We start from the raw sequence: 141,484 nt of genomic DNA on the forward strand, positions 1-141,484 counted from the left end.
TCATCTGCCTGCTCCCGCCTGAGCCTGGTTCCTCACTTCTCGTGGGCTGGAGAGTAAAGAAATGTTTTACATTTCCTTGAACATCTACCCACTACTGTTAGCATCCGGGAGTAGATGTAAGGAAAAAGACATGTTATTCTTTTAAACAAATCTGTAAAGTTTTCAGCAGGTTTCAGGAAATACTATTTTCTGAACAATTTTAAGCACATTAAAATGTTCGATAATCTGGAAAAGACAGCTTTCTATGAACTTTTAATGGGAAATAATATAAATATTATTGTGTGTAATAGTACAGACCTTTGTTGAACAAGACTAATGGCGTACCTATTTCTGTATAGAGCGACTGTCTTCAGTCTGTGAAGCTTCCGTTTGTCCAGGTTTGACTTTAAAATAATAAGATTAGTCCTATTTGAACATATGAGATTTATCCTGAGTATACTTACAAAAAAAAATCTGTCCATCATCCACCTACATGCCAGAGATCCACCAGATAAAATACTAATGTATTCTGAGGCATCTAGCAAAGCTGGGAGAAAACTATTAAATAAGTAGGAGACTAAGATAAGCCCCCCACCTCTGGACACACCTCATGGGAATTACCTGCATCATTTAGTGTTACTTTCCCTTGTTCTCAGATCTATGGTGAAAAAAAAAAGAGGATGATTCTGGAAATGTACTTCGGTTGTCTTTTTTTTTTTTTAAGATCACCGATGTAAAAGGAAAATGTATTAAATTTGCATTCTAACACGTTTTTACTTTTTCTTTAAGAACAGTGTTAGTTTTACTTGGTCCTGCATTAAAATGGCAAGCTGTGTTTCAAGACTACCTTGTCTGCAGCAAAAAGTGGAAAAAAAGTTGTTGCCGTTGTTTCATTTCAGCATTTTCAAATGGTAAATATTTGTAATTGTTCTGTCTTCTCATCTCCTCCTCTGTTTCTTTCGTAGTAAATAAAAACCATTTGATCTCCCTGTAAGGTACAGGTGTAAATTCCTCTTTTTCACCCATTATGTTGGATAATTCTTGGTATTTTTATTGGATGCAAATGATTCCTTTTATGTAATTCACAACCCTATAGGATAGTAAAAAATTCTACAGACTGATCTATTTTAAGTAAATCAGACCTAGTGGTGATAATAGGGTGTGCTACTATTGCTTATGAATCAATAACTAAATTTGTCCAGCAAGTCCATGCTGGGGGAGAATTGTGAGGAAGATCTCGAAAGAAAATGGAAATAGCATTTAGATAATCTGAACTGAATAGAAATATGTACTGAAATATGCCAAATGTAATTTGAAACACGGAGCAAATCATTATAAGGTTGATTTTTATAGTTCCAGTTGCAGATTAGTGATCAGAATAACCAATAAATAATTACTCAGAACTCTGCAGTTTTCATGAAATACATAACTTGTTTATCGCCCTGGTCTCTGTTCATTTAAGAATAGAGTTTTTTCTGGTTTAGGCCCTATATTCTGTCACCCTATCTCAGTTCCTGCTTTGAACATTCATTATGCATATTTGAAGTTTATGAAGTTAATGGTGCTGGGAGATGAAGGAATTGTCAGGATGGAGTTTTTGCCTGGATACCATCCGTTACAAATTAGAAAACGTACTATCCTCATCACAAACCTGCAAGTTCATACAATAGCGATTTCTAAAGATGCCTAAAGCAAGTCAGTGATGCTCACATGTGCGTCCTGGAGGTGAGAGCTCCTGCGGAGCTGAGCAGCCACCTTAGCAATGCCAGATGTTGTGTCTTGCGAGTGAGTTTGAACCTTACTGTGGATCCCTCGCTGGGTACAGCTACACCGAAGATTCAAAACACTGGTCATCGAGATGCAAGTGGCCTTTTGGAAGATCCACTTGCAGGGAGGCTCAGAGCTTTCCCAAGCTGAGCCCTATCGAAGGAGCGCTGGATCAGTGCTCTGCCTTGCTGAAAACCTGCTGTCACTGATTCCACAGCCTAAACCTACAGCAAAAATAGACGCTGTTCCACTGCGCTTGCTCCTGCGGAGTACAACAAAGGTTGTATAAGGCCAGTCGTAGGGTTGTAAGTGTAAATGTTTAGACTGCAGCACTCTTGCTTCAAGTTGTGTAAACTATTTTGCTTTTACTTGAATAGCATCCTGTGATAAATTATTCATTTTCCCGTCAAAGGTAGGCAGATGTTTGAGTATCAGAAAGGAAACATGGAAGAAGGCAGCAACATCAGAAATAGACTTCACTCTGTAACCAGCTATGCATGACTGAGGAGAATTTTGACAAACTTATTGACTAAAAGTATTTTACAAGACTTGGACGCATTATAAATGGACTGTGTCCAAATACACGTGCACTCCACAGTTCCACGCGTGGGGCCTTTCTGCTTGAGGAAAAGATAGCACGTGCTACCTAATCACCCAGATAGAAATCTAATTAACTGTGTCATAACATGGACATGAAACCCATATCAATGTGTACAAATTAATTGCCACCAACCTGGAAAAATGCACTGCTGACTCTCAACCCACGCTTCTCTTGGTCCAAAAAAGAGTGACACCCTTCGACAGTGATCCTACTTTCTTATTTCTTTTGCTTCTGAGGTCTTCTGATGTTCTTACGTTTAGCATTTATGACTCTTGCCTAAGTCTATATGGAAAGTTAATTTTTGTTATATTTTCTCCTTTGCTCTGTGCTCCTGGTGAAAGGGAATGGATTCCTGATTAAGAAAGGGAAAGAAACAGCTGCTTGTTAGTTATCCAACTAAAACATAGGCCTTTCAGTGGTGTTTTGCAGTCTGTAGAGACAGCAGTGGCGTGGGTTTGTCATTCAGGATTCGTGGCGGGGTGTCTCTGATAGAATCGGCTCTAACACAAAGTTCCTCCTAATGCCAAACTACCTTAAATCTGACTCAGACAAATGGTGTGTAGGAGTGAAAAGATAATGCTGTAACTTGAGCCATTCAGACTTCTGGTAGTCAGCAAAGACCTCTACCCCTAGAAATTACATTAGCAAACTCATTTCACTTAGCCTGCTGAACAGCCACTGTCAATTAAAATCAAATCAGGCTGATTTTGATTTGATAACTTTTAGGTAAAATGTTCACTAGCCCTTTCTGATTTCTTGAGTCATCCAGCATCTCCACAACTATTTTTTGTTATGGTAACTGCTTGGCAAGGAGCCATGTTTAGTTTTTAAATTATTATTGTTACAACATTTTATAAAGATTTTTGCTACTAAAATGATGGCATCTAAGAAAACACTGCCAGCCAGGAGGTTAAATTTTGCTGCTTGTGCTTCAGTCGCTCTGATGTGAGCGGGACTGAATAATCCCAAAGGCCATTTTTCTATCAGTAACCCAAAACCAACCTTCTCGATGATTACAGTTTTCCATTTGTCAAGTTACAAGAAGGAAGTTATTTTTAGTGGAGATCCTTGAACTCTAGAGACCTGTTTCAGGAGACCAGCTTGAACCTATGACTTAATCCACATATGACACAGGGCTGAGACAACCATTCAGCTTGCAGCAGTAATAAAAAAAGCAATGCTAGAAGTATTATTATTCCAGAATTTAAAATAGTCACCATTTGTAATTTTCACTTAGTGCAGCATTGCCTTACTTCTTTTTTCCTGATTGTTCGCTCCCCTCGTCTCCCTCCTTTGCTAAAACCTCAGAAAAAGAGTAGCAGTGGCTGGGCCGGGTTATGTGACGCTGGGGAGCAAGACTTAGACTCTGAGTCACTCTGGAATTGCCACTCCGGGGTGAGATGTGACATGATACATCTAGTCTTTCTGGAAGGGAGCAGGAGTTGAAGCTCAGCCCAGAGAGGGGAGGAGGGAGCTCAGTACTAACACGAGCGCTGAGCTGTGCTTTGCTTCCAGCTGAGCTCCCCCCCATCAAGGTGTGCGCCCCATGAGCTGGAAAAGGTTACGCCACGATTTAAACCCAGCTGAAAATTAAAATCACTACTTGGCTATCATTTTGCTTCTTCAGAAATACAATATAATATGGGGCTGCATGGTTGCAGGGATAGTAATGATATGAGAAGTCTTTCGGCCCTTGGGCACCGTTTTTGAACGCACTATTTTGAAAAGGCTGTAGTTTAAAAGGTGTCGTCTCTGCCGAGCTGCCACAGTAAAAATCTCATTCCCACTAGATGTCTCTGCCGTCCCAGAGCTGTTGTCACACTGAACATCAGTGGCTGTCTAGAAAGGCCATAGAAATGAGATGCACGTACTCTGAACTTGCCTTTTTACTTCCTAAACAGAGCTGGAGTTAGGGTAACAAGACAGAGCAGTTTGTCTCATAGGCTTCTGTTGCCTTACAAGCTACATCTTTCCAAATAAAAAAATACAGCTCGAAAAGGGAAGCCCCAAATATTTACTGTCTATGTGGTGCAGTGCCTGGGAGAGTCTGTAGGAAGGAAAAGTGGACTCTTCCCCTCCCTCATCAGCAAAATCGGCTGCCGAAGGCCGTGCTGCCCCTCGCTCCCCAGCACAGCCGGTTCCTGGAGCCGCCCGCCAGGGAGGGCGGGAAGGACGGGCACCGTCCTCTGGACGCTGCAGGTCCCCACGTCTGCTGGAGGCAGGGGCTGGGTTCCCATGTTACAGTTCTGAAAGGAAGACATAAAGAAATCTCATTAATTGTTATTAGTGAAAACTAAATACAGCTAATGTCTGTAAAAATGTCTAATTGCATTTTTTGATACCTTTTCAGTGAATTTCAGAGTATTTTTTCACCAAGTATTGTAATCTTATTTCACTATTTCTACAAGTTATAGAGCTAGGTGACTATGTGAATTGAATATATATTTAAATAAAATATTAATGTAAATGTTATTACACATCTACCTCTAGTCGCTTGCAGTAGAACGATGCTTTTATCTGACATTTACAAACAATTTATAACAAACTGCCTTTGCCAAGGACTCTGCACCGGGCCGACGATACAGATGGAACGTCATTGGCTTTGTAACAACACTGTCAAAAGGCCACTTCCACTAAAAACACGCTTAGACCTCTGGAAATCGCACTGCGTCTTTAAGCCTACCTGTAAAAGAACTTCACTGTAAGAAGGAAGGATACCTCACTTATGCCAATACATTTTAAATTTAAATAGTAACTGCTGATCCTTACAGAACTGACTGGGGATTGAGCACTGATTGTCTGAGTCCTCTCAAATTACCTTCAACCTTGCTTCTGACATTGCTCGGCACTCCATGGAAATAGGCTGTGCAGAGCGGATCGGAGTCCCCGACTGTTACCAGCTTTTTCCACAATAGTTCAGGAAAAGGACCTATTTTTAATACGCTGTGCTGGTTCTCAAGAGTTAGGTAAACAGAGGTAAACACTTTCCTATGCTTTTGGAAGTTAGGGGCTGCAACAAATGTAATTACAAAGTAATTGTGTAATAGGAGTTGGGATTGTGTGCTCAACTAGCAAGATTCATGTTTAGGTGTAGAGACAAACAGCCTAAGGCAGGCAAGACCTTTCGAGTTAGTCCAATTACTTGAACAAACACAGCACTGTCCGAACCGCAGTCACAAAGTTTAAATGGTGGAGAAACTTGGCTTCCCCTGGTGGAAACCACCTGAAGCAGGAACGCTTGTTTTTCAGTTTCCTGTAGAAATTGGCACTTGCAGGCACTGGGTAAAGCCAGCAGCTCTTGCTGCCTGGTTGATTCGCAGCCCTGGGTGTGTGTCGCCATACATTGTACAGGGTTTTTTGACTGACTTTACAGCTTGAGGCCGTGGCGAAATTCTGAGCTCCATTTTAGCAACTTTCACCATTAACCTGACAAAGATTTTGCCCCAGGAATACCTTTGCTGCAGTTACTCCCTGTTTCCGCAGTTAGTCACTAGCTCTGGTTCTACGAGAAACGCCCCAACGCGCAGCCTGGTAGAACAGGGTCTCCTGGTGCACGGGCTTGCAGAGGGGTCTGTCTCGCCCTGGTAGCCAGATGCGCTGCTGAGGGAAGCAGCAAAGCAAGTGCCAAGCGGCTTTGCCCCAGTCATCAGAAAACAACTCGTGGGTGCCGTGGTGCTGAGGCTAAAGCACGATTATTTTTTCTCTCCCTCCCAGTGCCAGAGATAAGAGAAGTTGTGGGATTTAAGAAATGAGGGTGGCATCTTATGGAAAACTGTTCACCTTCAGCATCCTCAATATGTCGTCTTTGGTCATTTGGCCATTGGGAAGCACAAAGTGAAATAGCTGCAAATTACTGAAGTAACTCGGGAACAAAACGCTCTCTGCTCCCCAAGGCTTAACGTGTGCTGCCAAAGTTTTTATAAATCGATACTTACTGTACGTGATGGCAACGGAGCCCATTTAAACAAATATTATTTTTGGATCAAATCCTGGAATCAATGATAAATGCTCCCACCGCGGCCAGGCCTTGACTTTTTTGTTATGTTGGGTTTTTTTTAAGAATAAGACTATGTATATTTATATGCCTCAGTTTTCACTCTGCTAAACAAAACCAGGAACAGAAGATAGAGGGAAAGGTCACAAAATTAGGGCTGATTAAAAGAAATGCTATTTCCCTTGATGGAAAATTAAGCTCAGGAATTAATTGCGACAAGATGTAATTAAAGATAAAAACTTGGAAACTCTCAAATGGATTATTGCTTGTATAGGTGATTTGAAAAGTAGCATCTGAACACTTTTAGAAAGAAACAAAAGCTTGTCCTGCAGGTCTTGGAAATGAGTTCGTATTACAGTGACACGGCAGGCCGAGGGCAGGCTGTGCCACACACGGCTCTCGTGCACTTTCTAGCAGTTTCTTACGAAACATCTAGCCTGGGGAACTCGTAAATAAGACACTGGACACCATGCAGACTTACCAGGTAACCCAATCTGGCCATTCCTACATTGCTTTTACTGGTGTTTTGTAAACAGCTATTAAATAAGTAAATGATATAAACTACTGATTTTTTAAAAGGGAGCCAATCTCTCACATTTCTGAGAATCTAACAAAATATACTTCGCCAATTCTTTTAGCTGCCTCGAAGAAACACACACACAGAAAAAACCCTCATTCTTTTACTTTGCTGAAGACTTACAGATCTGGAAGACTTCAAATATACTTGACAGAACATGAGGATCTCTCTTGCAGTCTAAATGATATTTGTTGCCCTGACAACTGCACACAAGCATTATTTATTAGTTCATACATTATTGATAATCCTCTAATTTGTGTGTGATGGAAGGAAGTCGGTCTGCGAGTAAGTTATAAATGGAAGGTTATCAACAACTTGTAGAAGTCAGTGACTATTCTATATATAGCTGGTCCCAGCGCACGCCCTGCTGATGCCACAAAACGTGCTTCTTACCCACCAGTGGTGCAAGTACAGGGTGAGGAACCTCCTGCAGCCGTGAGCTTCTACTGCAGCTTATGTGAAATGGTCAATTTTAAAAAAATCATCTTCAAAGACAGAACAGGAGCTTTTAAGGATATTTCCTAGTTATATACAGAGCCCAAAGAGAGGCTCAGAGTGAACACAGAAATGTTTTCCATCACAAATACTTGGGTGGGAAAGTGGAAAGTTTTGGAATAACAGTAGCAAGACAAAAACCTCTTCCTATAAAAAGCAGGACTCAACCTCCCCAGTTTGCATCTCACATAAAATATGGTTCAACTTATCTACTTAACACTGACAACATACTTCTGAAGAGGTATTCTATATTTCATCAGAGACAAGGACAAAAAGACCTCTGGTAACACCAAGAGATAGTTTTACTTCTGCCTTGCTCCATTTAGCTCATTAGGGCAATTACCCCACTTTTAAACCAGCTGACATTTCATCAGCATCAGACCCGCCGTCACTGAGCGCCAATGAGGGACCAAGAGGCTGCCCCAAGATTCACATGAGATTTCAATAGAAAGGTCTCTTGCTAATGAACTGAGGAGTATTTTTTCCTTATTTTTTCTTGGTGTTTTCTTTGTGTATGCAAACCGGATATTTCTTTTTAATGTTACATTTAATTTTGATCCGTATTTATTTTTAAAACAACGGAACCTTCTAATTTAGTTATAATAATGACATATTTTAAAATCTTGCTAGCAATATTGTCCTTTGGTGTACAATCTTAAGATGGGCTCTGGCTCTCACTCTCACTGGGGCTGGCTGGGGCTTTGCCTATTTGAACATGTATGCAGGAATGCAGTTTTCACCAGTTAAGCATCCCTACTGGTTACAAACAACCCATGCAGAGAAACTGTAGCTGATGACTACCTGGATATAAAGGCAGAAATATTTCTGTATTTCTCAGCAACTGCACCGAACATTTTCCACCTATTTTAGTACATTGTACATAGCCATGCTATTCTAAATAAGCTGATCACAATCAGGATCTTTTTCAGCGTCACTAAAATTGATTTGTACTCTGAATGGAACAGAAACAAAAGTGAAATAGCTGTAGAAAAGAGCCACTCAGCATGAAGAGTTAGGATGAACAGAAATGTTACTAGAAAATGTTTGGGGCAGGAACCTAAACAGATATCTTTGGAATGCAGAGAGAACAGAGAATTATAAATACCAACAAAACGTCAATATGGCAAAATGACCTTTTGTTCTAGATGAATATGTTCAACAAAGCTCTGAAGTCTGAATCAGATTTAAATAGTCATATCACCAAAATGAATAAGAATTAAGAAGGTAAATTAATTCCTTAGGGAAATCACTGTAGATCTCATTAGTTCAGGAACAAGATACCTTGAAACTTTTAATTAAAGATAATATTTACTGCAAATGAATAAGAGTTGGCAGGTTTCAGCAGAAACCATAATCTCATTTATGCAAAGTTTTCTTATATTAAGGCAGACATCATTAATCTCGTTGGAGATGCCCTCCAGACTGACAGTGCTGCAGCACCGAGGTGATTTCTTACAGAAGTCTTTTTATCTACACAAAAGAAGTCTAACTCAGGCAGACACAAACCATAAGAAGGCCTGAGCAATTAGAGATATCACTCTGTGCAAATAGAGTACGGACTTTACCGTGTTAGTGAGCCTCTCATAATGAGCTCACTTCTAACGGGGCCCATCTTCCCACTAGCAGCTGAAAAATTAACAATAACTAGAGCTCATATTTCTTAGTTATCTGCACAGTAATCCAGCTCCGGATCTGCTCTGACTTGGAAAGAAATTTTGTCTTTTGGAGTCAGAGTCTGCATAAAATTAAACAGCAAACTGTAGATGATCTGATGGACCCTGCACAGCTGTTGGAAGGCTCCATATTTCTGTTTCATCGTCGTACAGAAGAGGTAATAGGTTTCTTTTTTACACAGCTCTATTCATACAAAGGCGTCCCTGCACTAACCAGGGTAAACCTGTAGTTTTGTTCAGAAACTGTAAATAGATACTGTAAAAAAATACTTAGTTAGGTTTCGGTAGAAGATTGCCAACAAGTTAACCACACCGAAACAAACACCTTGAGAAGATGAAGCTGCAGGAGGGTAAGAATTCGCAGGATTTCATATCCAACATGCTAATTATGTTAAAGAAAGCTCACCTTGCTGGTTTGTAGCAAGCAATAAGTGAAAATTCTAGCACACCATGTCATGGATATTAATGAACTGCTGTAATAGCAGGAACCAAATTGATCCAGGGCATCTATTAATCAAAGCATAATGACAAGTAATTAATAAATGAACACTGTATATGACCTAATCACTACGGTGAAGCTACTGTATTTTACATTTCCAGTCTGAATACACTCTAGATTCAGAGGAGTTTTAAAATCTGTGGATTGAAAGACTAACTAGAGTGCAAAGGATGACATTACTAAGTTTGTAATACTTTTGTGTGTGGTTTGAAACACATCTTGAATTCTGTCTCTGAGCAATAAAAAAGTTCTTTGATAACATAATAACCGGCACAAGATTTCGTTATAAAAAGCCCCAAAGTGGCAGAGTTCACTTCCATGACTACCGCCTGATTTGTTTTATTTGCTAATCTTTCATCAGAAATGTACAAACAGTTCACAGACTTCACCTGGATAATCAATGGGTAACCCTTTTTCTATCATGCTTCCCTGCCCACCAGTCAGTCAGTATAAACGTTTTCACTGTAACAACTGCTCAAACTTGGAGTGCATCTTAAGGCTGCAATATCACCACTTGCTAGGATCTAAAGAGAAGTCTACATCAGTAGACAGCAAAATCAATGCTCACCCGATTACAGTTATTTTTCAAAAATATTGCAGGCTCAGTTCATTCATCTTTTATGTCGGTTTTCCACTTTGGGCCAAATACCGGCAGAACTGCTTCTGCAGCATGATGGATCTTAGTGGAACGAAGGATCTACTTTCATGATTGCCATATAAATACTCTGAGGCTCTCTAATCCCACCTGGTTATCCGGGGCATATTTTCTGTTTTTCCCCTAAAAACGGGGATATTGAAAGAGACGTGAGGAGAGAAGGGAAGAGCCTTCATCTGCCTCTCAACAGGAGATACAAGAGAGGACACAACCCCCAGGCTCACAGCTCTGAGAAACTTTGCCATCTAGACCAGGAGAATTTTTCCAAACACATAAACGTTCTTCTCCACAATTCTTTTATGAAGGTTGAAGGTGAGATTCCTGTACCTCTGGTTCTTTCAAACTGTCCTCATTCAGAGGTAAGTTTATACATGACCACAGTTCATGTATGTACACATTCACAACCACTCTGCTCTTCAGGAAACCTAGATAACACCCCCCATGTCTTTGCTCCACTCTTACTGAAACCTTCAAGGACCAGGCCCAGTGGCAGGGTTTGCTGAGGGGCTTCTCCTTTACAACCAGCCGTGTGACTGCTTCTTCCTGCCAGGAAGACAAAGAGATCTTTTTCCCATTCTGTTTAACCAGTAACCCTACCAGTCTCGCTCCCAAAGCCGGTACAGTTAAGCAATACAGAATGAACTGCTGGCCAGAAGGCAACTACCGTAAAGCCTCGGAAATCGGATATGCCTTGCGAGTGCTTAGCTTGTGCGGGGCGAAAGGTAATCCCGATCCACACACGGCTGCCATGGCCACCCGCAGCCAGGTCGAATACCCTTACTCCGACCCGGCCCCAGTTTTTCCTCATCGCAATTTTTTGCTGGAACAGCTATTTGTGGCTGCTTTCAGCGCAGGCCGTCGGTGCTTCCCACGGGGTGCCCCAGGGCTCCCGCTCAGGCGAACGCTCTCTCCCAGCCGCGGGAAAGGCGACGGAGCCCGCCTCGCACCACACGGTCGCTTTATTTTACTGCCACCTACTGGAAAAAATACAACTATTTTTAAAGCTGCCGAGGAGCGGTGCCGACAGCACCGACCCGCAAACGCCTGACAGGAGCCGGGCTGACGGCCGGGCCCGCTCCCCGCCGGGGCCTGCACCCCGCTCAGCGAGGCCGGGCCGGGCCGGCCCCCGCGGCCTGGCCGGGCAAAGCGCGGCCCCGGGGGAGGCATCCCGGGGAAGAGCAGCGTGGGGTCCCTACGTGTGGGGCGGCCGCTGGCCCCCGCTCCCCGCCCGGCCCCGCTCCAGAACCTTCGGGCCGGGGCCCAGCGCGGCGGTGCCGGTTACCACGGCAACGGCGGCCCCCGCCGAGCCCCGCCCCCCCGCTCAGTCGTCACGGCGGTGGCGGCCAGTGGCGTCGCGGGACGGTGTCACGTGGGGGAGCGGCGGCGGCGGTGGGGGGCAGGCGCGGCGGGCGGCGCTCACACCGGCGGGGAGCCGCGGCCATGTTCGGTGGGCTGGGGCGCTGCTTCGAGGAGGACCCCTTCTTCCGGTGAGGGGCAACGCCGGGCCCCCCGCGCCCCGGGGCGGGCGGCGGCCTCCGGGGGCCCAGCCTCAGGGCGGGGGTCGGGGTTGTGTGAGGGGGTGGGCGGGAGGCGGCCGGGAGGTCGCAGCGCTCCCCCGCCGCCGCCTGAAGAAGTCCCCCGGGGTTCTTGTCGCTCCGGAGGGCGCGTCTCTGGCCGGCGTTAACGGCCGGTGGGGTTCGGTTCGCAGCCGCGCTTCTCCAGCTGCCTGAAGCAGCCGCAGGCGCGGAGCGCCCGTTAAACCGGCGTGCGTGGGGGTTAAAGTGTTGCCGGTGATGTTAAATGGGGACGGCAGGAAGATGTGCCCGGGGAGGGTTAGGCTGGCTATTAGGGAAAGGCTCTTCACCCAGGGAGCGGTGGAGCCCTGGAACAGGCTCCCCAGGGAGGCATCACAGCACCAGCCTGGCGATATTCAAGAAGCACTCGGACAACGTCCTCAGAGGCATGGTGTGAATTTGGGGTGTCCTGTGCGGGGACAGGAGCGGGACTCAGTGGTCCCTGCGGGTCCCTTCCAGCTCAGGACATTCTGAGATTCTATGAGATACCAGAGCCTTGTCTCTTGCTCCCCTCTTCAGCAATGCTTGTAACTTCTGTCACGTAGCGCAGTGAAGAGCTTAATCCTAATTTCATAGTGACAGCAACTGAGAAGGAATCTTCACCTCCGTTGGTTTGAGTTTCTTGATATTTGGGGTTTTTTTTTTTTCAGTTTCTTAGAAAGTGGGCAGGTGTGGGATGTCCTAGCTTTTCTGGATTTATTTGGGTTTTTTTCACTGTACACTGTTTCTGAGCTCATTTTGTTAATGCATTCGCTAAAGATAACGCCAGGCATTCCTGCATTAAAACTTTGCAAACACCTTTGCAAACAACTGTGCAAAGGTCAGTGAAGGCAAACCGTCTGTCTCCTTGTACTGAGTTCCTGAATGGATGTTGATGATTTAGCTCAGCAAAACTTGTGGTTTAGTTTTTCGAAAGTCATGGTACTTTCTATGTAGAGCTTGGTTATAAGCAAAAGTAAGGGGTAGTGCCAGTGGGTGGGTGGGGAAGGGTAACATCAGGCCCTGTGCTGTGGGTTTGTTGACTGTATCCCTTAGCTACAGGATATTCTCCCTGAGGTTGAGTTTGTACCTCTTAAAGGAGAATCTAGCGCTCAGCTGCAAAAGCACGTTCCTAGCAGTGGGATAGTTTCTAAAGCTGTGCAAGATGCATTAGTACGCTTGGTTTCTAGGAATATGCGCACTATTATAGCAACTCAGTTATATGCAGGATGCACTACGCAGAAAACTTTACTATGCAAATCCTCTGCATGAAATTAAAATAATACTGGAAATTAACTCTTGTTTATAGTAATTTGTAGCATGCTTTTGAAATATGAATTGCTCTCCTCTTATTTATTCACTTTTGTTTATGCATTTTTATTGTAGCCACTGATGCAGTTTAAAAATCTGAGAAAAAAAAAGATGGCAGGAGATAGAGGAAGGGAGTGTGTGTGAAAGAGATGAGAGAAAGAGATTGATATTGAGATTAATTTTCTTGGCACTGTCCCTGTAAATCTGTTTTGCATATAGTTAGGGAAATGAGCTTATTACTTCAGATAAGATTACACTATTCTGGAAACTAATAAGCTTGTGTTGCCTCACAAGGAGAGATTTTGACTGCTGAACTGGAAATAGTGCCTGGCTTAAAAGAAATGGCTCCATCTGTGAGCAGCTGTCCTGGGGAAGCACCGGTCTGTCAGCCAAAGCGCTGCCCTGGCCCAGCTGAGTTTCGTCCCTAGTAGCTTGGACAGGTGCAGAACTTGCATCTCCTCTGCCAAGTGCAGTTGGCCTCTGTTTTTAATTTACCAATACACAGCTTTTGTTTTATTGTTCCAGGTGTTATCTCCAGTGTGATTTTGCATCTTCAGGTTTACATAACTTCCTAATTAAAAAAAAGTGTATCTAATATGAAGTACAGTTTTCAGAAATAATAAACTGAATTTATCATTCTAGGACACTGATTTTCAGCTGACCAGAAACATACACTGAAGTAAGGAGTAACATTATACTTAAAACACCATAAAGGGCTTCAGCTGGAACGTAAAGCCTTAAACTTGGGAGCTTAAGCCTGAATCATACAAGAACTCACCAAGCAAGACACACCTTAGTGAAAATGCTCACTTGCATGTGTGGACAACAAATGTACAAATTGTTTGTTCCATTCAGAACTTAATTTTGAAAATGACTTACAGCACTTAATATGTCAAAGGCACAAATTCGGTGTGTAAACCCCTTATAGAACCCCCTTTCTTTTTCCTCCGTCACTTTTATGGTATAGTAGTGCAAAGTGTGCAGAAGTTCATGTCTGTCTCATCAAAAATATCTTTCCCCCCAGCTAAAAAAATGTCAGATTTTAAGCCAGATGTGATCAATGGTAATTAAACTGAACTGTTGCTGTCGTATAAAATCTGTGATTTGAATCAAGAACTTAAGATCTTGCATCCTCTACTGGAGAGACTTTGACTTGTTTTGTGTGTGTGTGTGTGTATATTTATACATATTTTGTGTGGGTGACATACTCCTTTTTTAGTTATAGTTTGACTTTCAGTCATCAGAGCCATCAAGGTGGTAGGTTTAATTCCTTGGAAGCCTTGTCTTCCGGACAGATTCCCTGTTGACTTTCTATTGGTTTTGTGCTATTCCAGAACATGCTGAAAATGTAGTATTTCTATCAAGGTTTGACAGCACTAGATCTTTGTTTGAATGACTCCTTAGAATGTCCCTAGGAAACTGGGAGACTTCAGTTTTGTTCCTAAATCTGTCACTCCACAGTATGTAGCTTACTTCCCTGCTTCTGATAGAAGCTGTATTTCTAAATTGTTTCTTAGACCTTTCTTGTTTAAAAACAAAACAAAAACCCCCCAAACAAACCCACAAAAAACAACAATAAAAACCCCAACCCAAACCAAAAAACAAACCCAAAAAATCAGAACCCCATGGTTTTAGATTCAGGTATGAGTTTATCAAATAGATGTACTGGAGGGTGAATGGCCAAGAGAAGTTGCCAGAGAAATTGAAATAAGGCAAAAAAGGACAGTTTCACAAGGCATGAAGCATTATTTTATGTCAGGTGAGATGTATGATGGCATATTGAGCACATTAAATTCAACCAGTTTTTCATATCTACATTAAATTTGTGGAATCTTGTTTTGCCTGTGATGTGTTGTAGTTAACTTATGAGGACCTTACTTCTTTTGAACTGGAAGGGTCTGGGAAGAAATTTTGTTATGCATAAGTTACTGATGGAATACATTCATATTTATTTCTGGTTTGGTAACCAAACCTATCTGAAGTTTGTGGTGTCAAAATAGATTTGATGGAAGTATGCGTATGCTGTGGTAGTGCTTGTGTGCTTCCCTCATCTTGGCTTGCGCGGCAACTTTTTCCATCTGTTCTTCATCCTGTGAAAAGTGAGGGGACACTTGCTGTGTGTGAGCTGCTTATCACATTAGGACTGAAATTAAAGCTAGCAGTCATGTGAGCAGGGTAGATTAGGGTCTGCTTAATGACAATGGTAAAACTACTTTTGAACTGTGAAGGTCTGTTTGCACGGGAGTGAGTTAAGCATGTGTGCACCTTAAAGGGATATTGGCGTGTTTAAAAAAATCTTGTTTGGAAATTAATCCAGTGTTATGTTTGTAACCTTATTTCTTTTTCACTTAAAAAGGAAAAAATAAATGCAACTTTAACACAAGAAGAGACGGTACAAAGTGAAGAGATCGAATTGGCCACGTGGTGTGGCAACTAGTTTTCATGGGGCTGGATATAAGGGCTGGGGAGAATAGAAAAACTGTTCAGGGAACTTGCAAGAGATGATTGGGTCTTGAAGGTCAGAGGAACAACCTGAAGCTTTTCTTCTTGGAGGCATGAGATGTGATGGGAAAGGTTGCGATGTCCTGGAGAGAAGGAGGGTGTGAGGTGTCTGGGGAGTGCCAGGAAATTGATGGGAAGGAAGGCGAGGTGCTATTAAGTCTAAGTAAGCATACCTGAGAAATGACTGTTAATGTTAATAAAATGGCTTTCAGCAGAACAGCAAAGGGGAAGATTAGAGTGGAGATGAAGAGAGGAAACGAAGCATGTTTTTTTGTATGAAGTAATAATTTGTAGCTTTGGACTACAGGCAACAGGACTGATGATATGATTTTGTCAGAAGCACGCTATAAATTTGGCTCCTTTTGGCCTCAATTTGAAATCTTTAGTTCCTGGCCAAATCAGAGAATGCAAAGAACTAAGTAATAATGGAGGGCAAGTTTAGCAATGGTTTACCTGCAAGCCAAGCTTTGAAATGAGTGATGGGGTTCTGTAGGTTTTTGGAAGCAGAGGTTGAGTGTCTAGAAAGAGGAGAGAAGAGGAGGGAAAGCTATCAGGAAAGCAAAAAGCTAGTAAGAATCTTTTTTCCAAAGCAGAGAAAAAGGATTTTTAATATCAGGGGTTGGAGGTAGAAGTAGTGATAAATAAAGTACAGGTCAGTTTTATAGTTCCTGGCAGATAGTAAACATAGGCTGGAGTGAAAGATGGCTGCAGAGGATGGAATGTTTTTGGAAAAGATGAGGAAAGAGAAAAAGCAGTACTGACACCCATTGCACAGGAGAGCAATGAAGGCAGCTGAGAAAAGAACTAAAATGACTGACCAACCTGCGAGATGGGAAGAAAAGTGGAAGAAGCGAGAGTTTGTGAGGAACAGACAATTGCCCAGTTGGGTCCTATTAAAATAAAGAATTTGAATAAAGAACCATATGGAATGATTTTAAAAAATTGAGTTTTAAAAATTTCAGAGCCCTTTTACTTGGAAATTTAGCTTGGAATAAAACCTGATGACTTTCTCTGTGAAATATCTCTTTTTCAGCGATCCTTTTGCTGCACACCATGAATATATGCGGCAGATGATGAGAGGATTTTCTGATCCTTTTGGACGAGATCCATTTCTCAGTATAACAGATGGTGGGGAGAGAACAGTAGATCGAAGAGCACGCCAGGACTCTCGGGTTGCACTAAGAGGAAATCGCAGAGTAAGTATTTTCTTAATCTCTGAGGATTGCTACATGGAATTTACACTTACTGGTAATATAGTCGGCTTTACATTTCCATTTCTGTTAAATCTGGTCTGGTGGAAACAGGCTTGGCTCAGCTATTGCAGCCTTGGTCAGATTGTTTCATCACTGAGTAAAACATGAATAATCTCTCTCTTGGTTCCTTAATGGCCTATTGTTTAAGCATTTATTACTGAACACTGACAAACTTGTTTCTGTTAGGACTAGTAGGAAATTTTTGTTATTGAACACTGCATGGACAATATTTAATGAAACAAGCCAAACATATTTATCAAGAGTTTGGTTTAATAAATGTTTTGTATTAAATGTTTCTATTGCAGAAAGGCATTAAAAATGTCCAAAGACAGAGCCTTCTTTGAACGCTAAATTCCTTTTTTTGTGCTAACTTGACTTAAAAAGATACCTTTTTATGTTTATGCCTCTGCTCTGCACTTTGGTATCTTGTGTCAAGTACGTTGAAGTTTTATTTAGGCCTAACCTGTGTTTCAGCCACCTAAATTTATCTACACAAATATTTTAAACCCTGCTTCAACTTTGCAACTGTGAATAAAGGCTTCACGTTCTGCATTTAATCTGATTCTTAATCTTTTCTCTAGATACAAGACACTAAGAATTAAAGATCAAGGAAACTGATATGAAACCTAGCATTTCTGTAAATTATCAGCTGAAACAGACGTTGGCAATGATTTATGTTTTACATAAAGTATCTTTTCAACTCTCTCGGCATGCAGGACAATTATATCTTATGCTTCTGTAGTTAAACTTTATCTAACTGCTGTATTTATAAAGGTTATACATTTGAAGTTGGTTCCTTTCCCTCCACCAGGCTAAATATTTTTGCGACGGAATGACCTCTTACTTTAATGAGTTGGATTTGATTTAAAAAAAACAGTTGGAAGACAAAACAGATTACAAGGGCTTGTGGAACTCAGCCAGATTTGTTGGTGGTTGTTCAAACCTAGATAGTTAGAGCTTAATAAACATAGCTGAAACACAGACTGTCACCTACAAGTCAAAAGGGTAACTGTCAGATTCCTTCCTCCGTGCTCATACATTGCCAGTTAGTGTCAAATATAGATGTTGCTGGATCTAATTGGGGCATGATCTTTCCTCTACTGAAGCAGATTCTTAGGCCTTGGTTCACTAGATGCCTAAAAACAGATCAGACTTCTTTTTCTAAAGGAAAAAGAATATGTCAGACCATACCCTAATATCTTGGGGGTTTGTATCCCTTGTTCTTGGCAGGGAGGGATAAATGTGAGGCATACAAAACCTTTATCTATGGTTACAGAAAGGAGTTAAAGGTGCAAGAGTGCTGCATTATTTTGATAAGCACAAGAGAATTCCACACCTGCTAAAATCTTTCCAGTATCTTTTAATGTTCCTAATGTTTCACCTAAGAGTTGCCAGATGTCACAGAAGACTCAGTACTGATTATTTGAGCCTTGTCACAGTCTCAAACTGCTTTTACTGGCTTCCCTCCAGAAATTATTCAAACACTTAAAATAATTAGATTTTTATGTGGGAAAGGATGGATATCTTTACTACCATGGAAAATACGCTTTGTTAAAATTACCCATACCGATTACTGATATTATAATTCTATGTTTAAGTAAACTATAGCATACCTAAAACTGCTTTACAAGGCACAGACTTTGTTGCAACAAGTCAATGTGCATCAATATAGCATTCAAATCTGAAAATGCTTTTCTTAAGCAGGTTTACAGTGTCAGTTTTTAGTCTCTTGGAGGGAGGGAGGGGAGGATGAGCAGGAGGAATGGGGTAAAACATCTTAAGAGATACTGTAATTTGGGTTTGGTTGGATATCTGATTGTCCTATATATTAGGCAACTATTTAACTGCTTTTAGTATGTATTATAAAACAAAGAGTTTATAAACTTTTTATGACTAACAACTTTATTTCTGAGGATATCCTTTTGCGTAATATATATAAAAAAAAGTATTTTATTATTTTTTGTCACTACATATTAGACAGAACTGCAGTCAGAAGGAGTTCCTAAAGGTATTCAAGAATTGGATAATTCCTTCCTTTTGTACTTAAAGTTATTGTAAAGTGTTTGGTACTTCTGTCTAACCAACTTTCTTTACGTGGGCTTTTATATAACTCTCTGAGCTTGGTTTCCTGGAAACATCAATTTGTTTTCTAGCATCTCATTGCCCTGTCATATAGGGATATTCAATATCAGTTCGTCAAACAGGAACTGTATTTGCCGGTGTTTATAGCTACATCTATTTATACAACTACAGAAGAATATAATTTGCTTGTGGGGATTTGTCTTTGGGTGGTTCTGTATATGATGATAGATTTACCTAGAACTTTTTTTGCCATGACCTTTGAAACTGCTGACAAGTTAAACTTCATTTGTTTATTGCAAGGAATATATGGCTATTTCAAATAAATACCTTTATATTTACATTAATCTCTTGTAATACATAAAGAGTGCTTGTGAACAGGTCAGCTGCATCACTTAATTTTTTTAAGCTCTAAAATTGCATGTCAACCTTCTGAAATTTAATTACATAAATTTACCTTAAGAGGACTATTGATTTGTTGATTTTAATCAACTTTCAGTGATGGGGTTCTACTGCATGACTAGAATAAAGTGTTTTCAGAGAACTGGTTGAGGCCTGAAGCACTGTGCCACATTTTAAATAATTGTAGTACAAAGGTTGCTATGGTACACAAATGTTTCTCAACTTCTAGCTTTAAGTGCTTCTAGAACATACATATTCATATGACTTATTAAATGTGGTGACAGCTATTGCTTTCCAGTATCATTAGTATAAATATATTACTTCTATATATTCAGAGATTACTTCATGTTATATTGTTGTAGCACACCATAAATGACCAAGGTCCTCTTGAATGACTGTTTTTTTGATCAGAAATGTTTAATATCACCTGCTGTATACAAAAGTGCACTAGACACTTCTGCTGCATCTGATAACAGGTACAATAACTAAAAGATGCTGGTCCTTTTTCTTCCAGGCAACAACCTGTTCCCTCATGCCCTTTGCAGGCTTTGGTAGAGTGGTTAGTATCCCAGGAGCTCTTGCTAATACTTGTAGCTCTTGCTTATATGTGCATACTGTCAGCATAACTAAAGCATGGACAAAGGCTAGTTTCAGTGTGCTTGCAAACTGCTTCTATTGGTGTCTAGATACACAGAACAATGTAATTAAAGAAAGATTTTTTAAAATTATTTTTTCCTTATTAAATGAAAATGTGGAGGTAGACTAAATATGCTGATATCAAGATTGGAAAAGTTACTGCTTGGCAGCTGGCTTTTCTGCTTGGCAATGTATCTGTTGGTGCTTGATCTCTGATAGATATGAATGAAATAATCCCTGGAGAGAGACTCCGAACTCTGAGTGCTGCCTGTAGATGGATGCTAGTGGCTTGGAGTGTGTTAGTGGGTGTGGATACCAACAAGACCTGTAGCACTGGTCACAGCTAAGACAGGCCAGCTTCTGGAGACAGAATTTCCACTGGAACAGGGCTTGGAAGGTTTTTCAGCTGTAGTTTGTTTGGGCTCTGGAATACCTTGTACAATATCTGTACAAAGTACCTGAGGAAAAACAAGTTCATTGTTATGTTATGACCCTCATGGAGGTTTTTGCTTCCTTTGGAAGGCTTTAATTAGTCCTCAGATTGAAAACCAGTAGCTTAGAGATTGAGTGGCTCTCACTTGTAGAGCGGGTAAAAATGGGCATGGGTCTTCGAATTTCCAGATTTTAAAGTTTTACTTACTTAATTATCTTTTGCAGAAGCACAAATTGGCAACTTTCTGTATGCAAAACATGTATTAGCTAATCAAAGTTCTTTTGTTATTAACTGCACAGGCTCTGGTTTTATTCCTCCCACCACAATCTGTGGCATATAATTCCAGAGGTACAGCTGATTGCTATGTGATGTCATTGGTCAGTGTCCAGACTTCTATCTGTAGAAGGCAGTTTTCTGGAGTTACTGACACTTGCAATGATTTGATGCCCTAAATTGTCTATAATTATTGCCCAGAGGTTTTGATAGCCCTTAGGGAGTCAGATTTCTTGCTAGTCAAGAAAACTGAAGAGTTTCTACACCCTAACTTTACGTAGTTTTGTGCTTAAACTGCAGATTTTATTTTTAAATACATAGCTATTTACAGGAAAGTAAATAAATTTAATTCTATGTGTTTCTAGGAGTTGGAAGAACATGGGGTGTTTGCTCTTGTCATTAACATCCTGGTGTTTCATAGCCCCTTAGCTGCGCGAAGGGCCGCTACGCGCAGCCCGGCAGCCTGCCTCTTGCCGAAGCTGCTGCGTTTTGCAGAGCCCCTGGGAGCCGTTTTCCCTGCTCTCCCCACAGCTTCACCCCTGTGGAGCAGAGCGTAGTGGTGGCACAGTGGCCATCCTGGGAAGCAGCTAGGCCTGTGTGAGCCTAGAAGCTCACTGACCAACTGCTATGTGGTGCTTACTCAACCAGAGCCACTCATTTCAGAAACCAGGCAGCCCAGTAGGGAGTTTGAACAGGTCCTGAGGAAAAGTTCATAGTAGGAAAGGAAAGGCATAGTGAAAATCATCTTTGTCATTACTACCTGCTGTCCTGGAGAGGAGCCCAGAGGAGGATGCTCGTTTGGGACAGCTTTGCTGTCTTCCCAGATGGTTGCTTAGGAGGGTTCACCCTTTCCCTACTTTGTCTCCCTGTCTCTGTATTGGTTTTGTGTTTGTTTTCTTCCAAAGGTAGCTTTCATCAGTATGGCCAGTATAGGCCACCACCTACAGATCCTATGAATAAAATTCTGCGCGTGTACATCTGTCTTAGTATCTATCCTTTGTGCAACGTTGGATCTTCTGCTTTCATTTAAAAATAACAAATCAATGTTTTGTTGAATATATCTATAGCATCGAGTACTTAAGCTGCTATTAAAATACCAAATTATGGTTCTCTGATTTTTCCGCGCTGTCCTTTTATGAGTAATGTATACTACTTCTGCAAAGGAACAGCTATGTCTGTTGGGTTGGACTTTCAGTGTGATTCCATATGCATTAAGGATTTGCATAACAGAGATAGTTTGATCTTCAATAGATCACAACACATGGAGGGTCATATAGTACTTTTTACAGCAGAGGCTATTTAGGTTAGATGGTACATGAAAATAGTTCATGTAAATTGGCCACAGTATGAGCTTATTTTGACATTTGAGTGACAAATCTTTCACTTCTGCCTTTCTACTATCTCCAGCTTAACAATCAAGCTCCCCATGCTAGCTTTCAATTTTTCATTTGAAAAGGTGCATTTTGGCTTGTCTATGTCTATGAATTGCAGTCCATGAAAACCTTTTTGATGGTGTGATTTGCATTAAAAAATGCATGTAAAAGAACCAGCTTCAGAACTTGAAAGTCAGAAGACTTTGTTTTAATTTTAATGTCTTTTCTTTTAGCAGGATGCAGATTTTGGGGAACCTTTTTTTGCAATGGACAGGATGATGTCAAATATGAGAAACAGTATGCTGGAAATGCAAAGAAAATTTGTAAGTTTTTAAAAATTTGTTCTAAAAGTAATTGTATTGGAGAATGAAAGTTGTTTAAAATATTACTCAAAGCCCTGCCAAGAAAAAGGCTACTAGTATCAAGCACATAGTAAGAATTTTTTTTCCTCTGGACTGTATCATGGTTATAATTCTCTGTGCTGTCACTGATTATTTGCTAACAACAGTGCTTTAAATGTATGCTTGGTTCCCTAGGGGTTAGAACTGTTATAAATTATCTGGTCTCTGGTTGTTGCCAGAGCTGACACCTTAAGTGAAGGAGCAGTCTAAAGTGTTACTGTATACTTAAGAACAACAAAATTACAAACACCTAAATGCCACCCTGCATACAGCCTTTCCTCTGATTTTTTTTTTTCAGTGCTGCTGCTTCTTTCTTCACAGCCTTTGAAGATAACGCTGATACCCATTAAATGTTGCTGAGTATATTTACTGTGTTTTACCAGCCTTGTAAAATGGCTCGTAACCATTGTTGCTCAAGTCCTGTTTCACCTGAACTCTTTACACACCTTATATACTGTATGTGGCAAGACTGCTGTTACAGGTTATATCTTCATTACTGAAGTAAGCAATGCCAGGGCAAATGCTTGAGCAGTTGCATATTGCTGCCTGTGCATTTCATTTGTTGTCGTGTTTCCTGGCGTGGGGAGACCTGTGGCCAGACAAGGCTAGGACAAGAGTGAGGGCATATCAAGTGCCAAGGTCTCTTCCCAACAGGCCATACCTATGCTGCCAGGTCTGAGGGTTAATTTTTCAGAGGGGTATTCTTGTTCATAATAAGGTAGTCTCAGGATGTAACAAGTACCTTTTGTCCACAAGTTTTAACTTTTATTAATAAAATAAGTCTACATTGCTTGTAGGATGACCTGTCCATCCATCCAGATGCACACACATTCAGCTCCTCCTCTGTGATGACATACTCCAAAATAGGAGATGAACCACCAAAAGTTTTCCAGGCTTCAGCTCAGACACGCACAGCTCCAGGAGGTGTAAGTAGTCCCGAGATGCAGCAAAAAGGTGGTATGTAATTGTCGGAATTGAAGTTCATCTATACCAAACCACAGTTCCCTTCAGGTTCTTTTTACTGGAGACAGTTACTCTTATAATTTAGAAAAATATATGTCTGTTTAAATATTGCTCTGTATTAAAGGCTTCTTAAGCTAAAGTGCTGTTTTCTTCCTTGTAATTTGTGTGCTTCTAAGTATACATCTAAATAAATTGTATGCCAGTCAAAGACTGGAAAAATTGAGTGCCAGACAGCTGATTCTTCAAGGCGGTCTCCAGTGTCTTTGTCTTTGCTATAATTAATCCTTCTTTTGTACATTTAAAATTCTGTCTAAAATACAGCGAGAGGCAGTCTACTTATGCAAAACGTGGCTTCAAATCATCCCCTTTACTCAAGCACTTTTAAATGCTTACGTAACGCTTCACATGAAGATGCCCTTTCATTGACTTCCTTGCAGCTGTTGCATCTAATTCTGCTAAGAAATTTGAATTTGAACCCTGAAGCAAGGTTCATGAAAGACTATATGCGAGCAGTAAAGGCCGTTGAGCATGATTGGCTGTGGGATATGTTCAAGCTCAAGCAGACACTCAGTTATCAAAAAAGTTCTAATAATATACCTATGAACACAGTGATAAGTGGTTGCCTGGGTTTCAAGCCAGTCAACATGACAACCTAGTAATTAGTTGACCCTTCATGCTGAGAATATTGGCATCGGCTGTTATTCATTCTGTCATCAAGGAGAATGCTGAAGAGTTGTCTGCATGTAGTATATTTAGACTAGACTTTTTTTTCCCCCCAACAGTTAATATCCAGTATGTATGTTACTTAAGAAGCTTTAGGTGTTTTTCTTTAATTTTCCTCTCTGTTGGCAGAAGGAAAATAGACTTGATCTGTGCTTTGTTAATGTAGTTTCAGCCAACACAGTAAAAGAGACAATTGGAAAAGCCTGTAAAATCTAACTTTTTCAAAAGTAAGATATAAAACCTTAAGGGAAGAAAATGTGATTAAAAACATTATTTTACCTTCTTTTTTTTTGTTGGAAGAACACTTATTTCCCTTTTTTTTTGTACAGGTTAAGGAGACAAGAAAAGCACTTAAGGATTCTGAAAGTGGACTGGAAAAAATGGCTATTGGTCATCATATTCATGATCGTGCCCATGTCATTAAAAAATCAAAGAACAGCAAGACTGGTGATGAAGAATTGAACCAAGAATTCATCAACCTGGATGAGGGTATGGGTTTTTTTATGCAGTTCTCTAATGGACTTTTTGCTGTTGTTTCACAACCACTTTTGAAGTTCCAGCTTGAGACATCTTAAAAGGGACTGTTTTTCAGAAAGTGCTAAGTCTGCAAATCAAGTTTCCTTAGTTGATGTCAGTTTGGACAATCTAAGTTCAAGTAACCAGTTAGACTTAAAATGTTGTGTTGCAATGCAGTTGGCACTGTTGGCTTGGACAACAGCTGCTCATATTTGAAAGTAATTTTAATGATATTTTATGGTTTCAAACAAACTTTCAACAGAATTTTACTATTTGCTGTGTGTTTGTAGCTAATGGAAAATAACATATTTAAGAGATACCTGGTTAAAATGTGCATATACTTTTACAACATAGTGACTTACAGGCTTTTTTTTTTATTTTTATCTTCCAAACATAAGCCTACTGCAGTAAGCTTTTAGTAATCTTTTACAGATCCCCTAGAAATAGCTTGCAGGCCACGTGGAGAGTTGTGGACCACAAGTTTAAAAAACACTGTTCAGAAAACCTAACTTTCATTACATGTCTCTTCCGACCTTGCTTGCATTTATTAAAAATAAAGCAAACTTTAACTGTGTTTCAGCTGAGGCCCAGACCTTTGATGAAGAGTGGCAGAAAGAGATTATGAAGTTCAAGCCATCTAGAACTAGATGCAATTTAGAAGCTCCAAAATACAGAAGTATTCATCACATACCCAGGGAAGATGGATTAAGAAGGTAAAAACAGTTTCCTACCAGAATAAGGATATATAAGCAGCAGAATGAAAATTCAATTCCGAAGCAATCTGTTCACAAGCAAACAATGCTTACTGGCAATCTGAGGAGACATAGCGTGTTCTATTCCTCCTTTTTTCACGATGCCACAAAAAAACAGTGTAAGGCAGTATTTTGAAGAAATTCAGTGTATTTGACTCTGAAAATTAATTAATTGATACACTAAAATGGTAAGTGAGTTTTCTGGAGCAATATGCCAGTGCTCTTAGCTCAACTATGTACAAATGTTGTAGCTGCCCCCACAGTCATTAAACCGGGTTAGTTGCATTAAGGTATAATCCTTCTTGAGGGCTAGGTTGATCTGTTCTCTTGAGTAAAAGGAAAGACACCTTCCATATAGTTGGAGACAGACATACCTCTCTCTTCAGGGTTAGATTTCAAATGAGGCCTAATCCCAAGACCAGGAAGTCTGTACAGGAATGAGGACTTCATCTGTAAATGCAGGAGCCCCCCTGCCTAGACTGCTGTCTACCAAGCTTTGGAGGGGTGCCTTCCCCTCCTGTTGACATAGTTTCTGTGGAAGTTGTGATGCCTTTATCATTGCATGTATGGTAGCGAATGCTACAGAAGGGAAACACTCCTCTTCTGTAAACTACACAGAGCACTTTCCCTCTGGCACCTCTTCAGTCCTAGAGGTTTATTACAGAGGCTACTTTACCTTCAATTTCAGTTTTCAAACTAAGCTGTTTGTTTCTTCTCATTGAGTGTGCAAGGTGAGGAAACAGTCCAACCCTATGGTGGTGTCAATGGAAGTAGTTTTGGAGGGAGAGTCAAATCTGTTTTACAACTAAAATAACTGTATCTCCACATAAGTAATTACCAGAATGTATATTCCCCAACCCCCGTATCATATGGTGGTTATGATTTTTGTTGTTTGTTTCAGAGAGAAACCGCTTGCAGTTGCGGGTCCCAGGGAGCCCAGAGCGTCTTTGGAGAATCTCAATGTGAAAGGAACGCATGTCCCCATCAAAAGCAGCAAAAAATAAATTGCTTCCATTCTCCATTTGAATGGAGTTTCTTCAGAGAAGACAATGGTGCTGCATTGCTTATGTTCATATAAGTATACACGTATATATGACCAATCTCTGTTTTTTGTTTTAGTAAGTATTAGTGTGCCTTGCTACTCCCATCTTTTGACAACTGAATGTTCTTTAAAACTTTAGATCCTTGGTTAAACCATCTAGTTTCAGTAAATTAAAACCAACAAATTTCTGCTTAAAAGCACTTTAATGGATTGTCACTAATTCTGTTTTTTTAAAAAAAAAGCTTTGATTTGCAAGATTTTGCTGCTCCAACTGCACCAGTCTCAGACTTTATATTAGTCCCAGTAATGACACTACTTTTCCCCCCACTCTATAACTTGCACAGAAAGGAAATTCTCTTTTTATTTTGTGTGGCTGAAATAATAATCAATTTTCTAGGTGATATAGCAATTTGAATACACTATAGCCACTATATATATATATATATCTTTAAAATCATATTGTAAATTGTTATAGAATCCCCAGATTCACCTTGATTTAACATAAAGAACACTGAAATATAACACGAGGAATACTGAAATGAAATGGCAAATACTTAAAGTAAATTTTAGTTTATCAGCGTTCTTATGTTCCTAAGTTGTGCTTGCATCTATTATTTTCTGTGCCTAGGCTGTCAGTTTGGTATTTCTTGTCCTTGCTATGTTTCCTTTGGAGGTGGCCCATTATTTTAATTCTTGAGGATCCTCTGTAGTAGCTTTTAATTATTCTGTAATAATACCACTGTGTCCTAAAACTCTGCTGTAACTATTAGTTATTAATCAGAAAAATATGTGGGAGAAACTGGTTGAGTAGGCAGTAGTTTAACTGGATAATGAATGATTACATCATTTTTTATGTTCTAAAAAGCTACCAGAGCCCTGCATACAGGGAACCATCTCCCCCCGCAGCTGAGGTGAGATGTGTTTGTATTCTTTTGTGTCCTGTTTTAGTGGATGTGGAATGATCCTAAGTCTAACACATGATCTCCCTTGACGTTGTTGTTGTTGTTGTTTGGTTAGTCTGATGCTCTAGAGGAAAGCCAGCTGTGTGACTGAGAACAGCAGAGGTCTTTGTATTAGCAGTGTTAAGTTCTTGTGCTCTTATGCAGAACTGATCCCCGTGTTATAGCGTAAATAACTTCGGTAGACTTTAACATTACAGCGTTAGCACTACAGCTTATATTTCAAGGCTAAAGCATTAATAGTGTAGCCTCAAAAAAAGGCACTATTTATATGATTTAAAAAAACCAGGTTTAGTAAGTCAAGATTAATATTTGGCCAAAAAAGAAGTGGCCTTTAAATCCTTCCTTTCTGCAGATTCCCCAGCTTATTTAATTCTGTGTTTATTTAATGTACAAAAATAATCAAAAGTACTTTTGTTGGACTCTGACAAGGGAAGGACTGCTGTTTACTTGCTTGTATAATGCAATGGTCTCTTCCTATTAGAGCAAACGCTAGTGGCAATAAGTTTATGCTACTGAACCATTCCACGAGCAGTCAAGGTAAGTGGGTGGTAAGGGGGCGGCAACCTCTGACAGAAGGGCAGGCTTAAATGGTGTGATATCACAGTCATGCTTGCCAGAGACGTCTGCCAGAACCCTGAAGCTAAAGGAGGCTTTTACTCTCCTTAAAAAGTACAACTCCAGGGCCTGATCTTCATACACTGAAAAGAACATCAATTTTGCAATTAACGTCATTGAGAATATAAGGCTGTGGAGGCATTTTCCAGTTATGTCACTTAAATTTCCCCCTCATAAACAGCAGAAAAGTTTTTCACATCGTGACTTCAGAAGAAATCTTTGAGATGCTGCTGTTTGACAGAAAATATTATTCATCTGGCAACTTAAATTTTTGTCTATGCTTTACTGAGATAAAACCATGATATGTATATGTAATCAACAAAACAAATACATACTTTGGTTTTAAAATTATAGTGGAAAGAGGCTAATATTCATTACAGACTACTTTGTTATGCAAAACAATGTTCTAAAAGGTAATGCAATACAAATTGTTCTATGTAGAAACATCTGAAACTGTAATTCTTTAATAAAGGCATTTCTTATTTACCGTTATTGCTTGGCGTACTCCACACCACAAAATGACCTGTGCATTATTTGTTTTGGGCTGCTTTGAAACTTTCTTATATGCAACGCCAGTAGCGATGCGGTGAGGGAAGGTAAGCCCCTCACCTTCCAGAAGGAATCTGTGCACTTACCACAAAAAAGTTTGCTCGAAGGAAACCGATGAAGGTGGGACTTGAGTATGGCGATGGCCAGGCTCTTCCTCTGCTTCAGAAGAGCTCTTGGAGTCTTCTCTGGTATGAAAGACTGTTCTGGCGTAATCATAATAGCAGGGGCTTTTTTTATATGTATATTTGAGAATACAGGTACACACTGCTGCTTCCTTGAGCTATAACCTGAACCTTGGTGTGCCACCTAGTCTAACAGCTATTGTATGTATGCTCTGAATTCTAAATGCAAGAATCTCTTTCAGCGTGGTGTTTACCTGGGCGAAGTCACGCAGAGTAATTGCATCAAATCTGTCAGGTGTAAGCTGGGCTATCTGTAATGCTGACTGAACTGAAACCTCCCTGTAACACAACATTCAGCATCCTCTGAGGGATCTTGAGGCTGTATTTCCCTTTTCCAGGCAGCACTGCCATACAGTTGTTCTTCCGACAAGGAGCCCAGCTCTTCAGTTGTCCCTAATAAGCAAATTTCACCTCAACGCCCCTGTGAGCGGTAACCCTGTACTTGGGGCCGGGCTCCGGCCCTGTCCCTTTTTTGTAAAATCAGCCAGCGTTGCTCTGCAGTAGGAGTATTGCTCGATGGCTGCAAGCGTTGTCATCCGTGAGCTTCATAAGTCGCTGTGTCAAGGTCACTAATTTAGATCCTAAACGGGACCGGTCCCAAACGACGCGCAGGCGCTGCGCCCGCAGGAGCCTCCCCCCTCGCCCCTTCCCGCCACCGCGGCCGGGTGCCGGCCTGTCTCTGAGGGCCCCGCCTCGGGGGGAGCCGAGGGCCCTGCCCGAAGGCGGCGGTTCCCGCCCGGCTCCCGGGGCCGCTGATGGCGGGGCACACCGTTGACCACGGGGAGGGCGGCCCGGCCCCGCTCCGCATGCGCGGCGCCCCGGAAGCAGCGGCGGCGGCCTGACCTCGGCGGGGGCGGCGGGAGGGAAGGAGCCATGCTGCGGGTGCTGCGGGCCGGCCTGCCCCGGGGGCGCCTGCAGCGGCAGCTCCGGCAGCGGCAGGTACCGGCCGCGGCCATTTCGGGGGGGGGGGGGGGGGGGGGAGCGGCGGCTGCCGCGGGGCGGGGCCGTGTCGGCCTCCCGCGTTACCGAGGGGGCGGTAGGGCCGGGCGGCCGATGGGGAGAAGGGGTGGTGGCGGGGAGAGGCAGAGCTCCGCTGGGGAGGGCCTGGGAGTGCTGGTGGGCAGCAAGCTGACCCTGAGCCAGCACCGTGCCCATGTGGCCAAGGCGGCCAGCGGTGTCCTGGGGTGCATTGAAAGGAGTGTGGGCAGCAGGGCGAGGGGGGTTCTCCTCCCCCTCTAATCCGCCCTGGTGAAGCCGCACCTGGAGTGCTGCGTCCAGTTCTGGGCTCCCCGGTTCAAGAAAGACAGGGAACTGATGGAGAGAGCCCAGCGGAGAGCTGCCAAGGTGATCAGGGGGCTGGAGCATCTCCCTTGTGAGGAAAGGCTGAGAGACCTGGGTTTGGTCAGCCTGGAGAAGAGAAGGCTGCGGGGGGACCTTGTCAATGCTTGTAAATATGTGAAGGGTGGGTGTCAAGAGGATGGAGCCAGACTCTTTTCAGTGGTGCACAACAGCGGGACAAGGGGCAATGGGCACAGGTTGGAACACGGGAAGTTCCACCTCAATATGAGGACAAACCCCTTCCCTGTGCGGGTGCCAGAGCAGGGGCACAGGCTGCCCAGAGAGGCTGTGGAGTCCCTTCCCTGGAGACATTCAAACCCTGTCTGGACATGGTCCTGTGCCCCCTGCTCTGGGTGTCCCTGCTCACGCAGGGGGTTGGATGGGATGATCTCCAGAGGTCCCTTCCAACCCCCACCATTCTGTGATTCTGTGAAAGCATCGCATCAGCTGCAGGGAATGTGCAGCAACTCCGTCAAATGAACAGGAGGCAAAGCGAGAAAGGCTGGGAACATAATGGCGGGATTTGAAGGGCGAGACTGGCAAAGCCAGACTTAGCAAGGAGGGGTTGCTTGGTTTCTTCAGGTGCTTTGAGTTGACCCTGCTGCTCCTAACTGAAACAGCGATCTTCCTTTGCCTTTCAGTTTCTCTTGAACTCTTGCAGACACTGTTCTTCAGGAGTCCTTCCCAATGAGAGGATCCGCAACATTGGGATCTCAGCCCACATCGACTCAGGGAAGACAACGTTAACAGAGCGAATCCTCTTCTATACAGGCAGGATAGCACAAATGCATGAGGTCAGTTTTCAGAGGACTCCAGAGCAGATCTGCGGTTTGTGGGCTGAGCGTGCTGGATGCCATTGCAACGCTGCTGTGACTTGTTCATTCGTGCAGTGTGGTGTGTGGGGTGAGGGAGCTATGCTTGTTAGGCCCAGTGAGGCTCTTCAGGGCAAGCTGGAAAGAGTCCTAAAAATCTCCCGGTTTCCCCAGTACCCCTTTAAAAATAAGTAGAGGGCGAGAGAATAGAAAGTAAGCCCTCCTTTACTGCATTGTTCTCCCTCTTTCAGAATACTTCAAATTTTATTTCAAGACTGACTTACTTTTTGGTTTTTTAAGCTACCCTAACCACCTCTGTGGTAAACATACAATGGAAGATATATATTTCTTTTGATACAGTCAAAAGTGACTGAGAGCAGCAGAGAACACAGGGATGTAATTTTTAACTTCAGGATTCTTATCTTGTTAAAATCACAGTGAAGCATAATTTCCTGCAGATTTCCGGTAACTATTTTCAGGAACGATCCTCAGGAGAGCCAAGTACATTCAAGTTGCAGATGAAGCTGCAAAAAAAAATCAAATTTGTTTGTAGTTCAAGAATTATAAATGATTCTGCCATGTCTGCTTTTCTTCACTGCATGAAAGATGATGCTCAGTATATAAAGCATCATGTCTGCACATGCAGAATTCTTAGTAAACTCCTTTGGACTGAATTTTTTCTTTTTGGTTTTTTTTTTTGGTTTTGTTTTTTGTTTTTTCCCCCTAAGGTGAGAGGTAAGGATGGAGTTGGAGCTATCATGGATTCAATGGAGCTAGAGCGACAGCGTGGAATCACAATTCAGTCTGCAGCAACATACACCATGTGGAAGGACACCAACATCAACATCATAGACACACCAGGTAATGACAGTTCTGAATGCATTAAGATTGCTGTTCCTTCATGCATACAAAGAGCATGTGCCACCTTTGTGTTCATTAGTCACTCAGGTTGAGCTAGTGTGACTCTATCTGTATAGCTGGAGACTGATTCTTTGGCTGCTGCTGTTTTCTGCATGTATGAGAAAACAATTTCTCATTACCTTTTATCGCCTCTGAATAATGGGTTTTTTGTTGTTCAGGACACGTGGACTTCACAATTGAAGTGGAGAGATCTTTGAGAGTTCTTGATGGAGCTGTTCTGGTTCTCTGTGCTGTTGGAGGAGTTCAGTGCCAGACCATAACTGTGAACAGACAAATGAAACGTTACAGCGTGCCATTTTTAACGTTCATCAATAAACTGGACAGACTGGGCTCTAGTCCAACCAGAGCAGTACAACAACTGAGGTATTTAAAATTTACAATTATTTGTGAAAGAATTCTGAACTATTCACATAGCAGGTTAATACTAAGAATATTGAAGAGTTCACTTGTGGGATCTGTAGCTGAAGTTTTGAGGATAATACCTGGCTTGAGGTTAAATCTTAATTTGACCTATAACAAGTCTTCATTTGCTTAAGAAAAACAAATGTTAGCGTCAGCCCAGGCTTGCAATGAATGAGTTGGGGTTTTGATATTTATGTTGTTAATGGAACTGTATTTGGAGCCACTTTGAAAACAGCCTTTTAATTTTTCCTAGATCTGGTGGCAAACACGCTGTAGCTTACAGCAGGGAGATCACATAGGGTTGGACAGTTTCTAGTTCAGGTACCAGAAGTCCTGCTTGCTCCTTACCTGCAGTCTTTCTGTGCCTAATTTGATCTATGAGATACATGCATTAATAGGCATTAAGGGAGAAGCAGCTCCCATAATCAAGTAATTAATCTGAAACCAGTTTGCGCTGCCTTCTTTCCCATGAAAGTTGCTCACTGTATCTGTTGGGATATAGAGGGCCGGCAGTCGCTCAGGTTAAAACGCAACGAGGTGTTTTGCATCAGTATCGGTAGATTTTTGGCATTGTCCAAAGAACAAAAGGCAGTGATTTCATAGGAGTGGGATGTTGTTCAAAGACCATCTGGAGCACATATATAGAAACTACTTTTTTTTTTTTTTTTTTTTTTTTTTTGGAACTAATTTATATTTGCTCACTTTTTCAGATCCAAGTTAAAACACAATGCAGCTTTTGTTCAGATTCCAATTGGGCTGGAGGGGAACTTTAAAGGAATTATAGATCTTATTGAAGAAAAAGCTATATATTTTGATGGTGAACTTGGGTAAGTTTTAAACTTGCATGTTTCTTAGTTGGAGCTAGTCTTTCTATGAGGAACTATTCATAGCTTCCCTTCAGATATGAAAAAGCCTGCTATTTGGACGTTAGGGATGTGGCTTGTGCTAGGGCTGATGTATCACTGTTGAGCTCTCCGAGTTGCAGCAGAATGATTCTGCGGGGTCAGCATTAGCGATGGGTAGCTGTGGCATGAATTGTTTGCTAACTGCAGTAGTGTGAAGCGGTGGTAGCCGCGCTTGCCACCCTGAGAAACTGGAGACTTGCTTCATAACGGGAACTGATAGTGCATGTTTGGCACAAGCTTACTGGGATGAAGATAAGATGTGGGTGAGGTTGCTGAACAGGTTATTCTGCATCCTTGCAAACTCATACCATGAGTGGGAAGAAATGTCCTGCTAAGGTATCAGAGATAACATGTTGATATTCTTACGTGATTTTTTTTTTTTCAATATCCATGTCAACGGTGAATTTTTCTTGGTCGGGCTGGTCATCACAATGATCGGTGATTGAAAGGTTGATTCATGTGGTATTCCTTTAGAGTGGTTATGTTATTTATATGTGTGTAGCCAGATTCTTCGGTATGATGAAATTCCAGCTGAGTTTAGAGCTGAGGCTGCAGAGAGACGACGGGAGTTGATCGAATGTGTTGCTAACTCTGATGATCAACTTGGGGAGCTGTTTTTGGAAGAAAAGGTTCCTACAGCTGCCGAGTTAAAGGTAACTTCATTGTGGTTCTTCTTCCTGTAGCACTGTTATCTTGTTCTTTTATGTCCCTGTCCCCTCTCCCCGCCTTCATCCCCGAATAAAAATTTCCTGAAGTCCTGAAGAAATCTTGTTTGCTTAAATTCTCTGGTACAAGTGTCACCTCCCACAGGTGGACTCCCACTCCAGTCCCCGTTGAGAGCCCACTCCAAGTTTGTTTTTTGATTTGCATTGGAAAGTCTGAGCTTGCACGTGCCCTTTAGGGACCAGCAAATGTCTCAAAGGTACATCTAGTCGTTTTTGTCATTCTGTTGCTGCCATGTTACAGCTTGATGGCTGTGACTTGCTTCATGTCCTGCAGTAAGTCAGTTGCTGAGATGCTGTAAGTTGTCTTTGTGCCTAGGAAATCCTGCCTTGTTTTGTATTTGCACTGATTACATCTGAAGTGGAAAGAGCAGTACACTAGAAGGGAACTGGAATGACTTGACTTGGAGACTCCAGGGGAAAAGAATCCAGGTCAAAATACAGTTTTCAAAAAAAAAATTGCATTTCTTGAAAGAGGGGAAAAAAATTGATACATGATCTATTTTATTAAGCACTTCAGATAGCAAATGGCAAACATGCCAACATAGAAAGGTGCTCACAGAAGAAATCAGATGGCTGTAGACTGAAAACTATTTGTTGTCGTGACAGTTTGGTATCAGTGTTTCTTCAAGCACGTCTGCATAACAAAAGGTGGTAGGGAGGCCTGGGGAGATCAGCTGCAGTTGTACGGTCTTTATGCAAGTCCTGCCACTGTTCACACCAGGATGAGATCTGCTTGTGTGGTTCCGGGGAGGCTGGACGGCAGACTGATGTGTATTCCTTCTTTTAGACTGTTTTATGTCAGACTTGGCAATCTACATGTACCATAGTGAATTGTTATTTGGCATGGCAGCCCCTTCTTTAAGATTTGTAGTTGACTAATGATGCCTCTTGAGTTACTGTGGTATTAGCTTTAGTCAGGACAGGTGCAAAGGCTTGGCTATCCTGGCATGAGGATGAGAGAGCCTGCGCCGCACGTGGACCTGCTTCTGCTGTGCCGTGAGCGTAAAGGTAACGTGAGGACACTTGCCCTTAGAGAAGTGCTGAGCTGGTGTGCATGTACTGCACAGCCCCACGGGGTAGTTGTGTAACTCAAGACACCAACGTGTAGCTGTTGACACACAGCAGTCTGCTGGGCTTTGTGCCTTGACAGGCGGTCGTGTAAGGGAACCACGCTGAGGGATTTATGGTTTGCAGGCCTGATCTCAACATGGTTGGTTTTTGCTCTTAATGCACGCTCCGTGCAAGGATTTGTGTGATGCATCTTGCTGTTTGCCACGACCTCTTGCTGATGTTGGAAGTTAACTTGACCAGTTATCTTCTAGTGCCTGCTGTTAATAGCTATTAATTAGTCAGACATTGAAACTCCTACAGGAAACCAGTTGCTTAATGTGTTCAAACACAAAAGTGAGGTCTGAAAAGCGTGTTGCAGTGGGAGAAGCCTTGCAGACAGACTGCTTTTTCTAAGAGAGCTGCTCTTGCAGCTAGAACAGCTTGTCTTTGAGTGGTGGTGTTGCACCAGGAGCCTCCCTGGGGCCTGAAGCCTGCCTGACATGGCACTTGCTACCTCCTTTTGCTTTTCTTTGCCTGCAGCTGGGTGTTTCAGTTGGTAGCTGAAGAAGACAAGCGGAATTGAGATGTAAATGTTAACAGCAGGAGCTGTTTCTCTGAGTGGAGCCCGCTAGACCAGCTAGCGTGCTTTCCTGGAAGTTGCCCACTCTTGGGATACGGAGGACTGGCAGTCCTTGAAAGCTGATGTATGTTGCAAGTCCCCTTAAGGATGATTTATTTGAATCTTTTTGACTCCTAAATTTTGATTGCTTTTAACTTTGCTATAGACCTTGGGTTTGGAGTTGATTTTTTTTTTAAATTGCTTTGGCTGTTTGGGTGGTTTACTGGTGATGAAGACTGTGCAGGAATCTGTATATCCCAACTTGGTTTGAGACAAAAGCACAAACTTTTTTTTTTGAAGGTACCAAGCAGATGGATCTCTTATTGATAACCAGGCATTTAGTTATTCCAGTAATAAAATACTATTTTATGAAGCCTGAGCTATTCCTGTTACAAAGCAGCACTTCTCGCTTTGATAAAGGAAGAAATGTAATCACAATTTTAGAGACCTGTAAGGATCTGTCCCTCACCTGGCAGAGGGAGTGGTGCCAATATGAATACACTGTGTTGCTGTAAGAGGTGAGAGATTTTTAGCAGGAAGCTTTTTTTGATAGCTCCTGCTGGGAGGGAAATCTGTTACCAAGACAAATTTGTCTATTCAGCATGCCTCTGCTTCCCACTTCTGAAAGCCAATTAATTACACCTCTAATGGTTATAGTATTGCAGATGCAGGTTAATTTGTACTAATATGTCCCTGAAGATGGATTTTCTTTCAGTGGCCAGCAGCCAAGTTTCCACTGAAAATATCTTTTTGTGGAAATGATGCTAAGTATCACTCCTGGATGCCACAGTCATAGCATACGATGTTTGCTGCAGATCAGCTGCTTAAACATCACCTAATCTGCTGCTGTCGATAACGCTGTACTCGAGGAACTGATGTGCACCAGATGCTCAGTGACAATAATCTTTTTGGGAAAATAAAATTACCTTATTCCCCCAGATAATTGTTAATGAGGATAAATCGCAGTCGTGTTGCTTCATTTGAAAATGTGGCCAAATGAAAACACCGGGCATCAGCCAGTTGTATTTCCAGTGCTCTGGTATATAAGAACAGGCATGGGCTAGATGAACAGAAATGCTGATGTAGGATTTTTATCTTGTATTGTATTTGTGAAGTCATTACATCAACAAATTTAAGGAACCGCTGTTCTGTCTGTTAATTATGAAGATAGCTTAACCGTCTGTACTCCAAATAACTCCCAGATTAGATGATGTGGTTAACTATCACGGCTATCAAGGAGAATTCAATTCTTTCAGCACATCAAAGATGACAGGAGCTGTTTTCGGTTGGAGCAAGGGCCTCAGTAAGAGTAGGGAGATGGCATCCTCTAGTGGCAGGGAGAGGTGAGACCCAGGTGGCGATGGTGGCTTCAGTAATTAATTGCAGGGTGGGGAGGGGGCAAATAACTTATTTCAGTCCACCTGGAAGATGGCTGTGATCGCTGTTATGGAAGCTGTTGGTGCTCAGTTATGCTTTGCAACATCGTGTGATGCTTGGGTGAAAGGTACTGAAGAAGCGTGAGATTACCATGCAGTTAGTTTGTCTTGCTTAGATGGCTAGGACGTCCTGGAAGGATTCCCGAGACAGTTGGTGCAACTGTCTGTAGGTGAATGTGAATAGCTTCTTCTATGGTGCTTTTACAACATTCTTCATCAAAAAGTTATGATTCATTGAGCATGACACTTACCCAAATATCTCTTCCCTAACTAACTTCCTCTTTCAAAAGAATTTTTCCGTAGTCCAGAGATATTGAAGCATCTCATCTTACTTTCACAAATCTAAGTGTGTTTTGTTTCCCAACATAACTAAATAGGGGGTATAAAGAATCCTGACTTTACCAGCAGAGAATCAAGAAACTTTTAATGAGTATTTTGGGGTTATTATATTTATCTTAGGCATTTTCATTTTTAAGTTGAATTTAAGATGAGGGAAAAAAAATTTCTCACTTCTGTAGAATTCTGGTGAGCAAGTGTTAAGGGAGGCTCTTGTGTAGGGGGTTGTACAGGAGACTCTGCAGGAGCGGCTACTTCAGGAGTAGAGATGACCACCAAAACGAGAGAGAGAATCTAGACTGCTGCTTGGTTGCTACTGCTTCAGACTCCTGAAGTTGTTGCAGGAGAGTAATGCACTGATACTTTTCAGCTTGCAATCAGAAGAGCAACACTGAAGAAGTCCTTTACCCCAGTACTTGTGGGAAGTGCTTTAAAGAACAAAGGAGTACAGCCGTTGCTGGATGCTGTCCTGGAATACCTCCCCAATCCCTCGGAGGTTGAGAACTATGGTATTCTTAATAAGGGGTAAGTATATTCAAGAGCATAAGAAATGGTGTTGGAATCAGGTTTCAAAGCAGTGTAATATGTAGCAGGAAACATTACTCACAAAATACAGGATCATTCACCATTTATATTAAATAATGCCACCATAATTTTGCACAACTTCCAAAACTAAGAAAGCCGATCTCCCATTTTAGGTTAATGTTTATACTGGTATTTTTAACACATATCAAATATTAAATTTGAAAAATTATTATCTGATGAGATAGTTCTCTAGAAGTTAATGGCAATCCTTAAAACCATGCCTGCAGTAGAGGAGAGAGTGCATCTGAGATGCATAAACAACATTTTATTCTTTGGATGTGTTTGTTGAAGTAGATGTGCCTTTACGATTAAGAAGCATGAAACACAATATTAGAGTCAGTAAATAGCCCTTAACATTCCAGTCATGGCTTAGGGGTGGCTGTCACGTTGCCTTGACATGCTTCAATTGTTCAGACGATATAATCACAGCTAAACAGAAGTGATGCTAACAAATAGGGTATGACTTTTTCTCCAAGGGGTTACCTGGTGCTGTGACTCCTCGCTGCTGCTGTGCCTCTTGCTGCCCCTAACACCTGCCTACTAAGATAGACTAAAACTTCTCACGTGGCTCATGAGCACTGTCAGAAGAGTTACTGCAAAGTCTCTTTCTTCACTCTGAAACTGGACTTGCTCATGAGTTGTGTCTGACAGTATGATTAATTGCTTTCATGGCAAAATAGTTGCATTATATGAAGGACTAGTGATACTTGTCACAGTTTCAACCTACTTTCTGGGATCTGCTGCAGTTTTCTCTGAGATACTGCCTGAGCTACATATGTGAGCATCTTTAAGTCTCTACTATAAACCAGTGAAACTGAAGGCCTGTGGGACTTTCTAAGGTTGGGCTTGTGTTTAGAGGAGGCTGCCATGTTTGCTTCATAACATAGACTCCCTTTCCACCCCTGTTTTTAAGGGATTCTGAAGGTAAAACCAAGTTCCTACTGAACTCTGCTCGAGACAATTCCCAGCCTTTTATAGGCCTTGCTTTTAAACTGGAGGTAAGTTGTTAATGTTTTCCTTCCTCATGCAGCAAAACCAGTAGAGAGGCAGGGCATTTCCTGCAAGAATTGTTGGTGTACGCAAGTCCTACTTGCGCTGAGCTATTGGCGGCTTGTCATTGATGCCTGGGAAATGCCTGTTGTTTGGGGGAAAAAGCACACATTTAAAGCTTTGTGTTTTCAGCATATCTATTTGTGCATGTGACGGCTTTTTTTACTTGGTCACTGTGTATATGGCAAAGCTAAACTGGAAATTTCTGGAGAACGGATGCCTGGAACATTACCTAGCTGACTTTATTCAATTGCTCGCAAGTTTCCCATGCTACCAGTATCTGACCTCTGCAGAGGGACTTCAAAGTTGTACTCACATTGTGTTAACCCTGAAGGAGGAAGGAAGGTATCCAGCTTCATTGTGATTTGAGGAGAAAACAGAGTGAGCCCAAACAGATGGTACTACCAAAAATTATGTGGAACAAATTTTAAAATAAATTTGTTTAAATTCAATTTAAATTTAACTGCTTTAAAAAAAACTAGTTTCAACCATACAATCCACAAATGTATGAAACATCGCCAAACTTGGAAATTTTAAAGTAGGTTACGTACCTCAGATTATTAATTATTTTCTTAATTTAAACCAGGGGGGGTTTGTTAGCTTATTTGAAATACTTTCAGAGAAAAATCCTGCTTTTGTTTGAAGTGGAAAACAGTGGAACATGAGAGGGTTGGAGAGGAAAAGTACTCAGTTTTAACCAAACAAGGTGTTTGCTACCTAAAGAGCAGCAGTTCAGATTTTCATATGGAAAGTGGCCCAATTGCTAGTTAACGTATGCCTCTGATGGGAAGGTTTAGGACTAGTAAAATTGGTGAAATAAAGAAAATTGCCAGAAAATGGCCAAGTTCCATTCCAGAGCCAAGTGAAGGCTGAGACTACGTTAAAAAAAAAAGCTCTGTTTACATGTCTAATGCATAAATTCAAAACAGCAACATTTGGATCAGTTGGTGCAGATCATGCTTTGAATAATAGTGTTCTTGACTCCCAGAATGATTATATCTGATTTTTACTGAATTTTGATTCCAGGCTGGCCGTTTTGGGCAGTTAACCTATATTCGAGTTTATCAGGGGATGCTGAAGAAATCTGATTATATCTATAACACCAGGACTGGGAAGAAAGTGCGTGTACAAAGACTTGTCCGTATGCATTCAGACAACATGGAGGTGAGCGTGAGAGGGACCATCCACACGGATTGCCTTTTGAACCACTCTTACCAAACAAGCTTCTCACTTTTCAGCTACCTCTGAATAATGCAATAAGTCAAATTTCTGCATTTGTTGTTAATTCATACTTGCCTGTAGCACTTATCAGAGCTCTACAAACTACTGCAGTGATCTCTGTGTGTTGTTTCCACTGAAGTGGAAGAATCTTTGCCCAAGAAGCATTATAAAATGGCTGTGAGGTGATAGCTAAAGAAAGCTATATATGTGGTATTATCCCTGTATTCCATGCTTCTGGGAGAGGGGAAATAGGATTGGCAAAATATGCAAAAATTTTTCTTCCATGTGATGACTGAATACAATTCTTAAACTAAAAATTGATTCTTAAACTGCTGCAAATACTACCCGCTCCTGTTTAAGATTCCTGAACTCTATAGCTGGTTCAGGAGTGCCTGAAACATAGTGTGTTGCTTGCTTTACCTCCTTAAACTAGAATAAGTCAGCATCCAAGCTGATGTCTCCTTTCTGTGCTTTGAATAAAGAGATAGAAGATTTACAGAGCATTTTATCAAAGCTGGAATTTTCAAAGGAGCTTAAATTGAAGCTTTTAAACGCAGTATTTATGTGTCTTCTTAAAAGCACATGTAGTTTGTAATATATCTTTCAGTGTTATCTAAATAGTAAACTTTTCTTTCTTAAGGATGTAAATGAAGTTTATGCAGGAGACATATGTGCATTGTTTGGAATTGATTGTGCTAATGGGGATACGTTCACTGATAAAACTAGTACTGACATTTCTATGGTGAGTACACCTTTTCATCTGTATGCCTTATGCATTGGTATTTACCAGGACTTTGTTGTAAAAGTCTGTAAACATTTGTTCAATTTAAATATTTTTTTTGAGGTATATACAACTGCAAATATTTTTTTGTGATTATTTGTTATATCTCAAGGAGCCTGAATATATAGAAGTACGGTATGTGCAAGAGAGACACACACCTGTTTACTACGCTTGACATCAAATATATTTCTTCAGTGTTAGCAAACTGTTCCGGGCTGTTAGGAGTGGGTGTCGTTACCCCAAAACAATAAGCTATGTATTTGTTTATGTATTTAAATACATCAGTTTTATTTATATATATATATTTACGAAATCTGATAGGAGCAGTGTCTTCTAACTAGTGTGAAATCTAAACAGAGATCAACTTGCATCTAGGAACCTGTGTTGGGAATGCTGTGGTATGGCATGTGTTACGTTATAGCCTTGTAGTAATCCTCAGGAGAGCTACGTAATTCTGTTACGCCATGACATTAGGTAGGAGCTAGATAAGTAAGTTTGTAACCCAGAGTTCTTGTGACCAAACTGTTCTGGAGAGATAACATCACCAGGTGCAGTGTAAATTGATTGTACAATCTCTTCCTTGGTGGCCATTGCAGGAATCGATTCACATCCCTGATCCTGTCATTTCAGTAGCTATGAAGCCTTCCAACAAGGTAGGAACCCTGTGAATCAACCTTTTTCTGACAGAGTTACTTTCCTTTGCAGCTTTTATAATTTCTTGCAGGTTAGTAGTTAAATACGGAACCACAGAGTAAAATGAGCAGTGTCTTAAAATGTTCTATCTGAAGTACTTAAGAAGATACTTTTCAGGTAACTCAGCATGTGCCTGTGTTAGCTGGTATCACTTAGCCATAAAGATGCATGGCTCTGACCTGGGTAAATGCAGACTTGAAGTAACTGGAGGGATAAATACAGTTAAAAATGGATACCTGTGTTTCAGAAAATAACCTCGTGAGAGTAGAAGTGCTAAGCCGTTGATAGGAAAATTCGAGGCCTTTTTGTTGTGTGACTTCTGGATGTTTAGTTTATGTTTTCTTGTGTGTGTAATTGTTTTTTCAGAATGACTTTGATAAATTTTCAAAAGGCCTGAACCGCTTTACAAGGGAAGATCCCACTTTTAGAATCCATTTTGATGATGAGAGCAAAGAGACCATTGTTTCTGGAATGGGGGAACTGCACTTGGAAATCTATGCCCAGGTAATTTGGAAAGCAGACTCCATGAACTCTGCTTTTGGCTGTTTTCCCAACCAAGAATTCTCCTTTGCTGGCTGAGACAAAAATCTGTCTGCAGATGGGCTAATGGAGGCAAGCCTTTACACCCAGTTTTGTAGTTGGGTGCCTAAGCGCACATCGAGTTTACAAGAAGTTTGGAGGGGTACAACTCCACTTCTTTAGTGTCAATCAGGGTTATCATGTGACAACTGTTTTGAGATCTTCCTAGCAGAAAGCACTGTGGCATGAATGTGAACAATGCTAGCTGCTCAGGGAAGAGCTTAACTTCTTAGTCCGCCTTTGAAGATTCTTTCTCTCCAGTGGTTCTGTTTTGAAGGCTTGTAATCTATTTAAATTAAACTTCTGCCTGGAATATTTTTACTTTTAGGTTCAAATCCGTAAAAAATGTTGTATTAAGCACTGCGCTTTGCTTTTAGCGGCTTTTGCTTTTTGCTTATACTGAACTTTACCATTAGCCATTTCCTACAGGAGAGAGAAATATTCTGTGTTTTTAGATGTATCATTCCATAATAAGAGATGATGCAGCCAGGAGGGAATAATTACTTAGTGATGCATTTGTTTCTTTCAAGTTGATGTCTATACTTTAGTCTAGCACAATAGATGTATCTGAAATGTTGACAGAATGAAGAAAAGATGGCTTTTTTCTTGAAAAACTTAAACTTGAGTAAAATAATTAATGCTGTTCCCTTTTCCTGCTTCTAAAGCTATAGGCCCTAAACAAGGTAGACTGCAGAACCACAGTGAATAATTAGTAACATTTTAAAAAAACAAAACAAAAAAACCCCCAAGACCCCAAAAATGAATCCAACCCCAAAACAAAAAACTGGTTAACCCTGATTAAGCTTCTCATTTCAGAAAGATCTGTAAATAAAATAATTTCCAATCTGTTGTTCCAGTGGAACAACTCTGTATTTCATTCTGGATTTTTTTTCCTGCAGCGAATGGAAAGGGAATATGGTTGCCCTTGCACCATGGGAAAGCCAAAAGTTGCCTTTAGGGAGAACATCTCCGCACCTGTGCCGTAAGTACTTGTTCTGGCAACAGAGGCTTTTTACATTTATTTTGATGCAGAATTTGATTATGTAGCTGGCAAAGTGCCTTTTGGATTATCAGATCAAAGCAAAATGTACAGGAAAAGTTTAATTGATGAAGGACTTTTTTTCTTCATACCTTTATTGCATATCCATTCTCATCAACTTATCTGCCCTCCCTTCAAATGCTTATTGTAGCATTTGAGCTTCTTCCGTTGCAGTATCAGGTGGTCCGTTACTCAGCTGCATGTTTTGGCTGACAGCTGTCCTGCGTGACTTGAACACCATGCTGTGGGTGCCAGAGAACTGTCATTTGCCAGGGAATGATCTCCTGTGGGTAGAAAATAAAACTGTAGAAGTTGAGAAGGTATTTTCTTTGAACAGTACCGAACGTGAAGCGACTGCTGTGATACAGCCATACTTGGCGGACTATAAGTAGGTTGATCAAGCACCAGTAACAGTGCAGGGTAAGCACTATAGCACACAGTCCTGCTGAGCTGTCCAAATACCTGAAGTTCTCCTGCAAGCTTTTTTCAGCCTGTGTTGTGCTCCATGCTGCTGCATGGAGCTTTCATCTAGGCAAGTTTTTCAGCTCAAGCATGTCTGTGTTCAATTACCCCTCTTACTGTTAGTGTTATTGATATTTTGGGACACCTGCCCTTCACCAAACAGAGTACAATGAAGAACGTATGCTTTGTCTTGCAATTAGTTAGCTACTACTTTTCATTAATTTTTCTTCATAGAAACTTAGGAACTAAAACCGCTATAGATGTCCCAACTTAACTGAGAGTGCAGTGGGGCAGGGAGCAGTGGAGCTAGAAGTGGGAGTAAGATCTCTGATTGTTGTCAGCAGGGTGATTTATTACAGGAGGTTGCACAACTGAGAACTTCTCTTTCAAATTTTCTGCATTTTTCTTATGAAAACACTTGCTCAGGTCGCAAAATTGTGATGGAGGATAGCACACAATGTAAATACTGTTCTGGGAGCCAAAGCTTCTGCTGCTTTCTTGTGTGAGCTGCTAGGGTAGACGATGCCTCTGTGTACTGGTCCACCACTGCTGTCCTCTAGTGTAGAAGTGCTCTGCAGCTCCAGCTGGAATGCAGTTAAGCAGTCCAGGATGCTGGCAGCTGCTTCTTCCCTTTATCCCTGGCCAGTTCGGCAATAGTATCTCCTAAGAGGAGAGAGCTGTGAATGACCAGTAAGTTGAACCTCTGTTGTTCCCAAGAAGGGCCCAGAAATAGCTGAAAATTATTGTCTGCTGACACAAGTTAGATAGCTGTTGTCTGCTGCTTGCATAGGGGCAGGAGCCAATAACGTTGAGACAGATTGTTGCCCTAACCTCATCCTGTTTGCTAACTGACCTGCAGGCATCAGCTCTGTGAACGCCTCACCATCTGCATGTCTGAGTTGGAGGTTACACAGTTGGCAGTCTTAAAACAAAAAAAGGCTTTTTAGAAATAAGACTCTACCTGGGACACCATTTCGTGAAGTAGAATCATGTAGTCAAATTCAAGATATTCGTCGCTTCTTTTCTGGAAAGAAGATGAAAAGGGCTGAATTTGGGGCTTCCCCCCACCTTAAAAGAAGTGAATCAGTTCTCTTTGGTTATCATAAAAATTCTCATTTATTTCAGATGAAACTGGCAGTTTATGTTAACAGCTAAAGCAGATGGAGTGTAGTCACTATAACAAAACAAAAAGATACTGTTTTGTACTTCTGTGATGTCCAAAATTGCATTTGAGAGATTGAATGTGAAACTTAAAACTCTGCCAAGTTCTCCCTTAACAAAGCTAGGTATATCTCAGCATCAGGAACTCATTTGGGAAGGGAACACCTGATTCTACAAGGTGTCAATTTAACCCAAATAATCCTAAATAAAGCAGTTGATAGGATAAGTCTTGGAATGCATTCCAGAGGTCTTATAGCGGATAATGAGTTCTCAGTGATTGTGTGAGCAACAGAATACCCAGTGGCCTTTAGATTCTTTACATATCTATTCTTGAGGGAAAAGGAACAAAATTATGAAAGGGAGATGACAGCTGGTTTAGTTTAATAGTCTTCTGTCTGCCTTATCCTTAAATTCATCTGGTTTGTTAAAGATTTCAAAATCTCGCTTCTGCACATCCCTGCAGCATCTGTGAACTGCTTTCGGATAGCCATCAGAGGGAGCAAAACTGTAACAAATCGTGCTCCCAGAATGGGTTTCTGGCTTTCCTTCATACCTGGAACTTCGTCTGGCTGGTCTGAGTGGCCAAACATTTGGGCTCTGAAAGTCTCTTCTGAAGACTCGTGATATATTTGGTTTTCTAAATACTAAGTCCTGCTTCTTTGTTCTAGCTTGCAAGCTAAATTTCCTTGAATTTAAAGTTGACCATCCCTTTAGGAGTTATTCTTAACTCATGGGATATTTTCTCCAAATAGAACAGTTCTCTGTGAGAGAACTGGGAGAATCTATAGAATTCTATTTAATTTAAAAACAAAACCAAAAACTTTGCTCTGATAATAACTTTTCTGAAAGCAAGTTGCTTTATCAGTTAAGCCTATTCCAGGTAGGAAGTCTGCAAGGTCTGTTGATGGTGATGGCTAACGACTCAATTAATTTGAATAGCTATAGTGAGATTTGCCAGTTGTATTTATTTCTTAGCTTAGGGCAGATCCAGATCTGCTCAAGATAAACACAACACTTGTAACTGCTCGGAAATAAGTGAAAATAGACAATATTTTGTTCTGAAGTACTCTTTTCCCTTTCTGCTTTGTGACACATCTCCCTGAATTCAGTTTTATTACCATAAACGTAATTGATGTTCATCATGCTAATATAAGTGTAAAAGCATGGCTCCAATTGACTGATTTTTTTCAGATCCGGTAGAAAGCTATCACTGAAGTAAGTGTTACTGTTAACTGGGTCATTGAAAAAAAAATCTAGAGAGCACTTCTGCAATATGAATGTCTCAACTAAAAATTGATTTTAGGGTTTCTTCTTCCCCCCCCCCCCCCAAAAAAAAAAAAAATTAAGTTCAGGAAAAACAAGGTAGAAAAGCTAGTACTGAGAGTGGAATTAAAACAATATTTTCTTTCTTGATTAGCATTTTGAGGTGACCTAGCAAAATGGATAGTTTGCAGTACTGCAAACAAAAGCAATGTAGACTGCGTTTTACTGAATTTGAGGTTTAACTCATTGCCATTTGGCTAGACATGGCTATCGCAGAGGTGCCGAGCAGTATTATTGTGACTGATTGCTAGATCATGGTGTAGATCAAGAGATAAAGGACAATATTCCAATGTCTGCTATGCAGATGCAATACTGTCAGCTGGGCTTACACTACAGATGAAAGGGAGGAAAGTAATATAAAACTATAATCAGCGTGATTACCTCCAAGTGGAAGAGTCAATTTTCATAACTAAATAAGCGTAGAATACTACTCTTGCCAAGAAGACACAGTTTCTATAGGCAAAATTTATGAAGCGGAGTAGTGATCTAAAATAAACACTCAGGCCATCAGTGAAAGCCATCATGATTTCCTAGAGAAAAGGGGCAGGTGGAACAAAAAGCAAACAAACACTGACTTAAAAATGAACCGGACCAAGAAGTTCAGACACAATTGAGGCTTCTTGCATAAGAACTTAGCTTCAGCTGTAGTCCGGTACGTGCACAACTGCTTAGCTCCTAAATACTGTTGTTATTGCAGGACATTGATGGCAACTTACCACTTGCTTCACATGTTTAATTTGGGCAAGCTGGAACTTAGTGTTTTCAGTTGAGTTCTGCCATATCACGTAGCCAGAGGCGGCCCACGCTAGCAGGCGGATGGGCTCCATTTCTGGGGACACGTTGCCGTGGCTGTCTGCCAAACAAAATCAATAATGCACATTAAGGAAGATTCATGAAATTGCAGCCACGAACAGAGCCTACCACCTAATAGTAGGGTTTGGTGCTAAAGTCACTCACTTAACATTCCTTGCTGTGTCAGAGACCCTCCATATAATCTTGGGATAACAGCTACATCACCACTGTCTCTGTTTTCACCCCACTTCTTCCTCTTAACACATATTCTATAAGGTCTTCAAGGCTGGGGTTGCTCTAAAGTAAGAGCAGACCCTAGTACTACAGTCAGGGTGTCTGACGTGTTGTGCCAAGGACAGCCACAAACAGTGAGCAGGACGCTGGTAAAGGAAGAGGTAATGGTAGCAGGTGGTTTTCAAGAACAATCACATGGAAATCACATATCAGTTCTGGATTTCAGAAGTGATGAATAGATTTAGTAGTTGTACCTGGTATGTTCTCTGCCACAAGCTCTTTTTCCAGGCTCTTGATTCGATTGTAGAATATGTTATCTGCTTCATCTGTGTTCTTAAGTTCTCCTTCAATTGTGAATTGCACATCTGGAGCAATGTTTTTGTTGTCCAGATGGTAAAGAACCTCAGCAGTGCAGTTAAAAGTACTATCCTGTTACAGAGTTAATTATATGTATTAATATTTGATGAAATGCTTGTATAATATTGGTAATTTGCGCTTCTAAAAAGTTTTTTTTCCTTTGTTTAGTTGCTGTTTTCTCTGAGTCTGGCCAGTAGGGATTTGTGGTTATTTAAGACAAGGTTAAATTCAGAGTATTTCTGTGACCGTGTTGTAAGGGTGGTTTTGTTTCTGCAGTGATAGAAAGGGCAATGTTTGTGGTGCAGAATGTCAGTTGTGCTTTTCAGTTGGAGTAATGGGTTCAAATAACTTCAGTTTGAATTTGAATGACACTGAAATGTCATAGTCATCCCTCAAGGATTTTCCTGTGTCATAGTGATGGGCACCAGGTATTTGTGGCTTTTATGGTGTAGAAAATGGGGGTTCCCTTTTGGTAAAGTTAAGCCCCTCTTTTCTTTTTTTTTCCCCCCCCTGGTTTGTGGTGTACAAGACTCAATACTCAAGTTTTATTAACTGGTGTGTCGGCTGGCCTCAGCTAGGACCATCAGCATAAAGCTTTTTATTACACATCAGTAGTGCCAACTTCTGCTCACAGAATGTATTAATTAAATAAATCTGAACTCACTGTGTCAAGGAGGTCTTCTAACACCAGTTCCAGATGGTACTTACGCCCAACACCATCGATGTCCTAAATAAGAAAAACATTAAGAACATTTATTTTATAAATTGTTGACTGACTTTGCAGTGTGGAAAAGATTCTGGTTATTGTGAAACGCTGCAGTAGGGCCCATACAGAGCTAGGATGTTCTCTTATTTCTTCCTGCCGTGTTAAGATCGCTCATTTAATACACACTTGGTGTAGCATCTGATGAGTGCCCCCTCGTCCGTTCCTAGCCTTGCAGGCTACTTAAGTGCTGTATTTGGGCTCCCCATATGACTCTGCCCAATAACGTGCTGCTTGGTTAAATACTGAGGTAAGAGTCCTAATTGGATTCCTTATATTAAGTTCATTTTGCATTATGAATTGTATCAGGTCGTATATTTTTGGATATCTACAATAATGACTTAAGCAAGCAGGTTAGTTTTGCTGTAACGCCTGTTGTAGCAGGTTCACCAGCAAATCCCAAACAGGTCAGTGGCGAGGTCTGTCCTGGTAGTCACAGAAAGAGCATCCCCCTCCTAAGCGAGTTTGCCTGGGGGGTTCAGTAGGCGCCGATGCCTTGATTTAATACGGGGGGTCTGGCGCAGGGCACAGTTCCTGCAGCAGCGTTGTCCAAACGAGCGAGAACGCAAAGCGTATTTCGCAGTGTAGGCGGTGCGGATCTGCCCTACTGTTAATGAACAACCCGAGGGCGACTGCCATAAACGGGGCTCCTTCCTACACCCGTCCCAAGACCTGCAACGCTGCAAAGAGCGTTGCGTGGGCCAGCAGAGCCGGTTTTTCAGCCGCAAGATCAGACGCCGCGGCAAAGAGACGGAACAGCTAGAAGACCCTGCTGCGGGATGTGCCGCCGCAGGCTCTTCGAGGCAGCCTTGCCCTCATCATTCCCTGCCCGTTTGACCCTCCAAGGAGGGAAGCGAAGCTGCGGGCTGCCGTTCGGGACGCGGACAACCAGCGAAGGGGCCTGGCCGCTGCCTCACCTGCCCGCTGGCGTGGCGGACGGCCCGCAGCCCCAGCCCGCGCCCGGGGCTCCCCTGCCGGTAACAGGCGTAGCTGACGGCCAGCGCTGCCGCCCGGGTGATGCGGTGGTGGCTCGGTGGCAGCTCCATGGCGGCGGGAACCGCTTCCTTGTCCCGCAGGAAGCGACCGGGGCGGAGCGGGGCTGGCCTCCCCCCCCGCCCCGTCCCGCCCAGAGCTGCTCGGCCGAGGCCGCTGCGGGGAGCCTGCGGGGGGGACGGGCTGCAGGGAGACCTCAGATCCTTCCAGTTTCCCTTAAAAAGTATTTAACAGTTCATATCTGCAAGTTTTTCCCCTGATTATCCCCTTCTTCAGTGTCTGCACTTAACATCAAAGCGCTCTCTGGGCGGAAACTGTAGGTATGTGCAGAAACAACAAAAAAACGCCTTTGTTATTCAGTCAACCAAAAGCACAAGGCTAAAGGTAAGCAGGCTTTATCAGCATTGCTTACCGCACAGAGAAGAATCTTGGTTTTGTAGGTTGGTTTTTTTTTTTTTTTTGACAGATTAAACTCCTCGCAGTCACTCGGCTTCCTGCTTGTGAGGTGAATGGTGCTCCCTCCCTGGGCATTAAATATTCTCGGCTGTTGTTTCAGCCGCTGTTCTGGCATTTAACCATTTTGGTTACACATAAGCAAATGGAATAAAGCCAAATACAGGATGGGAACTTTTCCCTTAGAAAACTGTGGTTAGAGCATGGTTTGTGTAATGAGTAACGTGGTATTCGGGGGGGATTTGTTTGTTCTTAGGTTTGAATATACTCACAAGAAACAGACGGGTGGAGCAGGCCAGTATGGCAAAGTTATAGGCGTTCTTGAGCCCCTGGATCCGGAGGACTACACAAAATTAGAGTTTGAAGACAGAACAGTTGGCACAAATATTCCAAAACAATTCGTGCCCGCTGTTGAAAAGGTACAAAGCATTTTATGTGTGTGTATGATACAAGAAATGCTGATTCTTCTTGTTTTCCTGCTATACCATCCATGTACTGTGGCTGCCTTGCCCCAGGCAAGGAGGCTTTTCCCATTACTTCAGTGGAAGCAGAATCAAATTTGTGTGGCTTTGCTTAATATCTTGCATTCCTAGGTTTTCCACTTAATTTAGAAGCTGCTGTTTGTTTTCTTTGGTAGTGTGTGCTTGCTCTATTCCCATAGCAGGGCTGCAGTGCAAAAGGTAGGCTTCCCTTCCTTACAGTTAAACAAGCCTCCTTCTGTGGAATCTACTTTTTAACGGCCCTCTTCTGCTTTTGGCTGTGGCCACACGATTCTCATCCCTAACCTCGAAATGTGTAACTTCTTTTGTGACTTCTCGGAGGCCAGTTATGTAGGAAACTGTAATTAAACTAGATTTCCTGCATGAGTTACCAAGCGTGCTTTCTTTTTAATCTCTTCTGTAGGATTTCTCTGTGTCTCTGTAACTGTATAATGCATCATGTAGTACTTTAAGTAGTACCTACCATGATCTTTGAATTCCTATAATAACAGATCAACCTAAAATCATTCCTTCATTATTCCAGGATGCAACGCTTAAAAGATTTTTGCCAAATCCTGGAAAAAGCATGCAGTCTTTAAAGTCTTGCTCTTCAGTCAAGCGGTTAGAGTAGCTCTTTCCACATAGAGCATTCTTTCAGTTTTTGATCATACAGTCCCTTAACAAAGCAAAATCGTGAGTTACATTCCTTTTTCTTGTCCTTAGATTGTTACATGATTTCTGTTTTGAAAAAATACCAGTAGCAAACTAAGGTGCCAAAGAATGACAGTACAACTTTGCAAGCCCTTGGGAATGAAAAGTTTTCCCCACTGTTATTTTCTTCTTTTCGAGCAAGAAGGTCCATTGGGATAGATACAGGATTGTTGTTAAAAATTGTCACAGGGTTTGAGGTTTTTTGGTGGTGTTTTCATTTGTAAGTTTAATGTCTTTTATAGGCTGATGTTAATGCTACTGTCTTTTAAGCTTCATTTTGCTCTACAAACTGCTAACTTCTAGATGTTATTTGGCAGGGATTCCGAGAAGCATGTGAGAAAGGTCTGGTGTCAGGGCACAGGATATCTGGAGTCCGGTTTGTCCTGGATGATGGTGCACATCACATGGTGGACTCCAACGAAATCTCTTTCATCAGAGCAGGAGAAGGAGCCCTTAAGCAAGGTATAAAGCTAGTCATTTGAACGTGTAGTCCTGCTGGCTTTTTTATTGTTGGAGCTACTTAATCGCCCCCTTGCTGTAGGTTTGTTTGTTGCCTTGTGTATCCGTACATACGTTTAAAGTTTGGCCAGAATAGAATAGTAAAGCAGAATATATGCAAGAGCTTATAGAAATTTTGAGGGAGGCACAATAATTCCTTTAGCTGTATGAAGGAAATCTTGTTTTCCTAGTGTAAACAAACAGCAATGGCTTCATCCTTCCACAGGTATGAAAAGAACATTCTGTCAAACTGTGTGCCTCCCAGCGTTATGGTCGTGGGAATAAAAGGCAGGAGAGCTGGAATTCCACATAACTGATTGTTGCTTTTCCCTAGTGATGTAAGAAACACTCAGGATTAATCATAAAATGCTTCTTTGCTGTGTGTAGGGGTATCTTGAATTATACCAGGCTTGTTCTTCAATCTTTGATTATTTAATTAAATTTTTTTTCTCCAGCTATGGAAAATGCCACTGTGCGTATACTTGAACCCATTATGGCAGTGGAGGTGATGGCGCCCACTGAATTCCAAGGAGTCGTGATAGCTGGAATTAATCGCCGTCACGGAGTGATCACAGGACAAGACGGCATAGAGGGTTACTTCACTCTCTATGCAGAGGTTTGTGCGGTTCACTGATTCCTGACCTTTTTTCCTGCCTTGCCTTTTGACTCCATTACTGTTTTACTTATTGACTACTGTGCATTAACTTGTAGCCAGGTTTTTCAGTGGATAAGCATAACATTAATTTTCACCTTGTGGCAGTGTGTTGTGCAGTATGAGTGAACTTATTCTAAATCTGCCTTGCTCCGGAGAAGGGGTCTTACTAACCTAAAATCACACGGTGGCAGAGAAAGGAACAGAACTCTGCTTTCTCGAGGTGGGCTGGCCGTGCTACCTCAGAGTCAAACCAGCCGTGCAGCAATGCAGGCGCACAGGGCTCCGGGGGAAGATCTTGTCAGCTCTCTTCCTTCAGCTGTTACCTGCATTGACTGTAATAAATGACTTGTCTTCAGTGTTCCTTCTTTTATGTCCCTTCTGAAAACGTATTTGTTCTCATGTTAGGTCATATAGAAGCATCCGTCTAACGGTGGTGGTAGGGTAAATCATCTCAGCAAAGCCGTAGCTAGTGGCAAACCCCCCTGCTGTGTCACTTGGCTTCATAAATTGTGTTTAGAGCTGCAGTCTTGAGATATTTCAAACGCTATGATCTCTGCCTGGCAACACAGATTACTGAATTCGGGGTATGCCGGTATCTGGTGCATTCAGACTCTGAGATTTTGGGGTTTTCCTGCTGAAAACACGTTGTGAATATAAAATAGCTGAAATAAGAGGTACTTTACAAAAATAGGTAATTAGGTCGGTACTGTTTACAAAGAGCACCAGATTTTACTGACTATATCATAATAGAGATCAATTGTATGATAACCCAAAGTTGATGGAAAAATGTCTTGTTTTTACAAGAATAGCATGCTTGAATTTTAGGTACCACTGAATGACATGTTTGGATATGCCACCGAGCTGAGGTCTTGCACAGAGGTAAGTATTCTCGGTACTTTTTTCTAGAACTTGTTTATTTCTGTAAATCAAGCGTGCTGATTTGCATCAGCGTATACGTAGCATATGTCGCAGTAAAAGCAATAAAAATCAAAACAGATGCAGAATAGGAAAATAACCTTAGAGTTTTTACTGTTACTTTAACGGCTTTTTAATTAACATAGCTGTCATTAGCTGTTGCCATTTCTGGCCAAAAAATTATTTCATACTTTGAGGTGGGAAGAGATTCAAAGTCAGAAGTGATACAAAATGATAGGTGTCAGTAAAGGTATTAAATTCACAGGCTGGAAAAGTTGAGGGGTGCTGCTTAAGTTGCGAATGTCTGTAAGTAGAAGAGATTTTTGACAGCAGTGCTCACGTTATTAAGATGGCCTTTTTTAATAATATGTTTGTGCCTGTACTTACACACACAAACTCACCTGAATCAAATGCATTCCATGAGCGATATGTAAGATTTGCTATTCCATGCGTGGTGACGCGCGAGTGCCCGCGTTGCTGTTAACACCGTGATTGTTCCCAGTGTTTAAGCAGAACGTCACGCTCCTGAGACGGGAGCCACGGGCAATCTTGTGTCAAAGAAACAACGTTCAGACACTGTTTGTGTGTCTGCACCTCACATCTGCGCGGCTCAGTACGTGGTGTTGGTACACTTAATTGCAAATGATTATTGCGTGTTATTTCACAGATTAGGGTGTGGCGTTCTGCTAAATAGGATTATTCATTTAGCATCCTCGCTTTGACTATTCTTCTCCAACTCTACAGGGAAAGGGTGAATATACAATGGAATACTGCAGGTACCAACCATGTTTGCCCAGCACTCAAGAAGAAATAATTAACAAATACCTCGAAGCGACAGGGCGACTTCCTGCAAAAAAGGGCAAAGCCAAGAGCTGACTTCTTTTCCTCCTGAGTACATTGAACGGTTTTTCACAATCTTCTCTAAAAATTCGGTTGCCCAAGCGACAGAAGCAGTCAAGGCCAGCTGATAAGTGCAGGCTGCAGTGGGACTTGGGCTCATAATTTCATCATAATAGCTTTCCTCTGTGGTGTTCTCAGAAGCCACCGGGAGATTACAACAGAATTGTCCACGTGTAAATGCTCCTCAATAACAAAATACATAAATGTTACAACACTGATAATAATTTGTCTTGAAATTTGTCTTAATTCATCTGTATTAAAAAAAAATTATTTTTTTTACTTTTGTCATTAGGCTAGTTACTGTTTCTTTGTTTTGGAAGTTTAAAAATGTTAGTTCAGGAGACTAAACCTAACGTGAACCGCTGGACAGGCACGAGGTGAATCGGCGGCCAGTACTGAGCAGTTTTCACGTACGTTCCCCAAGCGCAGATCCTTCAGCTCCTGCGCTTACCGCACGCAGGCCAGAGATGGAGTGCCAGGTGTCCCTCCCCATCCTTCAGGAACAACGCTAGGAGCCTCCAAAGGCCTAACGACCCGGGCAAGCCACCTGTCAGCGGAGCTTGCTTATCACCACATCTGCTTATCGCTGATGGCCCAGGGCATTTGAAATGAGTTGGTAATAATAAATGCAGAAGTTAACTCTTTCCAAAACTGTGAACGACATCTATTTTAGGGGCTTGCTTTCTTGCCTCCTTGTTGGAAACCGAAGACTCCTTTTCCCAGACTCTTACAAGCACAAGGGCGCATTGCTGATGATGCTCAGCTTGGGATTCGGTTGAATAGATCTTGCTCACTCAGGGGAAAGAGATAAAACAAGGGAGTTGTAGCTGGGTGAGAAAGAAAAGATACCATCATCAATATTATTTTTTAATCACTACCAGAAGATCCGTGCTGAATTCCCTTTGCGTGCTCTCTATTCCTGACCCACTCAGCCTAACAGCATTTTTGCAGACTTCCTGTAAACAGAGAATGAAGTTCCAGTTCAAAACCAGCTACATTCCTGGCATGGGATTGCGGTTGATGTTTACCAGACGCAGACAGAACTGCAGTGGCTGGGCTGCTTCTCCTCAGCCTTCACAGAAAGACAGTGAAAATTACTTATTTTAACCTTGAAAAAAGGGGCAGTGTCAGAGATTTGTCAGGGGCGTGTGAATGGTAACTAAACCCAGGCATAACGTTGTGTATGCGTATGGCGTTGCTTCGGGCCACGTCCTCGATTCCCTTACATTCAGAGCTTTATTTCTGTGAAAATACTCAGCTGGAATTCATTTCAAGGAAAGCCTTGCAGGTTCTCTGACATTTGGAGATTTTCTTAAACAAGTAAACGGCACATTTACCAAAAAATCAAACATGTCTTTTAAAAGCACTGTGAATGCAAGAAATAAATGGGGTGGTTATTATTTTATTTGTGGCTTTTATGTTACGCTTAATAGAGGCCAGTCATGATGTGGGTTCCTGGCTAATGGGTCCTGCCGGATGGGTGCTGGTTCTCCGCAAACCTGACGCAGCCGGTGAGAGCACGGCCTCGGGTAGCAGAGGGGAGGGACGGCTGGGGCACAGCGGGCTCTCCTCAACTTAAAGGCGAGGGGGGAAATCTGCGGCTCGGGGAGGGGGCGAACGGACAGTGGGGGCAGCGGAAGGAGGACAGAAGCGCTGGCAAGAGCCTAATTTTGGGGCGCCCTGGATTTTGTTCCTGTGTGCGTGATGGGGGTTTTTCCTTCAATCAGATTTCAGATAGCACTCGTAGTGTATCTGCCTTAGCTGAAGAACTCCTCGCAGCAACGGTGGAGAACTATTCCTCTTGTCTGTACGACCTCCTACAGGTATGCTCTGCGTGTGGGTTTTTTAATGTGAGGAATTCACTGTGAACCCGTCTGAGCCTCGACTTGGTTAACATCTGTGTAGATGTAACCAAAAATTTTGCTTGAGTAAAAACTGTACGGTTCTAGGTTCTGATCCACTGACTGAAAGCATGGCCCTAAAGAAGTTGGTGGAAATTATACCTTTGAACTTCAACAGGTTTGCTGCTTGCCCAGGAGTTACTGCTGCACAGTTTCTTAACTGACCTAAGTTTGTGTTGCTTGTTTGGAGTCAGTTACACTGATCTGGTAAGTTGGAAGTGCCCAATCCTCTGCTCTAGGTCCAGAGAGTGGCGGCAAAAACAAGGTAAGGAAACTAAACTTGTGGTTAAATGCATTGCTGAAATAGAACCCCAGAGTGCAAAATCCATGCTATTTTCTTGTTTTAATTCTAAGAAAATATTTTCATCACCAATTTCTTTAAGAAGTGTTGCCATTATAAGCAGTGATTTCATGCTTTTGATGATGGGAAATGTTTTAGCAGCACAAAAGAAAACACCAAGAGTATGTGAAATGCTGCTTCGCTGAATTTATTGTAATGCCTCTCACGTGCTGACATAAAAAGCTTCAGTCAGTAAAAGTATATCAGACTCATACACTTGTGTAAAATGCCTGAATCTAGGGGGTTACCAGATCTCCCAGCCTAAGTATGCCCCCGTTAAACCTTTCATGTTGATTACCTTAATCATCGTTACCAATTACAGATCAACGATAGCGCAATACACCACAAGTTACAACGAACAGAACCAGCCCAGAAGGCAGCGACCATCGCCTCTTCTCCTCAGTAAGGTGTACTTATTGACACGGAGTTACTTTAACCCGGCAGAAAACTTGCTAATGGGGGGGGGGAAAAATGACGCACTCGAGACAGTTTGGCCCCGTCTCAGAGAGCAAAGGCGGGAGGGTGGGCCTGCTGTAAACCCAAATGGAGAATTCGGTGTGAAAGGAGAAAAAGTCGTCCTTGCGGTAGGACTTTGTTGTGCTTAGGGGTGGGTTCAAGGCACGGCAGTCACTATGGGAGCGTTTGATGGGGCATTCTGGCGGCGCGCTGTTCCCCCGCCGAGCCCAAGTGTGGAAATTCTCTGTACAGAACATTCCTGTCTTCCTGTCCAGTTCTGTCTGGTTTTCTTAAGGTAAAATAACAAGAACTGTGCCGTGCTGCAAATAGACTAAGACAACATCCTCAGTTTCCGCCCGACAAACACTGCCTTGCAGTGTTCTGTGCCGGTGACAGTGGGGAGACAACAAAACATGTTTTCCTTATATCAATATTTTTGGAGTTGCCCTCACAAATACAAGAGAAGAAACTCTCCGTCAGCTCGCGCCGCGGGGAGCAGCGGTGCGTCACCGGGGCTGGGGCCGCGCAGACGCTGGTTACCAGCTTCCGCAGGGCCTTGCGGGGGGACCCTGCGCCCGTCCACGTCCTCTGGAGGGCCAGACCCTGGGAGGAGACGGGCAGCTGGGTCGAACAGCAGCGTCCTGAAAGAAAACCCAACCTCGACCCTGCGTAATGGTCTGTTTTATCGGAGATGCAAGTTAAAAATCAGCATGTATCTATCCCAAAAAATGAAAAAAAAAAAATTAGACATATTTCTTAGTGACAGATTAATACTTTTCTCGAGATTTTAATCCAAATATATTAACTTTGTTTACAACCTATGTTACTCTAAGTAACAGTGACATAAAACCAACTTGTGTATGGTCATCTGGGTATATATGGAGTAGCAAAGTTTCTAGGTAGAACTCTAGAACATGAGTCTTGCAGCGTAAGAAATTACAGGAATTAATTTTGGAACAAAACAGACTAGTGAAAGCGTTCAAATTCACTGCTCGACTTGTATAGTAGAAAAATTATCACAACTCCAGGTCCATTAACACAAGGATTTTCTCATTTAATACATATACATAAAGCTGACAATCTCTGCTAAAAATTTGCTCCACTTTCATGTAAAATCCCAGCAGCTGATCCAGATTCCATCCCAGATCCATCTTCGAGCCCCTGATTCTCTGAAGCACAGAAGTATTTCACTTTCAGAGGGCGACCAGGAACCCAAGTGAGGCGCATGTGACATGAAATAATTTCCTGGAGAACAGATTTAAAAACACACATCTTTTATGATCTTTATACTGTTCCTCTGTTGAGGAAAGGAGGTACTACACGCATGTGCTTTCTTACCTGCGTTGGAAGTTCATGGAGTAGGACAGTGTAGTCAAACTCAACGAAATCATCTTTCCTTATCTGGGCATGTATCAAAAAGAAAAAAATGATCAAGAACACAAGTTATATTGTTGAAGTTTAGAGGCTACTCTGATGACTGCCTTTAGCTTGCTGAGGGAGCGAGACGAATAGGGCTCGAGATGGCTGCGGTTGGCTGGAGTGAGACGGGTTTTGTACGTGGAGAGACGGGGAAGGGGGAGCACTTCCTGCATAAAAGCTTTGAAGGCACTAAGTGCAGCGTGGCTCTGCAGTCTGACTGTTCTCTGACATGAACCAGGCTGACTCAATGCTAATTAATTGAGTTTAACCTCAAGTAAATCTGAGAATCTTACCTATTAATCTCTCCTTCAGAGAAATCTCATTCTAAATAACTAGGGAGTAAAATCCAAACAGTCTATTGATCACAGATGACCTCTACAGGTCTCTTCCGACCCAAACCATTCTATGATTCTATGACTGATGGAAACAAAGCATCGGGAACTCCTACTCTACGTGCCGCAGGTGTAAGGCATGTTCCCCAGAGCGTGTCAGGTATGAGACTGATGCTCCCTTCGAGCTTGGCTACAAGGGCAAAGAGTCCTAGGAGCGATTTAGCATGGGGCTGATGAACTGCAGGACTGTACGTTCAAATCTCCCAATTAAACCTGCAGAAGCCAACAGATACACTCGTGCAAACAAGGAAAACCAAATTTTGTCCAAATGAGTAAACTTTTTCCACCAAAACCTGGACAAAATACTTGTCCAGAGGCAGAGGTGCTTGTATGGAGAAGCCACTGTGATTTTGGGAGAATCACACCCGTTACAGAGAACGTGGGCCGGTGATGGGTGTTTTGTGCTCTGCTGCTCGGTAGACTCCGTTAGCTTCTGTAACGCAGACGTGTAATTTCTGCTTCACTTACCCACTGTTTCACAGACTTGACTTGTGCCATGAAGTAACCCAAGTTCTCCGTTGACTTTTCCCACATTATGTAACTGCTGCCAGCAACAGCCAAGGCCCACGCAGGCTCCAGGGCAGGTTCAATATTTCCATAGCTGTCTGCAAGGGAGAAAGAGACAAACATAAAAATGATTAATTCTGGCTGTTCAGCAGAAAAATTATAAACCACAAAACACTTTTGCCTGGCGTAGCACTATGCCTGGGAAGTGACTCTTCCCTCAGACGTGTTACAGTCTTAAGCGGGGAGGAGGGTGATGCTAACCCTGCAGACAAAGTAAAAGTATGAAAGCGACACTATTGACAGGGTCCCCACAAGGAGGTGAGAAACCCAGTATCCACGATAAAGAAGGTCCTTGCCTAGCTGGGAGGAAAACAGGGACCAGAGTGCTCTGTTTCCAGGATGGAAAAATTCTGTTAGTCATCCCTTGTGGATTTCCACCCGCAGCTGGGGAAGGTGTGTGGGTTAAGGCAGTTGTTAGTACCTGAGGACGTTTTGCATTTACTTTAATAAAAAAATTACACCGGCTTGCTTTTAAATCCCAAACACCTTCACACCATTGTGCTGACCACCACTGTTGCTAAATGCAGCAGGTTTTTTTTTCTCCCCAAGAACCACTGGCAAGGTGGAATTGTTTTGATGGTTAGCTCTATGGTTTTAGGGTGCTACTCTAAATACATGTGTCCGCTTTTAAAAATGCATGTACGTTTTCTTGTGTTATTAAAAGTGCCCAGATTCTTGGAGAGAAAATGAAATACAGTTGATTATTTGAAGAAATGTACCTGGAATATTGTTTCCAATTATTGCTTTGGTTTGTTGCCTAATTTTCTGGTAAATTTTGTTGTCCTCTTCTTGGATTTGCTTCTGGTCTTTGGTGTGCACGCACTTGATACTGACAACAGGCGGAGCCTTTGTCTTTGGGTACAACACTGTAGCAAGGCAGCTCCCAGCATTTTCCTGTAAAGGTAGAATTTAAAGCTGTTACCTTCAATCAAGATTTTATTTATCAGCAACATGTTCTTAAAAAAAGCTCTTGGCATTAACATGTGCAGTATACATGTGGAGCACACACCTGTCTTTATGAGACGCTTTGTATGAAGCTGTGCAGGGGCAAGAAAGTCTTTAGATGGATATAGATTTTTTTCCAGGGAAGTACATAGGTTAAAACCACAAAGCTAATATAATTTAACAGAAGTTTTTAATTAAAAGTATAGCAAAAATGCACTTAGTCATCTCGGAAATATGCTTGAGAATTCTCAAGAAATGACATTAATTGGTAACAGGGAATTTCACTGTACGATACTTCGGCCTTAAAAACGGAAAAAATCTAATGATTCACACTAAATTCTGAAAATAATCCGAATTTCATAAAATGTGCGTGTAATGGAAAAGCAGACACTTACAGTGAAATTGCTAATGACAACTGTCTGACAGAATGAATGGGGGGTTATAATTAAAAAGAACACACAACTGTCAACTCTTTATTCTCATTTTGGTGTGTGGACACAGCAGGAGATACAGCTGGATAATGAGGACCATACTGTCACACTGAGTTTGGAGCATTGCAAAGTTTCACTCAAGAGCTTGGTTGCCTGACATGACTTAAACGGGACCACCTCTTCAGGCACTGAGCAAAGCAGGTAACTGCGGTGCTCGCACCACCCGGACCCCGGCGGAGGCAGGGGACCGATTAGATGCAATATTCAGGTGATGCTACAAGCAAAAGGTGCCCCATGCGGGACGGGCAGGTAGAAGCATAAAGGTAAACTTTTCCATCGTGAAAGATCATTTACAAAAGCAATTAAATGTACCCTGCTTTGGAGATGTTGGTGTTCACTTAACGCACACTGTCAGAAGAAACATGGTGGACCGTAAACTCACCCCACTTTTGTAGTCTTCGGTAGTGAACTGCAGGTAGTACTTGTGACCAGAATCGGGGATGCTCTGGAAGAGAGAAGGATTCAGCTGTCAGTGTAACTATAGCCTTACGTGCCGTAACGTGCTGAGGTGTTGTGGGCGCCGAGGAGGGAAAACAAGGGCACCGTGGCTACCTCGTGGCCTTGTAGCATCGGGAAATCGGTCAGATTGAGATGCACTGAGATGATCCTAGCAGCAGACACAAAGGGTCTTAACACCACCAATAAATAACATTTATGTTATGGGATGTTTTAAAGCCTTTCTTCAAAGAGATATGCAAGCAGAAAAATGCAGCTCAAAGTCCTTCACAGAACAGGCTGACACTGAGTAACTTTAAAAATAACAACATTACAAAGCAGTGTTCAGCTTCCGAGGAGGTATTTTTCACACAGGCTGTCACAGTGCCCTTGAATATATAAATGAATCAAATCCTGCTGACTGAATCACAGCTGAACAGGAATTACACAGGCTAATTTAATCTTAGGGATGCTAACCTTCTAGGTTTTTTTTTTCTACTGTGACTGGAAAGAGACTAATTTCACTTCACAGCATGTCGGAGCAGGGTGTTGATCTGTCTGCTCTCTTTTGCCTTGAAAATACCTGTCATTAAGTTGCCCAATCAACTATTTGAGATTCTGCTTCTTAAGGAAAAAGAATACTCCTTGCTGATGGGAAGCAGCCAGTAGCATCTCCTGTAGCACAAAACAGCAGAGAAGCCTTAGAAAATTACGCCTTTGAAATACATAATTTTCTTGGAATTGGGGTGTTTTCAGTTTGTTTTGGGTTTTTTTTTTCCTGTGGTTGACAGAAATGGTTCAGTTAATAAACTGTATTTTTGGTGTGGGATATCACAGCCTGTCCTGGCCCCAAGCATGCCGAGACAGAAATGAGCTTTTAGTGTTGGCCACAAAAGATATTAATCACTCTGAAGCAGGCTCAATGTCTCATTTAGTAGTGTAAGAGCAGAGCCTAATAGAAAGTATTTGCAGTAGCTGCTCTTTACTTTGGTAGTCAGTCTCATATTTTCCTACCAATTTGTATATTCACTTTTGAGATTCCTATATTTATTTTTGAGTGGGGATTCCGAGTAACAAATAGCATGGAAAACTGTATTTTTCAACTAATTCCTTGTAAAGTGACATTATGTGTCATTTTACTCTTTGGTACATTTCCAAGCCTTTCCTTTGATTAAATCAGCTAGAAATAAATGAAAGAAAATAAGTCTTTTTGTATGCTACGCTGTGATTTATTAGACAAGCTTTCTGATGCAGAAGACATGTCACTTCTGTGTCTGAAAGTTTGTTCCTTTTGCATATGTTACCTGGTTTAATAGGAGACATTCTCCCTTCTGTTAAACCTCTTCTTGCTACTGGTATAGGATAAGTTGTCACATAGGTTTTACTCTGTGTGGCATGTGTGATGTAGTGTGTAGAAAATGCATTTTACCGGGGAACACAAGCTGCCTTTTAAAGCGTACATTGAAGTAAAATTGCTGTATTCCGGGAACAGCACTGATCTGTTAGTCTTACATGGTTTTTAAATACAATACTCTTCAGATAAACAGGAGGGGAAGTCTGGCTGTTTGCACAGTTTTGAAGATTAGAACCCAAAGCAAATGTTTTATCTAAACTTGGGCCTTTGTGTTCCAATCCTACTTTCTTCCAGGAAGCCATTAATAACACAGTGTTAGCAAAGTTTCATTGCCAGGGCAAGGCTGTCAGCCCAGCACCTGCCTTCAGTACACACTCGGGGTTACACGCTGCAGATAAGAGGGCAAATTGGTTTAGTCACTTGCTCTACTTTTATGAAATCCCCTCTTGAAGCTTTATGACAAGGCACGTCTGGAGCTGGACCCAGCTGACACTGTGGAGGGAATGGAGGGAATGGAGAGAGGATGAGTTCAGACTTACAATCTCTTCTCTGCCTCCTCGTTCTCCCCTTCTCTCCTGCCTGTTTTGTGGATCAGCTAAAATCTTGTCCTCAGAATGACAGAGATTATGACATGAACAGACACTCGTAGCGTTGCAAAATGGTAAACGCTAGCTTTCTGAAATGCAGGTTTACAAAAGAATCAGTAATTCATGGCGCTGAAAGAAGGGTCTAATCTCTCATGATAGTCACTGCTGTTAAGTCTGAGTTTCTAAGTTTTGAAAGCTACCCAAGAGGTATTATCTCTGTTGTTTCTGACATTCTTCATTTGACCACGTATGGGCATTTTTTAAGCACAGTGACCCTAGCTTATTCCTTTTCTTGTCATCAGTAGCACAGATGAGAGAACCTGAAACGGAGTCAGCTGGACTACAACGCCACTGAAGCAGGAGACACTTAAGCTTTGATTTAACAGGTTATGGTTGATGGGGTTTCCTGCTCAACCTCTTCCTCAAGGGACACAGTACAACAGCCTGACTGCACGATCTCAGGTACATCAGGGTCTTGAACCCTGTAACAGAGGCTCTTTTACAGTTAAGCCAGATCCTTTCTATCCAGCATGTTCGGTCATTTAGAATGTGTTCAACTTTTCTTCCAATATTTATTTGTTCTTGCATTGGTGTCACCTGTTCTGTCTGCTAAAGAAAAATCATCTTTATAGCTGTGATAAGTTTGAGAATAGTAATCAGATTCTGACAAGATATCTCAGCAGTTTCATTGCATTTGCCTGATATTGAGCACTAGCAGAGAAAACAAAATCAACTGGAACTTTTTATAAACTAATTATTCAGTCCCTGATTCTTCTCAATAGAAGGATACTGAAAAGCTTCATGACTAATAACTTGGTAAATACTCACTTTAAAAAGAATACATAATTCTGTGCTTAAGTGGTTTTTGAGGTAGATAATTCTCTCTTCCTTTGCAACAACTCCACTGTAGCAGTAGCACCTAGGTGAGCAGCACCTAGGAAGCTTTCAAGTGGTGCTATGCAGCTAAAATACATGTTCAGTTTGGGTATGCATACCAGAGAGCTTCTCTGATCTTAGCAGGGAGAGGGAGAAGGTACATTTGGCATGAAATAATTTTAACTTTTACAAAAGAATTCCTAGTTTCAAGGAAAAGCATCACTTATATTATTTTCCACTATCATCTGAAAATGCATCACTGCATAAACCATCCCATAGTGCGCGTTAAATAGGAGCTCGGGAATATTTGACATCACACAGTGATGGCTGGCTGAAAGCAACTAAATAAAAGGTGTCCAAAAGAGAAAAAAACAAGTGAGTAATTCATTTTTCCACTGAATATCTGGGTCATGGGATTGTTTTATTTCTGGGCTCAAAATTAATGCAACTGTCATGACACATTCTTAGTACTGTAAAAGCTAGAATAGCAGTTTAAGAGCAGTTTCATTCCAGGTCCCAGAGGAGGGAGGCAATTTCGCAATTAGTTTACACTGCTCTAACTTCCCTCTGGCATGGAAAGGGGTGATCTCCCTCTCACCCCTTACTGCAGGTTTCCATCTTGTCTCCTGTGTTTCCCCACCAGCATTTCTTCCCTGGGACCAGTTTTTGGTCGCTGCATCAGAGAGGGCTGACCTGATCACTAAGTACATAGAAGCTGGCACTGCTGAGAGAGGAGCGAGAGATGTGTCCCCTGGGGGTCTTGCCTTGGGGAATTCCCACCTCACAGCCCTGCACGGTCCCTGCAAGCCAGCTCAGGTGGCCTGTGGCTTCTGGAGGTGCCGGAGGTGTCTGAGCCACAAGCAAACAGGTGAGCTCACAGGCTGCCCCAGGCAGGAAGGAAAAGCCAGCAGAGATGGCTATTTTCTCTACCTCTCTGTATCTAGCTTTCCCTAGGCAATTTACCTGCCCTGTCACTGATTTTACCTTTCTCACCCTAATGTGGAGTCCTGACTGCTGGAAATAAGTAGAAACCTTTTAACTGACTTCTCATATTAGGACCATAGTCCTGATATTAGTTTTGTGTCAAAATGAGCTTGTGAAAAGAAATATCCATAAAATTCTATTTTGTAGTCCAGTTTAAGCAAATGTTGCAGTTTAGCCAAGCGATTACCTAGCTTTACCTTTAGACTTCGCCTCCTGCTTCACCTACCTACTGCTCAGTTATGATTTCCAGGACAGCTTGGTATGGGAGACTGTAACGTCACTGTTTTGAAAGTTTTCTCTTGAGTTCTAGGATCTTCAGCTGGCACATGCTAATGCTTCTCTTCTCAAAAATGTATTTTAAAGTGCAGCTGTCAACAATTCCATGAGATGCATGCTGCTGTTTCCTAGAAGATACTCACTTAAGAAAAAACCCACATCAGTGAGAAGGGACAACAAAAAGTGCATCCAATGGCAAGGTAGGAATTATTATATTTTTAGCATATCTCTACTATTTGTTGCTAGGAGAAAAAAGCACTGAAGTCTCATTTTACCTCAACTTGAAAAATCCTTCACATCTATTAGAGTTACCATACCAGTGACTGTCTCCAGTCCTGTTTCTAATTACCACAGCTTCACTGGCTAGTGGGCTAATAACATTAGTTTGAAAGCAAAATGCTCATGATTAAATTCCATTATAAAAATATCTCATTTTTACTAGGTCTAGTAATATACTAAACAATAGGAAAATAGCCGCCTTAAAAAAAATAAATTAAAAAACCCAAACCACAAACAAACAAACCAACCAAACAAAAAACCCCAACATGTCCGTCTCTTGCATTCACATAATATAACACATTCCTTCCAGGAAATTCTTTTCATTTTTTTACACTGGAGGACAGGAAAGAAGGAAGTGACTACGTCTAGTACATTTCTCCTCTTGTTTTCACAGAGAGTGCAAAGAAAAAGGGGAAATAAACTGCAGAAAGGGGTTACAGCGAGCTGCTACAGCATCAGTACTGTAGGGAAATAATGAGGCACTTCTCTGTAATGAACCAATTCTTTTCTTTCCTATATTAAAAAGCAGGTGGCTGATCCCTTCCCCTCCCTGCAACCAATGCTACCTTGCAAATATTAAGTTATGCTGGGGTTGGAAAGAAGATCTGCACCAACCCCCTACTTCTCATATGGCTCTTTAGTAGGCAAGTGCACTGCTTCCAGCAATGCACGCTGCTCCCAAAGGCTATGTTGCTGTGCTTAAAAGAGGCACAAGCATTTATATATATAAATATATACATATGAACGCTACCCAGTAAAGTACCCGGTAAACACAGAAGGAGCACTTGTATGTTTCGAGAGAAGTATCAAATATCATAGTAAATTTCTGTCACAGGTGTCTACAGCAATTTCATAGGAAGAATTAAGGAAGGACTAGCATGTCCATGCTCAGCTCCTCTTAAACTATATGTTTAATGATGTGTTTGGGAATGATGATGAGAACAGTTACCTAAAGGGTATGGTCTCAGATAAATCTATAGCAGGAGCTCATGTTTGCATTCCCAGACAGGTAGGAAGCATGACTAACGCTATCTTTCAGCTTTGCATTACACAAAGTAACACACAAATTCTGAATTGTTACGCAGTAGTTCATGTTTTGTCAAATGTAATTGGAAATTATTCTGGTTTGTTAAATATTGTGTGCAATTCAAACAGGCTTCAAATTGGTTTTGAACCACTATCAACTGGGATATATGTGAAAGACTGAGGCTCAAGTTCAGTGTTGTAAGGACCACAATAGTACATCCTAAGCACTTTTAGCTGGCTTGGAACTTCTTTCTTGAAAGGGAAGATTTTACACTACACCATCTTATTCTCAGTTTTAGGAGTGAGGGCCTGGATTGAACAAGCTGTGCAGATGCTGAAGGACAAATGTAAGATCTCCTTTTCAGATGCCAGAGCCGAGAAAAGGATCCAGTGCAATCCAGTGCTGCATTTGGCACTTCAGACTGGGAATCCAAAACAGCCAGCCTTGCTACAGGGAGCTGCTCAGCACTAGCCTGGCGAGAAAGACTAAATGAGAGGGCTGGTTTTAAATCCCATCCACTGCGATAGCTTAGACTCTCCTCAGCTTTCCCGGAAGGCAATGCTTTCCTTCCAGGATCTACAGTCATGGACAAATGCTCCTCAGAAGATTTTGCCTGTTCTTACTTTCAGAAACCCAGTAGGCTTTTTAAAAAAAAAAGAAAAAAAACCAAACCCAAACCTGAGGCCAAAGGAAGAGAAGGGCTGCGTGGCAGGTGCCTGTGGGCAGCGGCGGGGGCCCTGACGGTCGGGATAGGCTGTGGGACCTATGCTCGGTGTGCCCTGGGCACCTCCTCGAGCATCTCTGACAAAGCTCTCCCTGACATGAAAGCTCTGCCCCTGTAGCTGCTCCTATCTAGGACCCCCACCTCCATTTGGCATGTTTTTTTGGAATGTACAGGCATGTTTTCTGATGGGAACTGCATTGCCTTTAGTTGAGCTCTTGGTCTCCATAGATGGAAAGCCAAAGCCCTTTCCGTCCCTACTCACACAAAGTCGATGATCACTCCAGAAGCAATTCTGCTGAAAACATTTCCTTATCAAACCATTTTCTTTCCATCATGTGCCTGCCATGTGCCTCAGTTTCCTCTTTCCCTCATCTGCACTATGCCGCTTTTGATTCCAGGCACTCGGAGCAACCTCAGCCAACATACCAGGGCACTGAGCCTGGATTTGGGGGATATTTAAATCGTGAGTAAGTTAATGACCTTGGAGGCGGATCCTCGCTCCCACCCTGAGGGGAGCCCCCTGAGGGAAGGGATGGTGGGACAGCAGCGCCCTGAGGGGACCTGGGTGCCCCGAGCCTGCCGAGGGAGGCGGGAAGGTGCCCGGTGCTCAGCGCAGGGCCGCGCTAACCTCAGGGCAGCTCAGCTCCGCACCACCGTCCCGCTCTTTTATTATAATAACTGTTATTAATTGTCCTTTTCCCAGCGTCACTTCAAAGACCGCGCCTGCCCGCCGAGGGAGCCTCCCGCCCTCCTCCGCGCCCGCGGCCACCCCGCTGCCCCGCCGCCTTCCCCCCTACCTTCAGCGTGGCCTTGCGGACCTGCCCCAGCGCCCGCAGCGCGCCGGGGGAGGCCGCCTGGAAGTTGAGGTAGTGCAGTGCCACCCGCGCCGCCGCCGCCGCCAGCCGGCTGCTGGGGTTCAGCTCCCGCTCGGCTCCCGGCGCCGCGGCCGCCGGCAGCAGCAGGGCGCTGAGGAGGAGGAAGGCGGCGGGCGGCGCGGCGCTGAGCCCCTGCATGGTGCTGAGAGGCGGCGAGTGACCGGGGCGGCTCAGCACTGAGGCGGGCTCCGCCGAGGGCCGGTACTAATAGCCGGGGGCCCGGCCCGCTACCTCCCGCCCTCCCTCCGCCCGCTGTCAGTGCCGGGAAGCGATCGGGGAAACTCCGGTCTCTTCGGCTACTCCCCTTCCCCTCATCCCTCCCACCTGCTTCAGTCCGGCCGGGGGGTTTGAGAGGGGCTGGGGGAGTCTGAGGGGCGCCGAGGGGGCTTGAGTGGGGCTGGGGGTTGTCTGAGGGGAGGCGGGGGGCCCTGGCTCCCCTCAGACAACCCCCGGCCCCCTCAGCAAGGAGCGGTGCCTATGTGAGGTGAGAGACGGATGTGCAATCGTAATAACACATATCAGACCAAATACAGGTAATTACGTGAAAAAAAACCCCAGTTTTCTCCTTCTCAGCATTATGGCAACTCAACGCTTCCCAGAACTAAACAGGCTTGCTTAGGGAGAGACGCGCTTTCCCTGGGATGCAGCCGAAACTTTCCAAAAATTGAGCACAAGAAGCAGAAGGAAGCATTCTTCCCTGAAATAAATCTCGCTAAGTGATGTTTTTGGAAGCAGTATGGTCATACCTCTTGTAGTGCGAAGAAAATGAACTGAGACAGCAGCTCGGTGGCCAGCTTCCCTTCAGATGGTTTTCAGGACGCAAGCGGGCTTGCTGCCTTGCTGCTACTGGAAGCATCTCTTTCAGGGAGACCAAATGTGGTGTAACGTAAAAGACTGCAATACTTCCTGGGGTAAAAATGCTGGGTTTTTTAATGACCTACTCTATTACTATCCGAGCAGGTGGGTGTTAGTATGCGCAGCTGGGAATCTGTTTTTATGCTCCTGCATGTGTACTAGGGCATGCTTCTGGGCTGGGATGTCAAAGAAGTAAATCAGGACTCTGGTTAAAGAATCAAACTGTCTCTCATGGAGCATTAAGTTGACTTTATTACTGTAATGCTTTTTCATAGAACTTGAAATTCAGTATTTTTGAGGCTTTCCTAAGTGAGGGAAAGAATTATTACAATAAAAGCATAATAACATTCTTTATTACACCATTTTCTGTGCCACCCAACTAATTTGATTAATTGACGTCTCTCCCCTTTTTACAATGTGCTGGTTTACGTAATATCGTATCTGATGTCACACAACCGCTTATTAGCGGGTAATGACATTTTTCATATATTTTGCACGGGAAGGGTTTATAAAGTTTTGCAGAGGGAGATGGCTAATTTTTTCCTTATTGGGACACTTGCCATGTGTGCCGCCAATATTTTCTGTTTAGTTGGAAGAAACGAAGATCCAGTCTTTTCTCATTTATCCTCACTGCGATGACAGCTCCAATGTTACTTTTAAAAGGAAATACAAATCATGATTCTCCTTAGCTGACACTGGAGGGGTTTGAGCAGCGCCAATTGCTTCCTGATGCTACCAGTTTGCTTCATGCACTACATTTTTCACAGCAGCGCTCTGGAGGTGGGACAAGCGGCTGAGGAAGCCATGGGAGTGGAGGAAGCAGAGGCTGTGGAAGGGCGAGCAGCGAGGTGAAGCAGGGATCTGGTGAGAAGAGCTTTTGTGCAGGATGCGTAACAGGGTGGGGAGGGAGGAGGCGAGGGCTGCAAGGGACCAGCTTCTCCAGCTCACAACATTAGTGTACTCATGCTGCAGCTGTCCCTGTGCAAGGAAAGAAGTTAAAACCACCCTGCACAGAGGATTCACATTCATAGTTTTGATGCCTCAGGTTTTGTAGCATTTCAGAGGCTTAAATGAGAGGTAAGAGCTTGCAGATCTGGCTCTTTGTCACTCATGCTGGAAAAGCTTACAAACCCCTTATGTCTCAGTACTGAGCCGTGAGGCTTTGACCCCATCCATGACTTTCTATGTACTTCCTTTTCCCTCTTATGTTCTCCTCCTTTTCCTGCTTTCTCGGTCAGCATCACTGTCAGTGATATGGTTGTTTCCTTCCTCCCAAGCGCAACAAAGAGGTTAGGAGAAACCAAGACCCCAGGGTCAGTATGACAAGGACAGAGACCCTGTATCACAAAGCAGCGACAAGAAGGGATTTCCATAGCAATCTCTTAAATTGCTGTAGAGATTATGTTGCTATAATTTGCTGTAGATCAAATGTGACTCTGAATTTATAAAGCATTTTGACTTGTGAAAATAAAAACTCAAATGCTGAACAGGTCCAGGTCAGGGCTGGGGGGATGTTCCTAAATATGTACAAACACAGGCATTTGCTGCTTCCACAACACTTACAAAATGTATTTATTTTAAGCCCAGATTTTAAGTGGGTCTTAGAAGCTGGAATTCTATCCTCTAACAGCCAGGCCTCAAGCTAGGCTCTGCTCATTTGCTTCAGACTTTCTGCTGACAGTAAAAATGAAGCTCTACAGCATGTAACATCGGAACAAAAGGAACAAAAGAGAGTGAGCTAACTTGAGGTGACATATGTATTCTAGTTAGCTAGAATGCAGTGCATGTAGGTTTTGTCCTTCTATAATATCTTTTTAACTCTCATACCAGTTAACTTGGTCCAGACTTAAAGAGGATGGCAGTGGTGTAAGTTACGTTAGTAAGCCTCTCTCCCTCTTTCCTTCTCTGGTCTTCTTTAGCAAACTGTACCTTATGGCAAATTTCCCAACGTTAAGATTGTGCGGCGGTTTGCATCGTGCTTATGTCGCGTCTGACTTGGACCCTTTAGAAATGGAAATGAGGGTTGTTTCAGGCAGCTGGTCTAAAAAGCATTCTGAGGTTTTCGTTTTCTTACCATCTCTTTCATACATCAAATGCTTGTTTAGAGGCCAGTTCTTCCTAATTTGTTTCATATTTGAAGACTATTTCTATATCCTGTGTAAGCATTTTACAGCAGACCTCACTGGCTCATAATCACTAACAGATGACTGTAATATAATACAATGAATTTGGGCAAACTTCAGTTTATTTTGTTTTGCAGCTTTTCCAGTTCTAACTTCAGCATCTTGCTGTAGTTAAAAACAATCCCTGTTACTTGACCTTAAGTGAATTGTTTATGGCTCCCCCCAGCCCCAGTCAATAATTATGGCTTGATTTTATTCCCAATAATTAATCACAAGAGCTTATTTTCTGTGTAATTAGTCTCCAAATTTTTTTCTGGATAAATCAAGCTTTGAATAAGTGATATTCTAATGCATTGCTGGGTTGATCTTGCCTATGGTTAAGCATAAGCATAAAAATATATTGTTTAGTGGGGCTTATTTTTTCAGGGAAATTTGGTTTTGAAGGCTTCTGACTATTTTTAAATCTTTCTGGTTATGGATAAGGTTTTTTTGTTTAAGGCAAACGTATATGTTCAGTGTCAGCAGCAACATATGCCATTCTTGCACACCCAAGTAACAGAATTTTCCCAATGGATTTTATATATGTGACTCGACACAGACTGTGTTTTGTGCAGGTGTTAGTGCTCAAAATCTATCATACATTGCATTTTTACAAAAGGGCAGGCTATGGTAAAGCCAGAAGGAAGACTCTTACGTTTTGAGTGAGTGCACAGTAGACAAGTTTTCTAAATGCCTGTGTATAATATATGTCAATTGGCCTATGGGGAAGTTTGCTCTGTAGCTGTAATAGTTCCATAGGGAAGTAACAGAAAAATAAACAAGAAGAGAGATAGCAGTTGAAGCCAATAAATACTCGCTATGACATGAATTGCCTTCAAGGCCTTTGACTTGATCTCCTGTTAAACTTATGGGATTGGTTTTGACCAGAATTGTTAGAGCCAGGAAATGAAGAAAAGTGAAAGGACTTGAAAGCCATCACTTAAAAGCAAGATATTTGCATCAGTAAAGGAATAGTACTTGACATGGAAGGAGTAACACTTGACATGGAAGGGACTGCAGTATCTATGTCGGCCAGGAAGGTCTGGTAACAACTCCTGGCCAAAAACCTGCAAATGGATTAATGCTGTTTCCATTCTTTTGTATGTTTTTATATTGCTTTTAAAATGCATGCCAGCATCATATAGCAGTGAAGTAGTCATCAGTAAGCTTCAGAGTTCTCTTCTGACCGCTCCTGTGCCGTTGACAAACTTTTCCAGTGAACTACCCGTCAGGACTTCTGGTCATGTTGCTTGGAGGCTACTCCAGTTCAGAAGCAATGTTTGATGGTGTAAATCACCTCTAATCATCCATTCTACTCTCTTTCCCTAAGGTATTTGAAGCCACGTGGCATTTATTTCAACCTAATGTAGCTTCAGCGTATCAAATCTATACCTTTTACAGTGTCAAACTTTTAAGTGCAGAAAAAACCTTTGTGAACCCAGTGAAACAGAGAAGCACAAAATTCTCAAGCACATTAACATTTACAGGATCCTCTTTTATTGTACTTCCCCAGCTATTAACAGTGGTTGCGGTATAAATGTGCTAGCATCTATTCTAGTAACACAAAGCACGTGCAATTTGGATCCTCTTTCTTTAGTGGTGATATCGTGTGTGGGATGGGCATGGGGATATGTGGGATTCAGCATGAAACTGTGTGTCACCAGGCTGCATCTTAAAGCATTTCAAGTGACTAACGCAACACACTACACTGATTCTTCAGGCTTTTCTCAAAGGGTGTATTTCATAACAGGACCACATTTAAAGTTGTCTAGCTTGGGGAACAGCCACAAAGTGAAGATTTACAGCATTTACAGCTATTTTTGGTTTCTTAACCTTTATCAAGTGTGCAAGGCTGATGCCACACACATTGCGGTGCCAGCATCTCTGGAGTCTGTCTGGCAGAAAAGCAAGCTGTTCGGCGTGCCGGTGTGAAAGGTTTGGAGGGTGTTTCTTGGGATGGACTTTGCTTGGGAGTTGCTGGGCTTAAGAAATGAGACAGGCTTACAGCAGATGGCTAAACCGAAGAAATAAATAATGGAATCAGAAATTATGTTTTGCTAGAAAATTGGAATATATATGAAATGACCTAAACCCAAGAAAAGTGAAAGGCCGCCTATTATAACCAGGGGAAGTAAATAATTGCAAATTATTATTGCTGTTATTATAACATTAAAAGGAGATGCAGAACATTTTTCTAACCTATTTCAATTATTTTCTTTTGAGTACGGAACAGATATGGAACAGAGAAATCTCAGTTTATAGACTGGCCCCAGCAAACAAATCCCTTACATGCCCAGTGAGATATAATCATACCAAGCCAAGAATAAACGCAAGCAATAAATAATACCTATTAATAAACTGAAATCACAATTCTGCCTTGTAAAACTGTAACAAATGAGTCTTGGACTCCTGCTTAGGCCTGTTTAAAAATAAACAGCAATTAAAGCAGCCATTTAAAGATGAAATGGTGACAGGTATACACAGCTATTTGAGTATTTTGTACCACTGATGGCTGTCACAGAGGAACTCAGCTGAAAGGCTGGGCAGAGCTGTGGTGTTTGGTTAGTCTTTCCTTCCTTTGTACAGCTTTTACAGCCGCACTGCCTCTCCAGAGATGTTTGGGCAGATCTCCAAAAGACGGGGTCTACAGTGAAGCCTCTGAAGCACTGTTCATGTGAAACTCCTCCCAGCAGATCCAGATGGACGCTAAGTCACGACTCCTCACCTCCTCCCCTCCGCCAAACTATTTTGATTTGTTTGAGGCTAACATTTACTCATAGCTGCTGATACAATAAAAATCCCCTTGAAATACTGGTGCTTTTTGACACTGGTTTTCTAAAGATTCAATGTATGTCACTGTTAAATAACTATTGCAACAGAACAATAATTTTTGAAGTGTTTAGTTGCACAATGTTTAAACAAGGCATTAAATATTTGCACAATAAGGGAACGACAGCTCAGTGTTTTAATCAAGGTGGGAACAAATGAGTGAATTCTTACACTAAATTCCACAACATTGTACCACAAACCATCTTTCTTGCAAGGTGACGTGTTTAAAACTGAGAGGAGAACATTGAGCAAGAACATTTTCCATGTCTTGCTCACTGTATTCTCCCATTTGTCCTCTCCTTTGGGGCCACTGTTCTCTCTGTCCTTTGCAGTGACCGTTTGCAGGTGGCAGCTCTCCCCAGGAGCCCTGGATGCTGAGGGGCAAGGTCCCTGCCTCGTCTCATTGAAAGCCAAAGCTGGCAAAACACTGGCAGAAGCACAGCCGGGGACAGTCCTACGCTGTCATTCCTGGACAGACCGTTCCGGGCAGACAGATCTAAAAGGTGATCCTAATTTTATATATATATTTTTTCATAATTTCTGACATCTCTCAGACAAAAAGATGAAACATACAAAAAAAACCCCACAACTTCCTCACTGAAAGTTTCCCTTGATTAGCTAGGGATGTTACTTAGGCTGGAAAATAGGTAGGCTTTATTGTTAATTCTCTGGTAACAAGTTTTGTTGCAGGGAGGCATTTCAGAGATTAATTGGTTTATGTGTGGCATTTTATCTTCACAACCAGAATTTTGTGCTTACGTTTTTTTTTAAGGTTTGCTCAAAGTTAAATACAGAAATCTGTATTTATGTTACTAGAGATATTACCCAGTTTTCAGCTCTCACCTATAAAACAGTGTGATGACAATTTTCAGGTTGCTAATTTTACTCTTCTGCAGGGCTTCCTGTAATACCAGATGATACAGTCCTGCAGCAGTTAGACCACCCTGAGTAGCAATAAAGGCAGATTACTCTTCAGGGCCTTCTAAAACCATATTATGATTTTTTTAAAATATATTGTGAGGGTCATATTTGGTTATTGTAGATACTACTTACATGACTTAAGAAACTGGAACTATATTTTTACTCTGAGCGTTAGATAGATGGAGAGATTAGATAGAATATGGAATAAAATTATCAGAGCAACTGTGTCCAGTTCTTTAAATAATTCATATATATATCATCTCCTTTATGTACTACTGAATGGTTTGTTTTCTCAGCTCATCTCTTATTGGTCAATGACAGTTTTCTTATCATTGCTTCATCTCATTATAATCTCATTTTCTCAGTTCTAATCAGGAATAATTCCTTCTTTGTTCTTTTGTGCATTACCGTGCGCTCCCAGAACTACTGAGAAAATGATCTTTTTTTCTTGATTAGTCATACTGTTTCAACAAATATGTACTTGTTTCCTCATGTAAACGTATAAGAACTATTGTCTTTATTTCTCCACATTACGTAGATGGGCTTAATCAGCTGGATGACAGTGGAGTAAAAAAAATATGGAGAAACGCTTACAAAGCACAGACTTCAGCGTGGCCAATGTGCTTTTCATGAACATTATACTTACTGAAACACTGTTTATGCTGAAAAAAATCCAAGTGACAACAAAAGCTATGATCTCAGCAGCAGCTTTGATCCCATAATAAGACTGACTAAAAGACTTTCAGCCATTTAGAACTCAAGTTAAAAACGGTTTGTGAAGAACAGTAGAGGAGCACTAAACGGTAATTTTAAGCGATATTAATGCCAGTTGGAGAGACTACAAGAAGAAAGTTCTTCAGCTTTCAGTGCTGTTAAATTTAAGTGAGTTTGTGTAATCTGGCAAACCCCCGCTGCCGTGAGCTCAGTACTGCACAACTGCATCACGCTACAGCCGGGAGCGAACTGGCCACTGGTGTGGTCACCTCTCCCTACATGGCGTTGAAAAATGGGTTTTATGTGTTTGGTCAAAAATGATGAAATAGGCATTGATATTTAGCATTTTTCCTTTATATTAAAGAGTTTCTATGAGAAATAGAGCAAAGGAAAATGGGAAATGTTTAATATCATGTGTAGTCTAAACAGAAGTGCTGGTCTGGGAAAACAAGCTTTTGGTATATTCAAATGTTCAACGTGTTTTATCAGTTTTTTTTTTCAATCTACACCCTGATCTCCGATTTTGCACATCAGCAGATTGGTACGTCAAGATCTAATAATTTTACAGATTTTTACTCATATTTTACTGATGGGGAACGTGATCTTAAATCAGTTTCTCTGGAAATGATTGGCATACTAATATAGATCAGGAGATGTTTATGCCCAGCTCCAGCACAATCCACAGACCTATTTTTTGTGGTTTTTTTTTTTCACATCTAGATCTAGACAAAATCACTGAATCACAGAATGGCAGAGGTTGGAAGAGACCTCTGGAGATCACCTCATCCAACCCCCTGCATGAGCAGGGACACCCAGAGCAGGGGCACAGGACCGCGTCCAGGCGGGGTTTGAATGTCTCCAGGGAAGGGACCCCACAGCCTCTCTGGGCAGCCTGTGCCCCTGCTCTGGCACCCGCACAGGGAAGGGGATTTTCCTCATGTTGAGGTGGAACTTCCCGTGTTCCAACTTGTGCCCATTGCCCCTTGGCCTGTCATTGGGCACCACAGCAAAGACTCTGGTCCCATCCTCTTGATACCTGCCCTTCACACATTTATAAGTATTGATAAGATTCCCCCCGTGTCTTCTCCAGGCTGACCAAACCCAGGTCTCTCAGCCTTTCCTCACAAGGGAGATGCTCCAGCCCCCTGACCATCTTGGTAGCTCTCGGCTGGACTTGCTCAAGCAGTTCCGCATCCTTCTTGAACTGGGGGGAGTCCAAAACTGGACACAGCACTCCAAATGTGGTCTCACTAGGGCAGAGTAGAGGGGGAGGATAACCTCCCTTGACCTGCTGGCCACACTCCTTTTAATGCACCCCAGGATATTGTTGGCCTTCTTGGCCACAAGGGCACTGCATGGAGCAGTCATTGGGTTTCTCCTGCAATTTGTAGAACACATTATTTTTCATCTGGTGACCAGCCTTCCTAGCACTGTGTTCGTTATCACCAGCAAAATGCATCTAACTCATTAGCTAAGCAGCTTCTGACAGGGAATACAATGTGATCTGGAAAATTATTTCGCTGTTTCACTAAATCAAACTGAAATGTCAGGGATTTGGGTTTGATACCCTCCCAAGTCTTTAAGAAAATGCAATTTACGGCAGCAGCCAGATTAATATTTTATATTTTACAGATGCAAATTTGACATTTTCTGTCGGAAGATCTCTGGCGCTCTTGCTGACACTAATACATTCGCAATGAAAGCCCGGGATAGGGCAAGTTCTGATCAGAAGTTGTATGCTGTGTGTCAAACAAAACTCTCTGCTGTTTTTCTATTATGGGGGAGTTGCTTTTTAATGTCAGTGTGTCTGTACTAAATCAATGACAGCATGAGATGTGGGGCTTGGGTTGCAGCGTAAACCTACGTTCAGGTTTTGCTGATTTTTTTTTTTTTTAAGAAAAACTGCATTCCCAATTGTGGAATTTTATTCTTCCTGATATCATTGTTATTAGATGTTATTATAATGTGCTGATATATCTGTATTGACATCTCAGATGAAATGATTTGCTGCCAGTTTAAGAGCCTGATGCTATAATCTGCTGTTAGGTAGGACTGGGGGTCAGATCTGTAATACATTCACAATCAAAATATATTCACACATGTATCTGAGGCAAAAAAAAAAAAAATATATATTGGCAGAGGTGTAACACACATCATTGAAGTATTGCTGTGAATATTGTGCTTAAGATTTCCTTCCTGAATCCCTGATTGCATCCACCCTTTCCTTTTGAAAGTATTTTTAATTGAGGGTAGTATTCCATTCTTGGTCTTGTCCAAACAAATCTAGAAGATTTAAAGGAAATTACTCTGTCAAAGAAAAAAGGGGAAGAACTTTAACTGTTTTTCTGTATAAGACACGATGATTGTTGCAGTTTTCCACGCAGATAGCTCAAACCTATACTGACATTTTGGCTGACCTTGCTTCCAAAGGTGAATGTGAAAAACAATAGCAGGGGAGCGAATGCTGAGCGTATTTAAAGCACAATAATGGGAAATGCTGATGACCTCTCGTTGCCACCGAACCCTTTTCCTTTCCCTGGCAAAACCTATGGCTCGTCCCCACCACTGCGCTACCGGCCCCCGGTTCCGTCAGCCCCCTCAATAAGGTAACTGGTATCAATATTAAAAGCATTTATGTTCTAGTGGTAATATTTTAAGGGTACAATGAAATCTCGTCACAACAGGACTAAAACTTGTTAAATGCATGCATAAATTGCTGCTTATGACAGAGGCATGCTAATTTTTAACAGCTGATTTCTCTCAGCAGCATCTTCCAGGTTAATTTCTAATGAATGCTTGGTTAAGTACTATTAATGCTCACTTTGAATAAAAACTTGCTGATTGTATCCTTCTTGGGTTTTTCTATCTCACATGTTTGGGAAACAGGAGATTAGGTTCAAGCAGTCTGCTGAATATTGGCTTCTATAAAATAATACATCAGTTTTAATTTTAATAACTGGACTTTTGTACCGACCTGAGTTAAAGTGAAAGTGTTCTCCAAGGTAACTTGATGTAGCACAGCCATGATTTAAACTGAGCAGCTGAATACAAGTTCGTTTATTGCTCTTGTTTCTGTATATTCTGCTATGCCATATTATAGAGGGTTTCTTTAGACGGTTAAACATGTATTTTTAACTGCTGTAACTTTGGCATAATGCACAAACTGCAGACAGAGATGGAGAAAAATAAAGTACCTCCATAGTAGCTGAGCATTTTCAGCAGTCAGTGCTTGGCCCTGTGCAGATTGCAATTGCAGGTTTGCACAGATAAAGCACAGGCAAGGCAAAATGCGTTAATGGACAGAAAGGAGAAAGCAGGGGATTTTATAAAGCTCTTGTGAGAGCAGCGTGGTTTTGCCTGGTAATACATCACTGGACACAGCAAAAGCAGGGAGGATGGTACTTTTAACCCATGTTTCCTCTTGGGCATAATCGCAATCCCCATTTTGCACTGTGAACATCTGTCAGAGCAGAAGACTACAGATTTAACCTCATATTACTCATGCAGAGCCTTCATTCGGCCTCCTAGGTGGAGCCCAGTGTAATTAGGTGGTTTCGTAGTATTAAATCAGTGAAGTGTGACCTTGCTAAAACATGTGAGTTGTGCAATTGCCTCCTTGTGAACACTGGCACTGCTCGGGGCTCTGGTTGTAATGGCAGGGCAAATTGTCAAATCTGCACGTGTTTTACCGTAACTGAGGAACTGGGAATAAAAAGGCACACAGAAACACGTTGCATACAAAGGTAGAAGGAAGTGTCTCTAGCTGGTTGTCACAAGTCATGTTACAAACTCAGCACCTTTATGAACTTCTGGTGTAGGCAAATAGAAATATTTTTCTGTATGCAACTTTGCAATTATAAAGAGAACCAAAATCTACTGGGATAGATTAGGTTTTGCTGAGATTATGCAGCTGTTATAAGTATTTTTAATGAAATTTTTTTTCTAGCCTTCTGGATTCTAATAAGCAGCTTTGCATATTTGCAGTGAGTGCAGCATTTTAGAAGGAGCAGAGTAAATTTGGTTTAGGCATAAAAAAGTGTCTTCTTGACAAGACACTTAGAATGGAGAGGGCTTGATATTAATATTTCACTTATGAAGGCAGCCTATTGATCCAAAAAGGAAATGCCTGGCAATCCCAGTGAAAGAGTCACAAGCACCAGCTCTTGACTCAGACAGATTTTTGGCAGGAATTATCTAACTGCTCACAACAATTGTGGTATAAAGCACTTTCTTGTACAAGTAATGAAGGTACCTGAAAGTAGAAGACCGGATCATGATGTGACATCACTGGAATTAAAGAAAGTTTTAAAGGAGCTAGAGAAGGTAACAGAAATCTGCTGTTACATTAACATGAGATGGTGGAAGAATAACACCAAAAATCACAGACAGTGGGATGGGAATGGACCCAGGGAAGTCCCATAGCCCATCTCTCACTGATTGAAACAATTTTATTGTTTATCACAGGAAAAGCCGTGGTTTTGTCAGGGTAAAAGTTATAAAAAGTTTAACTCATGATATAGCACCTGATCTTGGCCCACAATTTGTGTGACTTTGGTGTGGGCTGCATATGTGTGTTTGTGCATGCTTGTAAACTTTTATATATATATATGTATGTATGTATCGGGTACTACAGATATGTCAAGTCTGTAGCTATCTGTTTATACTCTGTGTTAGACACTGTACAATTACACTGGCCAATACAATTCCTCTCCGTTTGGTTCATGAGGTTTGTGCTGTGAGAATTTAGATGACAATGTCCTCTAAGAGCTCACTTTCAATCACAGGGTCGTCAGAGAGCTTGAGAAGGGAACAAAATTTTAGATATGAAAGCAAAGGTACGACCTAACCTGTTGAGATATTTATAATCCATCTTGAATATTAGTTTATAAAGCTTTCCACTAGTTCTGTGAGGTGTTAGGAAAATGGTTTTTTTTCCCTTCAGTTACTTTTGCTGTGTTTCCATCTGTCAGCAAAGGAAAGAGGGAGCATGAGTTTAGGGCAGCCTTGTTCAGGACAGTCTTGCTGACACTTTAAGCAGTTCAGGTTTCCCTGATCCATCTGTCTAATTAAATAAAAACATAGATTTGAAAAATATGTTGGATATTTTTCCATTTTTCTGAAGTGGGCTGCAGTAGACTTTTCTTAGATTAAAACAAAGACGATCTGTTAGTGAAGCCAGAGAGTGTCCAAGGTCTGAAGCAGCTTTGCAGTTGTTGATCAGAAAAGGAATTGCAGACATTAACTCCTTGGGTTTGCCCCTGTTTTTTCTTGCTTATCCCTTAGCTGAGAGGTGGTGAAAACAACCAGCCGCCCTTCAGGTGGGAGCGCAGGAGCACCTGACAAGCCCTTGGAGTGAGTTGGTGTTTGGGAACTGGACTTCTGACGAACTGTTCTTGAGCTCTATGGCTTATCCTAAGACAACAGCGTCAACAGTATATTGTAATTTCAGGGTCAACATTTAGTGATAACTCAGAGAAACCGCAGAACGGCTGTGGCAGATATTAATAGGAAGCATAAAAAAATAAATCTTGAAGGAGGAGCATATCTTGGATTAACAATGCCTGTTGCCAAAACTATTTGCTGCATACTCAGTGCACACATAAATGAGAAAAGCATTGCAACACTACAAAGATATTATTACTGATTCAACACATCGTGCCGCGTCAGCAAGATCATTCACTGCCGGACGCTGTTCCTTTTCTTACAGACCCCCGTGCCCAAACTGTGACTAAGGCAGTTCCTGCGTACATCCAGATCGGGGTGGTACGGCTGTAGGCTGAAACACGGTTGTAGCCTTCAGTAAAGAGACCCCCTCAGCCCCCAGGGAGCCAATTATGACATTTGGAGCCCGTTTATTTTTCTGTTGACTTCCTTGAAGACATGTGTTCTGAGCAGTGATTCATCCACTAGTTCTTCCCAGTCCCGTGGGACCTGTGAAAGGGTTGTTTAAAATCGCTGTGTTTCTTTTCCATTTCCTGGAAGCCCTCGGTGTTTGGGGCAGGTTGCTGGGCTACACGCCACTGCTGGACACCTTCCACAGCCGTGCCGGGGCCAGGGATGGCCATTGAAATGTTATCTTCTGGGTGTAACGCCCGTGACATTATCCCCCTGAAAATCCCAGCGCTCCACTTTTGTAGGAAAATTACTTTTCCTATCGGGGACACAGGGTGTGAGACTCTCTGTGGGAAATATTCCCAGGGAATAAAGGCTGGGGATGTGGTGAGAGCTGCGTTGCTCTTCCAGGTGTCAGTATAGGAAACAAAAAACTTTGCTCTTGCTTGTTGAGCAGAAAGTGCAGTAAAATGGGAGCCAGGGCTAGATAATACTGGTCTAGAAGCTGAAATGGTGTTGGGACAGCTAGGGATGGAGGCAGGGGGGTCCTTTATGGAAGATCCATATGAATAGTTACACTTGAGTGAAAGCTTATATTGAGGTAGGGATTTTTTTTGCTGTTATTTACATTCATGAAAAAGTGAAGTCTGGAAAGCACAGAAGCCTAAACCCAGAGGCTGTGCTGTCTTCTAAGCTTTACACTTACAGCCTCTTTTGCAGACTTCTTCTCACAGGGCTTTCATTATGACAAGTGCAGGGTTCTTGCCTTTGCTTTATTTTTCTGTGGGGCAAAGTAGTTTTCAGCAGCAAGTAAGTAATGCTCACTTCACCTGTGTCCAGGCTGAACTCGAGTGCTCTGTGTCACGCACGTCTTGTCTAAAGCATCGCGGCTACCCAGGGATCTGTGCTCCATCCCACTTCTCACCCTGGGGATTTTCAATGCCACAGCTCTGCCTGGGCTGATGCGCTTCCTAGTAATTGCCAAATTACCGATCTGGTCCTAGTAATAACCACCCATATAATTTTATTTTGGGCCAATTCTTCACAAGGCATACAGTGCATGGGGATCTCGGGGTGCTGGGAATGTTTTTCACTTTGTCAGTCAAAGTATTTTGGCATGTGTAATATTTTTGATAACCATAACAGAGCTGTTTGAGTGTACTAATATACTGACAATTTGATCAATGCTCAGCAAGAAAAGCAGAGCTGGGCATAGTAATAGGCAGTCTTTAAAGGAAGAGAAAACTTGAAAATGTAGATTTTAAGCAAAAATTTTGTGCTGGTTTTGGCTGGGATAGAGATAATTTCCATGACAAAGTTATACAAGGATGAGGAATTGTGATTAGTTTGCAGCGTGACTTTGGTACATCTGAACCACTTTGGAAAATGAGATCTTTGACTCCCAGGTAGTGCAGATTTTGAACACCTGACTATCAAAGCTGTGTTTTTGCTCAGTGTGAATAGTTGTGACATTTATTCACTAAATCATAGATGTCTAAGCACTAAAACATCTAAATCTTGTTCAGACATACAGGTCTAGATCCTCAGCCATGCTTAGGTGCCTTTCAGGATCCAGGACTAAATTACTGGAGAAAAATGTAATCTTTGGGAAGTATATACCTGCTGCTGTGGGCTGAGGAATGACCAAAGACAAAGCCACTTTGTATGAAATGTAATGACATTAAGAATGTAATTGGAAAATTTTCCTATTCTAAAAAACCCCATACGATCCTGGCTCCTTTGTGAGGGTAGCCCTCTGCCTGCAGCTTGGCTGCAAGAGGAGAAGGAAGCATGGACACTTTGCGCTTGCTGGTGCCACCCCTCCTCCACAGCATGTACCAGAGCAGGGTCTCGTTGTGAGAGTGTCTTGTTCCACCCATCTCACCTCCAGTGAATCTACTGACTCTCTAATTCCCTGGAATAATGAGATTTTAAGAAGTTATAAAAGCACTAATCGTTTGTTTCTTCTCTTTTGGTGGTGATGTAAACACTCCCATGCAGCACAGAAAAGCCATCCAAAATAACACTGTCATTACCAGTGCTTGGAAAGACCCCGAGGGACGCATTCCCCAAAGAAATTAAGAGTCAGTTCTTGTTCACCAGCGGGTTATATGTAAATTGGATAGCAGGGCATTTAATTGGAGATCTCAGAGCCTAAGTCTGCCCCAAAGCAGTTATTGTTTAGAGTGTAACTGTAAGCTGGAAGAAGTGTGATTTTATGCAGTTTGCCAAGGGAAGCAAACACTCCAGATCTTGTGCGGGGGCCAGGATGGGATGTTATTGCTTGGCATCATTCTCAAAAGCAGGATCTTTATCTGTTCCCTTTCCTGAGGTCAGTTTTCTCTTTCCATTTTACATTCTCTGTAATTTTACAAAGCAGTATGCTTGGCATTTGTTGTTAGATGTTAGATATTTGAAATAAAAGTGTCACAGCAGTTCACTGCCTTGTTGCATTTTATCTGAACGCTTTGTGGTTGCGGATCTCATTGTAGATATGCCACATGAACTGACTGCTCAAGTGTCCAGAACAAATTTTGCATTTGCTTTCCAGATAAAAGAAGACAACTTCTTTTTTTTTTTTCCCTCTTCGATTTCTTCTAAACTAAGACTTCACTGAATGGTGATCATGCAGACCCTGGGCTAGATCTGTGTGAGCAAAGCATTGGATGTGCAAGGGAACCCTCTGAACAGAGAGCTGATGTTCACCCCAGCTCTGTGCAGGGTGCAGAGCATACAGGCAGGGCAGGAAAGGAAGCTGAAGCTGTTACTCATGGAACGTGCAGCCATTTACACACAGAGCACCTGAGACGGAAGGAATTCCAGCAGATCAGGATAGGTGAAGCTGGTACAAGCCCTTTCCAAGCCATCCCTCCGAGGCTGATGGGGAACACTGGCGACGTTAGAGGGACAAAGAGGGAAGTTTCCCACCCAGGTGACTGCATGGTGTGAGCTCTTCTCTGAAGGTTAGCTTTCTTTTCAGTCTTGGGCTCTGTTTAAAAATATCAAACAACTTGTATAGCTCAGGAGGGTAGCTGCATGTCTGAACAGTGCGTAATCAAAACAGAGGCCACAGGAGATGTCCGCAGCCAGTTTGGCGTAGTGTGATTTGCCTTACTCATCCAAGCGAGATCACAGCCTTTATGTCCAGTTATGGTAATTTAAATACTAACATTATTGGGAATTTCATTCCTGACAGAAGCGGGGAGAGGTAAGGTTGTAGCCTTCCCATGTCATTGGGATCGGGTCCTTGTTGCGTTGCCCCACTGCTGGTGTTAAGAGGCGGCTGGAATTTAGGATTTGCCTGAATGGAAGAGGTTAAGTTATAAATAAAACAAGTTGTAAGTGAAAGGTTATACAAGCAAAACATAATTTTCAATAAGAACCCTCTCAGAACTTTTGCTTCACCCAGTTTCTTACGCTCAAATAAATTTATTTTCAAAGAAGTCTTTGTTCTTTTTCTCCTTTCCGAAAGGAACCACCCAGAGCTCAGGAACAAATGAGCTTTGCTGTGGGTAGGTCTGACTCAGGTTGTAAACAGGTGACACACAGAGCACGATTCTTCCTACCTGCACGAGTCAAGGAAGGACACCTTGCTTGGTGGCGGGGTCAGGAACACGTGCCCCCTCTGCTCAGCCCCAACCCCGGATGGTGCCGTGGCAGCTCCCCGGCCACGGGTCCAAGGCAGTCCTGAGCTCTGGGAGGAGAGAGGGAGGGACCGGGCCTTTCCACCCGCTGGTGTACAGGGCCCTTGGGGCTATGGCATTTGCTTCTCCAGGTGCTCGTGCAAATGCACTCTTGTCTCCAGCGTAGAACAAGTGTGTTTAAAATCTTCAGACAGAAATATATGTAATATACACATCTTACATACCATCTATGGACATACACATAATAAATGCTGTATGTACAAAGCATATAGTACATACAATGAAAGAACGCACGCATGCCACTAAATCATCCCCTCTGCCTGTAGTCGAAAGAAGGTGAATCCTGGAGATCTCATTAGAAAGAAAGTGTCTTAACATGAGGTAAAATTTTCCACGCTAACAAAGGTAGAATGACCTTTCATTGAAACTCTGGCCTAGGGATGTTAACTTTAACATGCATTTACTCAGTATTGATTACCTCCGTGTATAGCAATCATGATATACCTACAGTGCCAAGAAATGTTAGCGTAATACTTCAGTTAGTCACCCATATAACTTGTTTTTATTACCTTGTCATTTATGTGGAAGAACATGAATCTACTTGATTTTTTTTTCTAATGCTAGGAATAATATTTATGAGGTTGTTTGTACTTCAAAACCACAAGGCGGTGAACTCTGAGATGTAAAAATGCAAAGAATTGTGATCTCTAAGGAATGAAAATGTGAAATCAAGTGTTGAGCAAGATGTTTCTAAAGGAAACAATATATTTTCTGAATTATATCACAAGTGATTTTCTTGCTGTGCAGAATAATTTTTCATTCACTCCTTGAAGGAAAGTAAAAAAGAAAACTGTGCATTTCATCCCCCTCTCCAGCCCCTTACTTTAACAAATGCCTAGGCAGAATATCTTGCCCTCATTTTATTTTTGATTATCAGTTTGGGGAATTCTTTCCTCCCTTCTCCAGGTAGATAAACTGCTAGTTTCGAATTCTTCGCCAATGAGGAAAGAATGATGCTTTTTTTTGTCCCCCTCCTGGTTCCGCCCCCCCCGCCTTTTCTTCTAAATGAGAGCATTTTGTTATTTTTTTGTCCCATGGCATCACTTTCTTGGGGTCATGAAACAGAACATACTCTCAGAGATAAAGCTGGATATGTGGAGACAACTCAGAATTATTGGAATTATACTGATTTTGCTTCTCTTGGTTTTGTTTTGCAAGGTCTTAATCAGTAAGATGTTAAAATATCCAGGGATTAACATAACCATGTCAACTACAGGTATAGAATATTTTTTTTTTTAAAGAAACTAACAGGTGAAGCTACATCACACTTGTCTTGGTTATTTGCTGCGCTTTATGGACAATCATGCAAGATCACTGAATTTCTTGTAGCGGGCGAAGTATCTACTTATGCTGTGCCACCTGCTAGAAGTGTTGCAGCTGGAATAAGAATTCATGTAAATGGTGGAGGAACGGAGCAAAGGGGAAGTGACCATAAATCAGGAAATTTGAAATCGATGGCAGGGTGTCTCCTGGAATAACAATTGCTGGATAAGAGTGTGTGTAAAAAGTGGGGCAATAGTTACCAGGGTGTTGTAAGGAAACAGCTCGTACCCTGCAGCAGATTGTATCTAGATAAATGGGACCTCAGGTAGAAGGTTGCACAGGGAAAGAGATGTTTCAAACAAACACATTTACAGATGAACAGTGGAAAGCAGTTCCCCAGATCTGGGGCTTAGGAGAGATGGTGAGAGCAAATTGCACAAACGTGAGAGAGGACTCATTTGCAAGGAAAGGAAAGCGAGTCATCAGGTGTATCAGCAAAGGGATTAACCACAGAGTTCAGGAAACAATGGTGCCACTGAATACGGCTGTTTGTTTGGAAAGTTGTGCTCAACTCTCGGCTGCAGTCTAGAGAGAGAAGGAAAGAAAAACAACCCACCTTAGCCATGTCTTGGAAACTCTCCAGAAAAGTTCAGTAACTTGAGGGCGGAGGAAATGCCTGATGAGGAACTGCTTGATGTGCATAAAATATTCTGCCTTCAGGGGAGAAAAAAAGGAGTTTGACAGGAGATCTGCTTTCAGAATACAAGTAACTGAGGGAGATAAATACAGAGCTTTGTGGGGACACCATGAGGCTTTATGCTGCATTTAGAAAGGAAAAGTTCTTATTGGATACTTAGCATGTATGACAGCCTGCTAGCCGAAGTACGGGGTGGTAGTAATACACATCAGTTTAACAACAGAATGATATCTGTGCAGTGAACTACACACATTATATATTTGCAGGGTTAAGGGTAGACTGCAAGGGCTGCAATGGAGTCAGTGGGAAACGGTTTCTTTCTCCCATCCGTTTCTGTGTTTCTATATGCTTTCATTCCAAAAGAATGACAAGTCTAGCCCCGGTGACAAAGAGCGCCTTTGCACCGCTTTCACTTGGTCTTCAGCCAGCGGGAGGGGAACAAAGCCCTTGTCAAGGGTGTGAACTTCCTTCAGTCCCAGGGCTGCGGGGCCAGCGAGCGGTGGCGGCGTGTCACCATTGAGCAAGTGGCTGCACCATTGAGCGTTTTATTCAAAATCAGAGCTTCCTTCTGAAATTGCTGTGCTTAGTTATAAAATACTTCATGTCCATCCTGCTGAAAGAAACAGTAGAGTTTTAAAAAAGTTTAAATGTTATGAGAATGCATCTTTCCAATGACAAACTATCCAGGAAATACTTTGGTTCAGCGTCTCTCAGGCATCTGTAGTTGTTCAGTATTTCAACCAAATAGCCCGGAGGTTTTTAAAACTTAGCATGGTTAACATGCAATGCTACTGCGGTGAGAGACAGGAATGTGTGTATCCTGAGGAAAATGCTCGCACACAGAAAGGGAAAAATGTAGATTGAGTAAATAGAAGTGCTATCTAGTAATTCAACTATAGTCCCAAAAGCCCAAAGTTCTGAATTGTCTCCTCTCCTAGCTCTGGCCACTTTATTATTTGGCTCTAGACTCATACGTGAATGCTAAGCAGCCTCTGATAAACTTTTTTGTTTTCCTTAGAAGGCTTGTTAGACATAATAGGTGTTTCCAAATTGAAAAACTCTTCTAAATTCTCCAGGTTACACTTAGGAAAGCAACAAGATGAGAGAGCTGAATTAAGCTCTAGAGTACACATGCAGTGCCCCCCTGCAGGGTGCTTGAAATTACACAGCTCTGCTCACTCCTGTCTCTGCCGGGATGCACAGAGAAGGCAGGAAGAGATCTCCCAGAGCAATGCAATAAAGCAGCCAGACCCAGCAGCTGGGAAACGGACCGGCTTCAATATTACACCTCTGCAGACGAGCCTGTGAAAAACAGAACTATGCAGAAATGGTGATTTCTGTGGCAAAAATGATAGATCCAGAGGCCTTTTATAGGGAGAAGTTATTATGTGTGTGTGTGCTGTGGCCACCCCACTTAGAGTTACACTACTCTGCAATGCTTTGGCCTGTGTGTTCTCCCTGGAAGCTGGGCACCAGCACCTGCCTGCCCCTGGGGCCCAGGCAGCGAGACAGCCCCGTGCTCAGTGCCCCTCGCTTTGGGCTGCGTTGGTACATCAACGCCTGCGGAAGCACCGGCACCGAGCACCCAGCTCTTTATGAAAGGTCGGTGTTGGCAACAAGAGCAAACGGGTCCCCAGGGCTTGAAAGTGGGCAGCTGGGGCAAAGCGGTCTGAAAAGGAGACAGCACATGAAGGTTTAGAGGTCTCCTGCATTGCATTATTTCAAACGATAGCTTGTTCACAGGAAGTTAAATAAAGTTAATTAGCAGGTGTTTTAGCACTCTGCTCTGATTCTTTTTTTCACATCCTGCTAGGTCAAAGTACCCAGGTAGTAATGCTAAAAAGCAAAGTCTACTGAACCTACTGGCTTGGCTGAGAGGCTACAGATCGTTAATGATGCTCTCTTGCTCTCACTGCAGGTATTTTTGTATACATCACCTGAGCAGATTTGGCTATTAGAGAATCAGCCTGGTACCCACTTGTCTTAAGGACCAGCGAGGGGCTTTAAGTAATTTTGGGAAACAAGAAGAGCAGTCTTTCTTGATAAGTGTACTTACAGAAAGAGCAATAAACCCACAGTGCTCAGTGCTGTGGTCTGTTGTCTGACTCAGCTGAGCCTCTTCAGCTGAGAAGGGAGGAGGTGTTTGCTTTGGCAGAGTATCCTTTCGAACCTCACAGGTCCCTTAGGCCAAGATCTTTGGTCTCAGACAGATTTATGGTGCAAAAATGCTTCCTCAGCCTTTTTTCATCTGTTTACAGAAATTAAACATGTCTTAAGGAGATTATAAATAAGTCAAATGATATTTGTGTGAGACAGGAAGAATACAGGACGCGGAGAGCTTTGTAATAACACATCCCTTAACCCCAGAAAGTGATTTAAAAAATGTTTGCATGCCTTTGTATGACAGATCTTTCATAATAGGTTGCTAATTCATGTTGGAGGCAAAGCAGAAGATTTTTCTTTCAGAGAATGGATAATAGTCTAATGACAGTGAAGTAAATTTAATCATGTTAAATGTGGTTCCTGCTTCTTTGCAATTTTGTCATATTTTGAAGCATCTTCACTGAAGACAGTAATAACTTAGAAGAACTGAAGTCTGAAAGCTAATCGTTGTTTCACGTGTTTTACTATCCAGAGTGTTCAGTGGACTTGATTGATCTGGGCAATGCAAAAAGGTGAGGCCACAAGCACAAGAATTTTATAGCACCTATAAAGTACTGTATACAGTTTTTGCTCAATTTTATGCTGTTAAACTAAGCATTTGGTATCATATGGCACTTTAAGTACTTTGATTTACGCTAAGACAGAAATTGCATCTGTAATAAAGATTCCAAAGTATGAGTTTAAGAGCAATCTACTGTATTTATTTGTGATATAAACACTCACCTGCAAGGCATTTGAGAACCATCTTAGACTCTCTCACACTGCGCATTACAGCCATTAAACTTCAGGCACGGCAAGGTCATATCCAAGGTGAAGGTGGAAGTGACTGGGAAGAAAGGGGTGGTATGGCAAATATTTTGAAATAGCAAATGGAAAAATATTCTTTTTCTCCTGTTAAATACTCCAGATACATGAGTATAATTTCCTACTCTACTATAAAGGGTCCTGTGTTATACCAAATGAGATAAAGTACAAATCCAGTCTTGTTTAATACGAAATATTTAAGCATGTAGCCATGAAACTAACATGAAAAACCCACTGACACCTTTGAAAATAAACATAAAAAATTGCCTGTGTTTCAGGTTTATGAAAACTCCCTTGAGGATGAATGAAAGCACAGAAACCCTTTCTTGTACAGGAACCTGCCATAGCTGTGTTCCATGGGAAGAATCCTCCCACCATTACATTTGCTATTTGGTATTGAATTTATCATGCTCAGTGGAACCTGCTTAAGTGTAACATAAAGTAATAATTTTTAAATTACTTCAGTAGCTTTTTAAATAGCTTAATCCTTCCATCTTTTGTATGACAGTAATATAGTGTGGGAGAGTGGCAATAATGTAATTGATAGTATTAGGCTTCACTGGCAGATTGGGACGTTAACACTCACACATTTATTTCTTACGAAATCATAGAATAAGTGAATTCAGATGGATCTCTGGTCTCCCAGGAGCAGGCAGAAGAGAGGACAAGAAAAGCAAGACACATTATCAAATCATGAATTTGAAGTTTTCAGGGTAACACAGCTCATTTGGGTCATAGCTTAAATAAAAAAGACAAATCCAGGATTCTTTAGTATCAATAAAATCAGAGAGATATTATTAAACAGTATTCATCCTTCGAGGTGGTATGTGCTGAATTAGCCTTGTCTCACTGTTTTTACAGGAAAAGGAAGGAGATGCTGTTTTTATGTTTGTCACATATTGATACAAAAGTGGCGCACGGAATTTCTTACAGTAAGGAAGACTGAGACTGTAATGCTACAGAGAGTTAAATAAACTAAAATGGGACAAGAAGATGGGAAAACAGTGCTTAAAATCCTACTGCTAAGTCTGCAGAGAATCAAGATAATACTCTTTCCTGAGTATTTATTTTTCCAGGAATCCTTTTGTCATTGCACTTGGCAGAGATAATCTGCCACAGTTGTCAGAAGCTTTCGAAAATACTTTTGCAGAGTGCATTTTTTTGGTCTGTAGCGTACAAAACACTGCAACAAAAGTACCCAGGATGAAATCCTGATCTACAAGTCAGCTTGAAAGATTGCAGGATTTTTTGTGCTAGTTAACTGATTAATTGAAGTCAGCTAAACAAGAGCTTTGGTGAGAACATCCCCAGAGCCTCTGAAAGCTGTTCACTTCCATTCTTCCCATTGCCATACACAGCTGAATCTGGCCATAACATTATCATCTTAAATCACAAATTGCAGTTAAATATGTTTACTTGCTATGTGGTTTTGCCTATTACTTTGATTATGGGGCTAGAAAGCCTTTTTGAGACTCAGGACATAAGGACATAAGATCTGTTTTACTAGGTCTTTAAACATCCTCACGATAAAATTGATCAAAAGTTACATGAGATGTTCTGTGGGATCCTTTTGTCAAAGTGCTGACATCGTGTCACTGCCCATACGAGTTACATCTCAGATTAATTTGAAATTGATATGAAAGCGTTGTAGCTTGTGCTGCTCAAGACAATGACAAAGCATTAATATGAGCGTGTGCCGGTTACCTCTCTTTCAGCTTGAACTGCCGCTTCTCTATATTTACCTGTGCCTTCTGAACTGACATTTAAAAATAGCTACAGGGTTGTGCTGGTTTCGCCTGGGATAGGGTTGGTTTTCTTCACAGTATCTAGTATGGGGCTCTGTTTTGCATTTGTGCTAAAAACAGTGTTGATAACGCAGAGATGGTTTAGCTGTTGCCACGTAGTGCTTACACTGGTCAAGGACTTTTTCAGCTCCCCATCCTCTGCTGGGTGCACTAGAAGCTGGGAGGGGACACAGCCCGGGCAGCTGACCCCAAACGACCCAAGGGATGTTCCGTACCATATGACATCATGTTCAGCATATAAAGCTGGGAGAAGAAGAAGGAAGGGGGGATGTTTGGAGTGATGGCGTTTGTCTTCCCACGTTGCCATTACATATGACGGAGCCCTGATTTACTGGGAACGACAGAACACCTGCCTGCCCATGGGGAGCAGTGAATGAATTCCTTGTTTTGCTTTACTTGCACACGTTGCTTTTGCTTCACCTATTGAACTTCATCTCAACCCAGGAGCTTTCTCACTTTCACTTTACTGCTCCTCTCCCCCATCCCAGCAGGGGGAGTGAGCAAGCGGCTGTTGTGGTGCTTGGTTGCCCGATGGGGTTAAACCACAACAAGGGAAAAGGGCAGTATCTTTTTTGTTGTAGTATTCTGGCACTACATTTTTGTTAAGTTTAACTTTGCTGGGTACAGCAGCCTGGAATTGGTGCCTATCATTTTATGGAGTAGGCTGTGCAGGTCATTTCTTGTTGGTGACGGTTATCTTCCTTGGCCCACAATATGATGTCTCAGGAATTCCTGTGGTTAAGATTATGCTTGAAATGGAGCAGGAGGGTCTTGAGGAAGAAGCTGTGAGCCACAGACAAGTCAGTTCTGTTGACTCTGGCTCTGTGTCTCATGATCTGACTGGGCTGGGACTCCCTTTCCCCTCACTGATGATGGATCCAGCTGTCTCCTGAGGGATCTCAGCATTTTCTTTCTGAGAATGACGGTGGGAGGGTAGTTTGGGGACTCTGGCCTTTTGCAACAGCCATATTTGTGTTCTGGAGGGAAACCAGAGTGTGTGCATGAATAAAAACCATTTTCTGTGGATCAGAGAGACCTAGGAAAGTGCTGGGTGGCATGACAACTGTCTCCTGGAATAATTGGGCTAGTTAGCTAGGAAAAAGACTACATTTTTTTCTGTACACAGGATTTCACTCTGCTCTCCAAAGTTATCCCTTTTATCTGTGTATATAAACTATCTCCCTTTACTTATGTCCCCTGTGAGACTCCAGGTGATCTGCATAGCCACGCATTACATTTGAGCTGCCTCAAGCGGCAAGGAAACCCTCAAGTTTATTGCACAGGTGCTTTCGCAAGAAAGATTTGCCATTCAAGACCATGTTTATAAGAGCAACTATAGTAAGCTGAAAGAGCTGCTCTGATTTCAAGGAACCTAGACTAGTTTAGGGTGTGGGATATCTGGAAAGCAAAGGACACATAGTGAACAATCCAGGCTCAGACTGTGTGGACTTAATCTGCCTGGGAACAAGAAGGCCTCAGGGATGTTGCAAGTTAAAACCGATGTATGTAGCTATTATTAGCAGATGTGATTTTGTAGTTCCCAAGACTTACAAAGGGGCATGGTACAAACTGACTGTGGGAACGTGTGGGATGGCATTACGCCTTCCTGATAAGCTGCAAATTCCAAGATTGGCCACAGGTGCTACTCTGTCAACAGGGGCCACATCCCGTACCACCGGCGGGAGTGTCTCGTTACAGCGTAGCAAAACCAGGCGGGAGTTGCCGATGCTGCTAGTAGCTATCGTTGGGATAAAGCCCAAGGCCGTGCTGACCAACTTAAGAATAGGCTTGTGTATAATAAACAGTAGAGGCTTGTGTGTGATAAGGTGGTTGCAGAGCTCTATTAACTGTGCTGTGTCTGTAATAAACTGGCATTTGCTTGATCATATTGGTCGTGTGCTGCGTCCGTGACTTCCACGTCAGCAAGTGGCGCCCAAACAGGGACCCCCGGATCGGAGCTGGATTTTCCGACGGAGCCGAAGACGGAGGGTGTGGAAGCCGGCCACAGGTGAGTGCTGCCCCGGCATTCGGGAAGACGCTAGCACAAAAGATTAGAACTCGCCCTGTTCAGGCAGGCGGCTGGGTTGGAGATGGGGCCCACCATGACAGAAGAAGAGTCAGCAGTGGTTAAGCTCCTCCAACATATCCTCTCAATGAGAGGGCTGAGTTATGACTCGTCTACCCTGAAGGCTTTGCTATCCTGGGCAAAGGGAAAAGACTTGATCCCCACAGCTGGAGCCGCCTTTGATGTATCAATATGGGGAAAAATAGGGGCAGAGCTGTGGGAAGAAATAAGTAAGGGATCCAGGGAGGTGAGCAAATTCCCCACCGTGTGGAGGTTGATTAATGAAACATTGAAAAGCATGAGGGATGAACGGCAAGCTGTGGTGTCTGCATTTGCGGCTCTGACTCCAGCCGACGGGCCCGCCTCTGCAACCGGCATGCTGTTCTCGGGTCCAGCGATCCCTGCCGCAACCCCGGCTCGCGCTGCGGGGGGGGGTCCGAATCTCAACAGAAACTGTAGCCACAGCTCACGCTGCCACATATGTACCAGTGCCAGAGGGAAAAGCTGCAGAAGATTTTCTACCACCACCAGATGCAATGCAGTTAGACATTCCTCCGATTTGTGACGATGCCGATCCACCGTCCCGACCCTCTTCACCAGCGCCGACCACTTCAGTTTACCCTCCCTTGCCACCTTCTTCTCCACCGTCACGTTGCGAAGAGGAGGAGGGGAGAGCAAGCGGTTTGGGGGATGCACAATTGCGGGAATTGGTAAAAAGGCTGGAAACTTTAGAGGCTCGCCTAGGGGTGCCGCCGGAAGAGTTACCAGCTCCTCTGTCTGTGCCATGCCCCGGACCATCAGGGTCTAACCCATTCATCCCAAATGAAACACCGGGTGGGACCAGTGCTCCTGTACCAATGCTGGCGCCACCAGCGTCGGCGGTATTTGGGCAAGGGTTGTTGACGGGGGGGTGAGAGACCCATCCATGTGATGGAAAGGGGTGATTCGAGATGCCATGATAGAAGGGCAGTTTTTGCCACTGGCGTTTTCAGTTATAGCAGATAATAATGGGAGAGGGGTGTGGGAAGTGTTGGATTGGAAAATGTTGAAGGAGGCCAAAAATGCTGTTACTCAATATGGGTTAAAATCACCATATACTCAGTCTGTGTTACAATACATTTTTTCCTCACAGTTATTAACTCCTTATGACTCTAGGATGATTGTCCGGTTGCTGTTGCCACCCTCGCAGCAGCTACAATTTTTCCAACATTGGCAGACTGCCTGCGATAGGGCAGCTTCGATACCTCGACAGCAGGGTGATCCTCTGTTTGGTGTACAGGCTCAGATGCTAATAGGAGCAGGGCCTTTTACACGACCTGATTGGCAAGCGCAATTCGCTACCGAGGTGTTGCAACTGAGCCAAGAGTTAGCTTATAGAGCTCTTACTAACGTGCATGATGAGAATACCAGACCTGCCTTTACCACAGTAAAGCAGGGACCCACAGAGTCGTATGGGAAGTTTATCGATCGCTTGCGTGCTGCAATTATGGCTCACCCAGATATGGATGAGAGCATGAAAGCAAAATTCCTAGATATGCTTGCTTTTGATAATGCTAATGAAAAGACTAAAAGAGCACTCAGCACGCTGCCGCGGGGATCTAACACAGGGCAGTTGTTAGAGGCTGCTGAGCGAATGTCAGAACAAGAAAAGGCTACCATTATGGCCGCAGCTGTGGGTGCAGCAGTTAAGCCATTGATCTCAAGAAACCAGGGAGGAAAACGGGACAAAAAGTGCTTTAACTGCAGAAAGCTAGGTCATGGTAGGAAAGAATGTAGGAGTCTAGTTGGCACTGAGGGGTGAGGAAAAAAGTGGTGTACAAATTGCAAGAAAGGCACCCATGACACTCAGGAATGTCGGAGATAGGGAAACAAGGCACAGAGCGCGCCACACCCGCGTGTGACAACACAAGTGCAGGGTGCTTGGACCACTGCGCCGCTGCCACAATCGGCAGCGCCAGAGTGGACCTGGCAACAGCAGTAGACGTGACTTTAACAATGTCAGGGGTTCAACTGATTGATTCAGACCAACACGGACTGCTAGGGCATGGGCTAAGTGCATTGCTTATAGGCCGTTCCTCGATGTCTCAAAAAGGTATATTTATAGTACCAGGGCTTATTGATGCAGATTACTGCAGAACCATATAAATTATGGTATACACCCTAACGCCACCGCTCACCATACCAGCACAATCAAAAATAGCTCAATTAATATCATTTCACGCCTGTGTTCCTAAAGCACAATCGGTCGTGCATGGCCTTGGAGGTTTTGGGTCCACCGGTGTGCCAAATGTGTTATTAGCGATCGATATCACCAGGGGAAAACCAGAAGAAAAGGTGACAATTACGCACCAAAACGGGCAATCCTGCGTGCTGTCGATGCTAACTGGCACAGGTGCAGATGTAACCATCATCCCCGCAACAAAGTGGCCCTACAACTGGCCACTGGTACCGGCAGCTACCAATGTAGTGGGGGTTGGAGGGGCACAATGCACAATGATCAGTAAATCTCCAGTGTCATTTAGCTTTGAGGACGGTATGACAGTTACCACAAGGCCATATGTAATGCACCTGCCTGTAGCTCTTGTAGGTCGAGACATACTGTCCCAAATGGGAGCCCAGCTTGTAACCCAGCATTTTTAGGAGCGGCCATGGTTAAGCAGCCCATTTTAAAACTCACCTGGACCATGACGCCGCCAGTGTGGGTAGACCAGTGGCCGCTAAAACCGGAGAGGCTGCAAATTTTACAGGACTTAGTAAACGAACGATTAGAAGCAGGTCATATCGTGCCTTCTACAAGCCCTTGGAACACTCCCGTTTTTACCATTCCGAAAAAATCCGGCAGATGGCGACTACTGCGCGATTTACGGGCGGTAAACGCTGTTATGCAGGACATGGGGTCACTACAGCCAGGATTACCTTCCCCTGTAATGACCCCTGAGAACTGGGATTTGCTTATCATTGACTTAAAAGATTGTTTCTTTACTATTCCCTTGCATCCGGACGATGAAGAGAAATTTGCATTTACGGTACCGACAATTAACAAACAAGAGCCGGCGAAAAGGTATCAATGGGTGGCGTTACCTCAGGGCATAAAGAACTCACCTACATTGTGTCAAAATTTTGTAGCATGGGCTCTACAGCCATTCCGAAAGCAACACCCATCCTTACTAATTTTTCACTATGTGGATGACATATTGATTGCCGGTGAAAAGATGCATTCGGAACGAATATTACAAAAGTTAGTAGAAACCTTAGAGCCAAAAGGACTTAAAACAGCCCCAGAAAAGGTGCAGCGCTAAGGTCCATGGCAGTATTTGGGCTGGACCGTTACCGGAAGTGCAGTCCGACCACAGAAAATCGAACTTAAAACAGACATTAAGACCCTCTCAGATGTTCAAAAATTGATGGGAGACATTCAGTGGGTAACAGCTGTTAGTGGAATCACTAATGATCATTTAGTTCCTTTAATGCCCCTCTTAGGACCCATGACCAAAGCCAACGAGTGACGAAGTCTATCAGTAGAACAGAAACAGGCATTAGATCAGATTGTGGAAAAAATTCTAACAGCTACTGTACAGAGAAAAATTGCTACTTTGCCTTTGCAGTTTTTGATTGTTAATTCGTCACCCAAACGAAAGCATTTAGTAGGACTCATAATGCAATTAGACGAACAGCACATCAACATTCTGGAATGGGTATTTTTATCTTATCAACCCAAAAATACAGTTTGTACATGGGTCGAGCTGTTAGCTAACATAATTATTAAAGGCAGAAGAAGGATTTGGGAGTTATCAGGACAAGAGCCCGCAACGATATTTATGCCTATAGCACAGAGCTATTTGGACTGGCTCTTAGCAACCTCAGAGACAATCCAAATTGCTCTTGCCGAGTATCCAGGTACAGTTACTAATAATTATCCATCAGCTAAAATTTTATCACTGTTGCAAAACCAGGAATTTGAGGAAATCCCTCGCAGGTCAGAAGTACAAGTGGAAGGACTCACAGTATTCACCGATGCTGGAAGGAAATCAAAACGAGCTGCTATTGCTTGGCACAGCAACAACCAGTGGCATCATCAGCTTCTTACAGGGAACGCCACAGACTCTTTGCAGACACTCGAACTGAGAGCAGTCTTGTGGGTTTTTCAACGCTGGCCTGATGACCCTTTAAATGTAGTCTTGGACTCACTCTATGTGGTGGGAACAGTACAGCGCTCAGAACGCGCTATGATCAAAACTCTAAAAAATAACACCTTGTATATGTTATTGATGCAGCTTTTGTTTTTGTTGAATCAACGCAGAAAACCCTATTTTGTGACACACATTCGCAGCCATCAGTTTAATCAAGGCTTGTTTATCAGAAATAACGTAGCAGGCAAGCTAGTCGCTACCGCTTGGAAAAATCACAATGTCAACCTGTTTGAGCAGGCCCGTTTGTCTCATGAATTTTTACATCAATCTGCAAAGGTGTGAGCAAAACAGTTTAACTTAAAGCTGTCAGATGCCGGAGGCATTGTGCAGTCGTGTCCAGCTTGCCAAAAACTGGGATTTGGTCTGGGTCTTGGGGTAAATCCTCGGGGCTTAGGAGCCTTGCAGTTATGGCAAATGGACGTCACTCATATTACAGAATTTGGACGTCAAAAATATGTGCATGTCAGTATTGATACTTATTCCCATGCATTGTGGGCCACTGCTCAAACAGGAGAATCAGCCGAACATGTTGTGAAGCATATGCATGCGGCCATTGCTGCTTTAGGAACTCCTCAGGAAATAAAAACAGATAATGGCCCTGCATATATTTCACAAACATTCGAACGCTTTTGCCAATTGTGGGGCATTCGCAGAGTAACTGGCATACCCCACTCCCCTACAGGACAGGCCATTGTGGAACGTGCTCATGCTACCTTGAAATTGCTGTTGCAAAAACAAAAAGGGGGAGAACTGGCTCCTTCTGAACATCTTGCAAAAGCGATTTATGTTCTAAACTATTTGAGGTTAACAGGAGACCGTGACTCTCCTGCAATTGTAATTCACCATCTGTCATTGCAATCTGGACTACAAAAAGCTGACTTGGTAAAAGTGCAGTATTGAGATTTAAAAACTGGGGAATGGAAGGGTCCCGCAGAAGTAAAAATGGCTGGTCGAGGTTATGTTTGTGTTTTGACAGACGAAGGTCCACGGTGGGTGCCTAGCCGCTGGGTGAAACCATGGAGAGAAGATCCAGGACAGCAACAGTCGTTGCCCTGATACATTTCCTCCTATCATCCTCTCCATTGTTGATCTCGGCCACTTGTGGATTTCGGTACAACCATGCCAGAATGTCTGGGTGACGCTTGCAAATAAAACGGGACAGAGTACAAATATTCGGAAGGATGTAATTCGGATTTAGATTTCTGGCGAGCAGGTAAGACAATCATAGTCGCATTTTTAGCCCCAGGTGTAGCTGCAGCACAGAGGCTTGCCATGCTTAACAAACTAGGATACTGGCTAGCGAATCAGAGCAATGCCACAACATTAGCACTTAGTGGGCTTTTAACTGAGGTAGATTCCGTACGGCATGCGACTTTACAAAATCGTGCAGCCTTAGATTTCTTGTTATTAGCCCAAGGTCATGGGTGTGAGGAGTTAGAAGGTATGTGTTGTATGAGCCTTACAGATAACTCCAATTCAATTTACCAGCAACTAGATCGACTTAAGAAACTAACCAATGAGTTAAAAGATAGCTCTCTAGGCCTTGATTCATGGTTAACTGGGTTAGGTATCTCAGGATGGGTAAGAGATTTAATTACCCACGGGCTTGTGTTATTATTAGGATTATTATTAACCGTGCTAATATTAGGATGTGTCTTTAAGTGTTTCATGAAAGCAGTAGAGCGCATGATGACTGGAGTCTGGATTGTTCAAAAACAAAAAGGGGGATTTGTGGGATATCTGGAAAGCAAAGGACACATAGTGAACAATCCAGGCTCAGACTGTGTGGACTTAATCTGCCTGGGAACAAGAAGGCCTCAGGGATGTTGCAAGTTAAAACCGATGTATGTAGCTATTATTAGCAGATGTGATTTTGTAGTTCCCAAGACTTACAAAGGGGCATGGTACAAACTGACTGTGGGAACGTGTGGGATGGCATTACGCCTTCCTGATAAGCTGCAGATTCCAAGATTGGCCACAGGTGCTACTCTGTCAACAGGGGCCACATCCCGTACCACCGGCGGGAGTGTCTCGTTACAGCGTAGCAAAACCAGGCGGGAGTTGCCGATGCTGCTAGTAGCTATCGTTGGGATAAAGTCCAAGGCCGTGCTGACCAACTAAGAATAGGCTTGTGTATAATAAACAGTAGAGGCTTGTGTGTGATAAGGTGGTTGCAGAGTTATATTAACTGTGCTGTGTCTGTAATAAACTGGCATTTGCTTGATCATATTGGTCGTGTGCTGTGTCCGTGACTTCCGCGTCAGCATTAGGGCAGTTGAAAATTTGACCCCATAGTTTCATAACATAGTTCTCCTTTGACAGGCCTGTTAAAAGACACATATTGAGCAAAAAGCAAGCATTTTATGCCCAATATTAGTTCACAGCAGATGCACTGACAGTACATGACGCTAACGTGTTTTGAAACTTGTTTTGATTTTCTTGAATGGTTAGTGGCCAAATTAATACCAGAGTAGCTGGAAAGTGGACCTCTTAGTTCACAGCATGTCAGGTAGAACCCAATGCTTTTCTTTCTGTCATCCTGAAAAGGTAAATAAATCCTTTGGCTTAAATAACAAGTATTTCTGCCTTCATTAAGAACATATTTTAATGAGAAAGCACCATCTGCCACTTGATGATGCGTACACAGGATTCAGGTCATCTCTGGTGCGAGAAGATGAAATTTGACAGAAGGCTGGACCTTTTTACATTGAATAAGTAGCTGTTCAAGGGTTTGTCTAATATGGGAAGACCTTTTTTTGGCCAAACAGCTGAAGAAAAGTGACTTTAATATCCAAAAGGAAAATAATGGGGCAATTTTACAAGCTTTTGTATTTCCCTACACGCTTATTGTAAGGCTTCGTGCAGTCTACACTGTAAGCTTTTTATTTTTTTAGTTTGCTGTTGCTTACAAGAGGTTTATTCCTCTAGAATGTCTCAATCAAAATGCTAAAATGAAAAAAACGAAGCCTAGCCATGCGAGGAGAGAGGCTGGCGAAGCAGTGGAGGCGGCAGGGAGCCGTCAGGGCTGAAGCGCGGCATGCAGTCGCTCCTTGGCACCTCCAGCTCCGGGCAGGGAGCGCGTGGCCTGGGCAAACCTGCCTGCAGGAAAACCAAATGTGCGTGTAACGTTTTAAATCAACCAGAGGCAAGAGAGGCACCCTTCCTCCATGGGGGCTCGCTCTCCACTTGACGACGACAGGCCTGCCTTTAAACCCCCTTTAAACAGAAAAGGCTGTAGGTACTGAAACCTGGAATAACGTCCTGCCAGCTGTGTGCCTACCACACAGTTTTGTCGCTGATGCAACGCTGGGAGCGCTTTTTGTGAGGTACATGCTATTTTGCACGCTATACCGCGAGGCCAGGTTTGGGGTACGTTTCAGGGGGATTTTAAGTTTTTTTTTTTTTTGCCACTGTTAGGTTCTTGTTTTAACTCGGAGGCCTCATGAGTTGTAGTATGCGATGCCCGGGGAGTTACACGCCTCAGGTGAGTGAGCTCCTCACGCTGCCATGGCAACCAGCCGCGGCGCGCTGCGGGCCGGCACCCCGCCCCTCCGCGTGACGCGCGGGGCGCTCACGTGACGGCGGGCGCTCACGTGACGGCGGCCGCGATGGCGGAGGAGGAGCGGGCGCTGTTGGGCCCCGCCGGCGGCGATGGCGGCGGCTCTGCGGGGCCTCCCCGTGCCCTGCCCGCCGCCTGCGACCCGCGGCGCTTGCCGCACCGCCTCCTTGTCCTCGCCCTCATGTGCTTCCTGGGCTTCGGTGGGTGGGTGGCGGCGGCGGCGGGCGGGGTCCGGGGGCGCGGGGAGGCGGTGGCGGGGGGCCGGGGTCCGGGGTCCGAGCTCTGAGGCCTCCCCTTCTCCTTGCAGGCAGCTATTTCTGCTACGACAACCCGGCCGCGCTCCAGACGCAGGTTCAGCGGGTGAGTAGCCGCCCGGGGCGGGAGCGGGGTTACGGAGGCTGGGGCCAGGTCAGAAAGCGTCCTTGTTTGTACCCACTTCTACTTGGGTGCTTATTCTCTGTCCTTCTAATTACCGTAGGAGTAATTACTTTCTTTAATTTACCCCTTCTTTATGTAGGACATGAAGGTGAACACGGCTCAGTTCATGGCGCTCTATGCCTGGTATTCCTGGCCCAACGTGGTTCTTTGCTTCTTTGGAGGTTTTCTGATAGACAGAGTTTTTGGAATACGGTAAGTGCCATGTTAGTGTCACTCGTGTTCAATGGGTGGTGGACTTAAAAGTGCATGCAAAGTATAGGCTTTGAAGTTTTTCAAACTATAATAAGCTTTTTCATTTTTTTTCCCCTATGACCTAGGAATTTCAACTGGTATAAATGGTCTTCCTTCCTTTTATGACTTAAATAAGTGGCTTCAAAAATGCCAGTCTGGGCCAGCTTTTTTAACGAAGCTGTCAATTGGCAGCATTTATTCTGGAGAGCTTTTATTGCATATCAAACTCCCCTTTCCTCCTTGCTGTAGGTCCAGTGCAGTGTTGTATAGTAAAAAAGATTGTAGCTATGCATTAAGTGACTTTATTTTTCTTACAGGTTGGGCACTATAATATTTAGTGTCTTCGTTTGTGTTGGACAGGTAAGTGCAAACGTGAAGGATGATATGTGTCTGAAACTTCTCTGCTGGGATGGGGAAAAAAACCCATATAGCTTCCTGTGTAGTAGTGTGTATTGCAGGTGAGAGCAGGGTGGTGAAGAGAACTGAAATGGGAGAACCCTGAATTTTATTGAGGTAGTTGGGAACTGATGGGGCAACTGGGAACAGAGGACCTTGAAAGATGCGTAAAATAAGAATGTGAGGGAACCATATGCTTTATTTGTTTGATGTGAAGCTACTATGTAGATGTATTTAGGTAGGGTATGACGAAAGAGGTGAAGCATGACTTGAGCCTCTAGATCTTGTGTAGCCAGCAGGATGATGAATGAGGCAGAAGGAGCAAAGGCAAAAAACTAAGAGTAGGAAGAGAGCGTGAAGTTTTTCTGTAGGTCTGGGAAGGGAAAAGGATTTTTGTTTCTGTTTTGAGATGGTTCTAGTTTGTTCCATACTTCAAATATAAAATTATAACTTTTCCTTAAATGTTTATTTGGCAGGTAATTTTTGCTTTGGGAGCACTAGTTAATACTTTCTGGCTGATGGACATGGGCAGATTCATATTTGGGTAAGTCCACAAGAGTATAGTATGTGCTCTCTGAGGTAAGGACTGTCTTTCAGTGTCCTAGAAAACTGCTACCGTGTTTACAGTCAGAGACAAAATTATTGGATTTTGAGGCATTTATAAAGTTGAGGCATGCAACATCTTCAGTTGTGTTCCCAGCCTAGCATAAACTTGGAAAACAGAAAATAGGACTTTGCAGGTCTTACTGAATTCAGAAATTATGAAACTACCCAAATAAAGACACTCAGTAAGGTGATAGAACTGTGTTAGTCCTCCTTTTCCCTTAATTCTTTCTTTCCTGAGTAAAAAGCATTCTTAGCAACAACAAGTACAGCAGGGCTCCTCTGGTGGCAAAAAATGAGAGCAGATGTCAGAAGAAATACCTCCAAGTTGTGAATGTGCCACGACATAAAAATGTTAGAAAATCTGACCAACTGTATTGGGGGGTGGGCAGATGACTCTATTAAATTCTGATTCCAGGTAAGATGCCTGCTTTTGGTTTCATTTGAGTCAGGATCTCTACCACTTTGTTCTTTAATCCAGAAGAGAAATGAGATGATGTTGCCCATTGATTTAATTACTGTAAATAACCAAATTATAATCACTCCTAGACTGCTTAAGATACCTTGTACTGTTAATTATTTTTCAGACACTTCAATTCTCTTTTTAATTGTCTTTAGGACCTCTATTGTTTTGTATATATGCATTAGATCTACCTGTACACAGATAAATTTCTCTGAAATACTGTCATCTTGGTATTGCCAGCAGCTGATGGGCTGCTTCTGTGTTGCTTTGTGTCTTGCAATTAACATGTTTTCTTTTGTGCCTTTCTTTTTTAGAATAGGTGGAGAGTCCTTAGCAGTGGCACAAAACACATATGCAGTCAGCTGGTTTAAAGGCAAGGAGTTAAATCTTGTGTTTGGATTACAACTGAGCATGGCCAGAATTGTAAGTGTGAAACTCGGTAGGTTTAATTCATAGACTTGAAGGTGTGCAGCTTGTCTTGGCAGAGAGACAGGTGGAAAACAGCGTTTCTATGCTCCCTGTGGAGTTTCAGTTAAAAAATGTATGTGAAATTTAAATGTGAAATGTCAAAAACTTGTGGTGAATAGACAAACAATACATAAGGAAATGGGTTAATAAGATTTCTTAGAATCTGTCAAGCTTCAAAGCAGCCTGGAGGTGTTGTTAGTGTAGATTGCTGGGTGGGACAGTCACAGTGCTCCATTTCATCAGGCTAATTGATTCTTGGTGTATCATAAAATGTTGGCTTACGTGAGTGTAACTTGTGGCTCAGGGACTAAGCGCAGACTCGGATAAATGAGTTGGGATGGCTGCTTTAAGAAACTCCCATCCTTATCTGTTACTGTAAGATGGTTTTGGCCCTGTTGCTGGTTCTGGTAAGAACTGTGTGACTGCATCTCAGTTGTGCCATTTTGGTCTGATACAATCACTTAAACTGCCACTAGAGGTGGGTTTACACTAAGCTGCAAGGCTGTGAATGAAGAGTGGAGACATGCCTCTCCTGTTAGGGGTCCTTTTCAGCAGCCTGTGGTATCTTAAACCACTGCAGGTATTTACCTTGGGAAAAGAAAGTTAGCTGGTCACAGCTGGGTCTGGGTTGATGTTCAGGCTGTTGCTAATTTGCAGTTGCCTCATCTCAGCTGAACTGTAGTTAACTCTCTGTTGTTAGCCTTGGGATTGCAGCCATGGATCCCTTCTCTAGGGGGTGAAGGGGGGGAAAAATGCTTCTTCCTGATGCCTGTCAGGTGGGAATCCTGTTTGCTTTAACATGTGGTATTAAATTCAGCTCAGTTTATGAGCTAATACAATGTATGATATAGATTTTTATGGCACTTATAATTTATGTCTCTGTCGAAACACTGTTAGAGTTGTATAAAATTTCAGTTTGTGATGGTATATTATTGTTGCAACGGTTAATTTATTACAAACGCTGACCAAACCAGCAGGGAATAATTTTATCATTGTTGCTGGTGTTTTATGTTCCCTATGTAGCATCTTACCTGTTTGTTTTAAACACTGTTCAGTAAGCAGTCTGTCTAATGTTCCTTTTGAATTCATATAATTGTGAAATACGTTATTCTTCACCTGAGTCTCCTCTTCTGCCTAGGGGAGCACAGTGAACATGAACATCATGGGATGGATATACTCTAGAGTTCAAGATCTTCTGGGGTACACTGGTCCCAGTACTCTTGGGTTAACTCTCATGATAGGTCAGTAATATTTTGAGTTGGTGTCACTTGCTGTTTTAGGCTTCTGAATTAGAACAGCATGCATACATGTTAATGATTTCTTACTAACTTGAAAGTAGGACAAATATATTTGAGACTAGGAAGAGCAATTCCAATACTCTTTGTATCAATGGCTAATATTCTTATGCAGGTGTACGATTTCTGTAGCTGATAAAATACTGTGTGATTTTTGCAGTTGCCAAATTCAAGTTTGTGTCTTACAGAGATGAAACACTTAAGATATTTTGAGTAAAGGATGGACTTTTAAAATTTTCTGAAGGGTGTCATGTCAAAGCTTGTGTGTAGTTGATGTATAAAAGTGAAATTTCAACTACCTTTGGAGTTGTGTTCCTTTCCTTCAGAGTCATGGGTATTAAGGCCCTGGTGTTTGTAACAAGGCCCAGGCTTTGTTTCTGTTATTACGAGGTACAGATAAGGAGCTCGGCTGTGCTGAGTGGGAGTGGTGGCAGTGTTCTAAATAAAATAAATGTAGCTACATGTTTGTACTCTAATCCAAGGCAAATGTCTCACGTAGCAGGCTTCAGTATTTACACCTTTCTTTTTCAGTTGTACAGCTACTAAGTCTTTGTGTATAAGACAAGCTGGTGTTAAACTTAGTTTCTATTAGATATGTAAAGGTATGCTATGCTGGTTGTGCTTAAAAGCCAAATTACTACTTGAGTCAACAACTAAACATGTCGTGTTGCCTTCTCGCAGGTGGCGTAACGTGTCTCTTTTCACTGACCTGTGCATTAATCCTTGCTTATCTGGACAAGAGAGCAGAGAAGCTCCTTTCTAAAGAGCAAGGGAAAACGGGTGAGTTGTGTGGGTGGTGTGGCTGAACCTGCCTTGGGCTTCATTCTTTCATTCTGGAAGAGACTTCCAGTTACTCTGTGCAGGTTTGCATTTTATGTAATTCATAAATTATGTGGCTGCCGCTTAACACCTTATTCACAGTTACAGCTTTAATAATAATTTTTAGTTCATTTTTATATCAGTAGGAGGTTTCGCAGTTTACAGGCAGATGTGCTGTCATCTGCGGTATTTATAAATCAAGTGGAATGCCTTCCAGTTCGCACCTATTTGATCCGTGCCATTGCCACTGGTTTTGTTGGAATTGGGGAAAACCATGCAGCTCTTCTTTATCAATGAGTTTTCTGTGTGGGAGATTTTAGCCCAATTAAAAATAAACTAAATTTGAGAGCCAAGTAAGAGCATGTAGTGTGAGGCTTCAGACATGAATTTAGCTACCTGATTAAACATTTCCTTGAAAAAGTGGTTTGTATTTCATTCTCCTGCATAAGACCTTCAAAGGCTTTAGAGAACTTGTACATCCAGTTTAATGTGGGAGAGAAAATTTGTTCTTGACTTTGGCATTATTGGGTCAGGACTCTTATATTCTTAACCGACTCTCACTGTGTAAACTTTAAACAAGAGAGTAGATAGTGACAGGAGTATATGCTTTAGTAGTGATTTGTGTTCATGTTAATGTTTTTTCAGTGTGGTTGAATTTCAGATAGCTTATGCTGACTGAAATAATATTGTTTCTTGCCCCACTCCAGGTGAAGTGATTAAGTTAACCGATGTGAAGGACTTCTCTTTGTCCCTGTGGCTTATATTTGTAATCTGCGTCTGTTACTATGCAGCGGTTTTTCCTTTCATTGGACTTGGAAAGTAAGTGTGTCTTTCTTATGTAGCAATTTGGCTAGGGTTTTATCTAGGTACTTACAAAGGGAGAGGTGCAGGCTGTTGTTTAAGAATCCCAGATGGCTACAGAATCTCTGGTCTCCCAGCAAGTCTGTGCTGTGGCTGTCATTTCCGCTGTGGCATTGTTCGCTATACTTGTGATACAAAGAAGGAAACTGTAAGAGTTATGTTTATCTGCTGAGCTTTGTGGGAAATACCACTGCTTAACATAGGCTGAATTGTCAGAACTCAAAACCATAATGAATGCTCTATTTCCTGATTAAGCCTTGATACAGGTTTAAAGCATGGTGCGAGTTTTGGTGTGGAAAGCTGTGGACAGCCATCATGTAGAATTCCTTCCATGTGCATAAGCTATTGACTGAGTGCGAGGTGGGGGCTTCAGTGTAGTTACAACTTTGGACCAAAGTTCTCTTACTGTGCTGACTTTGGTAGATATTGAGTTGAAACTTGAAGCGTTCATATGTAGGTTTCCCTGTTGAACACCATGACCCGATCTAATAGCTCAATCAAATGGGTTTTGAATATACTTGGAATTGGAAACAGATTTCTTGAGCTCAATGCATTTTTTTATGTTGAGTGAGATGGAAAAGTCTGAGATGATGTGGAGAGGCCTTACAGTCAGCAGTGTAGGTACCTATTTTTTGCTTGTGAATATATTATAAAAATTCTCACTTCGGTCTCTCACAGTATGCTCATTGCTTGTGTCTCATTATTGGGTTACATGTTGGTTATGTACTTTGGATGTTTTCCCCAAAGTGTAATTGAAATAGTCCTTAGACAAAAGAATTGTAGAGTCTGATAATAAGCTCCTAAATGCATTATGAATGAGGATCCATAGTGGGATGTTTATGTCAAAGCTATATAGCTATATTTAAGTTTCCTGTGAACTAGGTTGTTCTGTCTTTACTTTATCTAGCTTAATTTTTCTTTCATGTCATACCAATGTGCATTTTTCTACATCTGTTTTTTTTCTTTAGGGTTTTCTTTATTGAGAAATTCAAATTCTCATCTGAAGAAGCAAGTGCAATTAACAGGTATATTGTGGTTGGTTTAACAAGTAAATGCGCTATTACGGTGTTGTAGCGGGCGTATGTATCTTTGGGCTCTCACCATGTGGGAGGAAGTTTGGGACTACTGTCTGTTGCAGGTGGTGACTTGCATTTAGGTAAACAGGTAGATTTCACATGGCCCAAGGAATAATTGGGAGTGTGGGTATTTGTTTAAATAAAAATGTCTTAGGTGTTCACACTGAGGAATCGGAAGGAAAAGGCTGTGTCTGAGGGGTATTATTTTGGCATTCGGTGATTCCCTTCTGAGGGATGGAAACAGTTTAATAGCAGCACTAAATGAAGTGAATTTTCCTAGTTGGAAGATGAATTTGTGATGTGGCAAAAAACCAAACAAATAAAAACCAACAACAACAGAACACTTGCTGGTGTATGATTCCAAGACCTCTGAGTATGTTACTATTTCCTTGGAAGCTGAATGTTTTAATATCCTCAGACCTCTTTGGAATTTTGAGTTCTGGAGTCTGTTGTTCGGAGTTTTTATTGTGTGGTTTTTCTTACGGCCTCACAGTTAACAAGGAAATATGGTGTTTTGTCTGGAGACCCTTGTATTGTGTAACACCTAAAGCTGTCCATGGCTAGCTAGAGTTCAGTTCTCTTATTTGTATTCTTTTGTAGTATTGTGTATATCATATCGGCACCCATGTCCCCAGTTTTTGGACTCCTGGTGGATAAACTTGGAAAAAATATCATCTGGGTTTTATGTGCTGTAATAACTACACTTGCTTCTCATATTATGTTGGCTTTTACCTTCTGGAACCCCTGGATAGCAATGGTAACTAATTCCTTGAGACTTACAGCTAAATATGATAAAATAAGAAATGGAGTTGATGATGAATTGTTTTGCATAAGTTGCTGCTGTCTTCTGACTGTTTAGGTAGTCCTCAAAACCTATTTTGATATCCCTAAATTTTAGAAGGATATACTACATGAAACTGAGTTTAAAACTAAAGATGGTGAAAAAGCAAAGAATGCATAATACGGGCAGAACTAACATGAGCTCTCTGCAGCCTAAAGATAATGCTTCAAGCTTTGGTGTGTTGTGGAGGGAGGCAGTAGTTACGCATGTGTGTGTTGAGGTGAAAAAAGCTGGATACTGTAGCAGTAATTTTATAGTTCTTTAGTGCAAAAAGGTGTTTAACTTCTTAGTAAGGATGGGATTAGACTGGAGGGCTGTATGGAGTAGCAATTCCTTGTCCCTTCAGAGAAGACCTTAACTCATCACAGTACCTGCGGTTCGGTGGTGCTCTGTTGTGGAGGTCTGCTCTCATGCTTCATGAACACTCCTTACGCTAGCTGTTACTAGATTGCTGTGCTACATGCTTGCTTTCTGCCTAAAACTTGTTCTCTTGATGTACTTCTGAAGATTATTACTATCATATAATTAAACCACTTTCAATGATTTTAAACTTTCTCTAATGTGCTGTATTGGATAGTGCTAAACCTCAAAAAACCCCACTTTGTTAATGGTTTCCCCTTCCTAGGGCAGATTCCCTGAGAAATTTCCTTTGAATTGAGGTTTACACTGGTGAGCACCATATTTAAGCCTTTATCAGGGTTAAAAAATAGGGTCCTTGTTTTTCAGGTATTTTTCTAGCAACTTGCATTGATCTTTTCCTCTGGGTATTCAAGTCAGGCTTTCTTTAATGCTAATTAGAGAGAGTTTAGTTTGTGGGTCACTCCTGGAGAAAGTTCTCTCTCCTTTTAAATGTACATATTTATTTAGGTCGGTATTGCAAAAAGATGTTACTTTTGCCCTTCTTTTTTTCTCTTGGGAGAAGGGGGAAACCAATATGTTAATTTATTAGAGCTTTACAGCAAATGTGTCTTGCCAGTGTCTGTTACTTGCTCTTATTTATTTCACTAGTGTTTGCTAGGACTGGCCTACTCATTGCTTGCCTGTGCCTTGTGGCCCATGGTGGCCTTCGTTGTTCCAGAACACCAGCTGGGAACCGCTTATGGCTTGTAAGTACTTAGATCTGTCAGCTTTTGCTGCTCTACAGTGACCATGTCCTGATACTATTGAACCATTGAATATCAAGCAGTTCTAACATGTTAATGGTTAATTCCTCCACGTTCAGTCTCACAGGAAGTCTTATGTAGTTTCAGGATGCGTATGTGTGGTAGAGCTCATGGTTGTGGTAGATGCACAGAAACTTCCGCAAAAATGCAGAATCTTGACTGTTATATGTCATAGCAAACGGGCAGGAGTTAATGTCATTGTTCAGTGCCACTAATGATGTTATCTTTAAAAATAAATTTCTACACAGTAGTAATTCTTCATTTATGTGTTAGTATGCAGTCGATCCAGAATCTCGGTCTGGCAATTATTGCTATAGCAGCTGGGATGATCCTGGATACGAAAGGATACTTGTTTCTTGAAGTCTTCTTCAGTGCTTGTGTTTGCTGTAAGTATTAAAAAAATTGAAAATGGTTTCTTTACAATCAGGAAGCTTTGTTAGGCTTTTTTGTTAATATTTCCTGTAAAACAGTAATAACTCCTTTCTTACAGTCAGAGGTTTCAGCTGGGGCAATGTTGAAAGTAACTCAAACCTAGTGAAGTGTGTTTGTGGTTTTCTTGACGCGATTTAGTATAAGGAGTTTCAGTGTTTTGAATAAAAAAATGAAGAGTGAGTGAAGGGGTAGGGGAATGATACTTATAAAGGCTATTTATGGGAGCTGTTATTACTATAACTAAAATAACCTTTTCTGAGTTACCATGCTACTTATGAGCATAGTGGAATCTTCAGAAGCAATGGAGATGTTGCTGGCAAAAAACCTCCCCTCAATTACAACTATCATGAAATCTTAGTTGTTGCCTGGTTGTATGTTAAAGTTGTTCTGTCATTGTAAATTTGTCAGCTAAAACTGTTTTTTTTCTTTTTTTTTGTTAGTGTCACTAATAGCCGTAGTCATGTTGTATTTTGTGAATCACCTCACGGGTAAGTAAGTGTTTTCAGCTTCTCTTGATATTTCTTTTTATCATAATTCTTTGAAGTTATCAAGCTGAACTGTTTACAGGTGGTGGTGTACGGTCCTGTGCCAGGTGCTATATAGCTCATGGCTTTGGTACCATGAGCATCTCTTGATGAGGCCTGTCCTCGTAACAGCATCTTTGCAGGTGCTGTAGTGTGTAATTCCCTGAACCTTGCTGTGCTATTAAATATCATCAGCAGGACAGTGGTACCTATCCCTTCAGCTGACTTCAACAAATATGTAGGATATTCCGCAGCTTTTTTAAACTGCGTATCAAACTTGAGTGTATCTGCAAATATAAAAACTCAATTCTGTAGACTTCCTTTCAAATAGCAGTGTTCTTTCTCAACTGTGTTTTGAAGCGGTAACTACTGAAACATCTGGAAGAGACATTGTTTCTTTCAAAGTTACTTCCACTTTCTTCAGTTTTATGGGGTATTATGGTGGGTTGTAGAGTAACTTCATTGTTACTCAACAGAAAACTTGATCAGGCTTGAGAGTTTAGTCTGGGTCCTGATTTTGCTTGCTTGGATGATCATGATTACATTGCTCTTACTCTTTACCTCAGTTTCTGCTTTTGTAAAATTACCCTACAGATTTCTTGTTCTCAGAGCACTTGAAAAATTAACTTCTGTAGTGAGGTATGATATCAAAGATATAAAAAGACCAATTTTTGAAGTTTCAAAGTGTGTATTGCTTCTGTTGCAGGTGGTGATCTCAACTGGTCTGCAAAGAAAAGGGAAAAACTTGAAAAAGTAGCTGCAACTGAGTAAGTATAAAGAACAATAAAGAACAGTGTCCTCATGAAATGTTTAACCTGAAGTAGTTAGGTAGATTGCTGTCTGAAGTTGATCTCTTTTGTAGGTCTGCTGTTTCTATTGAATGTTTTTTAGTTCCTTACCAGTTAGTAGTAGGATTTTATATTCCTGCCTCCTGTGAAGAGGAAGTAGCAATTAACCAGGTGTCCTTCCCTGGCAGTCTTCCTTGCTATTTTTCTTTATTTCAGTGGCCTTCCAACTGAGTGGAACTGAAATGTGTTTTTAAAGTGTTATATTGCTTGTTTAAAAGTGTGCTTCATGTATATGGTGTGTGCCTGACCCAGTCAGCAGCAAACGTTACCTGGGTTTAATGTCAGATAATGCATGGATTAATTTTTTTAAGTGTCATTAAAAGCTAGATCTCTTTTCAGAAGAAATTACACTCCAGTCACTTCCCCTTCAGTTTCAGCTTGCTCCTCTTGCCAACTTATGTAGAAGTTTTAATTCGGCTTGTCTCTGAAAACCATGGCTTGAGTCCAAATTGCGGTACTAATGTGAAGCTCAGTTTGTCATAAATGTTATTGATTAGAGTGAAAATTTTCCATTGTTAGAAAGAAAATTGGATAGGTGTATTTCAATAAAGTGGAATCCACTTTCTTTAAAAGGAAGTGGAGCACTTGAGGTGGGCTTAGGGCAGAAATTGTCAAAATTTGCTTATTTTGACAGTTTATCCAATTAAGCAAATTTCCTTCTGTGGGAGGCTTAAGTCCTGTGTTCCTCTGCACAGAAAAAAAGGACAGTGACACTCTTCAGAATAGGAACTTTAAAAATTATCTTCTTTGGTCTTGACAAAACATTGGTGACATGTTAAGGATCCATTGCTGTGCATAGCCCTAACAGCCGGAATCAGGTACTCTTGCTTTTTAACTGTGGTTTGAGCAACCATGAAGGTATGAGTCACCTGCTGTTGGGATATCCCCTGAGTTCTAGGGCACTGGATTTATCCCCTCTGCACAGTAGAAAGTTTGCTTCCTTTTTTGTTTGCTATCTGAGAATGTGAAATGAAGGGTAAAGCTCTTGGTGGATATGGAGTGCGGTATAACGGAGTCAAACATTGGGCTAGTCTTACAAGGCAATTAGTTTGAAAGTTGTATTGGGGGAAGAAGAGAGAAGCAGCATTGTATGGCAAAGTCCATTAAGAGACGCCACTGTAAAGGCAAAACAAAAGATGCTTCAGCTCCAGCTTCTCCATTACCTGCTCAACTGTCTAGAAAAACTTTTTTAAGTAGACGTAAAGCCTGTCCATTAGACTGAGTTTGGACGGCTTAGTTTGTCCCGATGACCTTGTTGAAGATGCTTTCTCTAGTAGTGTCACAGCACCCAAAATTCTTTTATCTTTTCCTACTTCTAATTAATTAGTGCTGTGATGATTAAAAATATGTGCCTTGGAGAATGTAATGTCAATGGGGATGAAGTCTTGGTTAATGTATTGATATTTTTCATAAATATATTTAAAGCAAATGTTTAATTTGCTTAAGGGTGGAACAAGTCCAAGAAATCTGAGGTTTTGCTCCTCTAATCTGAATTTGTTTTGCTGAGATTGTGATTGATAACTGTTGGAAAGGTCACGGTAAATGTTTCATGACTCTAGTCATAGTTTAACATTTCTTGTGTGAAAGAGCAAGTCACAGTTTTCAGGATAACATCTGTAGAATTCAAGCTGCTTGTATGTGAACAGCACAAGAGTTTCTTTTGAAATGCTTTCTGTTCTGACCTAATTCAGCTCAATGAGTCTCTTCAGATCTTGAAGTTCATTTGCCTGTAATGTTCAAATTCTTTACTTTTTAAAAGGTAGCTAATTTCACCTGCAGATATTGTATATATCACAGCTTATAAGTTTGTTCCAGGCAAATACTTTGCTAACAAGATGTCTTATAAATGGACTTTATGGACTTCTCTAAAACTGGACTGTGTAACTGTCCATATGATGATACTTAAGTTAGTCTCAAAAAAAAACCCCAAACCAACCCAAAACACCTGTCAACAAGGTTTAGCCATGTGGAGTTTAACATGGTTTTGTTTCTTGCCCTAATTTGTGGACTTCTTAAACATCAGTCTTGAGCAAAGCTCAAGGAAACTAAAACCTCGCCAGACCTGGTAAGCGTGCTAGCTTACTTGTGATGAGTATCATCATCAAGCCGAAAGGTCACAGCCAATTTTAATACAAATGCAAAAAACCCCACCCCCCCCCCCCCAAACCTTGTACCCAGGAGCAAAGGAATTCTGTGTCCAAATAGAGCTGCTTTTCAATGTGCCTGGCCCATGTGGGGTGTGTGTAACAATTCCAGTATTTTCTGTGAAAGATGGCTTTGTATCAGTGTACGCTGTGGGATACAGAGAAATCTTAGACCAATATTTTCAGTAATTTTTATTGCAATGTTTTTTGCAGAAAAGAAATTTGAATAGCAAATATCATCCAGGAGTGGGGAGCATTTGATCAGCATCATGTCAACTTGAAGAATTAGTGTTGTTTAGTTTGGTGGTCAGCACTGCACAATAGCTCTTTGGAAAAGAAACTAACATGCTGGTGGTTTTACAGTAAATGGTTAAATTTTGTGCTTTGTAACCAATTTTAACTAATGCCAAAACACTTACGCATTTTACACTGTGTTTGAGCTCTGTCATTGGAGAGGGTACTCTGCAACCCAAGACAAATGTGTTCCTCTTAAGATAAAGACTAGTATAAAGTGTCTTCTGTGTGCAGCACTGGTGGGGGTGGAGATTTCTTTACGTAATGGCATTTTATGTTCTGTAATATGGCTCATTGCCTTACAGAGCTTGGAAACGGGTCACTGTTGCTACTTTTGCTGCTGTCTTAAGCGTATTTAGAGCCTGGTCAGCCCTGTTTCTCTTTAAGACTTGTGTGGAAAATGAGCAACAATGCCCTGGTCATTGACGCTCTTGTAGGTGACTGCTGTTAACTCTGGAGACTGCTGAGCAGTCTTTTGTTTGCATTTTTGACAACTGATTCTTTTTGTATTGTAATCTTTATTTTAAGGAGTAAAAGCTTGGTTAATAAAGAGTAAAAATTGTTACAAAAGCTCACTGAGCATGTTGTAATCTGTGAAAATGAAAAGATTTATCTTTCTACTGAAGTATTGCGATTTGAATAAAAGGAAACTGCAGAAAACAGCCTCTCTCTTTCTTTACACTGAATTAGAGTAATCCATACACATCTCTTAGGCTCTTTTAATCTGATATCCAGTGTTCATGTATAAACATTACAAGCTTTTTCTAGTTACTAAAAATAGAACTGCATACACAAGATAAAGTTGCTTGGGTTTGCACTACCCAGTGCAGATATCTTAAACCAATTTTCTTTTCCAGAGCAGAAGAACAAGAGAGACTCAGACGTCAAAATGAAGATGACTTGGCTAAATTACGGCCAAAAGCTGATGACTTTAGTTTAAGGAATAAATACCTCTCCAAACTAGGCGCTCAGGTATTAGTAACGAAGTAGGGGGTTTAATAATGAAGAACAGAACAATGAGTTGTTTATTTTAAGAACTTGGCTTGTTGATTCAAATAACCAGCAAATCAACCTCTGATTAAAATGCTAAATATATGCTTGTTCTCAGAAATGAAGTTGCACCAATGGTAATTAAAAATCTAATGAAGAAAACGAATCAATGGTTGGTGGAGCAAAAAAACTGAGGAGCAGGTTTATTATGATGCATGATTTTTAAAATTTTTTTTGCAGCTACCAGATAACTACTCTTCCTGCTTCTCGACAATGCTACACAGAAGTGTGTTGAAATAGCATGTTGTCCCACTTGCAAATGCAGAAATACACTGATGTTCCTGGAACACAAAACTTTGTTTCCAGTACTGACAACTGCCGCAGCAAAAGCAGAGTGATGCACCATACTCTTCTGCAAGCGTAGATCCTATTTTTAAAATACTTGGCTTAAGCTCCCCCTCTGCACCATGGGTAAATAACACATATACCGATGAAGAGACCAGCTGGCTGTTTGTGGAACCCATGAGCTATGTCCTACACCCTCCTATCTAAAATACATAGTGACTAGATGGAGTCAATAGCGAAGACTTGATTTCTTCTCACTACACAACAATGTCTGAAATGCAAAAGCTTTGTTTCAGTATTCAAATTGCTGTGAAATGATGTAGGTGTGGGTTACATAGCCTCTCAGGTTGGACAACGTTGTTACCGTGTTGGAAATGGTCTGTCCTCACATTTTTCTGTAAGGAAAATCAAAAAGACTGCCTTTTCATTTGGGTTCAAGCAAGTATTTCAGAGGAAACCAAGCTATACAATTTCAGTGTTACAGTTCAAGAAATGGAGCCCTGGAATTTAATACTAGATCTCATGCTTAGCAAGAAACCTCACATAAGTCCTGATTAATGTGAAAATTGATGTATTAAGAGGTTGTGACTAAAAACTATAGAGTGTGTTAAATGAAGAACTGAAGTTTGGCTTTCAGTGGGGGAAGCGTTTAATTTCATAATGAAACTTAACGCTTTCCCATAATTTCAGTGGAAGGCTTGTTGCTGAATAGCTACTTCTCAGTAGCTGCTGCAGAGTGCTTTTTTTTCTTTGTGGTTTTTTTTTTTTTGTGAAGTTTTGTTACAGGCATATGTATTTTACTCACTTACGTAATTGGTCAAACTATTCCTAAACTAAGCTAATCTTACTTTAAAAGGCAAGAGCATGTGGCTTTCCAGAGCATTAAGTACACCAAATGAAGAGCTGCTATACAGGTAGAGGGTAAGGTGCACAGGGGTGGGCGAGCTTTCCTTGGCTGATTTCAGGGAGTCCTTGTGTGCCACAAAATGCTTAAGAGCCTTTGATGTATTGTGTAAATGCAGAGAAGGTAGTTTGTTATAATAATAAAAATTATGTTATACCTGTAACATTTTTTTTGGCCTATGTAATACAAGCAGACCTTCTGGAACTTGTGGTCTTAAGGTTCAGGTGGTTTGGTGTTTTGTTTGTTTTTTTTTTTTTAAAAAGATACATTTCAGTGGAGTTTTCTTTCAAGTTTCTGAAAGACTAAGCCAGGACTATCTTGGTTAATAGTTCTGTAGTCTGAAAAGCAATCCAGGAAAACAAAGTAGCAGGTTGTGAACTATGCCAAGCTTACTGCTGAAGGGGAGTAGTACACTGACTCGTGATAACTCTTATTGGTGCTCTCTGTGCTTCCTTTGAGATCCAAACACTATCAGCTCTGAGGCCGTTTGATGCAAGTTGGTTTATTTTTCCTTGTAGACTTGTGAATTCTGGATCTTTTTTTAATAAAAGCTTTAAATGGTTGCTGGCATCTGTATTTTTCTTACCTGACTGTTTAGTGATGTGTTGTTGCCCTTGGTGGTTGTTGAGACTTATATGCGGGGTTTTGTGTGTGGGGGTTTTGTTTTTGGGTTTTTAAAAAATTATTATTTAAAAAACAAACAAACATGATTTCATATGTCCAGGGGAGCACAGGAGAGTTTCTGGGGAAGTGTGGTTTTGAGGATCCAAAAAGTTTTCCCCAGTTCCCCCCACCCATGGGCTGATGCTTTTATGCTTTTTTTTTTTTTTTTTCCTTGGGGAGGGAATGAGATTCTTGTTCTTCTGTCGCTCTTCCTCATCTCCTTGAGCTACCTGCTGCTCCTCGAATTGTGACGCATTATGGTAGTAGATAACTCTTGTGCTGTTACCCGTAGGTCAGCATTTCGGGTGTGACGTGACAGTAACAGTGAACTTAATGTCTTGTTGAAACTTTATTTTCAGTTCCTAAATTCTCTGTACCCTTAAGCATCTTGCTAAAGTACTGTGGTGGACTTCTGTAAATAGCATAACTTCCCAAGCAGCTCAACTCCAAATGCCCCCACCTTTACTTTCTGAGGCATTTCAGCCCATTAATTTCCTTTACCTTGCTTTTTCAGTTGTGGATTTGGAACGTGGGAGCTATCTGGCGTTTGTTGCCTTATCTCCCATTCATCTAATAAATCTCTGGTAGGATGGAACCTTCCTCTTTCTGTTGCCAGCCCTTTTGCTTCCATGCCTGCATTAGGTCGTCTCCCTGTGGTGTTTGTGCTTCAACGTATAGCTTATGGGTTCAGGTTGATGATCAGGAAGAAAATAGGAAAAAGGATTTTTGAATTCTGAAATTCAGTTTCTTTTTGATAGCAAAAATCTGGTTGTGATCATTGAGGGAGGGATAAGGGTGGCAGCTACAGCAGCAAGCAGACTGCCTGCCTCGGCCAGGGGAGGGGCTGTTCGAGCATGTGCTGCTGCAGTGTTATTTGGCAATACCTGCGCGAGTCCTGTTTGCAATTAATTTGGAACGGCTAGAGCTGAAAGCTGCTTATCATAATAAGACTGCCTTTTTTTCCCTTGCAAAGCTTCCCTCAATGGCTTCTACCCCCATGAGCCTGAGAAGGCGTTGGTATGGTATGGCTTTCCTGACGCTTTTTTTTAAAATACAAAGTTTACGGGTTGGACTCTACCTCTGGTCTGTAGTGGTCTGACTGAATTCTGCTAGTGGGTGTTCACGCTTGTCTGGAGGTGTTTATAGAAGAGTTAGTAAATACGGTAGTAAACATTAGTTTAACACGATTTTATTAAAATCACCTGGGCAAATTTCAGAGAGATGTGTAACTTGTGAAGACTATAAATGGTGTTTCCATCTCTCTGCTATTACTTCTGCTGCTCACACAGGGTGTCCGCAGGCATGGGGGACTCCCAGACCTGCTGTGGCTTTTGGGTGGTTCTGTTCCTTTCCTTTGGGTGTGGGGTTTTTTTTCCTTTCTCCTTTGACGTGGTTTTTTTTCAGAGGCCATTGCTGGATGTTTCAAAAGGCGGTCTCACTTGAAAAATTGGTTAATATTCCATTGTATATCTTACCACTGTAGGCTCTCTCTTATTGCTTCTCCTGTTGTGCAAATGTTCAAGCAAAGAGGCAAAGCAGAGCTGTTCAAATGAGCTGCATCTCTCAGTAACGTGAAAATCTCTATTCCTAATATGTTCATGCTGTGTTCTGTTGGATGGGGCAGATGTGCATGGGTGCAAATGGGAAGCCAGAAAGCCCTAGACTTAAGTACACAGAGTGTGCTGTTTCATGCAGACCTCTTCAAAAGGAAATGTTTAAAGCATTGATATATTCTGTAAATATTTAAACTTCCTGTGCATGTGAATCATGAAGTATCTCTTTCAAACATTCAGTAACGGAGTAGCTGCCCATATGATACTGTGGCGCTTCAGATCTTGCGGTGTTCTCTGAGTATGCAAATGTTTTTGCATGGTCAAGATCTTTTCCATAAATACTGGTCATAAGAACCACAAAAGCAGTTGTGCCATAAAGATAGTACTTATGAACAAGCTGCTTATCCTCCAGGACCTTGAAGTTTTATAACAGCAACAATAGCGAACTCCTCTTCATCCTCAACCTCCCAAGAAGCCTGTTTTTGAGGTGGCCCCAGAGCAAGACAGCAGGAATGGTTTTGTTTGTGAGGAACCTGTGAGGAACTGTGATGAAACCAGCTTGTGTGGCCTGCTAAACAGCTGTCAGAAGTGGTGGATTTCAGTTGTTACCAACCTCAGCTGAATTTGAATCAACAGATTGGAAATTCAAGCTGCTCTGTCTCATTGCCAAGGCTCTTGTCTGCTGAACGTTAGAGAAAGAAACAGAAGCAGCCGTGGCTGAATCTGGATTCCCTGGTAGAGTTTGCTCATGTTCCTGTGGTTACACCAACCCTGCTCAGGTGGGGAGAAAGTAAATGTAATTCTGCCCAGAGGTTCTGATGGAGGTGATCTGGAACATCTGAAGTAAAGAGTTTGGATTTTCTTTTATTTGAATAAGGAGACGATGTTTGTAAAATAAGTCAAAGTAGTTCTGTCTGTTTAGTCTGGGCTCTGGCTTGTCAGCATATGTAAAATTGGATAGCTGAAGTAGTTAGCATGTCCTAGCTGTCTGGTCTGCCCTTCTGAGAGAAGCTGCCACTGCTGTTGCAGAGATGGCTTGAAAAACAGGTATTTTGTGAAGTTCCTTAAAGCTGAGTATTGTGAAAAGGTTATGAACAAACAGGACCCATTTTCTTGGCTCTTAAGCTTGCTTTCTGCTACTGTCTCTCCTGCTTCTCAGGCGTATACCATGACTGCTTTTCTGCCTTTCTTTTGATTCTGATGCTGTGTGGACGTGGTCAGGTGGTGTCCTAGCTAGATAATTTGTTGCCAGCCTCTAAGCTGACCATAGCTTAGAGCTCCTGTTGTCTTACCTTGCTTCCTCTCTGAATAACTGTGGCTCCCAGCTGGCTTGAACGAAGGGGTGTGACCCAAACACTGTGGGCAGTGATGGATCTAGAGTTGCCTATAGCTCAAATCTGCGTTTGGAAACAATTAGCCCTTTCTAAGAACAACTCCTCAGATTACGTTCGGTACTTGCCAAGGTCCTTACCAGGTTCTTGCATGTTAAGTTTTGTACAATAGTTGAAGCTTGGTCCTATTCCATTGTGCCCACAGCATCTAAACAACGTGTGTTGGGGTTTGATGTTATGGGAGGGAAGAAATCAGAAGCTCCCCATTCCTCTGAGCACTGGGTTAGCTACTTTACTGAACTGCCTTTACAGTGAAAGCGGGTGGTTTCTGAGCAAGACCGTTACTGCACTGGCAGTGAATGTGCTGTAGGTGCGGCATTAAGACGTGACCGTACAAACGGCGCGTTCACATTTCTAATTGTCTTATGTTAGACAAACCCCTGCTTCTTGGCTAGCGAACTCCCCGAAACCTTCGGCTCCTGCTGCTGATGTGATCTGCGGGGCAGCTAAGCTGCATTTGAAGATGCTGTGGAGAATCACTTTGTTACCTTTTCTAAAATGCAATGTAAAAGTCTCTCTTTGTAATGCTTTTAGTGTGAATAGTCCTTGCTAGCAACAGAAAGGGTTGCTACCCTCTAGCAAAGGCGCTGATGTGATGGGCCCCACCAAGGAAATAGAGAATAATAATTGTCTTTGAAGTAGCTTTCTGAAGTACACTTATAGCACTTAAAAATTTTGTTACCTAACTAATGGCTGTTGACAACTGCTTACCTCTGCTCTGGTGTCTTCCTCAGTTATTCACTGCCATTTTTCTGTACAACCCTCTTTACAACTAGAAGCATTAGATGTGCCTTTTGGAAAGGGTGCTTTTCAGCTTTATTTAGTCACAGCTGGCCCAGGAAATGACAACAGCTTGCCTCTCAGTCCTTCATAAAATACCTCCTGTGTTCTTCACCCAAATTTGTCCTCGCTACAGTTTGTCCTCGCTCTGGGGGAACTGTAATTATTTTTTGTTTGGTTGGTTGTTTTTTTTTTTCAGGTGAGTTTTATGGCTCTTCTCATACCCAGTGAAGCCGAAAAAATCTGCAGTGCTACAAGGGCAGCAGTGATATGCTCCCTCAGCAAGGGGAAAGTCTTGCTGGGGCATTTGTCCCCTCTGCGTTCATGGCAGGCCTTGCGAGACGACCTGCCTTGGGCAGTCTCAGCTTCAAAGCCTGGCTCTGTTAGTTTGGCCAGAAAGAAAGTAGAAGAGGGGATTGATGCAGCTGTTGAGGCTCACCAGTGTTGAGGCTTCAGATCTTGTAAAGTGAACTCCAGTGCTGTAGGAGTTGGCAGTCAGCTAGCCGGTACACGTGAATGAAGAGGTAAATGCTGTAGGTGATGCAAAATGGCAGTAAACAGACAGCAAAAAGCCCACACACAAGCAGAATGGTTCAAATCGACTTGTCTCGCAGTTGGTGTCTCCAGCATGCCGGGTGAGGCTTCTGATCATCAGACAATATCAGACTAAAATGATGAGGAGAGGAAAGAGGAAAGAGGAAACCAGATGCAGATAGAACCATGCTGTAGGGGTAGTAGCTGCTGAGGTTGTCGGGGCTTGTCATGTTGTAGCAGACGGTGTGGTTATTGATAGTGCCAGTGCGAGCATAGATCAAGGTGGGCAGGAGCTGCAGGAACCCCAGCGCCCAGGATGTAGCTGTGCTGGCAGCAGCCAGGCACTGGGTCCAGTAGCATAGGGAGCGGATGGGGCAGCAAATGCCTAGAAAGCAGTGGGTGCTGATGCAAGTCATCAGGAAGATGCTGCCATACAGGTTGGCATAGAACAAGAAATGTACCTGTCTACAGGGCAGCTCTGCAAAAGGCCGTGTGTCCTGGAGGAGGTAGTTGTTGATGAACAAGGGTAGGTCCGGTCCTTGGCGTGGCAGCAGCTGAGCCACAGCATGGCTCCATTGAGGAACAGCCCCAGCACGAAGATAGAGCTGTAAGGGGTAACAAGATGTATTTATAGCTTTCCACGAGAGGGCACAGAGCCTTCCCGGAGGAGCCATTCTCAGTTTCCTTCAGCCCCCCCACCCATTGCTGGGTGAAGGTTTAGTCACCGCGCACTGCTTTTCTGTTGCTTTAAAGCTCTCCCTGCCAGAAATAAACATGAACGCGCAACAGTCATTTGTCACTTTTGGCCCTTTCCCCTTGCCGCATCAGAGAAATCTGTAAAATCCTAATTAAAGCACGCACAATCCTCTGAAGAGCTGAAAGTGCAATGGAAATGGTCCCTCACTGTTACCACTTGAATTCAAGCAAAGCAGCAACTGCTGTAAACACTTGGTTGTATGCCCTTGGGCACCAGCACTGTATTGCAAGGGCAGCTAAATTAAGTTTATTGCAAATGCAGGCTCTGCCGTGCTCTGAAATTCCTCTGAGCTTTGGTTACTTTAGGGGGACAGGGGCGGGAAGGGCTCAAGTGAGCACAGGTTTTGCAAGAGGCAGTGCCTCGGAGTGCTACAAGTTTGACATTGCATGCAGGTTGGATGAGAAGTGGCAAATTTACAGATCGCCCATAGCAGCAAGGAGAAAACAAACTTGATGGATAACCACAGGCACCCTCACTTGCCAGGGCGGAGGCAGAGCCAGGCCGGGGAGGGTTTTGCTCAAAATGTGTGTTCGTTGCATTTGAGAAAATATGGATGTCACTTCCCTTTTCCCAAAGGAGTGGGGAAGAGATGTTTTACTGCTTTCTGGTGTCCTCTTAGCCCCATTCAGAAAATACTAGTATAATTTGTATAGACTAATTTTTTTTGAAGCTTGTACTCTCTATACCTCCTGAATCTCCCAGAAAGGCAAGGGAACGAGGAGGCATTCATTAGCAGGCATCCCGTTCAAAAGAGGGCAAGGATCAAACCAAGAAATGACTGAATGTCTTATTGTTCTTAATTTAGGGGAAAGCTTGGTAACTTCTGGCTCAGGTGACCAGACACAGAACTGTTGAATAGTTTTCTCCTGGCAGGAACGATGACATGCATGTTCTGGTGACCCTCTCTGGTTTTATCTGAGAGGTTTGTTTTACACTCTCGTGTTGGGGCCCTATTTGGGTTGGTCTTCTGTTGTAAATCAACATGGCCCCCTCGGAGCATCTCTCTCTGAGCCGTGGGCTCCTGGGTCATCACATCGCTCCTGACACCCTCCCTTGCCACAGGTCCTGCAGTGAAAACAGCTGTGGAGGGTCCTGGCTGGCTCCTCTCTGCCCAGGCTCTGCCTGGTCATCGTCCTTACTGCAAAACCCCTCCAGGCATGCACTGGCCCCTGAGTGTGAAAAAGGGTTTTAGCCCTCACTAGGTAGTGATGTAAATAACTTAAATATCTCAAAATCAATAACTTACTGCTTAGCTTTTGAATTATTGTACCAATTTCTTCATAATCTACTTTATGTAATTTGAACAGCAAACTTTCACTTGGGTATCTTTTAATTTTTTAACTCTTTGAAAAACTGTTTTGTGTAATAAGGATACCATGTCCCTGGTATTAACTGGGAGCCAGTGCCCAGGGCTGCTGGGGGCTGCTCACCCTTCAAAGGTAGGGGAGATGGGTCTGGACCGGTGGACGAGATCAGGAGGGAAGAGGTGAGAAGTGAGGTTTATCCCAACAAATGTTCCTGCTTTCTGGGTTATCTGTCACTAGAGGTCAGCACTGCAGCATTAATATACAAGAAATATTTTCTGTATTAGGATAAAAAGTCTTATTTCAAGGCTGCAACTGCTGTCATTTATTTCTGTCACTCATTTAGATGACTTTGGAGGTTGGTTTCCAAAGACAAATATTAATACCGACAGCCTTCATCAGGAACAGGTCGCTTTTTTTTCTTCTCATGCAAATAAAACAGGGTAGGGTAATAAAGTGACCAAACTTCCCTTTTTTTAGACTGAATCACAGAATGGTAGAGGTTGGAAGGGACCTCTGGAGATCACCTAGTCCTGCTCGAGCAATGGTAAATATGTGTCTAACTTTCTGAAATACTGGCCCATCTGTGTCCCCTGCCAGCTGCCTGAGGCTGCTGTGGTTTGCTGCTCAGACCCTGCTACGGTTCCCTTTGGTTTGATTTTTAGAGGAGGTGCCTGTTCCCCACAGCTCTGTTGAATAATCTGGTGGAGATGCTGGTTAACTCTGATCCAGCCCAGGCAGAGCTAACCAAAGCTGCTGCCATCCCACCTAATATGAATGTAGCAACGGCTGCGGCCGTTGTGTTGTCTCTTTGGTGGATGTGCAGCAATCCATGACCCCTGCTTCATGCAATGGGATGGGTGGCACCGCACCCCCCTCCCTGAACTAGAGCTGTCAACTGGCAGCATTTGCATCCTGAGCAAAAACCCCTTTGACCCCAGTCGGGTGTGTTTTATGAAGCCTGAATTTGCAGAGTGTGCTGTAGGTTTAAATTCTAGCTGGAGTGATCCTTGCTCTGTTATCCATTATATATACAAAGCAAAGTTGTTTTAAATAACTCTTTTTAAAAAATCTAACCATCTGATCAACAGATGGAAAAGGAAAGAGTGGTCAAAAATGCCCTCAAATTTTGCAAAGACGTAAATTGTGTCCCCTGTAGAGAAATGTTATATGTGCTCAGTGGTTTCTTACATAGATCATGTTCAGGTATGGGGAGCACTGCTCGCCCCCTTCCTGATCATGGCTTGGTGTTCCCATCACAAAACCCTGTTGTCTTCTGTAGTTTCACTCCTATCAGGAGTGCGTTATCGTGGTACAGTCTTGGTGGGTTGTAGTGGGATAGAGAAGTTTCTGCTGCATGGAGTCTTGGTCCAACCAGGTACTTACAACCCCCAAAAACCTCAGTTCTCTTAAACTGACTTTTTGTTTCCAAGCTGGGTAAATTCTTGGCCTTCTCCATTTCCTTGGGAGTGTTTTGGTCCACACCACTTAGGCTGCTGGCCTGGGAATAGTTTGTGTTGGAGACTGGCGCGTTATTCGGTGCGTTACTGAGTGGTTTTGGGGTGTGTGTTGTGGGGCAGCTTCATCTGATCAGGCTGGAAAGATGCCACTGGAGAGGTTTCAGATGGGTCCTGTAGCTGGACCTGACCTTTGGAGGAAAACCTACATATCTGTCTTAGGGTGTCTGTGGGTGTAGGGCTGAAATCACTTTGTTCTGCAAGCAATAGGTGGGGCTTCCAGCAAACAGAAGGAAGGAAATAGTTCCTGTTCTGTTTCCTCTGAGCAAATTCTACTTTTTCTGGTGTTTTTATATAGCATCTGTGGATCTGTAAATATCAGGCTGTTCCTCAAATTATTAAAATCTATGTTACTATAGTATCTTAATTAATTGACTTGTTTACATGTTTACAAAGCTCTGTCTGCAGATATAAAACAGCTGTTAATGTCAGTAATTCAGAAATACTGGAGTTGGCATCCTGCATTTCTCTTGTCAGCTGAAATTATGATTGAACATAACTGGCCACTTCAAATTAAGGTAAGTGAAGTAACTGCCTTAGAGCAGCTGGGGTGAAATGGCTCACTTATGGCTGTTGCAAATTGATGAAAAAAATCTCAGATGTCACTTAAATACTTATAGGAAACTGGTTAACCTACTTAATACTAAAGACTTAAAGACTTTTTAATTCCATTTTATTCACAGAGCCAGTGAATGTCTTACAGGTGATAGCTACATTTTTATGTATTTGGATTATTTTATGTTTTCAGATACGTATATTTTTGGGTTTATTTTATAACATAGCAGTGGGAACAAATCAGCTTAGATCTGTCGGTCAAGATAAGGTCTGTTGGGGAACTGCCTCTTAAAACACTTTCACAGTGTTCGCCATTGGTCTCTTCCATGCTGGATGGTTTTTCACGGCTGTTTGCTGATCTCTTACAGTCAGTATTTCTGAGTAAATCAAACCTGCTAACCTGAGTTTAAAAACCATTTTGTTTGGCTTTGCCACTGCTTTAATGTAAGCTGGCTGACTCGGGGTGACCCTTGTTTGCTGTCCTGCGATCCAGACTTACCTCAAGTATGAGGTTAAGAGTAAAACCTCATTTGTGATGCTTAGGCTATCAGAAACTATATTGCTTTTAAAAAGAGCTCCCAAAATAAGATTTTCCTAGTCTTTGTATACAAAAATTCACTTAAAATAGTTTTTAGTGAGACTAGAGGTGATATCCCAGTGTATGAAATCTGTCAGAGATGATTGATACACATATGAGAAGCTGAGTGAAAATTGAAGGAAGGATATGGCATTGCCAGGGTTCATTTAAATATGAGAGCTATGCATTTAGATGGATTTATTTTTATGCCAATAGGTTCTGACATAAATATAGTGGTATATAACGTATTGACTATAATGTCAACATTATTTTAAAGCTGACTCGAGGAAAAACATCTCATTGTTAGTGCTGAAATATAATGCTTTGTTCTGCTGAAGGGGAAAGCCTACGATCAAATAACCTCTTTCTTAGGACCCTTTGTAATGGCTCTTAAAATGAGGGAGTAACAACAGAGGTGACCTGTCTCAGGGCTCTCTGTGATCTGAAATTGTTTTGAGACTTTCAGGGCAATAGGAGAAGCACATCCTGTGCTGCCAAGGCTGTGACTGCTCTCAGGCAGCCCAGCCCCATGGCTCATGCCCTCTGTTTTGAAGTATCCTAAACTTGCATTTATGCTACACATAACGTTGACCATTAGTTTTTAATGCTAATCGCAGTTTTGTACCATGCACTATGCATGTTGTACTATGCCAGACTAATGAGTTACAAGTCTGTCGGCAACGTGCTATTGCCCTCAGCCTGTGCTAAGATGTCAAATGACCTTACCTGAGTTTTGCTTTGAGGTCTTTTTCTTGACTTGTTTTGGAGCTAACCTTGCTAGAGGTGGAGAGACTACTAGACGTTTGGGGGAGAAAGGATAGCTATTTCACTGAATGAACAGTCTAGTGCAAATGGGATTCACCCTTTTTCTTTATTGCCTCTGCTCTTTACTTTCTGTTCTGAATTTTTCAAATCTCTGGATATTCAGTGAAGTAATGTGACCGTCAGGACCAGGTTCTTTCTCAGTCCATGCTGCTGTTGGTCCCCAGGAGGAATATTTCAGCCCACTTCTGAGTTAGATCCACTTCTTCCACATTCTTCTGCATTTGCTTTGTTTCCTTTTTTTAAAACAAACAATGCAAAGAAAAAAAAAAGGCAAAACCGCACCAAACCTTGAAAAGTTTCTTTTCCACTAAAAGCACTTTGCACCGTTCAGTTGACTGATGCATTTGCGTTTGCTCAGCGTAGGTATGAGAGCTCGGCTGTGCAAACAGTGGTGAAGCTTGCACAAGGGTGGCTGCTGCATGCTGGACTTGCGGTGCGGTCCTGCTGTAGCCCATGAACCATAATGCAGAGAGAGGTTGGGTTAACTGAAGGCTTTTCTTCTATTGAGTATATTGTTTCTTAGCTTGCATTTAGCCTGCTTAAATTATGTCAGACTCTATCAGTTTAGCTTGTCTACCTTTGCAAATTTTACCAGCTTTCATCCCTTTTTATCCTTAACATCCTTCTAGTAACTCATTTTGAGCATGTGTGATGTGTGAAAGTGGTTGTGGCTTATTCCTTGGTGTTGTAGTGAAGAGGCAAGGCACTGCCTGCAGCTTGTCTTGGAGCCTGCTGTTGGTGTATCACTCTGGAAAAGCCCCTTAGACCAGTAATGCTGAGTTTCTTGATTTAGGTGGCCTCTGGGTGCAGATGAGCTGAGCACCTGCAGCTCCAGGAGCGGATGGTAAAAGCTCCACCTGATTATCACCTCTGCAAATTACTGATAGGTAACTTCATCCCAGCACCCACAACTCAAGTCTACCATGGTTTTAGGTTGGCTTCAGCCCACTGGCAGGGAAGGACAATTGTCAGGGGCTCAGCAAGTGACTCCCTGTCTGTGTAGGAAGCCCTTGCAGTGGGGCTGGGGCACTGCTGGCTGCCTGGGAGAGGGGGATTGCTCAGGAACGATCCTTCTACCTGGGGCTGGTTCTGCCTTAACCGCTGAATGATGCATTAATAATTGCATGTATGCATATGGTCACCTCCATAATGCTGTGCCTATGCATTTTGGTACATCAGAGACTGTGACATTTCTATTCATATATGAATTGCTTTAAAAGTGTCAGATGGAGAGTGCAATACGTAAATGTAAGGTTTTTTCCCTTTGTGTGAAATTTTTTTTCTTTCTCATTTTTTCCTGCAATTTTTTACTTTCACTTTGTACAGGCTGCTGATATAAAGGGTTTATTCATGAGGTTAACCTAATTACTGTCTTCAGAAACAAAGCCTGTTTCTACAGTGAATATCCTTTTGATATCCATCATCTGAATATTGCCTAATAAAGTTAGCAAATGGCCTCCAAATGAACCAAAATGATTCAGTATCTCATCTAGCAAAGAATGTATTATTGTTTTACCGATACTGACAGAAATGTTTAAAATTCTCAATGCGTTGCTTTGCCTGTGGATTAATATGCATTTTCTCCGTCTTGAGATGAAAAACACCGACTGGATTTAATGCAATGCTTACAAAATTGCTGATGTGAGTCTCTGTTAAAGCTATTTTATATACACACTGGAGAGTTTACCAGAGACAACTGGAAACTTCACTTTGAGTAGCTCCAATACTTGTAGTCAGTAACTAAAATGTATTCATGGAGTTGCAAGGCTAAAAGGCATGAATTGAAGTGCTTTCATTTATTTTCCTTGCTTGGAACAAAGGTGATACATTTTTCACGTAAGCAAAGCTCCTTGGAGTTGAGTATGCTCTGGGGAGATAATTAAGAAAGACCAATATATGCTGATTGATTGAGTTTTGACCCGAGTGTATGCTCCCTGTCCACATATTGCCATGGCCAAACTTCAGAGTGTGCGGCTGGTGGCTGGATCCCTGGGCTGGCTTGGCTACTGCTGGAGTCATCTCGTAAGATCTCAGTGTTGGGTTGACATGGGGAATAGGTTACATTTGGTCAGGCTTCTCTGGCTTTCGTGTGAATGTTGGTTTAAGAACCTGACATAAAATTCTGTTTCAGCCCTTTGTGGTACTTGCCTCAAGACAAATATTCCTTGCTCTACTCCTTCATTTGTCTTTCTTTCTGGGGAGAAACAGAAGTGGTCAGTGAAGACAAAAATGACCTTTTTTCCCTAAAGGCCATCATTCTATTAAGTGAATTCTTGGACATCAAAATTTAGATTTAGCTTGCCTTCTCTGAAGCAGAAACCCAAGCTAATCCTGTTAAAAAGTGTAACCGCCAGATTTCAATGTTCCCCCTGCTGCCTACCTGCTTGGTTCTTGTAGGTATTCATTGAGAAGACTGAGGCAGTCTTTATATTCTTAATCTTCCTGCTCTACTTGGACTGTAACTTTTATAAATAATTTAATTATATTCTTATTGGAAAATATTACTTTACAGAAGAATGTTTCAGAAAGCATACTGACGAGCTGCCTTGTTCCACTGAGTGCAAAATTCCAGCATTAAGCGGTGATGATATTTGATGCATCCAAAGGAAAATCATTATTTCAGTTACTTCTTAAATAGCTCTCTGGTTCGGAAAGAGTATTTGAGTTAATGGTAGTTTGGCATCATTATGTATTAATGGGCTCCGTCTGATTTATTTTTTCTGGCAGTTATCCACTTGCACGATGTATTACACCTGACCGTTCCATTTCCCCTGCTATTGAGTGGTAGATGGTGGATTAGTACCTCAAGAGAGGCTGCATGGGAACATAATGGCTTCTTGCATCATTTTTAATGGTGAGTTATGGACTGTCACACAGAATATCTGGACACACTTAATAACTTTCTGACGACAACTGTAACAGATGTAAAGGTATGTGTTGTCACTGAGCTGCTAGAGAGGCAGGCTCCCGCTCATCAGATGCTGTTATGCTGCACTGGGTTGTCTCTGTAGATATTTTTGTAATTACAAACTTTTTCCTAGCTCCAGTAGTGCTTAAATAAAAAATTGATCCCATGGAATTATATTGCTGAATATTAAAGTCAGTATTTATTTGCAAGAGTCACTTTGGGGTGTCTAATTTGTCCGTGAGAGCAAGGTTTTCTGCTCAGGCTGCAAACTGGTGCAATAAAAATCAGTGATTGATGTTTATTATCAGATTAAATGGTTTAGCTGTGGGGATCAAAGTTATAAATTACAGCCCTCCCCAAGCTGTGATTGGCCACCAGAGATCTTTCAAAGTGCCAGCGTTTTTTAATGAGATCGTATATTTTCAAGCCTCTAACAGTATCAACTTTTGTAGTTTATTGAAATTGTGTTTAAAATAACAGCTTACCAGGTGTCAAAAATATTGGATATGTTTTGTATTTGCTTGGTCAAACATCCTGGAGGAAAAAAACATGAGTTAAAAGCAGGGATTTTGATTCCCAAGCAAAGTCTGAGGACTTAAAGGAGTAAGAGGAATGCCATCCTCTGGCTCTACGCTGGCATAATTTTTGCTGCTTCTGTTTTTTGGTCATTTTGTTATAAACATAGGGCCTCAATGTGCAGCAAATGCAGATGCTCTTGGGCTCTCCCTCAGGCTGCCGCCCCAGCATGTGTGAAGGGGAACCATAACCTGGTTATTCACGTAAAATAAATGTTTCCATTCTTGAGTCTCATGGAGAGACTACAGCATTAACGTAGTGTTGGTTGGTTCAAAGTTTAACGGTCAGCTTTTTCCCTGTTGGGAGACTGGCCTTGGTGACACCAACATTTTCCCCCACTGTTCATCAAAGTAGAGGAAACTGGAGATTGCTTTAAATGGCAGAAAAATGTAAACACTCTAATATAATTTGCTTGTAGCTGTTAGGGCATGCCCTAAATATCAAAATAATAATATTCAAATAATAGATATTTGACTAAAGGAATACTGAAATAATCTTGTTAGATTGCTCTTAAACTCTCTGTCTGAAAACTAGCAAAGAATAGCTAAAATTTAGTCTGCCATTAGAATTATATTTTGTTACTTGCTATGGGAGATTTATAATTGGGGTAAAATCTTAACTGTGAAAGCATTAATCTCAAGTAAAGCATTGTAGCATCAAAAGCATGACTTTGTCTTCCTGTCCCCAGGACATTCTCTGTTAGAAAAATCATTTGTTTTACTCAAAGGAGGTCTTTTTTCTTTTTATATTAAAAAGTTGGGTCTATTTTTCTTGTGGCTGCATTTACTCTCAGGAGATTCTGATTAAGCAGCTCAGTTCAAAAGAGTTTGCACTGTACAGTCGTTTTTGGGGGGGAGAAATCATTAGGCGTGCTGTGGGTATTGCAGCCGCTCAGCTGGGGGGAGTCTCAAAGCAGGCTCTCTTCTTCCATTCCTCCTGCATCAGCACATCAGATACTCTTCCCTGGGCATCAGGATAAATGAGGGACTTTTTCCAAAGGTGAGAAAATATTATTTAAAGTGATGTACAAGTATCAGTTGATTGATTTGCAGCCAGTTGGGCAGTTGTTATTTCCCTCATTATACTGATGTGGGAAGGACTTGCCCAAAGCCCACCTCCAGTGCTGGGGGGAACCCTGTTTCTGCACCCTGCTTGGTTTATGCTTTAGCATTGCTGGAAGGACATAACTGAACGAAGTAATGCTCGCTGTAATTATGACAGGTTCATGCACGGAGCGATTTGGTCGGTTGTCGAGTCAAATTGGTCTGTTTTGGGTTTTTAAATTATTTTTTAAAGGCTAAACTGAGCAAAAGCAATCCATGCCTACTGCAGCAGAGGCAAAGCCCGATGTGTAGCAAAGATCTGCGCTCAGCGACTGGGCACTGACATGGGGCTGTCAAGGAAGCTGGCACTCCCTCAGTGCGAGGAGCAGCCCTTGCTGCTGTAATTGCACCTTTACCTTGCAAGCCCTGGTGGAAAATAATTAAATTTCATAAAAGCCTGTCTCGTTTTGAGCCCCTGAGGGTATCAATTAAATGTAATAATGGTAACTGCAGCTTTTAAGCAAATATGTAGGGTTTTTTTAAAGAAATGAGGTGAAGTCTTGCACAGCATAGAGCAAAAGACTTTATTTCCATGTTCTCTCTGTAAGTACCACTCCTGCAAAGTCTCAAGAGGAGCTGTTTGTGCCCAAGAAACAGAAGCAGAAAGATGTTTAGGGGTTTCTTTGGTGGCCAAAGCCAGGTCCTGGTGGTACCAAGCATGCCCATCATTTTACGTTGCTTAGCTGGGATATGCCGTATATGGCAACCTTAAACTGCCTGAGCCAGCTATTGCAATTCATCATTTAGCATCTTTAGGAATAAGTCACCATAGTTGTTTTTTTTTTCTAGCATTTTGCCATTAATGAATGTACCCCATCCCATCCTCAGATACGATGCAAGGATTCTGATACCTTGGGATATCTGCTTAAAATATAAATTAGTGTGGACTACACCCCTAATTTGGAGGTTGGTCCCTTTGGAGAAGGGCTGGGCTGCAGCTCCAGTAGCAGCAGCGTGAGCTGCTTTATGGGAGCGTTCGAGAAGCAGCATACACCTTCTGCAAGGTTGCGTTAGGGGGAAATAAAACACTGAAATTATCCTAATAAATTATAATAATTGTGCCTGGCAGCATGCGGTAATTTAAAATAGATTAATCTAACAAGCTTTAAATATGAATAAATAATAAACATCTTCATGCATTGGGAATCTTATTCTACTTAATTCAGAATGAATATTAATTACTGCTCATAAACCCAATGCAAAAATCGATCCATGTGGAGAAGGCACAAGGTATTAAGTATACTAAATTGGACAGAGCCCAGATGAATATTCTCATCATCAATTAAAGTTGGATTACACTGCCGCTCGACTCTGTCATTGGCTGCCTGGTGATGAGAAGCAGGCCTTAAAATGGGGTCTGTGCTGTTGCGGTTTATATTTAATTTTGTGTCCCTTGTTTCCTGCAGGGTTGGGTGGCTGGGTACTGCTGGGTGGAATGGGTCAGGAATTACCTACTGGCCCTGCGAGAGAGAAGGAAGCCACAGGTGATGCTTGGCTATCAGAGTAGTGCTGGTGCTGGCAGCCAGCATTCCCCTGTGCCACGATACATCTTCCATCCCACCTGTGTGCAAGTCTATCCTGCCTGCGTGCAAATCCATGGAGCTGAGAATCGGGAGTCTCGCTTCCCGACTTCTTCAGGGATAAATACTGGACGGAAACTTTCTTGCCTGGCAAAATGATGCCCTGGGCCATAGTTACATACTGGGTAGGGCGAGATGCAGCCCTGAGCAGTGGTGTGATGCTCTGGTGCCTGTTGTGCTGCACTTTGTGTGTACAAGGTGGAGATTTCAACCAGAGCAAAACTTAAGAACTGCTCAGTTTTGAGTTGGAATGTACAGAAAATGGATGGGAGGGAACATCTGCACCATCTGCTAGGGGAGCTCTATCCTTCATCCTCGCACCTCACCACGTTGCTGTTGTGTTTGGATGATATCCTTCATTCCCTCCCATTATTGCCGTTCTCCAAAGGCCAAGTCTTTCTTTGGAAAAATGCTTTGCTTAGCAGTAGGCTACACTGGGAGATCCTGAATGGAAATTTCCTCTGTTGCCTTTTCTGTGCATGGCTTGGGCAAATATATTTTGCCTGTACAAGTGGGCATCAGGAGCTTGTTTTTGGTGAGCATACATTGCATTCCAGAGTGTAAAATATGCTGGGGAAGATAATTGGGGCATTTGGATATACAACATTGCAGTGGGCCAAGGCGGGGAGCTGGGGGGAGATGCTTGCTCTGGTGTGGGGCTTGGTACAGGAGGAGTGATGCTCCTGTGGGAAACTGCTGGGTAAAATGGGGTTTGTGTATGGGAGGAGGGAGTCCAAGGCAGGTGCATCATGACCAGCATGATCCCAGGGATGCGGGGATAGGCGTTCTGCATCTTGGTTTAAGTTGTAAAGCCTGGCAGAGTTCAAAGAAGGTCACTGGCTATAAAAAGTGACAGGGACGTTTTGAGATGTATCGTAAAATAAACTGTAGGCTAGAATAAGCTGGTGATGGTATCTGCTGCAGGCTTTGGCCTCCATTTTAAAGCTGCCTTGATCTTTTAACGTGGAAGCTATTTGCCACTGTTGTACCATGCCTGAGATCTGCAGATACTGTACTTAAAAGTGTTTGGAGGTTGCTGGTATTCTGAGGGTTTAAAGATAAGGGGGAAGGAGGTTGGAGGGAGAAGGAAAGGATAAATACTTCCTTGTGTCTTCCTGAGCCAGACCAGGGGCTTGTTTCAGGTGTATATAGAGCAGCTGCTCACATACTGAAGTGTGCAAGTATAAAGGGTGTAAAGGAGACCATGTGAAAAGGGAACAGATGAAGAACACCGGGGGTTGTTGCTCATTTGCCCAGGGTCTGTTTGCCTGCAAATTTTTTTTTCTGGGCCCTGGGAATCCAGAATGCTGCTGGTTTGGTCTGATACCTGAAATTACATGGCTGTCCAGTGCTGCCAGGAGACGGGGAGACAGAATGACGCTGTGTATGTGAACAAGGGCGGGTGTGTGTTCTTGTACAGGATAAAAATATGTTTCTGGGAATTGTACAGAAATCTATATACTTTTCCTCTGCCCATGTTGTCACTCTTCGATAAGTAGAAAGGTCTTCTCAATCTACTGCACATAAGAAGAGTTATGAGCTAATTAAAAAAGCCCATCAGCCCCCAAATCTAAATTGCTCCCATTTCCCTAGAAACCAGTAATTAGCAGATGTCTGTCTTGCTTTCACCTACAGCTTAAATACCAAAGAAATATCTTCCCTACCTGCAGCAAAATTTGAGAAGCATTTGCAATCAGCTTTCCATGCTGTCTTCAGTGTTTAGACATGGATGGACACATACAGCAACATTTGCTCCAGTTTATGAACTGGATCTCTGCATGCATCCTTTTTGAATAATTAATAAGGGTTTTCAGTAGACCCTTTATATGATGAAAATAATTTTTAGATGGAAATGTGAGACCTGAACTTCAACATGAAGTGAGAACCACCCTGGTATTGGCAGACCAGGAATTAGACTTAAAATATGAATAACAGATATTTGGAAGAACTTGAAAATATAGCGATTGCTTTAATCTCTGTGTGAATTTGATGGGTTTGTGTATTTCTACTTATGGATGTTTTCCAAATTTGCTGACAGGTCTTACTGAGATTACACATTCTTTGGCTTAAGGATAATACTTTTTGCGAGGGTTGTGAAGAGCCTTGGAAAATACCCTTTTGTACACAAATGGGCTTGATAAGTAAAAGCACTGTGTAAAAAGACAACAAAAGAGCAGATGATCTATGGGCCAGTTTCTCTTCTGCTTAGAGCCTGCAATGGTCATTTTCCATTTGTCACCCTAAGGACAAATTCTAGCAGTGACAGGTACACATTTTTGCCAAACCTGACTTTTTTCCATTTCATTTAATAAGTTTTCCCAACTAGCAGGTATTGCATTTGTGGGGAAGGAGGAAAAAATCAGTATTAACATCTATGGAGCCCAGGCACAGAGAGAAATTCGTTGAGCCTTGGACCAAGACCAGCAGATGCTGTCTCTGTAGATCTACTCACCAGGGGAAGGTTTCCCTGCCCTGGGAAGCAGATGGATGGGCGATCTAGGAGAGGAGCAGGTGATGGCTTACAGAGCATCCTGAAAGGCTCTCATCTAGGGTAGTTAATTGGTATCTAATATTGCTGTGGTATGTCCTTGGTGAACCCAAGTATGCTTTAAAACCCAGAACACCTGTGGGAGCAGAATTGCCAGTTGTGTGCTGGTTTCCAGGTGGTTTGCTTTCATTGCTCTAGTTGCAATATCCTGTGCATGTTTTGAAGCACCTGTGGCACAGGAGGCAATGATGGTGGTACCCCTTCCACCTTTGCAGCAGCTCCACAGCAACTGTGTGCTCCCAAGGGCCACCGTTGATGATAGTCAACAACATAAAAACAAGGAAGAAGCAGGGAGAGTACACAAAAAAGGGGCTTGTAAGACTGGAAGCTTACAGTTTTACAAGTGTCTTTAGAGGATGCTTTATTGTAGCTTAAAGCATTAATTAAAAATATGGCATCAGGGGTTTTTAAGATATCGACTGCTTAAAGGGACTGACTTGCAGCAGTTCATGTGGCTGTCACAGCATCTGCACTGCTTGAGGCAAACAAGCCAAAACATGTAGAGAAAGCACAGTGAATTTAAAACATAACTATAATGTAGCTTGTTTTCATCTAGGGCTTACTGGAAATCCCTTAAATCTGACAGTTCCTATTAAAAAAAAATAATTGTTGTACTCCCTGCTAACCTAGAGACCGTTGGCCATTTTTTACAGTGCAGGGACATGGCTTGATGTCATGGGGACAGAGATCACTCATCAGTATTTTCTTCATCCTGGCGTGTGGGGGTGTGAGTGATTGCTGCCCACTGGCTTGGCCCCTGCTTGAGTCAAACCACTTGCTGCAGTGCAACAGGCTGAGCTCTTGGGCTATTTCCCAGGAGAAAGCAGTTGAGCAGAGTCTGCAGTGGGTGAGCCTGGCATTTACAGGGCATTGTCCTGAGAGTTGCATGTAACCTGTGGCATGGTACCAGAAAGAATGTAAGTAGCAGCGATCTGGTCTAGCTGGGGACTTCTCAGAGTGTTTTTATATAGATCCATTACCAAGGACTTCAGAGAGATTGCTCTTTGGTCTCTGCTGCAAAGGGAACAAAGTATTATGAGTTTCACCTCTCTGGAGAAGCTGTTCCTTTGCCTTGCTGCTAGGCAAGATTTAAATCCTGCTGCTGTATTGCACTGATCCCAAATAATTGCTTTAATAGCAGTCCCAGTGTAAACAGTGAGTAGGTTTCTGTCACTCAAGTAATGAGATGACATATATTTTTGCTGTGAAAGAATTTATCCTATGGCTCAGTGTTGTCTCCCCAGGATGAAGTAGTTCCCCACATCTCCCAGGAAAAATGAAGTAGGGGGAAAGGTAGGGGGAGGGCTGAGGTTTGGGGAAATAAATTCTTTAAGGCATCAGGGCAGTTACTTCTGTTAGACAAGAAGATAATGGGTTATTGCTTGTATTGTAGGCTGTAATTCCAACAAAAAAGTCTCATGGTTTCTCTTCGTCTAGATTCCTTTAGTGATACTTGGTGTGATTTCCCCTTTTACTGAGTAGCTGTTCTCCAGCGTAGGGTGATGTTCTTTCTCCATTTGATCATATGTAAATTGTATCGGTTTTGATCAGAAAAAGTCAGCAGCATCTTTCTCTTCCCTCCCCATCCCAGTCTATTTTGTGACCAAATACAGACTGCCTTTTGCTCTTCCCATGACAATCTCCTATTTATTTACATTGGTTTACATTTCTCAGTTTCCAGAAGTGGGTGAGAAGCTAACAGAACTTGTAGGGTGGGAAAAGAGTAGTTTATGAACCAAAGATCCAAGTTCAAGAGTATGTAGCACATCATCCCAGCTCAGCAAGGTGAGCCTTTGCTCTACCAGAGCTTTGGGAGCTTAGGTTCTTTTTTCTTTCTTTACATTTTTAAACACACACAAAGCACTTCGAATGGCCCGGCGCACAGCCTGGGCTTCAGCCCTGTCTTTGTGCTACTGCATTGCTTCTGGTGAGAAACGAATTTATGACACCTGCAAGCTTTTCCAAGAGTTTTGTAGAGATATTTATCCTTTGGCAGAAAGCAAGTGAAGAAGATTCTAGCAAAAAAATAAGACTCATAAACAGCCCAAAAGGGAAACCATTACAAAACCACAACAGTCACAGTATCTCTGCATGTGGTGAATGTTTTTTACTTGGAAGAGTGATTTGCAATATAGCAATAACTGGCAAAATGTGTACACTTGGGTCATAAACTCTCAGTAATGTGGAGCTCTAAACAGTTAGCAAAATTTGCCACATCTTTATAAAGTATGGAAAGTATACTTAAAGTATATATATGTATTTTCTACAGTGCAGTAGTTTCATATGGTTCAATGTGCTGCATAAGGCAATTCGCATGTGATTTAGTGCAATATTTATGCTAGGCATTTCATGTTGGTCTAAGTAAATGAAGTAGCGCTGGCAACCCTTTTCATTATTAATACTGCTAGAAGTAATGATTTTGTATACCAAGTTGCAGGTTTTCAGCAAGCGGATCCCTAGTTAATGTAATGTGTTTGACCTTCACGCTTAGTGGGGTGAGCTCTGATAGTCTATCTGTTGTGTAATTGCTTTTTGATTATTATTCACCAATCCTGGTATTGTTTAATGGGCAGATTAGTATCTTGCTTGTGAGCTTTGGTTCATAACCACGGTTCTACTAAACATTGTGCTATTTTGTCCTTAGTGAAATCACCATAGTAACATTGCAGGGAAAATAGTGTGCCTTATATTTTTATCCTATGCTGAAATATCAGGACTAGTTAATATTTTTCTTACTTTCATTCACCTTTCATCTTTAACACTTGCGGAGGCCAGAGGAGGTTGTACCTTTGGCTTCAAGATGATTGCAATTTCTCCTGTGGATGTGGATACAGCTGGTCTGTACAAGACCCTGTGATGCTGGTGGAGCACAGGAGCATGTTGTGTAGCTGCTCCTTACACCACATTGCTCTTGGTCCCTTGTGCTGACTGCTAAAAGCAAGACGAAAGATATTCCTTGTTTCAAGCAAGTGGTTTGAAACCACTGGCAAGTAGAAATCAAACAGCATAAAACCAAACCCTGTTTCATGCACAGGTGATTGAGAAACTGAAGGGTAAAGTTATTTCAGGGTATTGTGTAGAGTATTGGGGTTGTGTTGTGCTGCCCTGGGGGTTTGCCTCCTGCAGAAGGTCTCTGCTCTTTGAGTCCTGTGTCATTCTCATTAATTAATCTTCGTGTTCAAGAAGGCTTTGTCTGTTTAGATGGGTGTTTTTGAAGATAAACATAATTTTCCCCTTTCTTTCAACAAGCCTAAGGAATTTAGTTCCCCAGCAGATCTGGGCATTTTGGGGGGAATATGACCGTGATTTTGTTGGCAATGATTGCTGAGCTCTGTTACCTTCAGGTTCAAAAGCATCAGCAGCACAAACTATGCTTTTGTACCCAATGTGGCACACAGTAACTGAGAACATCCTTGTCCCAGGGAGGAGTGGGGTCCAGGATGGGTCGGTGGGCCCGTCCCAGTGCTGCAATGGCTGTTGTCCCTGTTACCCAGCTGTGGGGCTTTGGTGTGGGTTTCCCTGGTCATTGAAGCACACTCTGCTGTCTTATGTGAAATGAGAGAAAGCTCTTGTTCAATAATACATTGATAAGTTAAACTCTGTGATTCTGAAAATAATAATCGGGTTGCCAGGATGTGCTTAAACAAGGGATAAATTATACACGGTTTTTGGCATGCAATTTCACCCCTACTGGTCCAGAAACTCATTACAAAGGTAGGAGTGATCGCTAGCCAAGATTTCCAGCTTCCATTCTCTTTCCAATAAGACTTTATACTATTGCCTTATAATCTTCGGCTGATATCAGCATGTATCATGCCCTAACTGCCACGGGTGATAAAACGTTTGACAGTTTTCCGCATCCTCGGTTAAATAAAACCCAGTAACGGTAAATCATCTAGAGCAACCTCCCTTGGCTGGGTACAGCACACGTTGCTTTTCAGCCTGAACCACTCTGAGATGTGAGCGGTGATAATGTGTGTTTCCCAGCCCAGTGCAGCATTGCCCCCTTCCTCAGAAATGCTGGGGATGGTATTGGAGGCCCTTATGGTTGCTGTTATGGCTCCCAAGCGAGGGGGACCCTCCTGCAGTGATTTTTCTAGGGCAGTCCTGCTGTGCAGGCAACCAGCCCACTGTGGCCAAGCCATGGTGGGAGGCTCCTCTGCAAACCTTAATTCCGTCCACACCCATGCCTGGCAAATAGAAATAATCTCCTTTACTTATTCTGCTTTTATATATAGAAGAATACTTTAAATGTGTTCTTTGGACTATGGCTGAATAGTGGGTCAAAAATGTGATGGTATTTTTGTTTCTGATCAAAAAAGAAAAAATTACTCCCTGGGGTGTGTGCTGAGAGGTATCATACATACAGCTTCCACAAACAGAGCAGAGCTTTGGCAGGGGTTAGAAATCCCTCTTTGGCATGATGATTTGTGACCGTGTTGCTGTGTTATTGGATTGTCAACTTAAAAGAAAAAATACCCCTCTGCTTTCATTTATTATGCTTGGAAAAAGGGCCCCTGTTGCTCTCCTTGCTCTTGTCTTGATTCTCCATGATGTGTAACCCCGAAGCATGCAGGGAGGGCTGGCTGCATGCTGGGATCTCTGCTCCCCTCCTAAATACTTCTGTAAGTTATGATTTCACTTACAGCAAAATGGAAGGCAAAACCTGGCCTCTTCCAGCTGCTTGCTTGCCTTTTTTTAAGTATTTATGGGAGAAAATGGAACCCAGCTCTTGTAGAAAGAAGGCTAGGATATCAGCTGGGATATTCCTAGTAGAAATTAGAGAAGGGAAAATAATGGGCTACTCTGGGATACCTTTGGCTTGAATTTTTCCTGTCCTGTTCAGAAAAATACTGTTGGAAGACATGGGCCCAAAATCATTAACAAAACCATCTGCAGACTGTACGTTGTCACAGATGGGTGTTTTGCTTCAGTTCTTGATTAATTGAAGACAAAGGTGTGTGTTGCCCTGCTCCTTATGAAGAGAAACTCTTCTGTGGAGAGCAGTAATGCTTGTTTCGGTGCTTGAAGGAAAACCCCTTATCCTCCTGCAGCAGCAAACGTGGGATGCAGCGGGAGTGGGCTGGATGCCGTGAGTTGGGAAGGCAGGGGAGATGCAGCTCCCGTCAAAGAGTTTGTGATTTGGGTTGGAATAATTTGATATATAGATAAATAATAGAAAAACACCTAATTCATAAATGCTTAACATTAGGGTATTTATGCATCTTTGCTGTTACAAAAATATTACATATTACTCCTCATTGCCATTCTTTCATATACTGTTCTTCTTATTGACTTTTTGTGTCTTGTTTTTTGGGAAAGGCATTTTTAATAGTCAGATTCAGCAGATGGGTGTAAATTTACAAAAGCTCCACTATATAGCTATATATACACTATAGTAAAGTGTGTGTGTATATATATATAGTAAAGTATACATACTCTTCATTAGTTCCTCTTTTAAGCCTGGGTGCCTTGGATTGCTCGCACAACTCAGCATTAGTGAAATCTATCCAGGCAAGATAGAGATTTCCTTAGCATAATGTATTCAAAAGGGGGTTTAAACAGCCTGCAGAAAAAAAAATGTACCGTGTGCGATTTCATTCCCAGATCACGTTAAGTGCAATTACATTTATGTGGCTCTGAATCAGTTTCCTTAAATATCTGGGCTATATATTTAACTTCCCAATGAAATGGCTTATGCTGTAAATATTGAGGCCATCCAAGGGTGATTAAAAATTA

The 141,484-nt window shown here is 42.3% G+C and overlaps 5 protein-coding genes and 2 long non-coding RNA genes across 15 annotated transcripts; 5 read left to right on the forward strand and 2 right to left on the reverse strand.

Annotated features, from left to right (window-relative positions):
* Nucleotides 1-11,617: 11,617 nt before the first annotated feature.
* Nucleotides 11,618-28,521, forward strand: MLF1 (myeloid leukemia factor 1). Of its 4 annotated transcripts, none has more exons than XM_064457883.1 (8): nt 11,618-11,727; nt 16,640-16,802; nt 19,855-19,899; nt 22,289-22,378; nt 23,254-23,382; nt 24,472-24,631; nt 25,239-25,371; nt 26,312-28,521. In XM_064457883.1, exons 1-8 carry the CDS (start codon nt 11,681-11,683, stop codon nt 26,412-26,414), a joined length of 870 nt encoding a protein of 289 aa, XP_064313953.1. In that variant the 5' UTR covers nt 11,618-11,680; the 3' UTR covers nt 26,415-28,521. The 4 variants fall into 4 exon arrangements, with proteins under 4 accessions (XP_064313953.1, XP_064313954.1, XP_064313955.1 ...); XM_064457884.1 differs by having other exon boundaries at nt 22,292-22,378; XM_064457885.1 differs by lacking the exon at nt 19,855-19,899.
* Nucleotides 28,522-29,486: 965 nt separating this feature from the next.
* On the forward strand, nt 29,487-54,227 carry GFM1 (G elongation factor mitochondrial 1). Of its 2 annotated transcripts, none has more exons than XM_064457881.1 (18): nt 29,487-29,699; nt 30,740-30,892; nt 31,639-31,771; nt 31,990-32,194; nt 32,944-33,060; nt 33,641-33,791; nt 37,675-37,829; nt 38,803-38,887; nt 39,966-40,103; nt 40,801-40,902; nt 41,538-41,594; nt 42,001-42,138; nt 43,113-43,195; nt 50,047-50,209; nt 51,298-51,442; nt 51,934-52,094; nt 52,959-53,012; nt 53,793-54,227. In XM_064457881.1, exons 1-18 carry the CDS (start codon nt 29,634-29,636, stop codon nt 53,922-53,924), a joined length of 2,238 nt encoding a protein of 745 aa, XP_064313951.1. In that variant the 5' UTR covers nt 29,487-29,633; the 3' UTR covers nt 53,925-54,227. The 2 variants fall into 2 exon arrangements, with proteins under 2 accessions (XP_064313951.1, XP_064313952.1); XM_064457882.1 differs by having other exon boundaries at nt 29,602-29,699; nt 30,760-30,892.
* LXN (latexin) lies at nt 43,309-49,434 on the reverse strand. The gene is made up of 6 exons (XM_064457889.1): nt 49,262-49,434; nt 48,246-48,308; nt 47,479-47,653; nt 46,915-47,051; nt 44,676-44,738; nt 43,309-43,536 (listed from the first exon to the last, which is right to left on the reverse strand). Exons 1-6 carry the CDS (start codon nt 49,388-49,390, stop codon nt 43,441-43,443), a joined length of 663 nt encoding a protein of 220 aa, XP_064313959.1. The 5' UTR covers nt 49,391-49,434; the 3' UTR covers nt 43,309-43,440.
* A 2,094-nt stretch (nt 54,228-56,321) lies between the features above and the next one.
* RARRES1 (retinoic acid receptor responder 1) lies at nt 56,322-68,128 on the reverse strand. Its single transcript, XM_064457887.1, has 6 exons — nt 67,799-68,128; nt 60,842-60,904; nt 59,743-59,917; nt 58,925-59,061; nt 57,984-58,046; nt 56,322-57,890 (listed from the first exon to the last, which is right to left on the reverse strand). The coding sequence occupies exons 1-6, from the start codon at nt 68,012-68,014 to the stop codon at nt 57,732-57,734; spliced, it is 813 nt and encodes a 270-aa protein (XP_064313957.1). The 5' UTR covers nt 68,015-68,128; the 3' UTR covers nt 56,322-57,731.
* LOC135314401 (uncharacterized) lies at nt 63,831-67,805 on the forward strand. The gene is made up of 3 exons (XR_010373904.1): nt 63,831-64,579; nt 65,059-65,171; nt 67,400-67,805. It is a non-coding gene; the product is annotated as an uncharacterized LOC135314401 (long non-coding RNA).
* Nucleotides 68,129-68,266: 138 nt separating the features above from the next.
* LOC135314400 (uncharacterized) lies at nt 68,267-84,544 on the forward strand. Of its 3 annotated transcripts, none has more exons than XR_010373902.1 (4): nt 68,267-69,595; nt 74,055-74,225; nt 75,182-77,963; nt 80,641-84,544. It is a non-coding gene; the product is annotated as an uncharacterized LOC135314400 (long non-coding RNA). The 3 variants fall into 3 exon arrangements; XR_010373903.1 differs by lacking the exon at nt 80,641-84,544 and adding an exon at nt 72,111-72,223 and having other exon boundaries at nt 75,182-80,632; XR_010373901.1 differs by lacking the exon at nt 80,641-84,544 and having other exon boundaries at nt 75,182-80,632.
* Nucleotides 84,545-101,451: 16,907 nt separating this feature from the next.
* On the forward strand, nt 101,452-117,137 carry MFSD1 (major facilitator superfamily domain containing 1). 3 transcript variants are annotated; one of them, XM_064457890.1, is made up of 17 exons: nt 101,452-101,639; nt 101,747-101,799; nt 101,957-102,069; nt 102,426-102,468; nt 102,981-103,048; nt 103,885-103,993; nt 105,177-105,279; nt 106,015-106,113; nt 106,860-106,971; nt 107,982-108,038; nt 108,690-108,846; nt 109,939-110,036; nt 110,367-110,479; nt 110,966-111,013; nt 111,756-111,816; nt 115,193-115,307; nt 115,566-117,137. In XM_064457890.1, the coding sequence occupies exons 1-17, from the start codon at nt 101,489-101,491 to the stop codon at nt 115,623-115,625; spliced, it is 1,560 nt and encodes a 519-aa protein (XP_064313960.1). In that variant the 5' UTR covers nt 101,452-101,488; the 3' UTR covers nt 115,626-117,137. The 3 variants fall into 3 exon arrangements, with proteins under 3 accessions (XP_064313960.1, XP_064313962.1, XP_064313961.1); XM_064457891.1 differs by lacking the exons at nt 115,193-115,307; nt 115,566-117,137 and adding an exon at nt 114,255-114,997 and having other exon boundaries at nt 101,454-101,639; XM_064457892.1 differs by lacking the exons at nt 115,193-115,307; nt 115,566-117,137 and having other exon boundaries at nt 101,453-101,639; nt 111,756-111,820.
* The last annotated feature ends 24,347 nt before the right edge of the window (nt 117,138-141,484 follow it).

Source organism: Phalacrocorax carbo, chromosome 7 (genome assembly GCF_963921805.1).
Source record: "Phalacrocorax carbo chromosome 7, bPhaCar2.1, whole genome shotgun sequence".
In the NCBI taxonomy this organism is placed as follows: Eukaryota; Metazoa; Chordata; class Aves; order Suliformes; family Phalacrocoracidae; genus Phalacrocorax; species Phalacrocorax carbo.

Excerpts from the sequence above, each read along its gene's own strand:
- MLF1 (XM_064457883.1), top strand. The coding sequence starts at position 11,681 with ATGTTCGGTGGGCTGGGGCGCTGCTTCGAGGAGGACCCCTTCTTCCG. Across the intron at positions 19,900-22,288 it reads TTGCAGGCTTTGGTAGAGTG|CAGGATGCAGATTTTGGGGA; the intron begins GTTAGTATCCCA and ends CTTTTCTTTTAG. Across the intron at positions 22,379-23,253 it reads TGGAAATGCAAAGAAAATTT|GATGACCTGTCCATCCATCC; the intron begins GTAAGTTTTTAA and ends CATTGCTTGTAG.
- GFM1 (XM_064457881.1), top strand. The coding sequence starts at position 29,634 with ATGCTGCGGGTGCTGCGGGCCGGCCTGCCCCGGGGGCGCCTGCAGCGG. Across the intron at positions 40,104-40,800 it reads TGCATTCAGACAACATGGAG|GATGTAAATGAAGTTTATGC; the intron begins GTGAGCGTGAGA and ends TTCTTTCTTAAG. Across the intron at positions 41,595-42,000 it reads CTATGAAGCCTTCCAACAAG|AATGACTTTGATAAATTTTC; the intron begins GTAGGAACCCTG and ends TTGTTTTTTCAG.
- LXN (XM_064457889.1), bottom strand. The coding sequence starts at position 49,390 with ATGGAGCTGCCACCGAGCCACCACCGCATCACCCGGGCGGCAGCGCTG. Across the intron at positions 48,309-49,261 it reads TCCGCCACGCCAGCGGGCAG|GACATCGATGGTGTTGGGCG; the intron begins GTGAGGCAGCGG and ends TTTCTTATTTAG. Across the intron at positions 47,052-47,478 it reads TGTGGCAGAGAACATACCAG|ACAGCCACGGCAACGTGTCC; the intron begins GTACAACTACTA and ends TTTGTTTGGCAG.
- RARRES1 (XM_064457887.1), bottom strand. The coding sequence starts at position 68,014 with ATGCAGGGGCTCAGCGCCGCGCCGCCCGCCGCCTTCCTCCTCCTCAGC. Across the intron at positions 59,918-60,841 it reads CCGAAGACTACAAAAGTGGG|GAAAATGCTGGGAGCTGCCT; the intron begins GTGAGTTTACGG and ends CTACCTTTACAG. Across the intron at positions 59,062-59,742 it reads AATTGGAAACAATATTCCAG|ACAGCTATGGAAATATTGAA; the intron begins GTACATTTCTTC and ends TCTCCCTTGCAG.
- MFSD1 (XM_064457890.1), top strand. The coding sequence starts at position 101,489 with ATGGCGGAGGAGGAGCGGGCGCTGTTGGGCCCCGCCGGCGGCGATGGC. Across the intron at positions 102,070-102,425 it reads GACAGAGTTTTTGGAATACG|GTTGGGCACTATAATATTTA; the intron begins GTAAGTGCCATG and ends TTTTTCTTACAG. Across the intron at positions 108,039-108,689 it reads GAAGCAAGTGCAATTAACAG|TATTGTGTATATCATATCGG; the intron begins GTATATTGTGGT and ends ATTCTTTTGTAG.